Genomic DNA, 144,179 nt, shown 5'->3' with positions numbered 1-144,179 from the left:
CTTTAAAACAGGTCCCCAAAGACTGAAGCCATATTCACTTGGTAGTACTAGTCAAATAAGATTTCCCCTGCTTCCTTTAGCTGTTATCCCCTGTCCCTCTTCAAGGACAGAGAGGCCAGAAATCACCCTTAGCTATAAGGGTGAGGAGGAGTCAAAGCAGTAGGGGAGCAAAAGAGAAACTACACCCCTCCCTCTCCTCCTGCAGAAGGACCTGGCTGCAAAACAGGAGGAGGTTCACCTTTGAAATTCTGATTATGACAGGGACCTGCACACTATTAATTACAGAGTTCAAACTGTGATTATGATTGAAAGAGACTCTAAGGCTGAGCAAGGGAAGAACCTGCCCCATTTTAAAGACACAGTTGAAGTTCAAAATCTCTTTCACATGACATTTAAAGAGCCCCCTCTCCCCGCATTCAACATTCTGGTTACACACAGATGAAAGAAGCTTTCACTTTGTCACTCTCTTGCTTTAAGAACTTCCCTCAATGCTTTTACCTTTGAGATTAAATCCAAACTCCTAAGCATAGAGTTTGATGTCCTTTATTACCTGATCAAATATATATTTTTCAACTAAACCTCCCACAATTCCAAACAGAACAGTTGACTTCAGTCCTGTGTTCTTCAGTGCTTTGTAAGAACAGCTAATATTTATTGGATGTTCATTATGCTAAGCATTATAGCATTTAATCCTCACAACCTTTTGAAATAGGTATTATTACTATTAACCCCATTTTACAGATGAAGAATCCGAAAGGCGTAATAAATGGTGAGAATCTGAAAGGAGTAATAAATGGTGAGATTGTAATTGGGACCCAGGCAGCCTGACTCCAGAGCCCACGATGCTTACAGCTAAGGACACTGCTTCCTCTATGTCCATATATTCCTTGCCCTCAGCCTACTTCTGGCACATCCCCTGCCCTCCTCTCCTCTGGCTTATGGCATCCCAGGTATCTTTCAAATCCCAGCTCAAACTCCTCCTTTCCTGTGAAGCCCTCCCTAATTATCTTTCAGTTATCTCTATCTTCTGAACTCCCAAAACATTCAATCCATGTCAAGGACTTTAAAGCTTGAACTCCTGCTGTTTGTTTCTCTATTATCGTTTTGGACATATCATGTGGGTAAGTCATTGTAAGCTCCTTCAGGGATAAGCCCTGTTCCATGCTGATCTTGTGTTCACCAGGGCAGTGGGTCTCCAGCTTCAGTACAGAAAGAGAGCAATGAACAGTTCACAGGCTAAGAAATGTAGATGATACTTAAATGCACAAAGAGATGCTGGACCTCATTACAATAAGAAACTTGCCAAGTCTCACTGAGTTCCTATTGATCACTTGTCAGATCGACAGAAATCCCGAAGTGTGACAACATATTCTGATGTCAAGGCTGTGGGGAAACAGGACCTCTCATACATGGCTAACAGGAGGGCGAAATGATCCAACTCTCACAGAAGGGAATTTGACAGTCTAGCAATATCACATGCACATTCCCTTTGACCCAGTAATCCCACGTTTGTGAATTTATCCTAAAGATACACTGGCACAAATCTGAAATGCTGTATGTTCAACGCTTTTCTTTGCAGTACTGTCTGTAAAAGTAAAAGACCAGAGAAAAACCAATGTCAATCAGTAGAGGCCTGGTTGAATAACTATGGTGCATTCACATAAAAGAGTTCCGTGCAGGAACGAGGAAGAATTGCTAGACTGCTTTGGATGAGCTCCAGGATCTGTTGTTAAGTGAACAAAGGGAAGAAAAATGTGTACCTTACGCTACCGTTTGTGTAAGAAAGGTAGGAATATGACTATTTATATATTTGATTATTCTTAAAAAGGAAACACTGTTAAGAATGAACTAAAAACTAAAAAAATTGCGTGATGGGGAGAAATCAGTAGGGCGGAAATTGGAATGAAGGTAGATCTCCCTGAATGAACCTTGCTTTATGGGTTTGACCTTGGAACCAAGTATTTTACATCATTCCAAAACAAAAGTAAACCAAAAGAAAATGTTAGAAACAAACTGAAACATGTATTACATATATATTGGAATTGAACAATAGGTTTCTCACTGTTTGAATGGGACTGCAGATAAGCAAGAGGAAGCCAGAATGATCCACAAGGTAATAAATTAGATTTGGAGGCATTAATGTAAACTCATGCTTAGCTTAATATACAAAATGATTACACATAGAAATAATTGTAGATACGTGTATTTACACTGGTTAGTATACATCCATATATCTCCTTGGTCTGTCAACTGAGAGGGCTTAGAAGCAATTAACACCCCAATAGCAACAAGACAGCTAACACCCAGATCTTGGTTTCTAATACTATTCCCTAACAGAAGGGACCAGAGCTCCTTGGGGAAATGGCCAATTCTAGGACTAGGGTAGGAAACACACAAGATAATCCTGGAGCATTTTGTAGTGTCAGAAAGTAAGGAAGTGCTCAAAAAAATTATAGGGAAGTATGTGAAAGGAACACAAAAGCCAACTGAAGAGCTCCCGATGGCCAAAATGGGACCAATCTGAGCAACAAAATAAATAGTTGTAACAAAGTATAAAATAAATATCTATGCATCTATATGAAATTAATCAGTTAATTATGAAAAAAACAGGGGAGATAAATCTCCCATAGAAAAGAATTCCGGGGTAAGGGTATAGCTCAGTGGTAGGTCATATGCCTGGCATGCCTGGGTTCAATCCCCAGTACTTCCATTAAAAAAAAATTCCAAATAATTTATGTAGATATCCAACCTCAGGGATATGGAGCATAACTCCCCACTCCTTAAGTAGGGGCTTCGAGTAGTGACTTCCTTCCAAGGAGTAGAGTGTGGAAAGGGAGAAAAAAAGAGTAGCTTTGCGGTAGAAAAACCTGACAAAAACTACCTCAGCCAGGTGATCTATGTTAAGATCTAGTCATGCTGGCATATGTATCCTTGACATGATGCAAAGAAAACAGCACTTTATCTCTGTGATCTTCCTCCCCAAAACACATAATTTAGTCTCATTATGAGAAAATATCAGAGAAATTCCAATTGAGGGACATTCTACAAAACGCTTGACCAAGTACTCCTCAAAACCGTCCAGATCATCAAAAACAAAGAAAACCCAAGTCACAGCCAAGAAAAGCCTACGGAGACATGGTGACTAAATGTAATGGGAAATCCTGGATGAGATCCTAGAACAGAAAAAGGACGTTAGGTTAAAAACTAATGAAGTTTAAATAAAGTGTGAACTTGAGCAAGGTATCACTAAAGGTTCATTAATTGTGACAGGTGTACCATATTAATGTAAAGTGTTCATAGTAGGGGAAGGTGGATGTGGGGACACATGGGAACTCTGCCCAGGACTGATGAGCCACCAGCACACTTGGACCCAGATTCTAAAATACCCTTTCCCAAAAAAAGGAATCACGACTTCTTGGGGAAATGGCTAACTGCAGTTCTGAGGTAGATGAGCCTGGTGCATCCTGTTAGAAAGCAAGGAAATAATGGAGACTATGGGGTCATGTCAAAAAAAAAAAAAAAAAACCATCAATACAAGACCCAACTTGAAGTGGTTCCCACTGGCCAAAGATAGAACAGTTTGAACATGAAAAAGAGTAATAACTACAATGAATTAAAACAAATAAAACATTATATTGTACAACACAGGGACTATAGTTAATATTTTATAATAACTATGAATGGAGTATAACCTTTAAAAATTGTGAGTCATTATATCATACACCTGTAATATATATTTATAGCAACTATACTTCAATTAGAAAGTGAATGAAAAATAAAGAAATATATAAAACACATCAAATATATGAAAATCTATGAGCCCACAATATCCCTTCCCCCACCAACAACCAACCAAGAAATAAAACTTCACTGGTCACCTTTTGGGAATACTAGGGTATCAATCATTCTGATAATATAAAAATGATAAATAAAAGGAAAGAATAAAGTTTTTATCTTGCCTTTCCTGTACAGACTGTATTTCTTCATAACCAAATAGCTTTTTTGTGAGGGAAATTTCTTCTGTGCAGAAGAATCACAGCTAATACATGCAGGAGGAAAGACAGAACTAAAGAAAATCACCATTTTGTAACCTCTAATGAAATAGTAGAACCAGGCAATGATCAAATTGGTTGCTAAAACCATTGAATAAAACGTTGATGCAGAACTTTAAAACAGATGGACCAGACTGACAACACTTAAACCCACTGAGCAATGTTAACTGAAAGTGAAATAGCTGGCTACAATGTTTTTCACCTGTGGAACATTCTTACCGAAAAATACTGAATCTAATCAAGCTTCTAACCATCAGCTTATAGAAAATAAGAGATGGGTGGAACATAACAAAAACAGCGCCAGAAGGATACACTCAGTCAGACCCAGAATGTTGGAAATTCTACAGAACAAATGATACAGTCTTCTCAACAAATAAATAGCATTAAAATAATGGGAAAGGACTGTTACAAATTAAGAGACATAGCAACCAAACACAATGTGTAGATCTCACTGGATCCTGATTCGAAGGAGCCAAATGTGAATTTTTTTAAAAAAGACATTTTTGTGACTACTTTGGAAAACTGAACATGGACTGGGAACTTGATAATATTAAGAAATTATAGTTAATGTTGCTGAGTGCAATGATAGAATGGAGGTTATGTTTCAAAAAAATTAAAAGTCCTCTACTGTATAGTATAGGGAACTATATTCAATTTCTTATAATGAAATGTAATGGAAAAGAAACTGAAAAAAATATATATGTATGTATGTATATGTATAACTGAATTGCTTTGCTGTATACCTGAAACTGACATTGTAAATTGTCTACACTTCAATAAAAAAATTAGGAAAAAATAATTAAAAAATAATTAAAAGTCTTTGTCTCTTAGAGGAACATACTGGTGAACAAATAAGATGTGTAGGATTCACGTTCAAGTATTCCACCGCACTTCCTCCAAAAAAGTGGACAGAATTGAAACAAAAATCCAGAATGTTGAGTTATTGAATCCAGTGGTGGGTGGATACATGGAGTTCACTATACTGTTCTCTCTAAATCTGTGTATATTTAAAGATGTTGATGATAAATAGTTTTAAAATCTTTTTTAATTAAAAAAAAGGGTGCGTGTTTGAGGGCACCAAGAGGATTTTGATTCTAGATTGGGGGTATTTTAAACAAGCAGCCTAGGTGATTCTGACCCATCAAGTCCAGGACCAAATTGAGGGAATCTGCTTTAACGTCACACTGCTCTAGGTAATAAACCCTCCATAGGTATTTATTGATATATTGATTTTGATCAGAAATTGAAGTTGGGAAATTCTTTCCATATGGAAAAAAATACAGGAAAGAACAAATGCAATAAGAACTCGTAAAGAGAAGTATTTCATGGGCCTGACCAAGGATGCCCACCTCCTAGGGTTGTAGTCTGTCACATCTTTGTCGGAGCCCATTTTATAACAGGGTGTTTGTTCTGGATTCTCCCAACTCATTAATAGAAGGATCAGCTGGATTCCAAAGACTTCCTAAATGGGTGCCACCTCTGTAATTCTCTTTCCTCCAGCTGCTGGGCTGTGCAAGCGCCGAGTTTGGGCTGATTTGTTACAGGGTCCGGCAGTCTCCCTTTCTCTCCTCCCCAGACGCCAAGAAAAAGCATGTTTTCTGAGGCTTATGAGCCTTCCATCCTCTCAATTTGCGTAGACGCACATTTTAGCTCATGTACCGACAGCAGTAAAAGAAGAAATCATCAGAGCCTGTGCTTCTGTGCAGCAGTCCCCCAAGATCTCTAAGAAAGCAGGTCTGTTTAGGTAGACCAGAAGCGAGAATCCTCCCGGGGCACCTGAGCTACTGAGTAATTGGGCTGCAGCTGCTTTTCCTCCTCCTGCACTCATTCCTGGTTCAGCTCGCCGACAACAGGGATTTACCAGTTAATTGGCTGTTTCTCTGATTGTCATTCACTTGGGCGCTCTTCCCTATTCTTTGTTGCTACAAAACGCTTCTTTTAAAATGATTTGCTTTCCTTTGGCTCCAGAAGAAAAATGAGCAACACTGAAATCTTTGGGGTTTGTTAAAGAGAGGCAAATCTACCTGGGGAGATGGTGTGTGTTGTGGGATTCGGGGTGCTGCTGTGAACAGGGAGCGGAGTGGGGCTGGGAGGGGCGGCCTGGGTTATACATTATATAAAGGAGCTGGACGAGTTTCACTTCTCAGAACCAGTTGGGCAGGTTGGGTTTCTTTTTATTTCTCACCACTCAGTCGAACACAGGAAACTTTCAGCTTCATCAGGTGAATGGTTTACCTGGAATTGTTGGGAAAGGTTAGCAGCTGGGGCTTAGTTTCCAGCCCTCTTCATCCTCTCAGTTCGGTGCTGGACCCCAAAACAGAGGCAAGGCAAAAGAACTGAGCGGACATTGAGGTGGGGAGGGTGTTCACTAGCTATCGGTTCAGCTTTAGACCTAGGTTACCAATGGTTTTCTGACATTGAGTTTGTGCCTCTGCCTGCCACAGGTTACGTCATGGTATTGGGCTTTGGTGGTCACCCCATCTCCTCTCATTGCTTAGTGCCAAGCTGCTGGACTTCCTGCCAAACTGACCCAGAGCCTCCCTCCCTTACCTCTTCAGTGGAAAGTTCCGAAGTGATTCTGAGTGTGCCTCTTTGGAGTGCTTTGCAATTTTTTTTTTAATGGGAGTTTTGCCATGCAGGAATCCTAATTGGTTCCTCAGAGATGAGATGATTCTTTTGGCTCCCACAACCTCTAGATTTCTGCAAACCATTCTCTGTTTACCAAATGAACACAGCCATCCAGGAGCCAAGAAGAAATCTGTTCCAAGCCCTTTCTACTTAAAGAAGAAATGACCGCTATATGCTGTAAATCGAAAGGGATGTCTGGGAGTTGAATTCCAATAAGAACCTCTTTTAACTCAGAAATTCATCCGAGCGATAGGTGAGGTCAAGTGGATTAGAGCAAATACCTTGCAAGTGCGGAGTAGGTGCCCTGCAACTCAGTGGCCTTTTTCCCTCCCTGCATTGCCCAGAATAGGGGAACGGGGTATTTAAATAACCAATGCCCAGACAGCTCCCCAGATCAATTAAATCTATCTCTGGGGAGGGTTTTCTTTTTGTTTTTGTTTTTTTGGTTTGCTTTTGTTTTTGCTTTAACCCCCCAGGTGATTCCAAAGGGCTATAGGGTCAAGACCCACCACTCTAGTAAAAAGACCAGTGGGCTGGGTTATTACAAATGACTCTATTCTGAGATTATTTGAGCTCTAAAAGTCTATGATTCTCTTTCAACTGGTCTCTCTCCTGGAAACAAAGAGCATACAAGGGCTAGCTGTTTTTCCATACCACCTGGACCGTCTCTAAAGGTGCCTACAGTGTAAAAAGACCTAATTGGGTCAGTGTGCTGGTGAGTCCAAATTGGCTTACCAGGCTTAAGTAAACAGGTAGTGTGGTTTACAAAGGAAAAATACAAGCTACTGGTGTTTCTGATACATTGGGGCCTACCAGCTAGTTTCAAGCGAGTCGTGGAATTTTTCTTAATGCATATTTAAGTCCTCTAGCTGTGCTAGTTTCCAGTTCCCTCGATAAATTCGGTTAATTGGAAATACACCCTTCTTAAGAATGGCTTTAAAATAAAAATGGGGTCCCCCTCCCCCACTGGTGGAAATTTAGATACTTAAAAAACTAAGGAGATTATGTTATCCAAAATATGCATTTTTGTCTGGTCTGGACTTTAATTAGATATTACTGTAGTTGCCTAAATGAATAGAGAGAGGCTTTAACTCTTGAACTTAAGGCACAATTAGTCGGGCATAGAAAGAACTCTAAAGGGATACTAATTGCTTTTAAAAAGAGAAATTGAATTGAACCAGAGAAGCAGAAAATTACCTTTGTGGAGAATCATCTTGGTTGTTTAAGAAAGGGAGGCCTTGTTGAAATTGGAACAGCTAAATGAGCGTGGCTGGGAGGAGGTCCTTACCACTTTCCCAGCCAGACATGAATCCCAAAGGCAGACACTGGAAGCTCGAATGCCACCCAGTTAAGGCATTAACATCCTGTCTTTCTGGACTCTGTAACCAGAGTGCTTTTCCAGAACCCGTGCCAGCGATTATTTCGGCATCTTCCAGCAAGGATTCCCAATGTTATTTGTAAATGTTATCTCCAAGGGTGTGTCGTAAAACTGCCTCCGTGAAGGTAATTTAAATTCAGTTTAATTTCTAAAATGAACCTTCGGGGCAGAGGTGAGGTGGCACTCCTCTCTGTGAACTCTGCAGCCCTTCAGGGTGCTTTACCTGGAGGATGAGTTCAACGTGTGTAGAAACTTGCACCCAGAGCTCTGTGAGTCTGGCAAACTCACACTCAGCGTGGTGCGTCACAGCTACAGAAACGCCGGGAACCACTGACCTGGAGATGAACCCAGAGATGCTCTTTCCAGGAGGAGGCACTCAGAAAATCCACCCCTCTTGCCCCCAGAAAATCTTCCAGGGGGCTGAGGGTGTGTGTGGCTTATTCAGTACCACATGCAAATGGTCCTTGGCTTTTCCCTCACATTTGTTATTTTAGCTGAGCGCACGAAATAACAACATTTGGAAATATTTATTTAATAAAATCCGGTGGTGACCGCTGGACACTTGTCTGTCCCCATCTTCCCCCACCTCTCATCAGCACATGCACAGCCCACCAGTCCTTCCCTAACCAATGTCCTCTCTAGGGCTTCTCTTCCCACCTCACAGCCTTCTTTCTTAGGCTCCTTTGTGGGCCCTCTGCTCACTGCCTGACTTGTGCCAGAAAGCCCTGAGCTTGGTCCTGGGCCCTCATCTTGTCTGTGTCACTCTCTCCCTTGGTGACAGCATCCACGGCCATGACTTTACGTCCCACCTCTATTCTGACCCCTCCCTCATCTATATCTTCAGCTCAGACTGGCCTCTGGGGATGAGGACATCGCCACTGGGGTGCCCTATAGAAACCTGAATGCTTGATTCCCACCCTTGCTCTGTTCTCCACTAAGTAAAGTGAGATCCCCGAGTGGCTCACATCAAAACCTAGTAGTCATTCTCAGTTCCCCATCTTCCAGCCTTCCTTCTAATCTGTCAGCCAGTTCGGCCAGATTTATCTCTAAAATATATTCCTAATCCTCCCCCTTATCTCCACGTCCACTTTTACCATCCTCTCTGGCCCAGATTATCTAATAGCCTCCTGGCTGATCTTTCTGCTTTCACTCTCACTCCTACAATTCATGCTCCACACAGCAGCCAGAGTGAACTTTGCAAAATGTAAATCAGATCATGTTAATCGCCTGATTAAAACTCTGCAATGTTATCCTAGGAATGCAAGGATATCTTGTTCTGTAAAACACCATATTAACAGATTAAAGGGGGAAAAAAAACTACATGATCATCTCAGTGGATGCAGAGAAAGCATTCAATAAAATTCAAATTAAAGCTCTTGGCAAACTAGACACAGAAGAGAACTTCCTTAATCTGATCAAAGGTATACCTACTGAAATACCAAAGCAAACATAATCATATTTAATGGTCAAACTCTTAAAACCATTTCCACTGAAATCAGAAAGAAAAAAAGGTAACTTCTATCATTGCTTCAAGTTAGCAAATTGTCTTGAAAGTCGGGGTCAAGGTGAAAATTCATTCTGACAAATTCTTATCAAGTGCTTACTATGTGCTGGAGCAGTTCTAGGCTCTTAAGATTCACCAGTAAATACAAAACAGAAAAACAACATTGATCGTACACTGTAGTGATAGAAGGCAGAAAATAAACAATAGATGTTAGACTCACAGACATAGAAAACAAACATGCTTACCAAGGGGAAAGGGGATGGGAAGAGATAAGTTGGGAGTTTGGGATTTGCAGATACTAACTACTACGTATAAAATAGATGAACAAGTTTCTACTGTATAGCACAGGGAACTACATTTAATACCTTGCAGTAACCTAAAATGAAAAATATGAAAACAGAGAGGGGTGGATATTAACTCAATGGTAGAGCACACGCTTGGCATGCAGGAGGTCTGAGGGTCAATCCCTAGTACGTCCATTAAAAAAAAAACACATGAAAATAAATATATGTATATGTATAGCTGAAACATTATGCTGTACACCAGAAATTGATACAACATTGTAAACTGATTATACTTAATAAAAAAAAATTTTTAAAATAGATGTTATTATAGGCTTCACTGTCTCCCCCCCAAAACTCACGTGTTGAAGCCCTAACCCTCAGTATCTTAGAATGTGACTATATTTGGCAGTAAGATCTTTAAAGAGGTGATTATGTGAAAATGAGGGTTAGGGTGGGTCCTAATCCAACCTGACTGGTGTCCTTATCAGAAGAGAAAATGTGGACACACAAGAGACACAGAGGGTGGGGTGGCGGGGACAAAGGACAGACCCTGTGAGGACAGAGGCGCTATGTGTAAAGCAAGGAGAGAGGCCCTAGGGAAAAACAGACCTGCCGACACCTTGATCTTGAACGTCCCAGCCTCCAAAACTGTGAGAAGACAAACTTCTGTTGTTTAAGAGACCCAGTCTGTGGGACGTTGTGCAGTCCACCAGAAACTGACACAGTGTAACTGACTGTACTTCAATTAAAAAAAAAAAAGAAAAAGATACCCAGTCTACAGTATTTTGTTGTGGCCATCCCTGCAAACCAATACAGATAAAATAAATTAATTATACAGCACGATCAGAAAGTGACAAAATACTGTGGGGAAGAAAAAGAGCAGAAAAGAGGTCAAGGTTACTGGGAAGCAGGGGTATAGACTGCAATGTGACATTGGGCGGTCAGAGTAGGCCACACTGAGACAGAAAAAGAGAAGCCGTGTGAGAACCGGAAAGGAAGAGGCTGGAGGGTGGGGACTGAGCAGACATGGGTACCCAGAGAGCTTTAATTTTATCAGTAAGGTTTGTGTCTTGAGCTAGAAAGTGGGTTTATTACATTATCATCCATACATTTTGGTTTGCCTGATATATTTCACGTCAGTTTTTTTTAAAGATTGGATTTGAAGGGTGGGCAACTGGACACCGGCTGGTTATTATCACAAGAGTGCAGCAGGAGAGGCTAAGACAACAGCAGTGTGGCTGGAGAGGGCAGGTGGGTACCAGCAGTGCAGGGCCTGCAATCCCCAGGATGCTGGGACTGATTGAGTGCGGGAGGTGAGAAAGGGGAAGGCTTTCGGATGACTTGCTGGCCGCTGCACAGGTGTCTGGAGAAAGGTGTGCCATTACCTGTACACAGGACGAGGAGCCATATGGGGTGAGGGGCTCGCGATGGGACCCTGAGCTCAGTCTTGGTGGGATCTTGAGCTCAATTTATTTTTGAGGTCTGCTTGATGGTCAAAGGCCAAAAAAAAAAAAAAAAAAAGGAAAGAGATTAAAGTGTATGTCACATCTATGATTCTGTAAATTTCACTCAATGCTTTAGGGTAGCCTCCTTTCTGGGTAGACACCAGGGGTAGGAACCCAGGATCAAGCTGAAATCACATCCCTCTGCTAGTCCTTAGGGCTCAGGCACTGCACACACCCCTGGGTTCCATGCTCAGAACCTCCAGAAAACTGCCTCTCACCCAGACCCCCTCCCAGGCCAATTTCACAAACTGCTAAGAGGATGTTAGTGTGGGAAGGATCTTACAGAGCAGCTAGCCAAAAGCACCCTCCTTCTTTTAAATGAATGTTAAATTCTAGAATAGATTTAGATTGACAGAATAGTTGCAAAGACAGTACAGAGTTCCCTGATCCCCACACCCAGATTCCTCTATTATTAACATCTTACATTAGTATATTTGTCACAATTAATGAGACAATACTGATACATTATTATTAAGTAACATCCACACTTTATTCAGATTTCCTTAGTTTTTTACCTCCTGTCCTTTCCCTGGTCCAGGAACCTATCCAGGATATCCCCTTCCATTTAGTCATCGTGTCCCTTAGTGTCCTCTTGACTAACAATTTCTCAGACTTTCCTTATTTTAGATGACCTTGAAGATTTTGAAGAGCACTGGTCAGGAATTTTGTAGAATGGCCCTCAGTTGGGATTCACTTCATGTTTTCCTCTCCTCCCCCCCCTTTTTTTAAGTAGCAGAGGCTGCCTCCCTTCCCCTCAAACACAAGGAGAGAACAGCAGCTGGTTAAAGCCTGAAGTGATGGCGGGAGAGCCTCAGGGTGTCTCTGCGGGACTCTGCAGGGCTCTGAGAAGCCTAGTCTAGAACAATCCCGCATTTATAGACCAGGAAGCAGCCCTGCCCAGCCCCCACCCCCTTTCTGGGCACTATCTTCCCCGTCACCCACTCACTCCAGTTGCATACGTTTCCTTCCCATGTGGATTTCCTGTCCACAGGGAGCTCTCTTATTGTTCTGACCCTCCCCACCTACACACACTTGAATCTATCATTACATTCAGGTCCTTCAGCTTAGTAGACAGGTCAGTGGGTCAAGGACCACTTTGAGAAGTTAGCCAGAAAAACACACATTTAACAACACACATTCTTGTTCCATCATTTCAAGGGCCAGCAAGTCCTCTGTGAACAAAACATGAGGAATCCCCGAGGCAGGGCAACATGTGGAATAGACACACTTACTATGGATCTATGGATTGAATGTTTTGTCTCCCCAAAACTCATGTATAGAAATCCTAACCCCGCCTCAACCTGATGGTATTTGGAGGTGGGGCCTTGGGAGGCGATCAAGTCATGAGGGTGGAGCCCTCACAAGTGGGATTAGTGCCCATGTGCAGGAGACCCCAGAGAGCTCTCTTGCCCTCTTTCTGCCATGAGAGGAGACAAGTGGGCAGTCAGCAACCTGGAGGAAAGCCCCGGGCCCTCTCCAGAATCTGACCACGGTGGCTCCCTGATCCCAGACTTCCAGCCTCCAGGACTGAGACATAAATTTCTTTTGTTTATAAACCACCCAGTCTATGGAGCTTTGCTACTACAGCCTGAACAGGCCAAGACAGCTGTCTCAGCGATATGAGACGGGTCTCCCCAGTACCTTTAGATGCGTGGGCGCACCCAGAACACTCAGGCTTGTCCAAGCCAGGCCTCCAGTGTCCAGCAGACGCAGGCTAATTAATCCTCTTACTAGTGTTGTCACCTTTCTGAGCCCTCTGTGTTCCCTTTTACACTCTGTAAAGCGGGGGAAACATGCAACACAGAGGTGGTGGTGAGGACGGAGTGAGACAAAGCCCAGCACAGGCAGTGGTATCATTACTGTTGTCGGTGGTGCTGTTGTTGTTACCAGGCATAAACAACACAGCCGCTCCTTTTTTTCCCGTGCTGGTCTCACTCACCAGCAGACCACGGGTGGAATAACACCCAGATCTAACACTTTTCTAGGATCTGTAGCATTTGAGGCAGTGACCAAAGGGGGGCATTTCTCAGCTGGCTGAGGCCCAGGTTGCAGCTCAAAGCTCAAAATAACCCTAGAAGACAGAGGGCGCTTGGCGCTTCATCTGGATTGCCTCGGCTGGAGACGGGTGCCGAGGGAAGGTCTCAGCATGTCCTTCTGCTAAGCCGTGTGCTTTTCAAACTGCAGGTTGCAGCCCATTAATGGATACTGAAATCAACACAGTTGGTCATGACTGCCCCCCTACCCCCAAAAAAAGAAAGGAAAAAGAAAGAAATAGACTGAACTAGAACAGAAAATATCAGATGGCATCATTTGTAGAAAGAAAAATATTGTTTCAGGAAATCTATTTTGCTTGCATGCGTGTGTGTGTGTGTGTGTGTGTGTGTGTCCACTGGGTCATGCTGTAAAATGTCTTTCTACAGTCAGAAGTCAAAAATTTTAAAGAGCCCCTTCTCTGCAGCATGTGATAGAATGAGGTCTGGGGGATCTATAAAGTGCACCCCAAGGAACAAGAGAGAAGGGAGAGCTTTTAGGGCTAAGAAAGTCAGGACTAAGGGTAGGGCCTGGGAGTGGAAGGTGCTGGAATCTGTCACCACCACAGCCCCACCCACCCCGCAGGTTATTATTTTATTCTCTTCTGCCTCCTTTTAGAAATGAACAGTTAAAAATACACACCAACCTCTTAAACAATGAGGACTTGTGTGTTTGTCTGCAGGGGCAGCAAGGAGATCGGAGGACAATGTCCTGTCCTGTAGCCGGTGCTGCGGGGCCCAAAGCCCCAGGGACAGAGTGGGAGGCAGCGGCTTTAACAGGACAGGATGATGGCAGCGAGACTCTGGGCCTAAGAGGAGGGTCTGATCCACTGGCACCTCCCCTCCTGTGGCTCCTCCTGCCCTCAGGGTGGAGTCGAAACAGACCCCTTCACCGACCTGGCCCTTGGTTTCTCTCCAACATTGCCTCGCTCTCTCCAGGTACTCCAGAGTCCAGACAGCCTGAATTACTTCCCAGACCATCACGCTGCCCTGCGATGCCTCAGTTTTATTAAATGAATAGGTAGAGAAGCAAAGGCCAGCTCTCCTGAGGTCAAGTTCTGTTTGCTCTGGCAGGCTCTGTAGCAAGAATTTCCAGGAATCTGAGCCATGAGGGGCTGGGGAGAGCAGGAAATGCTAGTCCAAGGACAGATATGAGTCAGAGAGGCCGGGAGACCACACCAAGTCAGAGCTGGCCCTGCCTGGCCAGGGGGGTGGGGCCGGACGGTCCTGCAGAACAGGCTGCGGCAGCTTTGCCGCCTTTGATGGTCCTGGCTGTGCGGGGGCCGCGGGGGCCCAGCTCCTGTCCCCCGGGCACCTTAAAGGAACTTCAGGACCTCTGACTCCAGGTTCAAAGGTGGGAAAGTCCAAGGTGTGTTTGGGGCATGGGAAAGCGAGCAAACAGTGAAGGAAGGGGCAGAGAGGCCAGGGTGGGGGGTGGCCTGGAAGGCCAGCTCAGAGGACAGGTCTTGTCCAAAGCCATGGGAGACCACCACAGGGGGAGGTGGGCTGCAACCATTGCCCTCTATAATTGCAAATTTTTGCAAAATTGCACACAAATTTTGGCATGTTTTTCTAGGAAAAAGACCATAGTTTTCATCAGATCCTCAGAAATGTTGTGACCACAAACAGTAAACAAACCCTGTGTTGGAGGCTTTTGAGCAGGTTTTGGGACTATCACTCTGGCAACGGTGTGCATGGGAGAACGGAGTTTCCCAAGGTTCCCTGGTGGAAAAACATGTTTCATGGCAAGACGTGCGTAAATATTTGTGATCTGACATTTGGTTGCTTAATAAGATTGCCTGTCTCTCCACCTAAGAGTTAGAATTTTTATTTTCCAATAGAAGTGGCCCCCACTGGGATCCACATGCGTATAATGTTCACAGGGACCTCGAAAGGAAAGATTCTTTTCTTTGCTCCTTACTCCCTAGCGGACTTTGACTCTGCCTGGAGCCCTCTGCCACAGGCCCTGCTTTTCACCTCATTCCAGGCTGGTCCAATACTGGGACATTTATTTGTTCATCCGACAAATCTTTTTTTGAGGGCTGACCATGGCTAAGCATTGCACTAGGTAGTGAGTAAGGCCTGCACCTTGACCTCAAGTAAAACACAAGGCAGTGGGGGAGACAGATGGGAATCAGGTCACTGCAGCAGGTGCTGAAGGGAACAAATGCGGGGTTCCACTCCAGCACGGGGGAGGGGACAAGCTGGCCTGAGCCATCTGTGGCAGGACTAACGACAGCAAGTTGGAATGCAAGGCCGAGATGAAGCCTCATCTCCTCTCTTTGCCAAAATGCCTAGCGATCCCATTGAACTTGACTTTCCTCACATATGCAGATGGACCCCACGTAGACCCTCTGTAATCGAAGACCAACCACTATTGGCTTCTGTGTGTGTGTGTGTGTGTGTTTTCCCCTTTTCCTTATAGGTTCTAGGATGTGGAGGGATGAAGGAGCTGGCCTCAAGAGAAACTCAAAATGTGTTGTTAATGTCATCAAGTTCATTGCTTTGAAGAATCAGGACATTTGGTTCTCTTCTTCCCAGGGGTGTCCAGCGGCAGATGCCTCTTCTGTTCATGTCTCTGCTGACATCTGTGCCTGGATCTCCAGGGCAGAGGTCCCCTGATAGCACACCCCTCCCTCCCCAGGAGCAGTACTGGGGGCGATGGTGAGGCATGCTGCCCTTCTCTTTTCTGTCCTGCTTCCTAACGCTCCACCCCACCATAACTGCACCATTGGTCCTTAATGTGTCAGACTTATCTGAATGGCTGGGGATGAACAGGGGCAACTGTCCATCAGAGGGAATCCACTTCATATGATTCTCCACCTGATCCAAGAGGAAGGCATCAGAGAAGTCCAACCCTGCATAAGGAAGCCCCATAGGGACTCCTGAATTTCTCATCTTGCTCTCCTACCTTCAGCTCCCACCTCTTCCAGGCCACAGTGCAAATTTCCACCCTCCTTTTTAAGGAGTCCCATTTCCTACCCACAAGGTTGGTTTCGCCCTAGAACACGTCTTCTTCTCCCTAGGTGGATATGGTCATTCCTGGAGGTACTTCTGCCAGAGTCAGCTGGACCTGCTCCCTCTACACTAATACCAAAGCTGGGATAGGGTTGGGGCTGTAGGGGAGGAGTAACGGGTGACCCACCAGCTGGGACTGAGAGCTCCTGCTCAGTGGCTGGTACAGAATGTGGCTTCTTCCTGTGCATCAGCATGGTAACCATCATTCAGATACAAATATGTCTCCTAAGACAAACTTTAATTCTCAGAAAAGGTACAGTCTAGATCCACATGAAGGGAGGCAATCTTTGCTCTAAGTGCAACATCATCTGCACAGATCCCTGCCTGCGATGGATCCAGCAGTCACCATGTAGGGAGGTGTTCGTCCCTTGGGCTGCTCCCCCTCCCCCAACCTGGCTTCTAGGCCTCTGAGCCTACAGAATTCAACATGCACTTTGCTGTACTATATGATAATAGTCAATTCTGCTATAGAAAATAAGAAAAACAAATGGGATGGGTGCAATTCATAGGAAGTCTTAAGTAGAGATAGAAAGCAAGTAGTTTATGAGCTATGAGCAAAACACATGTATTTAAAACAGATAGTAAGTTAGTAACCCGTAAACATGGAGGGAAGAAGATAGATAGAAAGGGATGGAGAGACCAAGTCATAAGATGCAAAGCATGTCAGGCTGATAGCTAAGTCATCCTCAAAATGGCCAATTTGAAGACCCCCATATTGGTCCCACTTCAGCCTCATGTGTGCTCTGCCCTAGAAATGAAGATCAAACTGTTGGCTGAAGACATGGAAATAACCTAAATGTCCATTGACAGATGAATGGATAAAGAAGTTGTGGTACACATATACAATGGGATATTACTCAGTCATAAAAAAGAATGAAATAATGCTATTTGCAGCAACATGGATGGACCTAGAGATTACCAAGTCAGACAGAGAAAGACATCATATGATGTCATTTATATGTGCAAGCCAGAAATAGACTCACAGACATAGAATACAAACTGTGGTTACCAGGGGGGAAAGGCGGTGGGGAGAGATAGTTCAGGAGTTTGGGATTAACAGACACATATTACTATATATAAAATAGATAAACAACAAGGACCTACTGTATAACACAAGGAACTATATTCAACTTCTTGTAATGAGCTGTAATATATGCTCTGAAACTGAAAAGAAACTGAAAATGTGTGTGTATGTATGCATATATATATATATAAACTGAATTGCTTTGCTGTACACCTGAAACTAACATTGTAGATCAACTACACTTCAGTAAAAAATAAGAATCAAAACAAACAAACAAACAAAAAAACCCCTGGCTATAGAACAGGCTGATCAGTGAGCTGCATCTATTGGCCAGGTGTCCTCAGCCCTGTGACTGATAGAGCATGTGTGTGTTGGCTCCAGGCCAAGGCCATGTGTTCAACCTTGTATTAATCAGGGTTCTCTGGAGAAACAGAACCAATGAAGTATATGTGTGTGTACATATATATATTTGTATATAGAGAGATGTACTATAGATATGTAGATATATATATGTACATATGTGTGGAGAGAGAGAAATTTATTTTAAAGAATTGGCTTATGTGATTATGGAGGCTGGCTAGTTCAACATCTGCAGGGTAGCCCAGCAGGCTGGAGACCCATGGAAAATTTGCTGTTTGAGTCTGAAGGCAGAATTCCTTCTCTGTCTGGAGAGGTCTTTTTCTTAAGGCCTTCAGCCAATTAGATGAGGCCCACCCACCTTATGGAGGGCAATCTGTTTTGTTCAAAGTCTACTGATTTAAATGTCTTTCTTCTTTTTTTATTGAAGTATAGTCAGTTTACACTGATTTAAATGTTAATCTCCTTCAAAATATACCTTCACAGAAATATCTACAATATTCTTGGACTGAACAGCTGGGTACTGTAGCCTAGCCAAGTTGACATGATTAACTATCATGAATCTCACCTCTGGTTCCCATAACTTCTCCAACATTGGGCAAGGCTGAAGAAGCTGAGAAAGAGACAGAAGTGTGAGCACTGCACAACCAGGAGTCAGACAGATGGTCCTTCTACCCCATCTGCACCCTCCCCTAAGTGTGCTAACCTGCCTTATTTCTTTCCCTTTGCTTCCTGTAAGTTTTAAATGGATTTAATAAAGTGTTACTGGAGTTTGTTCATTGGATCCGTGAGCCTTTTCTTCCCTGACCTGTGGGATAACTTACCTGGTAGTGGACTGGGAAGGTACCATTGCCTAAGGTAATTTCTCACACTACGATACCCAAACACCTGGTATCAGCTTTGCAATGACATTTTTCTGCACCTTAAGCCACATCCATTTTTATTCTTTGTGGGCAGTGTGGATGGGAATGGGAGGATCAAAACCCTCCTCTCCATCAATGGCTTAATGGGTTTTATTCTTCTCCTTATAAAACTCTCCATATATATTTGATTGTGTTTTTCAGGGACTGGAGGACTGGGGAGAAACTGTGAAATTATCTTCTGTCCTGCAGGAGTTGGTTCTTAGGAAGGACAGGTACCCTAGTCAGGGGTTCTGATCAAAAAAAGAAAACACGAGCAGAAGTTCCCAGATCCGTTCCCTTCTCCAGCTCCTCTGTTAGGACCCCCAACCCCAGGCCATCATGGAAGTCGTCTCTACATTGGAAAGGGAGTCTTTGCTCTCCTGATATTACAAGGTGTGTCCAAGCAGTGGGGGTGGCATGCACTGGGAATTAAGCTCCTTAAAAGCAGGGACTTGTTTTTCTCCAAACCCCCAGCACCTACATCCTGCCTGGCACATTTACAGATGCTCAGTGCAAATTTGCTAAATTGAAAAGGAGTCAGAGGGAGAGCCTGCTGACTGGCCTGCAGTGAGGAGAGATTTGTTTCTAACATCCCACATTGGGAATCTGAATGCAACTTTCCCTAGAAGTGCTGTTCCACATGGTGACTACGCTCCCATTAGTACCATGGCTCGGCCCTGAAGGAGTTAAGTAGGCTTTTGTCTACTAGGGACATAATGAGCATATGTAACCCTATTTTCCTGTGGGATATACATTACAAAATTTAGCAAGTTTTCTTTCGGAATTAACTTATTTATAAATGGAGAACTGGCTGTACACATTCACCCCCATTGTCAGCAAGCCCCAAAATTCAAGTGTGTCCATATGCTGGTGAGTATATGGGAAAGGGTTCACGTTCATGAATTCCGTCATCTCCCTCCACCCAAGGCGTGTGCAGTGATTTTACACTCCATCCTGTGCCTTGTAACTTAGGTGCCGTAACAGCCTAGGGTACAAATCGCTCCTTATTTTCGCACCTTCTTCTCAATGTACACCGTCAGCCCCCAGTACATTGCAAATGCAAGAAATAATCACCACATTGCTTCTTAGGAGAGACTTACTTCCTACTCACACCTTCTCCCAGGAAAGTGGGAGGGGTGGCCTGTGAAGGGTGGGTGATGGGGGAGAATGTGTACAGCTGTGCTCACAGCCCCCACCCCACCCCTCCACAGCACATCCACTCCTTCTTAAGGAGCGGGAGCCCATAAACAAATATCCTTTTTCTACTGTTCACTGAAATGATCCCGCCTGGCTCAACCCTCTAGTCTTAGCAGTAGAGGAGAGGTTTCTGCTTTTCAGAATGAATGTTGTTGGGGAGGTGGGGGTAGGGTGGGACACACTTTATTAGAGACTAAATGTTTTGAATGAATGGAACATGCTAAATGTGAACTGGAACACTTTCTATAGCATAAAGCCCATGCAAACCTTTTAAAAGTGGCCTGGGAAATGGGTTCCAGAGAATATTTCTGCAGCTCCACATATTCAAGTTAGATTAGTGGTTCTCAGCTGGGGACAGTTTTGTCTCCCTGAAGACATTTGGCCATTTTTGGAGACATTTTTGGTTCTGATGACTGGGAGGGAGGAGCAGAGGCCAGAGACTCTGCTGAACACCCTACAGCGCACAGGACAGCCCTTCTATCTCCTACAAGGAAGAATGATCCAGCACAAAACGTCAGTGTTGCCGAGACTGAGAAACCTTAAACTAGATGGATATATGCAGTCTGTGTGTCAACACTATGATATTATCTAGGGAAACATTCAGAGACCATTAACAAACCTAATATTTGCAAAGATTACATTGTATAAAAAGGCAAATGACTTTCTTCCGAATTTTATTTCCTTATCATTGGTTTACCATACAGGCTTTTACAGCATGATTTAAGAATTTTTAAGTTTAAAAAAAATTGTTTTTAAGTTTTCCCTAACGTTTGATCTCTCACTATTAACCATTTTCCACAAATAAATCACTTTCTTATTACTCAAAGTGAGTAATTATTGAGGAAACAGAAGAAAAACTACAAAGTGTCTTGAGATAAAGTGGCTGGCTTATTCACCAACTAAGTGACTGCAGCAGATTGTATTTTCTGACAATGACAGCCTCAGTGTCCCCCATCCTTCATGCTCTTCTAATAATGTGACTTTGGCATTCCTCCCATCAAGAGGTGGGGCCTCTGTTCCCCCCGTTGAGTCTGGGAGAGGTTATGACTATGGCACAAGTGAAACTACATGACTTCTGAGGCTAGGTCATAAAGGGAATACAGCTTCCTCTTGGTTCTCTTGAAACCTACCCACCATGCTCTGAAGAAGCACAAGCAGCCACATATGTAAGCGTTCTGGCCAAGAGCCCCAGTTGAGGAGCTGAGGTCCCAGCTGAAAGTCAGACAGGTGAGTGAGCAAGTCTTCAGGTGGTTTCTGGCCTCAGCCACTGAGTCACCCTCAGTCCTCCAGCCTTCTCAACTAAGGGTCTGGTCTTTGTAAAACAGATAGAAGCTGTTCTCAGCATGCCCTTTCCAAATCCCCCATCCACGGAATCCATAAGTATAATCAAATTGTTATTTTAAGTCACAAAGTTTCGGAATAATTGCTATGTAGTAAAATACAAGTGCAACCGTAAGTCTTCCTCAAATATATGTAGAATTTATCCTGCAATAAAGCTTGCAAATTACTATACATCATCGATTTGGGAGGAAATTTGATACGTGGCCAAAACAACAAATTCTAAATTTTCAATGTCAAAGATTTTCTACCAAAATGGTAACTAAGTGGCAAACATGCAATCACTCTACTATCCTATACGTAAGGCAGACATCACTAATTAATCATAGAACTGTTTCTTAGTGAGCAAGGATCCAGTCTTAAAACCCTTCTCAACAAAGAATTCAGCAAAGCATGTGAGCAATCACGTGATTGGGACTGGCACACAATTTGAAACTTCTTTGCCATCCTCAATCTTTTTTTGTAAGGGTTGAGCCTGGTTGCCCCTGGCTTATTCCCAGACAGAAGGATTTATCTATTGTTTAATCAGGTGCACAAAAAAGAATGTATGATTGTGCAGCACCTGTTCGCAAAAATTCTGTTATATTAGCTCAGGAGATGAATATGGGGGAATCTTTTTTTGATCATGATTTTCGAGAATTTGGCCACAGAACAAAAATAGCAATCTACTGATGTCAAGAGCCTCTTTTATTAAAAGTAAACAAACTCAAATCCCTAGTACATTGGAAAATGTTTGACTGCTTAAAAAAAGTAGAAGAATCCCTAAAAAAGAAAAAAAAAAGAAGACTAATATGATAAGATGGATCCATATGTCTAGTCTGTGATTGAAGATTGTCAACTTTATGCAACAGTTCAGAGGTGGAATCTTAAATTTTAGTTTGATGAGTCAAGCACAAGATGAAAGGGGGCCTTGGTACGTGTATTATTTTGAAGTTCGTTCAACGTGTGTTGTTAATACCAGGTCTAGGGAAGAGCATGAAGTGAATATGCCCTCTCTTTCTCAATTTTTGGTTTGTGAATTTGATTCTTCACCTTGCAACTGACAGTTAAATTCTCTCTCTCATCTATCAGGGATTCTGAGAAGCCTGAAGTTGTTTATTTTAAAAGGAACATAATAATGGTTATTTGAAGAAAATGACTTGAGGTGATTGAATTCCTGGGCAGGCAGACAAACCACGTCTGTGGTGTCGAAGGTACTTTCTAACCCAAGATTTCAAGGATTTTGGAGACATCACATTCAGCTTATTCTTTCATGGTGGCTTTCTGAACATTAAATTGAGTCACCTATAAAGGGGGGCAGGAATGGGACAGAAAGTAAAAGTAATATTGACTGAAATTCTCTCATTGTTCTTTTGAGAACATTTTAAAAAATCATAATTTAAGCAAGGCAATAACCCTAGGAATATTTTTGAGATCATTAAAACTTGTTTTCTGTACCTCCCTGCCTGCTTTCCTATGGACACAGGACTTTCTCACTTTCAAAACACCCCCTGCTTCCTCTCAATCCCTTTTCCAAACAAACAAACAAACAAACCCTTTGTTTTCCTGTTTTCATTCGGACACCAGATACCTGGAGCGGTCTTTTTCCTCCCCTGTTTCTTTAAGAGCTTCCCTCTCCTATCCCACCCCTCAGAAAAACTGTGACTCCTCGGCTAATCTGATCAACAGATTCAAACTGAGGTGTTACTGTCATCTTTTTCCATTAAGAGCCACTGCCCTAGAGGAAGAAAATAATTGAGAACCAGATAAATTAAATGCAAATGAATTTCATTGTTTTATTTATCTAGAAGACTACATAAAAATTAAAAATTCCAAACAAGGTTAAAATGTCTATGGGCATTAAACTCCCATGATTCTTTGAGAGGTATATGATTGTGTCCATTTTCCTGATGTGGAAATGAAGGCTTAAGCATGTCAAGAGGTTGCTTCGAGTTCCCAGGATTCAAACCCAGACTGACTGAGCTGCAAAGTGCATGCTCTTAACTGCCATGCCTCCCGGCCTCCTGCTATATATCTTGGCTTTGAGAGATTTCGTAGCATAGTCTTTCCTGGGCAACCTGAAGGAGCAAGAACATTTTACCATCCTGATGCCTGAGAGCCAATATTAAAAACAGCACATGTTTGTGACTGTGGCTGTGCTGGAACACTTAGCAAATAACTTGCTTTGGATAGCCAAGGGCTTACTAATTTAAACACCAATTTTTAAATGCGCATGGAAAGTCTTCTTAAGTGTGTTATGTAATTTTTTGCCTTCTTAGCTGGATATTCTAAACGTTATTTAGCCTTTAGCCTTTCCTTATATACTCCAGGTTCACCAGTGTGAACATTAGCTGCAGTTAACAAGGCTCTAAGACAGCAGTGCCCTGGGGACTGCTGAAGTACATGGAGCTGTTTTTAACCTACATTTTAAGTGGTCCCAGACTACCGTGCTATTTGAGTTCTTGTGTCTGCTTTTCATAGATTTTCTGCCTGCTGTCAGCCTCTTGGTTATTGACACTCAATGCTATTAGTATCTGTCCGCAGTAGTCCCTCTTTGCCCTCTTAGATTTGCTACTTATAATCTGTGCTTGATGTGAAACCAAGATATCTAGGCATGATCTGTCTGAAAAAAAAAAAAAAAAAAGAGTAAACACTCATTGAACGGCTAAGGGGATTTCTTGTGAGTAGGGAACATGAATTTTCGTGAATAGCATTTATAACATCTATTTTAACTTCCTGATTCTCTGGGTCAATAATGCATCGATGAGATCATTAGTTAACCAATGTACTAGCCATATCCATTGGGACCTCCCTGCCTCGAGTCTCCTTTAAGGGAAATCGCCAACCGACCACAACCTATGACTTCTTCGGGGACCATGCTTTGCCCTATTTAGTCATGATCTCCCCCCAGTCACACACACTGCATGAGACTGGTGAGTGCAGCACCTGACCAAGGGCAACCAGACTACAGACTGGCCAAGAACCATGAGAAAAAGATAAGTTGAGCTTAGCTCACCCAACTCTGGGGCATTTCAGTTGGGAGAGAGTTGAGGCCAGTTGGTAAGAGGTGGTATTTGAAACAGAAAGCTCATGAGGTAGTCATGGCGTGTGAAGCTACGATGTATCATGAGCCATCGGAAATGATGAAGAACTTGAATCTCTAGGAAGCTGGTCAGAAGAAAGAGAAAAAGGAAGCAAGCGCATGGAGAGAGGTAGAGATGCTCTGCAGCAGGGCGGTGGGGAGAGACAGAGAGAGAGAGAGGATGGCCATTTTCTGTCCATGTGTATCTTTACTCCCACCATGTTTTCTTGAGGCAACTTGAGAGAGTCTCTATTTCTCCCATCCAAAAGAAGCTAACTGTAAAAATTAATTTCTTGAGAGCTGAGTTGTTACTGTCACTTTCTATCTTTTCTAGACCCTGTGCAAGTGGAAAAATACAAACCATTTCACCATACAAGAGAAATAACAGAATTCGAAATGAAGGCACAAAGTCAATATTAACACAAAAGACAATTGTGTATGAAGAAAAAAATGATAGCTGATAATTATGCAAAATACAGGACCAGCATCCTATTTTAGCTCAAATAGTCAACCCATCACACAGAAGCAAAGATTACATGATGAAAATGTAAAACATTCAGAAGAAAGCCCTTGAGTCTTGCTAAGTTCTTTTTTAATTAAGCAATTACAACCTGCGTACAGCTCCTGGTTACGTGAGTTTCTGGGTGTGTGTGTAAGGGGCGCACCGAATGAGGGAGGGGCGGGGTGTGACCATTCCCAGGAGGTCCTCCGACAGCCTATGTGAAGAGGCGCAGCTGGACAGATGTTCCCATGGGAGCCCCACGGGGAAGAAAGCGACTAGAGGCTGACAGTCACAGAAAGGAGCCAAACAAGAGGCCAAGGCTCATTCACCTGTTCTGGAGAATGTGGCTCAGTGGGTGCTCTGCTACCCCCACAGAGGTGCACGAGGCCTGCTGCAGGTCCTCTGACCCCTGTTCTTACACCATAAGGCGGGTGACCTAAGGTCAGAAGACAGTGGACAAATATATTCCCCGTGTATCACACATGACTCAAAACTGCTGGCCCCCAGGGATGTTGCAACAACTGGCCTGGACTCACACATGAGGCTGGGGAGAGGCAGGTGGGGCTGCCATCCATCCAGGAGATGACCAGTGTCCCCAGAGTGTCCTGTGGGAACAGAGAGGCAGAGGCCAGGCCGAAAGGGAGCCAGGGTCGTCACTGGGGATGCAAGAGAATGGATCACAGCAAAAGGGCTGGGGAAGGTGATAAGCAAAACTGAGCAGCAAGGATAACTAGGAGGGGTGAGGACAACACGCCAAAGTGCTAGGTTTCCAGAGCCGAACTGTTCAGGTCTGTGTCTGGAAAACAGTCTACGCCTGGAGGCTGCCACCTAAAGGAGCCAGGGTGGGGGTGGGCTGACAACCAGGAACTTCCAGACACCACCTTCATGGCCTGCAACAGATAATTAAGGGAGAGGGAGAAAAGGGGATGGAGAAAGAGAGGGGGTGTGGGGTGGGCAGAGAGAGGGGGAGAGAGAGAGAGGAAGGAGGCCATTTAAGAGAGTACCACAGAGCTGACAAACTGTGGCCCAGGCAGTTAACATCTTCCCCAGAAAATTTCCTCCCTTCTGATAACAAAACCAAATTACCACCTACACCTAAAACACGGTGGAGGCAATCTTTAGGAAACAAATAAGAGGGTCTCACAAGCTCATAATTAATAAGTCAGTAACCTTTGGTCTAGATTCAGGAAACTAAATTGGCATGCTCACGGTGGGTTCACTAATTCCCCCTTGACCCCTGTGTCAACAGATCTTTGAACACTGACCCCCTGGCATGACAGAAATTGGAGGGGAGGGCAGTGTCACCTACACATCTGCCTCAGGGACTCCGAAAGCTCCATTTGCAGGAGGATTGCTAAGTGTTCTGGGTAAACAAGTTTGAGGCTGGCAAGTGAGGAGACTGAGGAAACCCCTGCTCCTGGGGCACCGTCCTGAGTGGCCCGGAAGTCACCCCAGCATGACAGTGGACAGAGGTGTGTGGGCTCCTTCCTGGAGACACCTGGCACCATCCTCAGTGATCAGCCACCTGACCTCCAGGAGCACCTGGCCCACCTGATATTCCTTCCTGAAGCATTTCTTTTCTTGGATCCTGGATATTATACTTCCCCTGTGTTTTCTCTTCTTCCTTCCTTCATGGCTACTCTCACATTTTTAAACATTTGTTATGAAAGCTTTCAATCATGCATAAAAGAGAAAATAGTGCAATGAAGCCCCACGCGTCTATCGCCAAGCTTCAGCAATGATCATCTCATGGCTTCTTGTCTGTCCTAGGCCCCCGCTTACTCTCCTCCTCTCATAGATTATTTTGGGTTTTGTGGGGGTTTTCTTGATACATATATTCTTCTTATTTATTTTTTTTTATTGAAGTATAGTTGACTTGCAACATATTAGTTTCAGGTGTACAACGTAGTGATTCGATACTTTTATAAATCCCAAAATGAGCACCACTATGAGTCTAGTTACCATCTGTCACCACACACAGTTATTACAACATTACTGACTACATTCCCTTTGCTGTAAGTTACATTTCACACCTGTCAGAATCACTTGTACACTGTTGGTGGGAATGTAAACTCGTACAGCCACTATGGGAAACATGGAGTATGGAGTTTTCTCAAAAAACTAAAAATAGAACTACCTTACGATTCAGCAATTTCACTTCTGGGTATTCATTCAAAGAAAACAAAAACACTAATTTGAGAAGATATATGCACCCCCAATGTTCATTGCAGCATTATTTACAATAGCAGGATATGGAAGCAACCTAAGTGTCCATCAATGAATGGATACAGAAGATGAGATATTACTCATCCATAAAAAAGAATATACCCAGCTATAAAAAAAAAAGAAAGAAATCTTGCTATTTGTGACAACATGGATGGACCTAGAGGGTATTATACTAAGCAAAATAAGTCAGAAAGAGAAAGACAAATACCTTATGATTTTACTTATGTGTGGAAACTGAAAAACAAAAGAACAAACACAACAAGATAGAAACAGATTCATTGATACAAGAACAAACTAGTGGTTGCCAGAGGGGATGGGGTGGGGAGATGCGTGAAATAGATGAAGAGGATTAGAGGTACAAACTTATAGTTATAAAGAAGTAAATCCCAGTCATCACATCAATTATAATGTGTGTCTCTAAAGACTTCCTTCTTAAAATCAGAACCTCCATTCTATTGCTTGCACTTCCCCCAAAATCAACAATTCCTTAATAGCATCACATGTCTCATCAGTTTTCACATTTCCCCAACTGCCCAATAAATAGCCTTGTTTTTTTAATGGTTTATTCATTTGAATGGAGATCCAAATTGCTATTTCTTAATATGTCTTTTAAGTGACTTTTAATTCATAGAATCTCTCTCCAAGTCTTTTTTTTTTTTCTTACAATTTTTCTGTTCAAGAAACTAGATTTTTTTATCCTGTAGAATTTCCCACAGGCTGGATTTTGCTGATTACATCCTATGATTTATTTAACATGTTACTCTGTTCTTTTTATCTCCTATATATTGGTCATTAGATCTAGAGGTTTAGTCAGATTTCAGTTCCTCTTTTGGGAACCTTTCATGAGTGGCGCTGGAAGTACAGAATGCATGGTTGAGCCTTTTATAATGTCAGACACCACTGATGATCATTGCCTAATGATTCACTCTGTTGTCTCACAGGGCCACATACTGTATGATTTTCTTTACAAAATATTCTTGAAATGATAAAATCACAGAAATAGAGCACAGACTCATGGTTGTCAGGGTAATGTTAGGGATGATGGGAGTGGGGTATGCAACCGAATATAAAGGAGTAGCATGACGGACAATTTGGGATGATGAAATAGTTCTGTATCTTGATTGCAGTGGTGGTCACATGAATCTACATCTGTGATAAAATGGTATAGAAATACACATACACATTGCACCAAAGTCACTTTCCTGATTAATATTGTATTATAGTTATGTGAATGTAACCATTTGGGAAAACTGGGTGAAGGGTTGGTGGTACCTCTCTGCACTATCTTTGCAACTTCTTGTGCATCTATAATTATTTTAAAATAAACATTTAAAAAATAGTATTTACTGTTTACATCATAAAGTCTAAATAGAGCTCATAACTGAGACACATAGTGTGTTATGATTACATTTCCTTTCTTGTGTGACTTTTTTTTTCCCTCTAGATTTAAAAATTGCCTCACGTTTTGTTTGCTTTGATTTGCTATTTACCTACTTCCGGTTCTTCCCAGACTGTCAAAACTGTGGTCAAATACATTAGGAAACCCCAGCTCTGTTTTTCTCTTGGTGACGTCTCTCCTGGGACTCTCTGCCAGCTCCAATATGAATTTGGTGTGCTCTAGGCTGATTTTGCACCACTTGGATGGGAAAATACATATGTTGTCTATATTCCAAAATTTTAAACTGTGGACTTTTATAGGATGCTGAGATTTCAGAATATGTGATAATTTTTTCATTTACCCGCACTTCCTATTTTGTTATGCCATCTTTATGTCCCTTATCAGAGAAAGAGGGAGGAGGGCATACAGTCCATTAAAAATAAATAAGTAAATAAAAGGCCTAACTTTTAGCTGTGTGAACACTCAGGGAACATTCAGTCAGGCCTATACTTCTCTCCGACAGGCACAGTCTTTACACAGCGGTAGCTGGGGCACTAATAGTGACTCACCTGCATCTCAGTCTTGACCCTCCGCTGGTGCACGAAGCTAGTCCCAGATTCCTGGCGGTACCACAAGATCATCATCCCTCAGTCACAGCGACCACCCCATCTCTGACAACACCCCCTCATTCCCACCCTCTCTCAGTTCCCTCCTCCGACTCCCTTGGCCATCTGTGGTCTCTTTGTCTCCAACACCCCTCCCCCACCCGGCTCTAGCACCAGTTACTGGTCATTTCAGCAAATTTTAATCGTGCAGCTGGACAGGGAGAAAGAATGTGGAGCTTCAGACCCTGAGGCTGGAAGAAGGCAGGGTAGAGGCTCTTGCAGAGGTCTGGCCTCAGAATGGAGCGTTTAGAAGACCAGTGGACCTATCTCATTGCTAAATGTAACCTCATTCTGATTTCTTTCACACCTTGTTAGATCAAAGAATGTCTTATCTCCTTTCCAAACTTGGATTATTTTACAAAAAGTGACCTTCTCTTAGGGACCACAAAAAGAGGTGGAAAGGAAATTCCACCAGACTTGGGTAAAAAGAAGTAAAAAAGAAAACTTTGGGGGTGAAGAGCGAAGGCCTCTCACGTGTGCAGGAGGCGTGAGCCATGCGGTGCACCCTTTCTCTCAAAATAAATCGCGATTCTGCAGAGGAAGGGCAGTGCCCACTGCCCCCACCCCCAAGGCCCCCCACGGAAGATTCTCCCTCACTCCCTAAAGCTCATGTGAGAGTGTGTGGACTCTCAGAAGCACGTTCATGTGCAACAAGTTCTAAAGAGAAGAGCTTTAAAATTCAGTGTGTCGGGCAGAAATAAGCCCTGGCCTCAGAAACTCTGAGGCAAAACCCCCCAAACCAACCAGGGCGCAGTCTAGTGATGTCTGTGCAGATTCCCTACGAGTGGATTTGCTGCTTTCTGGTAAAGTAAAAACACGTTTACCAGGCCCCCAAACTCCCCCAGCTAGATCTGTTTTATGTTCAAGAGCAAAGTCAAGAACGATATTTCTGGTAAGTCTCGCATTCTCTGTCTCCTACAGTCTCTCAAGGTTCTTGAGTGTATTAAAAACACTTCCCAGGAACATTCTAAGAAAAATGGTCTTCTAAAGTACAGCTCACTATACAATAGGATTTTTTTTTCTATGTCTGTTCCATAGTTCCTTTTAACAAAATGTCATGATTCAGTACAAAAGTCCCTGGGAACCCCTTGGCAAATGAAAGCATTTTGGATTTGCTAATTTGATATAAGAAGTAGCCTGGGTAACCTACGTAGAAGACACATCAAACCTCCACTTCATATGTGGTGCATTTCCTGAAGTGCACAGAAGACCTTGGAAATTATTAATCAAGATTATTCACCTTGGCAAGGGAGCCAGCAGTGGCAGATGAAACCAAATCTGTGTATTTGCATAAGGCGAGAAGAGCTATGATTTTACTGCGGAGGCAGAACCAGGCCTGGGTGCAATCCCAAAACTTAATTATTAGACGGAGAGACAGAGAGCAACCTTCCCACCATGAATTAGAAATCTGTAAAGAGTCTCGGTTTTAGAATCTTCTTTTTTTTTTTAACTCTGGCTCTATTGTTCCCAAATTGTTAACAACAACAAAAATGGTTCTGCTGAAACATTTGGAGTTTTTATTAAAAATCTAAGTAAGTCAAAAGCTTATGGGTGAACGTATGAATCACAGGGAAGAAATGAGCTGTACACGATTTCTTTAATTTTATTTTTGTGCCAAAGGTTGTTTCTTTAATGATAGAACAATGTTGTTAAATTAAGAGATCTTAGGCCCCCTCACCTTGGCCAATATCTTTGAAGACAAGACAGAATTCATTTCTTGTCTCCTTCCCCCTACTCTCTTCCTTCATGCTGTGGAGCCTCTTGGAATCTCTAAGGAAGTCTTCATCTCTGCCCCTTTTCTGAGTTTTAATAAAACCAAAATCTCCTGGTCTTCACCCCACCATTTTTTTTTTCTGTCTTGCTTTCATTTTGGTTTTTTTTAAACATTTTTTTTTTCTGTAAGGATACACAAAGCAACAATAAATTGAGGTTTTTCTCTGTGGAAATAGGGATGGGCAAGAGGGGACCTTTAACTTTGCTCCCTTTGGCACTCTTAAAATTTTGTTTTGCTATGAAATGAGAATACCACTGGGCATATATATATCCGGAGAGAACTCTAATTTGAAAAGATACATGTACCCCAGTGTTCACAGAAGCACTGTTTACAATAGCTAAGACATGGAAACAACCTAAATGTCCATAACAGATGACTGATAAAGAAGCTGTGGTATATATATATATATATATATATATATGGAATACTACTCAGCTATAAAAAAAGAATAAAATAATACCATTTGCAGCAACATGGATGGACCTGGAGATTGTCATTCTAAGTGAAGTAAGCCAGAAAGAGAAAGAAAAATACCATATGGTATCACTCATACATGGAATCTAAATACACACACACTCATACACAAATGAACTTATTTACAAAATAGAAACAGACTCACAGACATAGAAAACAAACTTACAGTTACCAGAGAGAAAAGGGATAAGTTCAAGACTTGCAGATACTATTACATGTAAATTAGATAAACAAGTTTCTACTATATAGCACAGGGAACTATATTCAATATCTTGCAGCAATCTATAATGAAAAGGAATATATGTATGTATAATGCTGTACACCAGAAACTGACACATTGTAAACTGACTATACTATGATTAAAAAAATTAACTAATTTTAAAAAGAATATATTACTTCTGTAATTAAAAAAAATGTTTGTGATTACAAATAGTGGATGTTTACTGTAGGTAATTTGTAAAATAGAGAAAAGTGAAAAGCAGAAACTCAAAGCCATTCCTGCCCTTGGCTGTACCTGGTCAGCCATAGTCAACAGTGAACTCTGCTCAGCACCTCCCAGGAAGGACCCTCCGGGTTCCTCGGGGTGGGAGGGAAAAGAAAGGATGGACCTGTGGCTGGGAAAAGGTAACTTAGGGTCTAGATAATTTGTTTAATCTGTCAACCAGTCCACATTTTCAGCTTCACCCATCCCCGCCGCCACCTCCCTCATTTTCTGGGGTTCTGAGGAGGGGCCTGGCTGCTTCTAGGGCCCCCTGGGCACTTAGCGGTCATCTGTTTCGTATGTCAAGTCAGTCAATCCTCTCCTGTTTGCTTTCAAGCTTCTAAAATGTTGTCAACACCTCTAACGTGTTACCTCCTCCTGTTCTTCACCCTTATGTGCTTGTCTTTTGATCCTTTTAATGTGACTTTGTAGGGCTTTCCAAGGGAGTAGAGGTTCAACTTGCCATCGTTGACTAGGAGTGCCCGTGTTCTGTTTAAAACATGTTACTATTTTTCTTTAACATTTGTTGGAGGGGGAGTTATGTTTATTTAGTTATTTATTTTAATGGAGGTGCTGAGGTTTGAACCCAGGTCCTTGTGCATGCTAAGCACGCACTTTGCCCCTGAGCTATACCCTCCCCCTAATTTTGTGATACATGTGCAGTAATTTATTTAACCTTGCCTTACCGGTACATGTTTGCCTATATTATTCCTGAAGATAAAACACTACATGTGGACCTGTTGGACCCAGGAAAAAGAGCAACGTGAAGACCCTCTGCAGGGACTTCCTCACACAGAAAGGTTGTCCGCTTATATTCCAGCAGAGGTGTATGGAAGTGCTCTCTTCTCTGTCCCCGCCAGCCTGCTCTCTCCCCTGATGCTCCACTTTCTCTTCCATCGCTTCTCCTTGAAGAGCGGGCCTCAGTTCTGTTTGATTTTCCTTCTGTGTGGCTGCTGTTTCCTACACGTAGCTCCTCTGGGCCTCAGGGAATCAGCTTCTTGCTCCAAGCTTACCTAACCAGGATCAGAATGTACTCCTGAAACACTCTGCAGGGCTCTCTTCCAATAGTGTTTTGCGTTTTGCATTTTGCCTGAATTTCCATTTTGGCTCCTCTGTATAGTAAGATTCATCAGGATGCTGCTCCTCAGCCCTTTTACCTCTGCAGCTTACGCTGTGCTGTTCTCTCTGTTCATCTTCTTGGTGGGATGAGTTTTGGGGCCGTTGTCTTATTAGTCTGTATCTCAGAATCTCTTAGGCAATTGCATGACTAAATCTGCCTATGATTTTGTTGGTCTACTCTCAGTAAAAAGAGAGCGTGCTTAAAAACTTAGATGAGTTCTGTGTATAAATATAATCTTTCTCGCCAAAAATTTGCAGAGGAAAGTGTTCAAGCTGCTATATTTTTCACTGTCTATTTGAGTAAGTTTACTGATCTGAGTAATTTTGGGGGCAGGGAGACAAGGTCCTTGGGCAGTACTGGGCTCACCCTCTCCTGGTTTCAGACACATGTGGAATCCTCAAGGACATTCTAGCACATTTAAAGCCTGAATCTGAATAAGCCAGAGAGTCTTCCTCTGAAGTGGGGGCTCCTGTGCCCCGAATTCCGTTTATTCTTCCAGTAAAGGAAGTACCACCAATACTGTACCATTTACTACCTGAAGTCACAGAAACACAGCACTAATTTTAGTTTTTAGTGATAACACCACAAAAGCTAAAAGATGGGGAATAGACTCCATGAAACTCTCTATGCCTTTTCCTTGCTCTTTTTCTGAGTGTTTCTGTCATTTCACATTTCCTCTCTCTGCCTGTTTCCAGGTGTGTGTCAGCCTGTCCATTTGTGTTGTTCACTCTACACACCAGTTTCACTCTCCTTTTCATTTTCTCTCTCCCATTAGTTTTTCCACCCTTCTTTCCCTCTTCTTTAACAGGTTATAATAGAATTCTTCTACCATGTACATTTTTGCTCTGTAATATTGAATAGTTGTCCATTTCTAGTTCTATATTCAATTGTTTTCTGTTCCCAATTTTCAAGGAAGATGACTGAAGTCTTTCTATGTCTTTCTCTTTAAAATATAAATTACTTTTAAATAATTTGGGTTTTGGCTGAATTTTTTCCCCTCTTTGGGTTAGTATTACCTGTTGATAAAATTTTTTGATACAACTAAGCATTTCCTGAGCAACGTTTCCAAAATGTTATGCAGTTTCTGCTATTTATTCCAGTCATTTCTATATGTCCGTATGTCCTTCTTCTTGGTCATCTAAAAAGTCTCATTATTAACATAAAAATAAGATCTATTTCAAATATAGATTTTTTTTTAAAAAAGCTAACATTTATTAACATTACCAGGCACTCCTCTAGACACTTTGCAGTAATCACCTCCTTTGAGCTTTGTTCAAATGTCCCCTCTCAGAGAGTTCTTCTCTGGCCACACTACCTAAGATGTCATCCACCTTGACCTTTCCAAGTCATTCTTGCTTTATTTTTCCTCCTTAGTGTTCATCCCTGTCTAATATACTATATTTTTTATTATCTAGCTTCAGACTTCTCTCTCTATACAATGTATGCTCCCTGAGGACAAAGGTTTGTATGGGCTTTGATCATTGCTATATATCCCAGCACCTAGGACAGTACCTGGGAGATAGCTGGCCCGCAATACCTGTTGAATGGATAAACAAACTCATTTCATCTTCACCAGAATCCCATAAGATATCTGTTTTTATTGTCCCCATTTTAAAGGTGAGAAAACCAAGGCACAGAGCAGTTAGGTAACTTGCTAAGGGTACAGAATTTGTAAGTGGGAAAGCTGGTATCCGAACTCCAGCAGTCTGGTTCCATAGTCCTTGTCCTCAAGAACTAACAATGCTCAGGTACCCACCATCCACATTTATTTTTTATTATTTTTTAATTTTTTTTAGCATGAACATGAATTTTTTGTATGTTTTTGTTTGTTTTGTTTTATTGAGGTATAGTTGGTGTACAATACTATATGCTACAGGTATACAACATAGTGATTCACAATTTTTAAAGGTTATACTCCATTTATAGTCATTATAAAATATTGGCTATATTCCCTGTGTTGTACAATATATCCTTGTAGCTTATTAATTTTATACATAAGAGTTTGTACCTCTTAATCCCCTACACATATCTTGCAGGGCAGTGCAGAAGATTTGAATAGACATTTTTCCAAAGAGGACATACAGATGGCCAACAGGCACGTGAAAAGATGTTCAACATTGCTAATCATCAGAAAAATGCAAATTAAAACCACAATGGGCTCTCACCTGACACCTGTCAGAATGGCTACCATCAAAAAGAACACAAGTATCGAATTTTTGGCTAGAATGTAGAGAAAAGGGAACCCTCATACACTGCGGGTGGGAATGTAAATTGGTGCAGCCACTTGGAAAACAGTATGGAGGTTTCTCAAAAAACTCAAAATAGAACCACTATATGATCCAGCAATTCTACTCCTGGGCATATATCTGAAAAAAAAACAAAAATACTAATTTGAAAAGATACACGCACCTCAATGTTCATAGCAGTATTATTTACAATTGCCAAGATATGGAAACAAGCTAAGCGTCCATCAACAGATGAGTGGATGTAATGTGTGTGTGTGTATATATAGAGAGACACACACACACATACATACATATATACACACACACATACACAATGGAACGCTACTCAGCTATTAAAAAAAGAATGAAATTTTGCCATTTTCAGCAACATGGATGGACCTGGAGGGTGTTCTGCTAAGTGAAATAAGTCAGACAGAGAAAGACAAATACTATATGGTATCACTTACATGTGGAATCTAAACAATAAAACAGCTTAGTGAATATAACAAAAAAGAAACAGACTCACAGATATAGAAAACAAACTAGTGAATGCCAGTGGGGAGAGAGAGTGGAAGAAGGGCATATTTATTTTTTTAAAGGAAAAAATATCTTAAGGAAAAAAATTATAGAAAGTTGAAGTTCCTTTTTTGATCGTTTCTAGTTCAGATCCCTTCCAGCCATCCTCACACGTAACCACTGTCCTGAGGCTGATGCACACCCACCTTTGAGTGTATATTTTCTATTTGGAATTATCTTCTGTTCTGAGCCCCCAGTGAGAACCGTGTGTGGAGGTGGAAAGGGTCTACATCATTGAAAAGTCCCCAGATCCATCTCTCAGGTAAAGTATTGACTGCTTTTGTTCCTTCCACTTTCCTGTTACTTTTTTTCCCTTTCTATTTACAGACACTCATTTTTCTAGCTGAAAATAGAAAGAAAACTTTATCAGATTGCAATAACAGTCCTTCTTGCTGTAGTTTTTTCCCCAAAGACGGGATGAATTTGAGCCTCGTCAGAAAGCCATCTGCTGTGTACGCACAGACGTATTCAGAGCCAGAAAAAGAAAATGAAGGCGGGGGAAAGCCCTGCTTACTCATTTTAAAACAAAGAGCTGTGGCTTGTGAGCTCTCTGCCTTTGACAAAGGGACCACAGGGCAGTGTGTGCCAACTGGGAACACAGGGTGTGAGGAGATCTGCATTGTGATGGTGGCCTTGCAGAACTTTCTTTGCTACTAATAAAGAAGATGCTAAATGAACAGGGAAGAAGGCTCCAAGTCTGGCCCTCTGAGCCCGTGCCAGTTCTCTATGGAAAATGGCCATTGGCTTTGTGGTCTACTGCCCATAGCATCATTGCCATCCCTTCTACTGGTTCTATTTCACTCATTGTTATGCCTGTTGTGTCAGTTTTGCCAGTCTTGGTGCAGGGCTGTCATGGAAGGATGCTGTGAGGTCTTCAGAAAACACTTCCTTCCATCCATGGGGCTACCTTTGCTGCCGAAGGGCACCCTCACGCTTGTTGTTGCTGCCAGATCTTAAGCTAAGGGGCTGCCTCCTCCTGGTTTCCACTGAAATACTTCATTCTTTACCTTCCTTAAGTCACCACAGCAAAAAATAAATCACAGCATGAAAGCCCAGGTCCAAAATCAGTATTTTCATACCCTTGAGAACATTTAAATACTATTCTTTTTTTCCAATTTAACTTTAATGTCTGTTTTTATAAATACAAAAGTGATGCTGGAGAGAGTGTGGAGAAAAGGGAACCCCCCTACACTATTGGTGGGAATGTAGTTTGGTGCAGCCATTATGGAAAACAGTATGGAGATTCCTTAAAAAACTAAAAATAGACTTACCCTATGACCTAGCAATCACACTCCTGGGTGTATATCTGAGGAATCTCTAATTCAAAAAGATACATGCACCCCAATGTTTATAGCATCACTGTATACAATAGCCAAGACATGAAAGCAACCTACATGTCCATTGACACATGACTGAATAAAGAAGTTGTAGGGTGTGCATGTGTATACACTCACACACACACACACACACACACATACACACAAAATGGAATGCTACTCAGCCATAAAAAAAGAATAAAATAATGCCATTTGCAGCAATATGTGATGGACCTGCACATACGAAGTGAAGTAAGCCAGAAAGAGAAAGAAAAATATCATATGATATCACTTCTATGTGAAATCTTAAAAAATTACACAAATGAGCTTATATTTACAAAACAGAAACAGACTTACAGACATAGAAAACAAACTTATGGTTACTGGGGGTAAGAATAGGGTGGTGGGATAAATTGGGAGTTCAGGAGTTGCAGATACAAACTACTATATATAAAACAGATAAACAACAAGGTCCTACTGTATAACACAGGGAACTATATTCAATATCTTGTAATAGCCTATAATGGAAAAGAATATGAAAAGGAATATATATGTATGTATAACTGAATCACTATGCTGTACAACAGAAATTAACACAACATTGTAAACGACTATATGTCAATTTAAAAAGTAATATAGCCTGCTTATGAAACATTTAAATAATATATAAATACATAATTAGAAAGTTAAAGATTTTTGTCAGCACACCTCATAGAAAATTATTAACAATTTGATATAACTTCCAGAATTTTTCATTGTTCATACACTTCTTCATTTATGTAAAACTTCATGCTTTAGTGCATTCTGTACTTCCCATAGTAATTACTCTCATTTTACTGCTGGCTACTCATTTAACATGCCTCTCCTGCCAGACTGTAATCTCCTTGAGGAACTAGACCCTGTTTGTCTTATTGAGCTGTTGCAGCCCCAGTGTCTACCACCACTCCTGGCACAAAGTTGGCACTCGATTTAAATTTGCTAAATGAATGGTCTCACTCTGGCCATGGGAAGCAGGTAGAAAAAGCTCTAGGATGCTTTTTTGCTGCTTAGGAAACAGACTCAGAAACAATTCATGACTTGTCCACAGTCGCAGCTATTAAATGGTGGAGCTGGCAATTCTCAGTCTTTTGTGATTCCATATAATTTTAGGATTATTTGTTCTATTTCTGTGACAAATGTCCTGGGTATTTGATAGGGATCACATTAAATCTGTAGATTACTTTGGGTAGTATGGCCATTTTAACAATATTAATTCTTCCAATCCAAGAGCATAGGATATCTTTCCATTTCTTTAAATAACTTTTAATTTCCTTTATCAATGTTTTATAGTTCTTAGCATGTAAGTTTTTCACCTCCTTGATTAGCTTTATTCCTAGGTATTTTTTAATGTGATTTTAAAAGGGATTCTTTACTTTCCTTTTCTGATATTTCATTGTGTAAAGAAATACAGCAGATTTCTGTAGGTTAATCTGGTAACCTGCTACCTTGCTGAATTCTTCTATCAGCTCTAGTAGTTTTCACTTACTTATGAAACAGAAAGAGACGCACAGACATAGAAAACAAACTCATGGTTACCAAAGGGGAAGTGGGGAGGGATAAATTAGGAGTTTGGGATTAGTAGATACAAACTACTATATACAGAATAAACAACCAAGGTCCTACTGTATAGCACAGGGAACTATATTTAATAACTTGTAATAACCTATAATGATAAAGAATATATACATATATAATTGAATTACTATGCTGTGCACCAGAAACTAACACAAGATTGTAAATCAACTATACTTCAAAAAAAAATTGTGGAGATTAGACTCAAACCCAGGTCTTTTAATTCCAAATCAGGAGCTCTTTCCATCCAAGTACATCTTCCCCTAAAAGACTGCTAGAGAATCATGACCATGTCACCAACTGGAGACTTAACTGTGTCCAACCTACCCCACGAAGTCCCCATTTCACATGGAGGGGAAATGCATTTGGACATTTTTGAGTTAGAAGTCCAGAAGCGAGAGAGGAAAGATTGCCCTTCATTATTTCAGAAGATAAAACAGTGTTCAGGGAGTGACTTGTGAGGTTGCTTGCTGAGCAAATTATTCAAACATGGAGCTCAGTTCTGTTTGGCTGCACTAATAGAACTGTGGGCCTCTCCCAACTCTTGGCTCACTCCCATACCCCTGGGCTCATGGCTGCACACAATTAACCTCCTAGCGCTCGGGCAAGCTTGGGTCTCCATGGTGTCCACCGGAGGTGAGGATCTAGGTGTGTGGCCCACGGTGCAGTGAGGCTCTACCCAGCCACTTGTCTGCTGATTGACATTTCCATCCAAATACTCAGGGCTGGCCAAGGAGTAACGGAACTGCAGTTGGTCCAGAGATTCTCAGGCATGTGCTCCTGGGAAGAGACTGACCTCTAAGGTGACTCTCTTTTTGGTATAATCCTGTTTTTTTCCTCTGCCACTCTTACATAGAACTTAGCTCCTTTATTTTCAGAAAGGCCAATTTTCTTTGGGGAAGAATTGTGCCAGTTCTTTTTCAACATTATATTGCATCTTAAAGGACATCTGTCTGCCTTCTCTTGTTTTCATTTTTCTTTAAGTCAGCTTTAGTTAGTAATTCTGATATAGAATAGCTAAAGGCAGTACTTTCTACACTCACTGCTTTAATTATAGAAAAAGAAATCCTTCCCCTTTCTTCATCTCTTCTCTCTTCTCTCTTCCTCTTTCTTCCCTCCCTCCTGCTCTTCCTTTCTTCCTTCCTATAGACAGCATCTTTTTAAAAATATTATTAGGTAAAGTGCTTTGTTCATAGAAGGCATTGATCCTATATGTATACATATTTTAAAATAGTATGCAAAACTGACTTAATCAGATATTTAAAAAGTTCCAGACATTAAAGCAATGAGATTAGATGGACTTAATCACAGACAGATCAAGACTATAAAACTCATATATAGTTCTAAGTATGTATTGGGATTAAGTACATTATAAAAGTGCCATTTTTCAAATCAAGAGAAGATGGATTATTCAATAAAGGGTGGTGAGAAACACTGGCTGGCCATTTGGAAAAAAATATGCCTGGATCCAAACCTCATTTTTTTATATCAAAATAAAATCCCAAAATATCATCAAAAGTTCATATAAGAAAGGAAATCATAAAATAGTAGAAAAATGAATCAAATTTTTCATAATTTGGGGATGAAGAGACTTATATAAGTTTAACATTAAAAAATAGAAAGTATTGGTAGATTTTGCAATATGAGATTTAAATCTCACCAAAAAGAAATGTGTATTTAAAAGGTTGAGTCCTAGAGGACAATTTATATGTCCCACATAAGGTTAATGCCCTCAATATACAAAATGCTTTTATAAAGCAATAAAAGGATTGAGGACAATTTTTACCTCTTCTTTATAGTTTTCTGTATTTTTTTTACAGTAAGTAGTTTTAACAGATTAAGTTAAATATCAGTTTGAAAAATACATATTAAAAATATAGATGGACATCTTTTTAAAAATGTAACTCTAAAACCCAAAATAATTTTTCCAAAATTGTCCAATGGTTCTGTTTTATAATATTAATCATTACCCTTGACCTTTAATAAACTCATGTAGTAAAATAAGACCAACTGAAAAAAATAAGATACTTGAGAAATAGTGGGGGAAAAAAATCATAAGACAAAAAATTTTAATATGAAATGGCAGGACCCACATAGAGGCCATTTGCTCTTTAAAATCTGATTTGAATCTAAATCTTTGGATTAAAATTTGGCCTTTTTTTTTTTTTAAGGATGAGAGTCCATTGAACAAAAGCTCTTTCATCACTTAAATAGTTATTTTTAGTGCCAAGGTCTTTTCTTCTTAATACAGAGTGGGGTTTTTTTCCTCTCTCCTTTTTTCCCTGACATCTAAGTTGTACCATTAAGTAAAATGTATGATTTAAATTTCAATTTTACTGAAGCTGTAGGTAGAATTAAAGGGATCATACAGATGAGCAATTTCATTGAATGTCACTTCACATAAATTTACGTAAGGCTGCAAAAATCTATACAGCCTTTAAAACTTCTTCTGAAGGAGAAAAGGGAGAAAAATGTGTGTTTCTTGAGCACCTACCATTTGTCAAGACCTCTGTTGGACTGCTTTATGTATGTCACCTCATTTAATCCTTGGAGCCAAGAGGTGAAGTCAGTATTACCATCCTCAATTTACGGATGAGAGAGCAGGCTCTGAGAAATTAAATACTTTGCCGGACATCACGCCCACCTGCTTCAGGCACCCGTGCATGACCCTTCCGCTGCACCCATGAACTTTCCCCAACGTATCCATCTTCTATGATGTTTCCTAGGTGGTCCTGGAAGTCCTTCGCTGGTGTCTGCAATGGTCTGCCAGCTAGAGATGCTTCCCCTTAGCTGGTCCGAGGCATCCACACCCCCTCCTCATGCTCACTCTCACTGGGGGAGTGTCCAGTTACCACTGCGCATGCTCAGAGCCCACAGTGGGCAACTTCTGCCCGGGCATCCTCTGCCCGGGCACCCAAGGCTGCTGGAGTCCCGGCTTCCCTCGCTGTGGAATCTGACCACTAGCAGCTGTTTGGTGTTCTGGTTCCTTCTGTTTTCCTTGCCAGTACTTATGCCTAGTGCCCAGGGGCAGAGTCTGGCAGAGAGGCCCAGGCACCGGCCAGCTCTGCCTGTTTCTAGCTGTGTGCTCTAAGCCTGTTTCCAGACCTGCAAAGGATGATCTTTCACACTCGCAATGCATGCAAAGTGCTTGGCTGGTGCCTGGCGCTGCCCAAGGGCTTCACAATATGAGCGGCTGCTGTTCCTCTCACCTGCCTTGTTGGTTGCAGCCCCTCGTCCTAGTCTCTCAGGCCTGTGTCGTGGCAGATCTCCAAATCACCCCTTCTTGCTGACCAGGCTTTTGGGTTTGAACCAAACTTGTGCGCTTGACCCCTGCACTGGGATATATTTTTCCGCAGGCAGCTGCGTAAGCCGTGGCAGGTCCACCCTCTCACCAGGTCTGCAGTCATTCCAGGCTCGCCTGGATTCTAGGATGGCCCCAATTTCTGCACAAGCCTAATCTGGGCACAGACTCCGGTCTCCTCAAGAGCCTAAAATAACACAGGGCTAATATGCTCATAGACTCAATGTTGAATTGAACCTTTCCTTCTGACAGTTCTGTTAGAAACTTGTTCCAACAGAGTGACAGTGGCTGGCTAGTGAAGCAGCATCTCCCAGGGGTGCCGTCAGCTGCCAGTGGTGGGCTCCTTCTAGCCCTGCACGTGGGAGCTCCCGGCATGTGTCCTCCTGGGGCAGAGGGAGCTGTTGCAAGGGACCCTCTTCCCAGATCTTCCCTGCCTCCCTCACCTCCATCTGCTTCTCTGAACTTCCCAAGAAGATCACTGCTACGGGAAAGATACTAAGGGCTCATTTTCCTGTTACTAGGACGGGCGATTTACTGCAAACTTGGTCCACAATCGTTACTGGCTAGGATTCTAAGAGAAAGGACCCAGTTACAAGGGCTCTGTGTTTCCCATCACGCCCCAGCCTCACCTGAGTATTGTTTCCTTAACACACCTGCATACCTTTGTCGCCAAGCGTTGGTTCATGCTCTTTCCAATGCACGGAATGCCTCTCCTCCATCTCTGTCCTTGGAAACTCGTAACACCTCCTCCACAAGTTTCTAGACACCTACCACCATTGTGATCTGCTCACCCTTCTATATCAGCAACGGAACATTCATCCATGTGTGCATGAGACTGCATATGTTTTATTATTATTGAAGTATAGTCAGTTATAATGTGTCAATCTCTGGTGTACAGCACAATGTCTCAGTCATACATATGCATACATATATTTGTTTTCATATTCTTTTTCGAGACTGCCTATGTTTTGATCAAATCGATCTTCTTATATTCTATTTCACTTTACATATTTTAAAACATTATTCCAAGAAGAGGACCATACCTCCTCTGATTTCCAAAGGCACAAAAAGTGATGAATCCTTGTTCCAGATTGTGTTTAATGATTCAGGAGGGTGGAGACCATGCCACAGTCCTCTTCTTGCCCTCCACGTGTGACACTGCTCAGCACCCCGCCCGGCTCTCAGTGCCTGTTTGCTGATTTGAACTGGGCCAGCGTGGGTGACTCCCCACAACCAGTTGTGGCATTGGGACCCCAAGCAGCACGTGCTGCTCCGGAAGGCGGCATGTCTGCCATCAAGGCCCAGGGTCACTCTAATTTTACAAGCGCTGCTTGGCTGCTCTGCTGACCAAACCCCAGAGTGGCCTTGGGGCACCCATGCTGCTGACCCAGCTGTGACGGCATCAGGCAGGGATCCAGCTGTGAGCATGTCGATGGCTTCTCAAGGTCACACAGACAAGGCTCCATCTTAGGGCTCAGGATCTCAAGTACTAACTACAGTTTCAGAAGAGTTTCCTTTGGGCTAATTTGTCTTCTTTAGCATCGAAGGAGGAAAATCAGACTCATTGTTCTGCTCTTAATCAAAATGAAATTCAATCTGGAGAAGCAGCAGAAAGCTGGTGGTGTCTGCTCAGCTATGCAAGCCTGCTTTTCACTAAAGCTGGTTGATAGTTTCATGAGCACACAAAAATGATAGAACTTTCATGTCCCTAGAAATTCCCCATGACACATTTTACCCCTCCTTGGGGATTTTCAGTAGTGAATGGTGTATAGTCAGGGATGTTCTCGGAAAACAGCAAGGGTCTGATGAATGCAGTGCAAGAAGTCAGAGCCAAAGGGAAGGCAGAGGAGACAGCTGTCCTGAAGCATCTACAGCATCAAAGACCCTGTTTGAGGAATATTACAAATCTTTTCTTATTTATTCTTATAGCAGCCTCTGGGTTACTGATGATGATCCTCACTTTTCAAGTGGAGACGCCATGGCACAGAGTGGGTGATAAACTGGTGCAGTGCCACAAAGCTAGAGAGGAGCAGGTCTGGGTTTTTCTCAGCTTTATCCCACTACAAAGCCTGTGTACTTCCCCAATTGGGCCTGGGGTGAGGGGGGCTTTGAGCTTGACCTGGATCTCTGCAGTGACAGATGTTTGGTCCTTTCCTCTGGGTCTGAGTGTCCGTGGCCCCTGGTGCTGCCTGCCCTAGCCACAGTCCTTGCTGAACTTGTGAAACAGCCACGACTTTGCTGACAGGAAACAGCACAACAGGCAAAGTACCTGCCAAGAAGCCCCAGAGCAGGCGCCAGTGCTCAGCCAGCCTCCCCCAGAGTCGTGAAGGACAAAATGCTGGCTTTTCTGAAATTCCCCAATTCCTGGCTGCCTTCATCCCTCGGTGCTGCTGTCCCTTCCAGCCAGCATCTTTCCCACTATCCTCACAGTGGCTTCTTCTTTTCTTCTGTAAACCTGCCCCAGCAGAGGGCTTCATAGATGAATAACCCCTGACGCTGACAAGGCCTAGTGTGTGCCCCTCCCAGAGATATTTATATTTTCCAAGAGCCAAAAAGTCTACCAAGTAAGGAATGAATTTATAACTGTGAAGTCTATGGAGGCGATGGGTTAGGTAATCTGAGAGAAAGTACGAGAACAGGGGGAGGCAAGGAATGTCTTCCCTATGGAGACCCTGAAATTACATTTGGTGGGCAGTGAAATTTGTCCTTTAAAAGTCTCTGCTCAGAAAAGGGAGTCCTCTTGCACTGTAGGTGGGAATGTAAACTGGTGCAGCCACTGTGGAAAACAGTATGGAGGTTCCTCAAAAAACTAACAATAGAACTACCATATGACCCAGTAATTCCACTCCTAGGTATATATTCAAAAAAACCAAAAACTCTAATTCAAAAAGATACATGCACCCCAATGTTCATAGCAGCATTATTTACAATAGCCAAGATATGAAAGCAACCTAAGTGTCCATCAATAGATGAACGGATAAAGAAGATGTGGTATATACAGACAGTGGAATATTACTCAGCTATCAAAAAGAATGAAATTTTGCCATTTGCAGCAACATGGGTGGACTTGGAGAGTATTCTGCTAAGTGAAATAAGTCAGATTGAGAAAGACAAATATTATGATATCACTTATATGTGGAATCTTAAAAGTACAACAGACTAGTGAATAAAACAAAAAATAAACAGAGATATAGAGAACAAACTAGTTTATCAGTGGAGAGGGAGGAGGGGCATTATAGGGGTAGGGGATCAAGAGGTACAAACTATGAGGTATCAAATAAGCTACAAAGATATATGGTACAACATGGGGGAATACACCCAATATTTTATAATAACTAAGCATGGAGTATAGCCTTTAAAAATTGTGAATCACTGTAGTGTATACCTATAACTTATATAATATTGTACAGCAACTATACTGCAATAAAAAGTAATTAATTATCTTTAAGTCTCCATCCAGGTGAGAATCCTGCACTTGGTTCTGTAATCACTGTTCAGTCTTCCCTGAAACTGTTTCCTGCAGCCTTTTAAACTCCCTGCAAGGCTTGCCGGGAGCCATTGTTTCCAATCTTTGCCTCTTTGCAGCAGTGCCTCCTCTTTAGCTGCCGATTTGGCTGGTATGTGGTCCACAACTGTATCGTGATACCAGGACGGAAGCGGAGGCCTGACGAGCTGGTGCAAGCTGTGGCTGCTGTGCCCCAGGCAGGCGCAGCCTCCAGCCGGGGTGGGGCCTCCAGGCCAAGACAGACGCCAAACTCAGCCTATGCGCTCCAGGGGCTTTCAGTCTGGAGGGGCACGTGTTGACTTCAAAATTTGTCCACATAGTTTTAGTACCTGGGAGCGGAGTGTTGCCACAACCAAAACCTAAAATGTGGGAATGGATTTGGCCCTGGGACTGTTGAGTGAACAAGCAGGTGGGTGGATGGATAGATGAAAATAGATAAAAAAGAACATGGTGGAGGGTATAGCTCAGTGGTAGAGCACATGCTGAGCATGCATGAGGTCCTGGGTTCAATCCCCAGCACCTCCATTGAAAAAATAATAATAATAATATGGTATGTTCTGGGAACTGAACTTACTTTGGGATTACTAGAGCAGGGGATCCATTTTGATGGGAGTTGCAGGGATTTTATTCATTCAAAAACTTTCATATTTTGTTCCTGATACTATGCTGCTACCTAGGACTGCAGTGATGGGCCCAACACACAGTCTGTGAAGCCAGGAGGTGAGCTGACCAGAAGGCCAATATATAAGCTCTCTGTTTTCAAAAGCTCCTCTTTCTCCCTCCTTAACCCTCTGGGTTCTGCAGGGGCTCCACCTCGGCTCCTTCCCTCCCTCCCTCCACATCCTCCCCTGGCTTGAATCTTTATTTCCAGCCCAGACCTCCCTCAGCCCAAGCTCCCTATGTGGCAGGATGAACTGCGTCCCACAGAGACAAGTCTTGAAGACCACTGCTGGGTGGACTGCCAGGCTTCTGTTATACTCAGCAGGAGATGCAGCCTGAGAGCCAAAATGAATACCTCCATTAACGGGAGAATTCAGAGGTCTCGTGGGGAAAGAGAAAGAGGAGGTAGGAATGAAGAAATATTTATGTTTCCACTATCCGGTGGGCAGTGTCGTTATTATACCCTAAAGCCCTTGGAATATTTGGCATATTATCTATTAATCTATATATCATGTCAATTTTCCATGAATACAGTATCTACTAGATTAATGAATGCATTAATGCATTAACATAACTATTTATCATCAACGAACATTTATTGAGCACTCCGATGTGACAGGCAGGTAATTAAAGCACTGCGGAGTGGGCTCTGTTTGGGGGGTGAGGGTGGCAGAGGGGGCGATAAAGTGCTGGGTGCAGCATCTCAAGGGGTGTGGAGCAGTGTCAAGGCCTTCCGTGGGGGTCCCCCCATCTGAGTTATACACCTGCCCCACAAACATTTATGTGCCAGGTGCTCTTGTAGGACCTGGGGCTGCAGAGTCAGACAAAGCTGGGCTTCTCGTGACACGTCTGTCTACTGCTAATCTCTTGGTGTCCCACCTCAGTGCAACCCATCCAACGTGAAACTCATATTCTCACATCCACAGCCTCGCTTCTTTTGTATTTTTCCTCTCAGTTAGTGGCGCCTGTGTCCCATGACTTGGCAAAAAGCACTCTTATGCCTGTAGTTAATTAAAACAGAAGAATGGTGTCATTCCTCACTTTTCCTCGTGATTAACTCCTTATGAACTAAGCCCACCCTGCGCTGCCATAACACCACTGATCAGACACGCAGTAATTGTTGCTTTACACGTTTGTGTTCTCCGTGATGATCTCTATATCATAGCACCTGGCACGTAGGAGCAGCTCTGCAAATATTTACCCGACAGAGGTGGGAAGCAATGGTAATAAAGTCAGCATAGATAAAATTGATGCCCCAGACCTTGGGAAACACACCACTATCACCCTCTACTCTCCTCTCCTCTCCCTCCTGCCTTTCCTAAGGCACTGGCTCTGGTCAGGAAATGACAGCTTTTGCTGTCTAATTCAGCTGCTATTTGGCAGCATCAAATTATTGCACTGTGCTGCACCAAAATCGTCACATCCAGGCCTCTCAAAATCTAATCTGAATTCCTGCCTAGGCCTGGGCTCACCCTCACCCGGGCGCCTGGTCTGCAGTTTCCATTCAGCCCACCCTGCTCAATACATTCGCACTAATTGAGCAGCCTCCTCCACAATCACATAGCCCTACCTCCGCCAGGTGTACAGGACACTCTCATACCAGCCCCTTCTCCTCTCAACCCAGCCCTGGGGGACTAGCCTACTCAGATATGTCTCATTCGTTCATTCATTCATTTTACACCTGGGCTTGCCTGGAAAGGGTTTCTGCAGCTAACAAAGAGGCAAGAACATGGCCAGCATCAATAGGCCACCATGTCCAGCTGTGCAGGGTGTTCACGGCACAAAAGCACCCACTGTAGGGGACACTGGGGGCTGAGATGAAGCTCATTATCTACTCTCTAAGCCATGCAGCCTCGCACAGGCTACACCTGCCCAGAGAAGGCTTCTTTTTCTAGTGTGCACAAAGTCTCCCATGTACCGGGGGAGATGAGTATATATAAAATATACGAACAACAAGGACTGACTGTAGAGCACAGGGAACTATATTTATTATCTTGCAGTAACCTCTAATGAAAAAAATATGAAAACAAATATTTGTATGTATATGTATGACTGAAACATTATGCTGTACACCAGAAGTTGACACAACACTGTAAACTGACAATTCAATAAAAAAAAAAAAACTTGGAAACTAACAAAAAGTACAGAAGATTACCTTATATCTTAAATAAAAGTACAGAGGAAAAAATCTTAATCTAACCATTAAACAAAAATTCTACATTAAAAATAAAATCTAATACAAATGGCCAAAAGGCACATGAAAAAATGCTCAATGTCACTAGTTATCAGAGAAATGCAAAGCAAAACTACCATGAAGTATCACCTTACACCAGTCAGAATGGCCATAATTAAAAAGTCCACAAAAGATAAACACTGGAGAGGGTGTGAAGAAAAGGTAACCATCCTACACTGCTGGTGGGAATGTAGTTTTGTGCAGCCATTATGGAAAACAGTATGGAGATTCCTCAAAAAATTAAAAATAGACTTACCATATGATCCAGCCCTGGGCATATATCCGGAGGGAACTCTAATTCGAAAACATACATGCACCCCAGTGTTCATAGCAGCACTATATACAATAGCCAAGACATGGAAACAACCTAAATGTCCATCAACAGGTGACTGGATAAAGAAGTTGTGGTATATTTATACAATGGAATACTACTCAGCCATAAAAAAGAATAAAATAATGCCATTTGAGGCAACAAGGATGGACCTAGAGATCGTCTTTCTAAGTGAAGTAAGGCAGAAAGAGAAAGAAAAATACCATATGATATCACTCATGTGTGGAATCTGAAAAAAAAAAAAAAAGAAAAGAAAAGAAAAATGAGGACCCTAATGAACTCATCCACAAAACAGAAACAAACTCATAGACATAGTAAACAGTCTTATGGTTACTGGGGAAAGGTGGGAAGGGATAAATTTGGGAGTTTGAGATTTACAAATGTTACCCACTATATATAAAAATAGATAGAAAAAACAAGTTTATACTGTATAGCACAGGGAACTATATTCAATATCTTGTAATAATCTTTAATGAAAAAGAATATGAAAACGAATATATGTATGTATATGCATGACTGGGACACTGTGCTATACACCACAAACCGACACATTGTAACTGACTATACTTCTATTCCAAAAAGAAAAAGTCAACAAAGTAAAATTTTTTTAAAAGTAGAATGAAAGAGAAGGAGAGAAAAAAGGCTGAGGACAAAAGGCACCAGGTTATTAAGACGTGAAAGCCCCCAAGGGCAGACGTGTTCAAATCCTTGCCCAAGTGTGTCCCCCAGGAAAAAGACAGCCATAAATACATCCAAGACACATCCATGGGCTAAAACAAAGAGAAAGGGTAACCATTGTCACTCCAGGGAGAAAGTAAACGATTTCCAAGAACACAGACCGCACTATCTTGCACTGGCCTCATTTCTACACTACACTGAAGAACCTCATCAGGTAAAGCACATGCTTACAAAAGAAAGGCAGCACCTTCCCCTTCCCCCACGTTGAAGAGTCAGCATCACTAGTTCACACAAATATATTTACACTGCAAATGCCTGTGGCTGAGCACTGGCCCTGCCGGACCAGCACACCACCCAGGTAAGCCTGGGGCTATGGTGTTTTCTTGGATATTTCCCTTTGCACATTCCTGTTTCTGAATCTGGTATGAATTCTGTGGGTGAAGAGAATGGGAAAAGGATTCTGCAAGGCTACAAGACTCTCAAAGCTGAAAAATAAAGATCGGTGGCAATCCCTGGCCCTCCCGTACCTGATCCCTCCCTACTTACTGGCTTCCCTATACCTGGCAAAACAATTAAAAAGGGCTTTGGCTTTAGGATCAACTTTTTTTTTTCTCTTTAGGAGTCAATACTACAACATGCGTCTCCCCCGGCTGACCCACATTTTATTGGCATGCTGATAACTCAGAGGTCTTTAAGAATTTAACTCACCAGTAGGACCAGGAAATAACTGTAACCTCTGCTTACCTGCCCAAGGGGCTCAGATTAAGGATTTTATAAACATTTTGCTTTGTTTAGTATGTGTAATGCCTGGGAATAGCTATTACAATGAGCCAACTGATAGTTTTACCTCAGGCCCACATCTTATAAGACCCATGGGCACGAGATGATATTAACAAAAGTAATCAACAAAAATGATGAAATCTAACGTTACTTAGCAGGTGTTTCAGGAAAGTGATACAGCCACTCACCTGCCACCCCACTGGGGAATGAGTCCAGCTTTGTGGGTGGGAGCTGGGAATTAGGGAAGTTCACACAGGCCACCTTCCTGGAACCTGTCCCAGGATCTCTGTCTCGTAACTGCTGGGGGTCTGCCGGCCACCCAGCAGGTCCCACCTGTGTGCTGGCCACCTGCCAGCTCTCAAAACCCCAGGTCCACCTCTGGCTTCAGAACAGCCTTTTAATTTCTTTCAGGTACTCTCTCAACATCTCTGAGCTTGTTAACTTAACAAAATGAGAACAATACTCCCTGGTACTCTCTACCCCATACAATTCTTTTGGGGGTGTTTTTCTGTTTGTTTGTTTTTGAGATAACATATGCCAAGCACTTACTTAAAGAACCTGGCACATTATCAGATCCGCAGCAAGTCATAATCATCATCAATCTTAGGAGGAACAAGAGGGTAGAATGTAGGGGTTACTAGTCTGGGTCCTTTTCTGGTGTTCCTGCCCTGGGTCAACGAGCATCCCAGAACTAAAGCAGAAAGTAGACCTCATCTCCTTGCACACGATACGCTGCACTTGGGGTAAGGCCTGTGTACCAAAACACTTGGAGTGAAGATTGCTTTGTATTCACATCGCTGTGGGACTAGAGGCTTAACACGGCCTTGAGAAAGGTGCCCATTTCTTGACCTGAATAAGCCAGTGAGTCTCCTGGAATAAGATACCTTCATTAATAATAAAGGTCTCTTTATACAGATAGGGCATAAGACACATAGCCACTTTTTTTTTTCATCTGCTTCAAAGCACAAGAAGCAACCTTTAAGACGGTGCAATTTGACAGCCACACAAACAAAAACAGTAAAGAAAGAATCGTCGTCAGACTCTTGTCCAAACCCTCATGCTGTGTCACACAGCAGGGAGAGAAACCCAAACTGTCAGGCTTACATAGCAGAGGAGAAACAATTTAAATATCTTGTCCAAAAGGAAACAGGAGACTGCAGATCAGATGTTCAGGGAGTGACTCCGTTTATTACCTCTGAAAATTGAGTTAGAAAAGCTTCATTAAGGCCTTGGAGTCAGAACAGGCTCTCATTTTTGCAAACCTAAACAAAAGCAAAAATTGGAGGAAAAGCCATTCCCCTCAGTGGATCTTGAGCTCCAGTCCCAAACCAAACCCAAAAGTAAACTGTTATTGTCACTGGCGAGATAATCCCTGAGTGATTTTGGTCCCCATACTCTGCCCATAATTAGTTTTACGAGAATCAGGGCTCCAGCCAGGGGAAAACATGATAGGCTGAGCATGAGAAAGGCTGACTATCTCCAAGGAGGCTTGGTACAAATCCTGTTACAACAGGCAGGATTTTCTTCCTACTGCAAGCGGCAGAAACCCACCTCAAAGGAGCATAAGCAGAGTAGGAGATTTATTGGCTCCTGTGAAGAGATGGATTCAGGGGCTGAAACTCTGTCTTTAAGGCTCCCTTTAGCTTTACATCTCTCAGCTGTGTTTCTCTTTGCTTGCTGGCTTTGTTTTCTCCAGGTTGAGCTTTCCTCTGCGCCCCCTGTGCACTGGCAGAGATGGCTAAATGGAGCTCCAGAATTGCTGGTGGGAATCGTTATCCAAGAGGAGGGCAGAGCCGCTCTCCCCTTGCTTCCATATCAGTGCCTGGAGCAGATTCTGACTGGCTGTGCTTGAATCACGTGCCCAACTCTGTGCCAGTCACTGGTGTCAAGGGTGAGAGGTCTATTCTCATTAGCCAGACTGAGGATAGGTACCCTCCCTGTGTTGGGGAAGGTGAGGTCAGCCCCACCTGAACCACATAGAATGGGTTCCCCAGAGGAGAGAGCAGTTTTATTTCCAGGAAATGGGGGGTGGGGGGTGGAGGGCAGTAAGCTGGCCAGGCAAAAACAACAAAAATCTTCTACTTCTGGTCACTAGGAGAGCTCCATTTGGGGGTGAGGGTGCAAATTGATATAACTAGATCCTGTCTCTACTAGAATAAATTCTAGACATTTAGAAAGAGGGTGAAACTATTGGCCTTAAATCGGAACCTAGGTTTCCATGAAGAGTGATGAACCCTCTCCTACCCTCACCTCCTACCCACACGGGGACCAGAATGACTGCAATGTTGGGGGCATGGGCTTCTGTGCCACTCAGGGACAGTGCTGGTAACCTGGCCATGTCGCTTCCTTACCTCCCTAAAGAGCCAAAATAACATAACTGGCCCAGATAGCCTGACTTCCTGCCAGGACCCTCCTCTGGTTTGCTTTGCCCTTTGCCTGCACTGCCCGCAGAAGTGCATTCCCAGTTCCTGACCCCACCGCAGCCTCACTCCTCCCTGAGGGTCAGGCCACGTGTTTACTAAACTAGCCATACATTCCTTCTATTCCCCAGCACAGCCCCAGGCACCAAGGAGGTACTTGATAAATGTTTGTTGAAGCTCTTTCCCAGTAGGTGAAAGTACTTTGAGAAAAATTCAGAGGACAAGTGCCCCGGTCTCACTATTGGTGGTTTAGCGTTCAACTGATGAGCACTCCATAGAAGACCTGGATGGGGTGTTCCAGAAGACACTCGCACGCGCAGAAAGAGACAAACACCCACAGCTCACACACACCTGTTTCCCCTGAGTTAGAAGCATTAAGTACTGACAACTCCTTTCCTATGAAAAAGCATTCCAAACCCAAGGGAAGACAGCTCGGTTATTTGCTGAACAAGAGAGGCAGAACAGCCTCATAAGGTTCTGGGCCCGCAGCAGCATGAAGCAAGCTCAGAGTTTTGGCTGGTATCTCTGACTGCCTCTTGCCATGATGCTGTAATGGAAAACTCAGCAAGGCTGTTTCCTACCGTGTTGTAAATGCCCATCATGGGCAGTCCTGGGTGGGGCCAGAAAAATACTTACATTGTGCTGTTATGGGCTGAATGTACCCAAAACTGATGTTGTAGTCCTAAGCTCAGTACCTCAGAATGTGGCTGTATTTGGAGATGAGATCTTTAAAGAGGTAATTAAGTTAAAATGAGGTCGATATGGCTGGTGTCCTTATAAGAGGAGGAGATTAGGACACAGAGGGAAGACAAGGTGAAGACACAGAGAAAAGGTGGCCATCTATACACCCAGGAGAGAAGCCTCAGAAGAAATCAGTGCTTAACCTGACACCTAATCGCAAACTTCTCAGCCTCCAGAATGATGAGAAAATCAATTTCCGTTGTTTAAACCACCCAGACTATGGTATCTTGTTATGGCAGCCCTAACAAACGAATACAGCATGCTTTACAATTTACAAAGCTGTTTTCTCATAACTGAGCTCACTTAATTTTCACAACAATCCAGTTGAGTAGAGATTATCTTCATTTTATTGATGGAATACTGAGCCTAAGAAGCTATGAGCCTGAAGTCATACTGCTTATGAGTGCCAGAGCCTTGGCTTGAATCCAGGCTTTCTGACTGCATATCCCATGTTCCTTCCAATAGACCCGCTTCCTATTTGCAAAGTGCTTGGTGCCACTGTTGTCATTTGTCTTTCGGTCCATCAGCCCCTTAGAGGCAGGTTACAATCGGTCCCCTTCATCTGGAGAGTGGCTAAGTGACTCGCTCTGGTTTACACAGTAAGTTGGTGGCAGGAATGGTACTAAAGCGGCCCCTGAAATTCTGGGTCATTGTTAAGTGATGATTTCTTATTTCTCTGGTTTACTCAGCCAAAGCCAGAGTCCAGCGCTCTCGGGCAGCGGCTTTGTTCCTGGTGCAGAACAGTAACTGGCCCCACCTCTAATGCCTACTTCAGGTAAGCCTGCTGCAGGCAATCCTGGAACTCAGATGCTGAGCACCTGAGGGCTCCCCCATTGTTTACCAGCCTCAGTGCAAGGATGAGATTGATTTGGCCCTTTAAAGACCTGCTTTCATCCGTCACCACCTACTGGGAGAAGTGTTGAACAGGGGGGTTCATCTGGGGTTTGCTTTCAACTTAAAACAGTCATGTTTTTTCCTGAGAATATTGATTGAAAAGTTGATATCAAAATAAACAGAGGAGCCAGACTAGCCAATTTCAGTGGTTTGAGTTCTTTTTCCTCTTGGGGTGGGGTGGAAGTGCATGATAGGTGCACACAGCAGGAGTCGGTATCAGAATATATAAAAGAAAGGGAAAATTGGACCCACAACCCCATCACCCCAATTTTTTCTCTTGGTGTTCCTTTCTGTCTTTGTCCAGATGCATGTGTAATTATTACAGTTATACTCATGGCAAAGGTGAGATTTTATATTTTCATTTTATCTCATGATATAAGCATTTTGCCAAGTCACCACAAAATCTTCATGATTCTATTTTTTAATGGCGCATAATATCACTGGAAGTGATGGAACCCTCATTTGCACAACCATTCTTTCCTTAGTCATTAGGTTGTTTCCAATTTTTCGCTTCAAGTGATACATTCCTTTGCAGAGGGCAGAAATGCAGCAGATTCTTGATTTAGCTGGGAGTTTTCGGGTATCAAACAGTGGCTGCGGGGGAGGGTATAGCTCACTGGCAGAGCAGGTGCTTAGCTTGCATGAGGTCCTGGGTTCAATCCTCAGTACCCTCATTAAAATAAATATGTAAATAAATAAACCTAATTACCTCCCCCTACATTAAAAAAAAAAAACAAACAGTGGCGGGGTGTCCCAGTGGGTAACACAGGAGTCACCTCGCGGTCACGGTGACTGATGGAATGGTCAACATGGAGGACAGGCTGAGCGGGGAGGGCGGGCTGGAAGCCAGTGAGCTAGCACTGGGCATGATCACCCATTTTCCCACCAGACTTTCCTGCCTCTCAGAGACCCCTGGCGGCTAATCAGCTAGTGCTGAGGTGGGAAGCAGCCTGCAAACACAGGGTAAATGACAGAGGGTCCCATTTCGGCTACTGCAAGAAGCAGAATCAACAACAATCTACCTGGGGAGGTTCTGTGCCTTCAACTCTTCCTGTGCCGCTGAGCACAGGGTCTCCTGAGGATAAACAGGATACTCGGGGGACATGATCGCTAATCCCAGCAGCCTGAGCAGAAGAGAAATGGTGTACTTTGCTCATTTCATCAAATTGCAGTCTGTCAGACCTGATCCTGGCATATTTTCTGCTCCCCGGCAACTTCTGCCTGAGGAGACAGAAGTCCAAATACAAACACAGCCTGGGAACAACCTCTCAGGTCCTGCCTGGGCCAGAAATTCCTTCTGGCTCTTGGGACTCCTCCCAGAGTTTCTTACCTGACCCCTTTGGGAAAAGCACCCAGTCGATAAAAACTGCTGACAGCTTTGGGAAATGGAAACAAGCAGAAAGGCAGAGGATGTTCCCATCCCATTTCAAGTCAGCTCCATCTGGAGGCCATTCAAAATGCAAGCATGCTCCTGCAGTCACTGGAGGCCAAGTTCATTTACTGTCTCCAGGTTACAGCAGTGGTCCCGCCCCCTTAGAATGAGTTGAGTTTGGGAGTTTCGTGGCAGGGCGGAATCCTACGGAATTGACTCCATCATCCTCTTTATGGCCAATCTCAAGGTCACTCAGGACTTGCCTCCAACTAGTAATAATAGAAGCCAACAATGATAGACCATTTACTGCTAGGTACTATGCAAAATGCTTTACATAAATATCTCAAATAATCCTCACAACTCTATGAAGAAAGGAGTGTTACTATCCTTGTTCTACAGATGAGAAAACTAAGGCTCAGAAAGTCAAGTAACTAATCCCAAGTCACAGAGCAGGACAGCAGTACTAGTTAAGACTCAGATTCAGGCAGTGTGACTTAAGTGCACAAGCTCCATGCTAGGGACACCTTCTCCGGCCAGCCTAGCCACACCATAGTAATAATAAGAATAACTGAACCCTTAGTAAGTGCCAGGCACTTTGCTAAGGCATTTACTTGCATTTTTTTAAAAAAATTATTTTTTTATTGTATTATTTAATTACTTTGTTTTGGTATAGGAGGAGGTAATTAGGTTTGTTTATTTTTGATAGAGGTACTGGAGATTGAACCCAGACCTCACGCATGCTAAGCATGTGCTCTACCACTTAAGCTACACCCTCCCTCCTTGCTTGCATTTTTTTAACTCTTCAATGAGGAAATAATCAGAGACGTTAATTCACTTCCCCAAAGTCACATGGTTAGTAAGCGAATATGACAGAGACCATCTTCCTCTAAAATCCAATTTCTCCTTCTTGTAGAATAATAGACTCCCATTATTCGCTGATACGGGGCCTTATAGAATCAAGACTATATTTGACAGATTTTGTTGAAGCTAGGTGTGCCCATGTGACTAAGTCATGGATAACACAATGTAGGCAAAAATGGTATACACAACTTCCTGGAAATGCCAGCCTCCTCTCTTTCCCTCCTTCCTGCTGGCAGAATATGCTGACATGAGAGCTGGAGAGGTGCCATCTTGAGCCATGACACGACCAAGGCCACAACCAGCAGAGCCCCAAGGTAGAAGGAGCGTGGGTCCCCGTGGACTTCATGGAACGGAAGCAACTCACCCCTTTGGAGGTAACCACTCCTCGATCTTTACATGAAAGAGAAATAAACATCTAACTTGGTTAAGCTACCGTTGTTCCGGGTTTTCTATCATTTACAGCCCAACCTAATCCTAATTAACATAGTGGTGGAGCTGGAATTTAAACCAGTTTGACTCCAAAGGCCAAAATTAACCACTTCGACACACTATTTCTCCTGTACAACTCTACGCCCACATTGGTGCATCTCGTTACCAACATCTTCTACTCCCTTCATTTGGAGAATCGTTCCATAAATATTTACCAAGTGCCAGGCTCTGTACTAGGGAATAAACCAAGAATATAAATATGGGTAAGACTTGGTCAGTGCCCTTGAGGAGTTGGCAGTCCATCTTGGAAGACAGATGGCTAAGTAAATAAACAAAATACAGTGCAACGAGTCCTGTAATGAAGACATGAGCCAAATGCTGTGGGAGCACCGAGAGGAGGGACTCACCGCCATAGAGGGTCAGGGGAGATTTTACCAAAGTGCAGCCTGTGAGCTGCACACACTAAGTGGCTGCAAGAAAGTGTGACATGTACTTGGTTCTCATTCACCAGTACCTTGAAACCTTGAAACCACTGGCCTCCAATGACCAAACACCTTTTGTCTAGAAATGCAGCCCATTTTCCTTCCTCTGGAATTTTAGACTCGAATTCTCCAGCACTGGAGACTCCTGTAAACCCTTGGGAATCCAGGCTGTTTTTGTTTGCTCAGAGCCATGAAGAAAAATGTATGTAGGACCCCCCAAGGCCAAAGCCCCTCACAACAAGGAAGAAAATGGAAGCAGGAAGCGGAAGGCCGCCAACAGGAGAGCTGGATAAATAAAAATTCCTCAGCATAGCTGTGAAAGCCGGAATGAGTTCTGTCCGTAATTACTCTGTGCTTGGAAATGGTGTTTCCAACGTGACCTTTCTACCTGCAGTTCTAACGGTGGAGCTGCTGTCAGTGTTAATAAAGCCCAGACCCGGCTCTCCCTGATTGGAGCCAATTAGAATTACCCGGAGAGGGCAGCCAGGGCAGCCTCGCCACTAATGAGGGCAGCTGATGTGCTGGCAATGGTTTATTTGCCCAGTGATGGGCAGATGGGAAAGCTTATCCCGCCAAGCGGTCTCCTCTTTCCCCCTCCCATTGCCTCCAATAACTCTATTCAACTATTTCATGAGCACCAGCTTTAAATCAAGGCAATGAGATCTACTGGGGGAAAGAATATCTCCTGGATAATGAGGCCAACCAACACTTTTCCTCACTCAGCCTACATTTATTAAGCAAACGACAGTAGTTTCCTCTTATCTGCAGGGATACACTTCGGGACCCCCCAGTGGATGCCTGAAACCCTGTGTGTACTGTTTTTTCCCATATATACATGCATACCTATGATAAAGTTTATAAATTAGGCACAGTAAGAGATTAATAATGAATAGCAAAATAGAACAATTATAACAATATACTGTAATAAAAGTTATATGAACCTCTCCCTTCTCTCTTTCACTCTCAAAGTATCTTATTGTACACATTTAATTCCTTTTCCATCTTAACTAAGCACTTATCACGCACAGTGGCCATAACTTTTGCAGTTTGAGGTGCGACAGCAAAACTACCACAAATTTCTTTTCCTTCTTCACAATTTCACAGATAGAAGACTCTTTCTTACCGTAGATGGTAGCTATCTCGGCATACGAGTTTTTTCTTTCCTTATTAATGGAGAACTTTCACCTTTTTACTTGAAGAAAGCACTTCACGGCTTCTCTTTGGCAGATCCGAACTGTGGGCATCACTACTCTTGCACTTTGGGGCCATTATTAAGTAAAATAAGGGTTTTGAACACAAGCCCTGAGATACCATGACAGTCATTCATATAACACAGATGGCTACACAGTGACTAACAGGATACACTGGGCGCACGGATTCACGTCTCAGGCGGATAAGACGGGATGAGGTAAGACTCGCGAGATTTCATCACTCTACTCAGAACGGCACGCAATTTAAACTTATGGATTGTTTATTTCAGAAATTTTCCATGTAGTATTTTAGGACACGGCTGACTTCGTGTAACTGAAATTACAGAAAGCGAAAGGATAAGGGGGGAACCACTGTACTATGTGCCAGGAGAGGTGCCGGGGGCAGCAAGTAATAACAATTTAGATACAGGCAGTGGCAAATTAACCATGAAGTTGATGACGCTTAACACTTTAGGGCCTCCCATTAGCAAAAGTTCTGGAAGGGACCCTAGCAATGTGTTCACGTGGTCATGCTTTTACAAACTTTGCAAAAGTAATGAGCTATTTTAACGGCACTTAGTTAAGAATGCTGTCTCTTTCCACTCAGACTCTGTCACACTTGCCCTAGCGTAGGGTGGCACTGAGGTAGCATTTATGGGATCTGGCTAAGGGGAAGTTAAGACGGGGAGACAATTAGGTTTGCATTCTGTGGGGTGTATTAGGTGATTTGCAGTCACTTTTTAAGTAAGATTTTGCTAGCCGTCTCAGTGTGCAAAAGGCTTCCAGGAATCCTCCTACTGACTATGGTGCCTGCTCACGTGGCATGTGGCACTGAGCAGCAGGGCCAAAGATCATATCGGATTTGAATGTGTCCTACAGAAACTGGCACTGGAAGTGCGTGGGTAGTGGAGGAGAGACAAGATCTGAATTGTACAGAGCCAAAAGCTAGCTATGGGAAATTCTTCCAAACATCAGATGTGTAAAATTCTAAATATAGGATTCAGTTTTCACAGATATTTAGTCATATACACTAGGAATATTCCATAATACAGCGATGCAATTCCATGCCATACCTTTTTTTTTCTTTTTTAATGACAGTTATGCCAAACAGGGCTTATGAGACTATATCAGCAAGTATGTCTGGTTGTGAAGTCACATGTTTTATGCATCCCAACAGTCAATAATAAACCTAATTTTTCTTAAGCTAGAGGAAAGACTTAATTCTCTTTCCTTTCCCTATAAAGAAAATATTACAAAACTGTTGCTATATAAAGAGGTGATTAAAGACTATTCAGACAAAAATTGCAGAGGAAGAAAGTATTATAGCAATGTGCTAAACAGTTAATTAATAAAAACATTGTATTATTATTCTGTATCTTATTACATTCATGGAATTTTTCAGCTTTAAAAATTTTACAATTTGTTGTCATTTCCTTTCTCAGTCTAAATAAAGATCAACTTTCACACCTAATTTTGTTTTTGTAATTTTTGTATTTTTCTTAAAGAGGGCCCTTCAAATTATCTAAGTTTCAGGCCCTGCATACACCCCTGGAGCATACAGTCATGGTTTACTCCTTGTTGTGGTCTGACTGGAGAATCCTATGGCCTCCCCCTGCTCTTGACATATGTGATCAGTGCCACTAAACACCAGGTTCTGAGCTAAGGATGGGCACATAGTGGTGGATGTAGCAGATCTGGACCCTCCCAGGTATGGAGATGGAGACACTGATATCAAAGAAACCAAACCATACGAGATACTGTGGGAGAGAATAAGGGGACAGAACTTCTTATACAAAATAATATTTCAGGTGAGACCCAAAGGATGAGTTAATCAGATGAAGAATTTTAAAAAGAACATGCCAAGCACAAAGAACAGCATGAGTAAAGGCCCTGAGGTGGTAAGGGCTTGGCGCCTAACTAGGTATTCAGTAAATATCTACTGAATTAATTTTTAAAATAAATACTACAATTTGGGCAGGGCCAGAGTGCCATGGGAGGATGTAGGAGAGGCACTTGAACCCTTGCCAAGGGCAGCAGGAATGAAGGAATGAGGAATGAGAAAAAGTTAGTCAAGTTCAAATTTTTTTTTCAAATTTTCCTGACTTTCAGGAGGAGAAAACAGCATGTGCAAAGGCCCTGGGATTAGAGAGAGATCAGAAAGCAGTTCTGTACCATAATGGACTGGATTCGGGGAGGGAAGTTTGACTGAGGAGAGGTGGAGAGTAGACAGAGGAGAATTGGGGTAAAACTGGCAAGAAATGAGGCTGGACATATAAACCAGAACCAGACCATGAAAAGCCTCATAAGCTGGGATAGGATGTTTGTACTTTATATTGGATTCTTTGGTGAGGTGGTTTTAAGAAAGGAAAAGACATGCTCAGATCAGCACATCAGAAAGATTTGGTTGTAGGGTGGAGAAAGGACTGGATGAGGGGGCAATGCAGGAAGACCAGGCAGGAAGCTGTTAGAGAAATGCAAGAAAATGTGGTGGCTAGAGGTAGTGGCAGTGGGGATGGGGAGAGGCAGACAGATCTGGAGACGAATGTTGTGGTATGTGATGCAGTTCCATAGGCAAGGTTAAAGAATCACGTCAGGGGCTGGTGCCTGGCTGGTTCCTAGCTCCTCTTCCTTCCTGAAGCTAGTCAATTTCATGGGAGACACAGCTTTGTCGTTTGCAATGGAGGGCTTCTTTCCAATAACAGGACCGCCTGTGTCCTTGGCTACTGGTCACCCTGTGCTGCATATCTTCTGTTCACCCCCCTGGACCTGGTCTCTATTCTCTGAATTTTACTGGGTTTAGCCAATAGGAGCTGACGGAAGACTAGAGGGCGCGGAGGAAAGAGTATTTATTCCCGTGGCTTCCCTGTGAGGAAGCCCCAGGCTAGTTGTGTCCCTCAGTCTCTCTCAAGACAACCTTTTCATTTCTCTCTTCTCCTTCCTGGTTTCAGTATCCACTTCGCTCCCCTTAGGACTTAGGGAGGTTACAGCTCCACTGACCAGCTGCAGAATCACCCCAAAAGGCCTGTGGTTCCCCCACGCCTCATCCACATTTTGGTAAGTTCACTTTCTGGAACTATTGTAATGTACGTCATCTCTTTCCTGTTGGGTCCCTGGCTGAGCCCCATGCGTGCCCTTCTGACACAAGGCTGGAGTTCACGGACAAGAACAAGTTTATTTAAATCAGGCCACGCCCCTGCAGGCCCGACAGCCAATCAGGCCAAGACAGCACCCTCAGCCCTTTTCCAGGTGACCAACCAGCGTCTTCCTGTGCCCCTCGTACCAGGTCAAGCCCCGCCTCTGCCAGAAGCCTGGAGTTTGCCTGTGATTCCTGGTTCTGACCCTGGAGACCTCCCACCCCGTTCAGCCTCTGGAGCTCCCCTCCAGTGCTGGGGAGACCTGGGGAGCCGGTTATCAAGTGTCCAGTGACCGAGATCCCCACCTGCCTCCCCTGAGAGAGCTGGCTACACTTGCCCAACTGTTGTTTCTCGGACCATCCTCTAGGCTCCTTGCTGACCTTCTGTCTGTCTGCTGACACACAGACAGACAGAAAGAATCTTCTTTCTGTCTGTCTGTGTGTGTCTATGTCTCTAGTATTTTTGTCTATTTCCCCTTCCCCTACCCCGGGGGCAGGGACGTTGCCGTGTTCACGCTTTATTCCAGCGTCCAGCCAGTGCCTGAGACCTAGTGTTACTCGATCGTTTTTTATTGACCAACAGACTAACCGACTGGACTTCTGTCATCTGTCGACCGTCTTCCCCCAGGCAAATAGCACATCATTGATGAGGCTGCAAGGTTTCCCGTCTACAATCCTTTCAAACTGTCTCGCCTCCCGGAGAGGAGCCTCTTCGGCCTCATGCGTATTTCCAGCAACTCCATTTGTAGTATTCTTATGGGACACTCCCTGGGACCAATTAATATCTTCATTGGCCCTCAGCACTGATAAGTTCACAGGACTTGACTTCATAAAAAATTGAAAATAAAATTTTATTTTATTATTATCTAACAAACATTAATATACACTAAAATTTTTAAAAGCAACTTTCCAGATTTTCTGCCAGCAAAATTATGAATAATCTCATCACAGCTGGACTTAATCTTTTAATTGGGAGTGATTCCTCTGCTTCTTCATTTTGCTTACATTTCTGTGACTCTGGGTTTAGTCTCCTAAATATATATATATATATATATTTATATATAATATATTTTTATATATATATAAGTAATATAAGTAAATATAAGTAAATTATCATAGCTGAACTTGTCCTTTCTTTCAGTTTGCTGGTGCCCAGCCACATGTTTCATCTTTTCGGCACTAGTTTCCATAATTCAGGGTAATTCCATTCATTGTGTGTGGATTTTACCTGTTTGAATTGACAAAGTCAAGCCAAGGTGGGGGTAGGGGGAGGATAAATCTCCCCCGGTTTTTTCCATCTTGGGAGGATGGAGGTGGCAAGCAACAGTAAGGGGGAGTCAATTCCCCATTGCCATTACACATGTTTTTCAACCTTGGCACTACTACTGGGAAAAGTCTATGCATGAGAATAACCTACTCATTGCAGGCCATTTATCATTTCTGATTTCCAGGTGCTAAAGGCTAATAGCACCCTTCAGTCATTGTGACAATTTTTTTTAAAAGCTTCCAAAATCTTCCTAGGGAACAGTACTACCTCAGGTTAGGAAGCATTGTGACCTGGGTGGTTGACTGCAGGTTGAAAGAATGGTCCTACCTTCCCCTGTTCTTCCCATCCTTTCTATTCTCCCTAACAACTTGCTGAGCCAAGGTCAGCAGAAGAACCACTGGCAATGGAGTGTTTAAAGATGGAGTCAGGTCTGGGGAGGAGAGCAGGGGCCCAGGTGGGGCCTCAGACTTGGTCAGGAAACAGACATTCCTGGAAGACAGGCGTGAGGGCACAGTGGGTGTAAAAAAAAAAAAAAAGGCTGTTTTGAGGGGAAGGGTTTGCTTCCCTAGCAAGTTTCCCAAAACCACAAAATAACTCTGACCCTGTCTTATTTCTGCAGATGCAGTTAGAGGGATTTCAGACGCTCTCGAGGCTCTTATAGAATGCAGAATTTCTGTCATTGACTCAAAATGTCTACCCTAGAACACAGAGCTCTAGCCTGGACAGGGCATTTGAGGGCAGGCTCAGAAAAAGGAGGTAATACTACCAGAGTCCAGAAAACCCAAATGCCTCCTTCATTCCAAGCACGGAGGCCAGTAATAAAAAAGCATTTATCACCGATTAATCCATAGCCTAAATGCAAAGGTGAGATATAAAAATAAAAGCAACCCTAAACTATATGATGCACACTCTTCTTTTTTACAACCCTGGTAAAAACAAGCAGGAGACATATCCCATTTACAAGGACAGCAAAAGCTCGGTCTCCTCTCTGACCCAAGCCCTCTCCATGCATCATAAATATTTCCATAGTCGTAAATATCACTGATGAGGAAGCAGAAGGCTCTTAATTGGCTCCAACTCATTTCATGGTGGAGGAAGCTAGGAAGGATGCACTGAATAAGAATAAGACAGGGTGAGAGATCTCCTGGGAGGAAATTAAAATAGAATCTTCTACCAAAATGATGCTCTGTCTCTGCACTGACTTAAGCCAGAAAGGAACTTGCTGAAGACCCGTTGTGGGAAGCATCTCCTCCCACTGGCCCAGGGCCTTTTCCATCTCAGAAATGCCAGCTCCCTTCAAGTTTTTGTGGTGGTTGATTTCATTGATAATGGGCCACCATAAGGGAAGAAGGGAGGTAAATAGCATTTCTTAAAAATTCATAGCAGGATAATGGATAAATAAATGATAGTACAGTCATACAATGGAATACTCTTCAACAACAAAAATGGACCTCTAATCACACACATTATAGATGAGTTTCAAAAACATTATGCTAAGTGGAAGGAGCCTTCCATTGAAAAGTACATACTATATGATTCCATTTATATGATGCTTTATAATAGGTAATTTAGGGTAAGGAAAAAATCCAAACAATGGTCGGCCCTATGGGTAGGGGGAGAGATGAAATGAGAAGGGATGTGAGGGAAATATCTGTGATGATGTAAATATTGTATACGTCTTGATGGGAGTTCGGATTACACAGGTATTTGCATTTGTCAAAACTCAGCAAATGTACTAAGATTCATGGATTCCGTTGTCTCTATATTTTGTATCAAATGAAAAATATAAACAGAGATTGAACTTGAGTTGATGATATGCATGCTGGAGTATTCAGGGGAAAGTGTTCTGATGGCTGCAGTTTACACTGAAAAGCATCACTAAAATAACATAGATTCATGGATGGACAGAGAGATGGAGAGATGTGTGAAAAAGCAGTTTTGGTAAGATGTTAATGGTAGAATTTAAGGGGTTAATAGACAGTTGTTAATAGACAGTTGTATAAAATTCCTTCCACTTTGCTGTGTGTTTGAAAAATTTCATGATACAATGGAAGAAATAAGGGTACTGTGATTTAAAAAAAATAATAATCATTTACTGGGTGCCTAGGTGTGCCAAATACTTTACATACACTGTTTCAATCCTCATACCATCCTGATTTTACAGACCAGAAGGTTACCATTCAGAGAAACACGACTTCAGGGTGAGGGTCACCTCTCTGCACTTCTTTCACACTTGCCCTCCAGATGCAATGTTTGGCACTTGCATTTTGGGTTAAGAAACACCTTCATCTGCAGCTCCTGCCTCTCGCCTTTCATCCCCAGCACTGGCTTTTGATTAATCTCGAAAGTGAACAGGAGTCCTCAACCACCAATCAATCAATGACGTCACAAATATTAACTGAACACCTACTACATGTAGGGAATTTTAAAAAATAATAATAAAACACAGTCTCTGCCTTCAAGAGGCTTCCGGAGTATTTATCCTAGCCTGGAGAACTCGACTCTGTGTGACCCAGTCTGTGACTTTGGCACTAATTAGCTGTGTGACCTTGTACAAGTTATTGTCAACTCTTGGGTTTCACTCCCTTCATCTAGGAATAAGGGCTGAACTAGACCATCCCTCAGGTCCCTGGCAATCCTCATGTTTCTGTGACTTTTGAGCCGAAGTAATTTTAAGAGTCAAGAGCAGATCCAGATAGTGTTTGCTAATGGAATGCTGATGAGGAAAAATCCCTGAGGCTGGAGATGTCTCCAGGGAGTGGGGTCTAAGCAGTGCCCACGTGGATGGGGGAGGAGATGGTGTACCAGCGGAGGAGATGCAAACGCAGGGCCTGGCAGGGGACACATGGAGACCATGAAGAGGGTGGCTGGAGAGGAGGGTTAGTGTCCAGGAGCAGAGACCACACTGAGGAAGAAAGTTTGGACTTGAACGTCTGAGAAGTGGGATCCCACCAGAGGTGTCAACCATGGGAAGTGTGTGACGAGATGGCATCTGGGGAAGACTAACCTACTTATTTGCAGTCATGGAAGAAAACAGCAGCATTAATAATCACCAATGACATGACAGACCCCAGAATACCCTTGATCTGTGGTTTTCAAGCTATGATCTTGAGAACATGAAGGTTCCTGGGAAGCAGGGGAAGCCGAGGGGAGGCAGGGTCCAGCACTATTCCCACCGTCACTGCAGCAGCACTGCTTCCACTGGTATAATACATGGGAGTTCCAGATCAAATCTGTTTTGAAATAAACATTCAACAGGCTTCAGCTGAACAATGTCAATTAATTACACAAATAAGCAGCCAGACAAATGTGTCAGGAGGAGGTTGTTGGAGGATAAATAATTTGCTGGGCATACGCCTCACACAGGTAATTGAGATGACTCTGTATATCCACCTGTGAGGTGCCAGCTCTGACAAAGGCAGAGGAAGAGGGCAGATTTGGGAATGGCTGTGCCTACGCCCCCAGGAAGTTATGGAAGCATTCGCACTCCACGCAACACGCATGTGCAGTGGATAGTCGACTATTGAGCCCTGGGGGCCTGACTCAGGCTCTCTGTCCTGACTTGACTCCCTCAGCCCGTCCCAGGGCCTTACTTGCTTGCCTCCCCTCCTGGGAGCTGCCCCCAAGTATTTTGGAGTGGGACAGTGTCTCTCCCCCTGCCCCTCCTCAGCTCCTTGTGATTTGTTACCCTAAACAAGCATCCAAGACTTTTTATTCTGTAAAACTAGACCAGGGTAATGATAGCCACAAACCCTGGGAAGTTACACAGGTTCTAGGTTCTTGCAGATCTGTTTTGGTTGAATTGCCTGCCTTTTGTCTTTTTCATGGGAGATAATAACGGAGAAATTCTACCCTCTGCATTTATATTTAAATGGTTTCATTGGTGCTCTTTGATTTCAGACCTGACTCTTAGATGCCCTTGGGCATAGCATTAACCCTCTCCTTGTTTCAGGGGCTCCCTGACCCTCTGTCCTACGGGAAAAGGGCCTTCCTCATAGCTGTGTTTTCAACCCACTACTTTATGCATGACCTTATGTCACGCATTCTGGTTATCCAATTCTGCCTAACAAATCATCCAAAGCTTAATGGCTTCAAAAAACCAATCATTTATTATCTCTCATGGTTTCTGTTGGTCAGGAATTTGGGAAAGACCCAGCTGGGCAGTTTGAGCCCAAGGTCTCTCATGAGGCTGCTGCCATGTGTCAGCTGGGGCTACAATCATCTAAAGGCTTGACTGGGGTGGGAGGATTCACTTTCAAGGTGGCTCACTCACATGACTGCCGAAATGCTGCTGATTCTTGTCGGGGGACTTAGTTCCTCTCTAGGTGGGCCTCTCTATGTTGCTGCTTGAGTAACCTCATGGCACCGTAGCTGGCCTCCCCCAGAGCAAGAAATCCAAAAGACCAAGCCGACGGCCACACTACCCAAAGCAATCTACAGATTTCATGTGATCCCTATCAAATCAGCCACTGTGTTTTTCACAGAACTAGAACAAATAATCCTAAAATTTATATGAAATCACAAAAGACCCAGAATTGCCAAAGCAATACTGAGGAAAAAGAATAAAGCTGGAGGCATAAGCCTCCCAGATTTCAGACAATATTACAAAGCTACAGCAATCAAAACAGCATGGTACTGGCACAGAAACAGACATATGGCACAATGGAACAGAAGAGAGAGCCCAGAGATAAACCCACACACCTATGGTCAATTGATCTTCAACAAAGTAGGCAAGAATATGCAATGGAGAAAAGACAATCTCTTCAGCAAGTGGTGTTGGGAAAGCTGGACAGCCACATGTAAATCTATGAAGTTAGAACACTCCCACACACCATATACAAAAATAAACTCAAAATTGCTTAAAGACTTAAACATGAGACAGGACACTATAAATGTCCTAGAAGAGAACATAGGCAAAACATTCTCTGACATAAATTGTAGCAATGTTTTCCTAGGTCATTCTCCCAAGGCAATGGAAATAAAAGCAAACATAAACAAAAGGGACCTAATAAAATTTATAAGCTTTTGCACAGCAAAGGAAACCATAAACAAAATGAAAAGACAACCTATGGACTGGGAGAAAATATTTGTGAACAACGTGACTGACAAGGGCTTAACTTCCAGAATATATAAACAGCTCATACAACTCAATAGTAAAAACAAAAAGCAAAACAAAACAAAAAAACCAAACAACCCAATCCAAAAAGGGGCAGAAGACCTAAACAGATATTTCTCCAAGGAAGATATACAGATAGCCAATAGGCACATGAAAAGATGCTCAATATCACTATCAGAGAAGTGCAAATCAAAACTACAATGGGGTATCACCTCACAACAGTCAGAAGGGCCATCATTAAAAAGTCCACAAATGATAAATGCTGGAGAGGCTGTGGAGAAAAGGGAAGCCTCCTACACCACTGGTGGGAATGTAATTTGGTGCAACCATTATGGAAAACAGTATGGAGACTCCTAAAAAATCTAAAAATAGACTTATCAATATGACCCAGCAATCTCACTCCTGGGCATATATCTGGAAAAAACTCTAATTTGAAAAGATACATGCACCCCAATGTTCATAGCAGCACTATTTACAATAGCCAAGACATGAAAGCAACCTAAATGTCCATCAACAGATGACCGAATAAAGAAGTTTTGGTATATTTATACAATGGAATACTAGTGGGCCATAAAAAATAATAAAATAATGTCATTTTCAGCAACATAGATGGACCTGTAGATTATCATATTAAGTGAAGTAAGTCAGACAGAGAAAGATAAATATCACATGATATCACTTATATGTGGAATCTAAAAAAATGACACAAATGAACTTAACTTACAAAACAGAAAGAGACTCACAGACATGGAAAACAAACTTATGGTGACCAAGAGAGAAGTAGGGGAGGAATAATTTAGAAGTTTGGGATTAGCAGACACAAACTACTATATATAAAATAGATAAATAACAAAGTCCTACTATATAGCACAAGGAACTATATTCAATATCTTGTAATAACTTATAATGAAAAAATATATTATATATATGTATAACTGAATCACTATGCTATATACCAGAAACTAACACAATATTGTAAATCAATAATACTTCAATTTTTAAAAAATTTTAATAGTTTGTTATTATTATAGGAAATTTGGAAAATATAGAAAGAATATTCCAACCATCTGATAACTACTACAACATCCAGTAACCACTTGTTATTTAAAAAAATCAATTATTAGAAAAGACAAATGACTCAAGTCTTATTTGAGAATATAGTGAAAATTCCAGACTCTGGAATCAGACAGACCTGTGTTTGAACTCTGGCTCAGCCACTTCCTAGCCGTGTGATCTTAGACAAGATGTTAAACACTTTAAACCTGGGCTGCTTCTTCTGAAGAATGGACATCATAGCAACCCCTGATTCATAGGACCTGGCATTTAAAGTGTTCAATAAATATTACTGCTTGTATTTAAAAAAAAAAAAAAAGCCGGCTGCTGCAGTGATTTTCATGGCCTAGCCTTGAATGTCATACACTCCCCCTCCTACCTTATTTTACTAGTCACACGGTGACAGCGCTGATTCAGTGTGGAAAAGGACCACTCAAGGAGGCAAGGATCACAGGAGGTTGTCTTGGAGGCTGGCCCACCACCCCATAGAAGGGTCAGAAGAAGAGCGACGGACTCGAGGCATTAAGTCATTTACAACTTAGTAGGGGGAGAGATCATACATACCTGCAATAGTCAGAGGAGTAAGAAAGAGGAGGAGGGGGAGAAAGAGAAAAGGCAGCCAGCACATGCCCTGGAATGCAAATGAGATAGGAAGTGAGCAAGACAGACGTAGTCCCTGCCCTCTTGAGGCCTGCAATCTAGCGAGAATGACGGTTTCCATGTTTTATATAAATAAGTATAAATAATTGCACTTGGAACGAAATCCAGTCTCCGTACCTTGCCCCTACCTGTTCTTTTCCTCTACTACTCCTCTCCTCTCTCGTTGACCGTCAGCCACACTGGCCATTCCTCCATTCCTCCAGCAGACCAAGCTCCCTCCTCCCTTGGGGCCTTGCACTTGCTGTTCCATGGAAGGCTCTCCAGGGCTTTGCATGGCCAGCTCTTTCTCGCCGTTCAGGCCTCTGCACTTAGTTGTCACTTGATCTTTCCTTGGTTTTGTCATTGACCGCCTCCAACTAGAATGTACGCTGTGTGAGAACAGAGACTTTGTTCAATCCCCCTCACTGCTGTGCCTCCAGACCTGGATAGCACTTGTGACACAGTAAGCGATGAACTTGGCTTGTAATTTCCTGACCAGCCTCTAAAATTGTATAACATCGTCCTTCTAGAGTGCTGTAAGCGTGAGCTCCAGCCCAGTTGCTTGGCCATCTTGCAGTCCAAACAAAGGTTGGTGAATTGCAGACTTAGTCTAAGATCTAACCTTGCTGGCCCCTTGACTCTGAGCAAATAGCATACCTCGGCCACACCTGATCATCCACCACCTCTAGATTCAGTTGACCTAACCCGGGCTAGTTGTCTCATTTGTGTCTTCCCTTGGAGATGGGTCCTCAATTTCTGTTCGCCTTTGCTTGGTTTCCTGACCAACTTCCCTCTCTCCCCCAGGGGAGGGGCACTTCCAGCCTGTTTTACTGCGCTTTTGTTTTTGGCTTTCCTGGGCTGAAATATTGAAAACAGTTGCTCATTAACATCCCAGCTTTCCTGCTTTTCAGGAGCAACAACATGACAGAGACCCCATGCATATTTATTTTGAAAATATGTTTTTTAATTTGAAAGCAAATGGACGCTGCCGGTCTGCAGGTCATTTCACCTGCTGGGACGTGTGATTAGTGAGGCCTTTCCTCTCTGGGTGGTAGTGCCAGCTAATGGACTCATGCTCCCTCTGTACATTTATTTATCTTCAGTTAATTAAAATTTTGCCAAGTCTTCCTCACTGCCCTTGGGCACAGCAAGGCTTGCGCATTGGCTTGTGGCACTGATCTGGGCTGGCAGGCTGGGTGGGGGCAGCCATCCTATTAAATATTAATCTAAGAGGGCAATCAGGCCTGTGGGCTTCCACCCCTGGGGTTCTCCCACTGGGAAGTCACAGATCGATGCCAGAGCTCAGTGCCTATGGCAACTCTCCCTGCCAGGCCTGAGTCAGCATCATATGCAATGTTTCGGAACTATTATTTGACAATAAATCTGAGCAGAATTCTGGGAGATGTCTCTTAAAAACTGGAATGAATTACACACACATCCGCCTTGGAAGGGGATGTGAACCATCATGTGCAACTGTACCTTCTAAATGATGAATGAGCCAATTTGCCCGCATTAATTTTGAAGTTATGGGTCAGGTTAGGACCAGCAAAGTCCCCTGTACTTCAGATGTTCTGAAATGGTGCTTCTCCTAGGGCTGGGGGAGGAGAGTAGGGACTGAGCTGGCACCCAAGGCCTCCCTGTCCCACTTTTGGAAACGTGGGAGTTGTTGCCCACAGGTTCACCCCTCACCAGCCTCCTCCCTTCAGTCACTTTTCGTCATGTCCCAGCTTTTGCATCATTTCAGCAGATACCTTTGCTGACAAACTTGGAAGGTAGGAGAGTGCTCTGTTGTGGGTTGAGCTGTGTCCCTCCAAAAGACAAGCTGAAGTCCTAACTCCCAGGACCTGGGAATGTGACCTTACTTGAAAATAGGATCCTTACACATGTAATTAGTTAAGACAGTCATTCTGGACTGGATGGGCCTGATCCAGTGACCGGTGTCCTTATGAGAAGAAGTCACAGAGACGCACAGGGAGACTATCATGTGCTGTCAGAAGCAGAGACTGGAGTTATGGCACCTGCCAGCCAAGGTGCGCCAAGGACCGCCAGCAACACCAGACGCTCAGAAGAGGCAAGGAAGGATCCTCCCTAGAGCCTTCAGAGGAAGCATGGCCCTGTTGACACTTGATTTTGGACTTCCAGACTCTAGAACTCAGAGGATAAATTTCTGTGATTTGATGTCACCAAGTTTGCGGTACTGTGTGCCAGCGGCCCTGGGAAACGTACCCACACTTTACTCCCGGCCGCACTGCTGACTGCCTCAGCCAGCTTGCCTCTGCCAAGCCTCTGGAATGACTTGGTCACCTTGATCCCCTTCCCTTCCTGAGAGGTCTTACACAGTGAAATCTCAACTTGCTAGAAGGCTTCTGAAGTGAGAAGTCAGACTGGGAGAAAACCTCATCCCAGCTCAAGTGTTGCAGATGATTTTTGAAACATTTCAGTCCATATTCTTGCCTAGTAGAGGTCAGTGAACACAATAAGATGGCTCTTTGACAATGGAGGATGTCCCTCTGCCTCAGGGATCATCACTCTAAATTCAAGTCTCCCTGGTTGGGATCACAGATAGACAGCAAGGAAGATGCTGGCATAAAAATCATAATGACTCCAGCACCTATCCTAGAAATTGAATTTTTATTTTCACATCCCTGACTAGTTCTTTGTTTCTTCTGAATGTTGAATGTATAACAACAACAACAAAATGCAGTTAAACTGAGGGTTCAAGCTAGGTGAGTTTCTAGTAATCAAGATTCTGTAATATTTAGTTACCTTGAATTGAGATAGTGGTGGGAAGGGATACTGAACTTGAGGTCAGAAAGCGTGGACTTGAATTCCAGCTCTGCTCATCCTCCCAACAGCCTTGCAAGGGAAGTGTAATTATCCCCCAATTATACACGGTGGATGGACTGAGGCTGCTCCCATCCCCTCTCCAAAGAGACACATGCTGGACAGGTGCCTTCTGCTTGGCCTTTTTTTGCTGAGTGGGGCACACCCACTGAGGGTAGAGATGAACTGCTCCCAACAACAGAGGGAGTTTTAAGAAGTTGTAAATATATGTATGTATATGTATGACTGAAACATTGTGCTGTACACCAGAAATGGACATATTGTAAACTGACTATACTTCAGTAATAAATAACTAAACAAATTAAAATTTAAAAATTGAAAAAAAAAAAAAGAAGTTATAGAGGTGAAAAGGAGAGAGCAAGAAAATGATTGGCAGGGAAAGGAATTTGGGAGGGAAGGTGGAGAAGAAAGATGTCTGATGGAGAATTTGATTTAGTGTCTATTGTGTGCTGCGAGATCTGTGTCTTCTTCCCTATGTTCCCCCAAAGAATTCCAGCTAATGTGTCACGGAGTCAGATCTGGTTTGGGAGTTGGGAATCTGATGAGAAACAAAGACCACCCATGAGGAGCTCATCATCCCGGGGCTACAAGGGACCTGAAGCTCAGAGAGCTTGGGTGTCTTGCTCAGGGTTGCACAGCCTTTGGTTCGGAAGTCAGATCTGTCCCACTCCACATCTTTGTTCTTTCCTGTAACATATGGCTTATTCTTGTGGTGGACTTGCCAAACTATTTTAGGCCCAAGAGGTAGTACAGGTTGAAAATTTAAATATTCTAACATTATTTGTATAAATGCCCTGGACAACAAGCAGTAATGACCTATTCATTGTAGTTTTCCTATGGCTAGAGCTTTGCAGTTTCTAGAAACGGTCTCCATTTACCGAGCATTTACTCAGTGCCAAACCCTTCCCTGTGCATTTTATGATCTAGTTTTCTGAGCAGGCCTGAGAGGTAGACATTTTTATTCCTGTTTTACAAATGCAGAAACATGAAAGAGTGGCTACACCAGGTTGCCGTTGGAAAGCAGCAGACCCAAGACCAAAACATCAAAAATCACTTAATTTACTTTCTGAATAGGTAATATATGCACATAGGACAATGTTCATCAAGAAAAGGCCAATGGTGAAAATTTAGAGCCTCTCTCTTCCCCATCCCCCAGAGACTGGGTCCCCTTCCCTGCCACCCTCAAGTCGCTCATGTTGACCAGTTCTTGAGTGTCTTTCAAAGATATCCTCAGAATTTACACATACAATCACAGGCGCCTCCCTCAGGGAGAAAGCATTTGAAGTTAACCTGGGGAAACAGTGCTTCCCTCACCCTTCATTAAGCTTCAGGTTAAATCTTCAGAGCCCAGATGCCACATGGAGTGTGTTTTTATGTTTTACTGGGAGTGACTAAAGGGATACTAAAAACAGCATGCAGTCTAGAATGTGATGGGACAAAGCTCAAGTTCATGCCAAGAGCAGGTGCCTTCACCTCTTTGAACCCTTTTCCCATCTGAAAACGGAGGCAAACATCCCCACCTCCAAGGGCTGCTGTGGGGATAATATCAGAAAATAAAGGTAAAACATCTGGCACGTCTGGTCTCCTTCCTTCCCCTCCTGAACAAGAGCCTGGAGTTCTCCCAGCGAGTCTTTAAGAATACAGAAAAGAGGGAACGCAAACTCCCCAAGTCTGCATGCTGTTTAGTGATCAGCTTTGACCTAATTCTACTTCACAGCGTTTCCTTCTCTTTCCTACCTCCCACTACCTCCCACCCAGCTGCCAAGTATAGAGAGAACATGAAAACTTGGGCCAAATGGGAACCTGGACTATGAAAGCCTTTGAGAAAACAGCTGTTTGTTTGTTCATTTATCACCGTGTTTTTGCCCCCGTCTCATTTGATTACAACAGCCTGTGAGGAAGCATAATAATCCTTTGTGCTTAGACTAGTCTCCGCACGGGGATCGGCCATCCTTGATTTCACTTTGCAACAGCAACGTGAAGGCAAAACTGCCGTTCAAAGAGGAAGTGCTTTGGCCAAGAAGCACAAGGCAGAAATGGGACTAGAACCTGGGTCTTCACTGATTTCCTTGCCTTTTGATGTTTCAAATAGTTTTTTTTTTTTTTCTGTGTAATCACTACTGCATCCGTCAGGATGCCTTTGACTGCAAGCAACAGAAAATTCAAGCCACATTTGCTCGTGTAACTGGAAATGCAGAGGTTGGGGGGCTTCAGAATCAGCCGAGGTCAGTGGCTGTGTGCTTTCTCTGTTCCTCTCTTGTTTCTTGCCTCCTCTGTGTCTTGGCTTCATTTGCAGGCTGGCTTCTCTCATACCAAAATGATTTCTTGCACTGCAAACTCCATACCAACACATCACAATGTTCAGAGGGGAAGAGTCTCTTCTTGTGTCTGTCTTAAGAATGAGGAAGATTATACCTAAGAAATCCCAACAAACAACACTGGTTGTGCCTCATTTTCTCAAATGGAAGCACACTTTGTGGCAGACATCTGTCCTACTTGTAGTCACTCTGGCTCTTTTGAACACTCATCCTTTAGGACAAGTTTAAAATTATAAGCCCCACCTCCCCAAGGCAGACACCAGATTTTACTCTCCTGACACAGACATGGGACTTTTACTCCAGTTGGTGATAGAAGAAGAAAAGTACAAAGCATGCTTCTCCTCCTTCCCCTCTCCTACCTCTTCCTCCCCCTCCCCCCCTCCCACAGTGGAAGCATCAGTGATCACAGTAAATTCGAGCTCCTGGCACAGAAGCAGCCGGGGTACAGCCTGTGGCTCCCGCATCCAGAGCTTGGGGGTAGCAGCAGTTTTCTTGTAGGCTCTGAACTGTAGAGTGGTTTGGGCCAGCTTGGCCTGGAGCCTGGCTCTTCAGCTCTCCTTATGATCTTGTGAGCCATCCACTGTCCTTTGAAAAAACTTTTAAAGTGCTGAATCACCCAGAGTCAGCTTCTGTTATTGCAGCTAAAAACCTGATTGATCCACAAGCCCATGCCTGCTCACATGGTTTGGGTTGGACCTGTGCCCTCTGCTGACCAGCGCACGCCTGAGTTGCAAAGCCAATCTCATGGTGACAAGAGGGTTGGGATTGCCCTGCACCAATCCAGACCAGCTCCAAAGTTCAGGGTGAGATCAGCTTCCCAGGAAGCATAGAGGGATGGGTGTGAAACCTACATAAAAATCGGGACTGTGTGAGAGAATGGGAATGGGTGCTTCCTGGGAAGCCAACATCTGCTAAGCCCTGCCGTGGGAGAGGCTCTGCAGCTAAACATGTTCACCCTCATGACACTCCGTAAGGTAGGCGTTACCCCCATTTTACTGGCGTGGAAACAGACAAGGAGACATTAGGTACAAGATGATAGAATTAATAAGCTAGAATTCAAATTAGGTCTGTTGGACTCCGAAGTCATTCATACACTCATTTCACTCACTATATGATCAGCTGTGGTTCTCCTGGGACCCACTGAATCTGGTTCCAGTTATAGGTTGAGTTCAGGTTGGCTTCATAAGCCTCCTCATTTTTCTTGGGCCAGTGGCTACTCAATGGCTGCCAAGTTCTCCAGGTGTATGGCAAAGTACATGGGGCCAAGTAAACTGCAAGCCATCCTACGGCTGAGCCCCTCTCACTTGCTCTACTTACCTTCTCCCGTCTCTGCATCTCTTGCATTTCCTGTCACAGATTTACTAGGTTCTGCTACTCCAGCAGGCCTGGCCTTTCCCCTCATAATCTGGCTATGTTGTAGTCAATGACTGTCTTGTTTTGGGTGTCCATCATTCTCTCCAACTGCAACTTCATATTATTGCCTTAATTTCCCTTTGGGGGAAATTGGCCACTGTGTCTTACCTCCCCTGTGCTATGGGGGCTGGAGTGATCAGATCATTCCTCTCCACGACCCAGAGCTGGTGGGGGGAGCAGGAGTGGATACACAAATCTTGACCAATTGGAAGCTCTCTCCTGGACTCTGACTCTTGGGTGAGAGCCAGAAGGACAGTCTGCAATGGGGTGTAGGCACGAGCTTGTCCATGGGGTGGCCCTGCTCACTGACCTACCCATTTTGCAGGCAAGGCCTTCAGCCTCTCTCTGTGGACACCGGAAGTCTCCATGATCTTGCTAATTTCTTCTTTGTTTTAAAAGGGGGCAAGGGCAGTTTCTGTTGTTTACAATCAAGAACCCCAATCACATCACATGACTCAGGAATTTCACATCTAGGTATATATCCAAGAAAAATGATAACATACATCCATGCAAAGACTTGGACACCAATGTTCACAGCAGCATTCTTCATGATAACCAAAATGTAGCAACGACTCAAATGTCCATGAACTAATAAAGGAGTAACTGAAACATGATAGATCCATACAATGGAGTATTGCTCAGCCATACAAAGGAATGCAGTACTGCTACAACACGAGTGAACTCTGCAAACATATACTAAGTGAAAGAAGCAGCACAAAAGGCCACATCTGTATCCTACTTATGTGAGATGTCCAGAACAGGTAAATTTATGGAGATAGAAAGTAGATTAGTTGTTGCCAGGGGCCTGAGGTGGGAGGATGATTACCGATGGATATGGCGCTGATACTGGTGGTGATAAATGGTCTAAAGTTGATTGCACTGTTGGTTGCCCAACTCTGTGAATATACTAAGACCCACTGAATTGCACACTTTAAAAGGGTGAGCTTTTTTGGTATGTGAGTTCTCTCTATATCAATATAGCTGTTATTTAAAAACAAAAGAGCCTAATCAAAATGCCTTCAGATGCAGGGAGCTCAAGGGCGGAGGTGGGCGACTGAGAAAATCACCACCCTGGGCTCTAGAAGATTCAGTCCTAACCCCTACTAAGGTCTGCATCTTGCCAACCTTAAATTTCACCCTTTTGGACCTCAGTTTTTTCAGCACTAATGTGAAGTGGCTTATGAGATCAATATTTCCCATACTTCAGTCATTTGTGAGCCACCTTCAATGATTTTTGTTGTATCATTGTGCCAACTGGATGATTATTTACCTAGTTCTTTAAATCAATGCATTTTTTTAATTTCTAAAAAAAAATTCATAAAATCATGTGTTCGCTGTGTTGGTTGTATTTTCCCCAAACACATGAAAATCAACACTACACAGTAGAATTAGAGATAATGATCCAGGCCCCAGGTCACCAGCCCGATCCCCACCACCTGGGAAACCTGGAGTAAGGTCCTGAAGTCGGGTCTACAAGCTGGCCCTTTGGGGAGACGACCAGGCCCTGCCTTCGCTCCTTCCTCAGCTAACGTGGACTTTTAATCACTGCCTCTTGGGACACGGCCTTGCCCTGTGGCCTAACCTCACTCTGGTTGTAGGAATTTCTGGCCACAGAAGAGAAGAGTTGTCCCAAGGCTGAGTTTAGTAACTTAGGGAGCACCTTTATTCATTCACGGGATACCCCCCGGAATGCTGGGAATGATTATTATTCTAATTTTACAGAGAGGGAGATTGTCTCGAAAACCTTCCCTAACATACCAGAAGAGAAAGAGACAGGATTCAAAACCAGATCTTTTCAAAATTCCTGCACTCTTTCAACTACATCATAATAGACCCTGGGGCCAGACATTTGCAGTCACCATTGAATCAGGCCATGCATGCATAGGCCACCTTTGCCTTCACTGTAGAGGAAAGGGATGCTAATGTGGCTTCTGAGATGAAAATTTGTATCCATTGAATTTCTAGCATTTCCATATATCAGTAATAAATAGTAACAGACTCCCCTGTACTTCCTTCGCGACCCACATCCCACTAATATTTATTCCCCACTAGTCAGGGACCATGTCTTTCTTACTCATCGCTGTGTCTGTAACACTCGGCCCAGTATTTGGCACAGAGTAGGCCCCTCATGAGTCTCAGTTTAATTTATGAATAGCTGCTCACCTCAAGAGTTCCTCTAGCTCAGGTGTATGAGGTTGGGAGGCGACATGGGGTGGGCTGAGACAAGCCCACAGGCAAGGGCAGGACTCACCACCGAGTCCAGGTGCCTGCACAGCAGGCGGGAGGAGGCCGGTAAGCCCCCCAGTCGTGTACCCTATGTGGATCGACATCATTCCCACATCTCTGCCATGGAAGCAGGCTGCTGCCGCCACCTGGGTCCATCTGTGGAGGTGGCTTCCACCCGTCCAGATCGGAGAGCAGAGCCGAGCAGTGAAGCGTTTATGCCACCCAACAAATTTGTGTTGACAGCCAGCCCCATGCAAAGCCCCGTGCCAGGCGCCGTGGAGGTAACAAATGTAAGTTGGCCCTGCACTGAGCCCCACTCAGGGCTCCCGAACAGACAAATCCACCAGCCCAGGTCTGCCAGTTCCTTGTGCACTGTTCCTTCCACAACAGCACCACCTTCCAACAGCGATGCCTGAGCTGCCAGGATTAGGAGCATTCTTCCTGCAGTGTCCTCTGGAAGGCTGAACCTGAGACTACGGTGAGCTAGTGCGAGGGTCCAGGGGAAGCATGACTCACCTCACCCCAGGGAGCTTCTAGTGGCGGCTGGGTCGGTAACTAGATGAGTTGGAGCGGGTAAGAGTCCTAGACCGGGCAAGATATGGGGTTAGTGCCTGGTGCACCGGGACAGAGGAAGGGGCAGGTGTGCTGTGTGTGAAGCGCGCTATTTGGGGCTTCAGTAACCTGGGGCTTTCTGGCTGGTTCTTGTCAGGGGAGAGGGCACTGCTCCCTAAGGAAACAAGCCCATAAGCTCCTTCCACAGCCCTAGCCCTTCTTGGGACGGACAATGACAATGGACCTGAAGGCTTCCTGCTTTCTGCTTCCTGCCATCAGCACTCTTTCCCCATGAGGTTTCTATCTTCTAGGCTCCCCGAATGCCAGGATATGTCACATGGAATGACTGCACTCCCCTACATAGGGTGTGCCACTGTGGACACAGTTGCCCACCCCATTCTGAGGCATCTCAGTTGTACAAGCAGATAGAGGATGGGAAAGCAGGCTACAGAGCTTTCAGGAATCCCAAGGAGATGATGTGATGGTTGGTCTACATGGGGTTTCCCAGCCTTAGCACTGCTGACATCTGAGTCAGATCATTCTTTGCCCTGCACACTGTACGATGTTTAGCAGTTTCCCTGGCCTCTACTTACTATGTAGTAGGGTGCAACTCCCCAGTTGTGACAACCAGAAATATCTCCAGACATTTCCTATGTCCCCTGGTAGGTAAAATGGTCCCTTGTTAAGAACCACTGTTGAATCAGCCTCATGTTTGAATCCGGGCTGTACCATTTGCTAGCTGAGTGAGCACTGCAGTTGCTTTAATCTGTGCCTCAGTTTTCTTATCTGTAAAATGGGGGTAACAATAATATCTTCCTCATAATAATGCTATGAAATAAGTTAATATGTGTAAAGAATAGTGTCTAGTAAATAATAACCACTCAATAAATGCTATTATTCTTATCACCAGAAACCAAGAGCAAATAATGTGGAATGTCAAAAATACTGCTCCATAAATCCTCACTGTAGTACAAAAACAAGAAATTAAATTAATTCTTTCATTTTCTGCCCTGCTTATTTTTGTTAAACTAGTTGAGGCAGCTTAAAATAAAAGCACACATACTATTGGGCAGTTTAAAAACTATTTTTTTTTACAACACAAGAGTAAATCATTTTAATATTTAAGGAAATCATACAGACAATAAGTAAGCACTAATATAACCTAGATTAATGAGGACAGAACATAAGTTCAAAAGTTTATAGGAAAGAATAACTTACCATGGAAAAAATGCTCAACAAAGATATAAAAATTTAAATAGCAACCAAAAACAGCCTATTAAAAATGCCACATTAACAGATAAGAGGCAATGAAATGGATATGTTCATATATTGCAGCTAGAAGTATGGTAAATTAAAATTGATTCAGAGATTAGTAACTATTAAAACTGGAGTAAAAACTAGAAAAGGGGAAGTTAATTTTACAGAGAACTCAAAATCAGATGGAGTGTTCACTTAAGCAATAAATAGAAACCAGAGCTTCCCAGCAGCCACTGCAAAACTAAAAACACAACCAACAGAACTCACAACCAGGACCTACCAGGTCCATCTGGATTTACATAAATGAGCACAGTCGACCATTTAACCATCTTTGTTTTCCCAACTTCCAAATAAGATGAACTTTGTTCACCAAGCCCAAAAGGAACTTTCATCAAGTGAGTCCTAACACAGGGTCTTGAGTAACAGAATTAGCAGTGTTTCAGCAGCAGCTCTGAGGTGATGTGACATGTGCTTCAGCTGCAATAAAAGCTTATTTAAAGCACCACACACAACTCTACACCCTGCTCCGGCCAAGAATGTGCCCCCTCCTCCCTCAGCAATGAATTAATTCCCTCAAAACGCCTGTCCCTCTAGTGCAAATTGGGGCTGGCAGGAGAAGCAGCCTCTCTCCACAGCTCGCCCAGCTGACCTGCAGGCCCCCTCCAGGCTGCCTGGCAGGGCTGGTGGCCAGGGCATGCGGCCAGCTGCCTAAACAGTCCTGATGGCTTGGCTCTCTGGCTACAGCCCCTCAGTAACGGGAGGCCCATAGCAGAGCCTGGCACTGAGGGCGAGGCTGCAGCCAAACTTCCCCAGCAGTGTGCTGAATAGCTCCCTCAGGGCAAGTAGGGAGGGGAAGGGGCCAGCTCTGAGCATGTGGAACAAAAGAAGTGGAGGCTCAGAGTGCCCTAAAGCAAAGGCAAAGTCACGTGAACAGACGTGATGAAAGCTGCTCCTTGCCCTTTAACCTCACTGTGCCTCAATTTCCTCTTCTGTAAAATGGGAATTTGTTAAAAGAATTTTATAAGTAAAGTGCTTAGAGCAATGCCTGGCATACAGTAAACGTTAGCTACTATTATTGTTATTATTTTTGCCCTCAGCTTTCTTCTGTGTACATCCTAGACTCAAGTAACACATCTCCTAGAGGAGTTCACAGTGCAGGGAGGTGATAGGAAGAGGTTTCTGAAACTTTTCATCACTGTGTAACCCTCAGCCTAGAGACGACTAATGGAGCCAAGTATTAGCCCATGATACGTTGGATGAGCCCCAAGCTTGGAGTCCGAGTCCAGCCCTGCCACTAACTTGTGCCCCGGTGTGAGGGCCCTGGGCCTTGCACAAGTCCTTGCTCCAATCTGGGCCTAGTTTACTCACCTACAAAACAGAGTGATGGGATTGAATAATTCCTAATGTGACTACACATTTGAATCACTCCAGGACATCACAAAATACGGATTCCCAGGCTCTGGCAACTGAATCAAGTCTGGAAAGGGAGACTGAGAACCTGCATTTTAATGAGCTCCTTGGAGAACCCTGATGTTCAGTCAAGTTGGAAAGCCACTAACTAGGTAAGTTCTAAGCCCCGCTCCGATATTCACTGTTCAATTAATCAAAGAGTCACAGAGCAAACACGGCTTGGAGCGGTCTTGGGCCTTAGGGGCCCGGTCAGATGGCCACTGGCCCTCAAGACAGCAGAACAGTGCTAGTGCCCCTGGCGCTCTCCCAGGGTTTAATCATCCCCAGAGGTGAGGAGTTACACTTTCTTTCTAAGCAAACACTCCATCTCAGCAAACCGCCTCCCACCCTGCTGGCTTTGTTCTGAGAGCTGTAGAGCAGGGCTTGTTGGTGCCCTTCAGCACAACCTTCACAACCTTGAGTGCTGCCTGAAGTCAGCCTGGTCCCAGTAATACTACTGGTGAGATGGCTCCTGATCTTGGCCCTTTCTTTCCATTCCCATTGCTGCTGCCCTAGTTTAGGCTGTTAATACCTCTTGTTTGCACTACATAAGAGCTTCCCAGCTAATCCTCTGCCCTTCCGTCTCTCCTCTCTTCAATCTTTCCTTCATGGCATCAACAGCTGTTTTCCTAACCCCAACTCCGACTGCATTACATCTCCAGCCCACAATCCTCCACATCTACCAATCAAACCCTAACTCCTCAACCTGTCACCTGAGACCTTTTAGAGCCTAAACCAGCCCACGTATTTGTTCTTATAGCTTATTTCATTTCTCTTCCATTATCTCCTTTGGCCAAGAGCCACTCTGGGCTACAGTTAACTTTCCGGAATATTTTTGACAGGGTTTTTCCCAAACTTGAATATCACAAATCTCCCACTCCCCACCCCTGCCTATTTTTCATGGCAAAATATGTACAGGTAACATCTCATGGATCCTAAGTGATTCACGGAACTCAGTTTGAGAAACAGTCTGTGCTCTTCCATCTGCTTATCAATGGCTTGACTCTCTATCCTGGGACCTGCCCAGGTCTTGAACTCCAGCTCAGAACCACCACCTAAGGTTGTCGTGCCTGCTCTCTCTCCACCTGTTTGTGAACACTGTCAAGATTCTACAGAGACATGGAACCAGAACACTACTGTGTCTCCACCCTTATTCCATATTTGCCTTCCTTCTTGAGCTGGTACCACATTTCCCCCAAAGTTGAATTGGTCCAGGTCCATCCTGATTTACTTACATGAGCATAGGTGGACCATTCAACCATTTTTGTTTTCCCAGCTTCCAAACAGACAGCCTCCTCTTCTCATTAGCAACCTTAGCAGGTACATATCTGCCTCTTGGGGTTACTCCCCTTTCCTGCATCTGTGACAGACATTGTTGATAGATCACAGCACCTTCTCCTAAGCCCCAGATATGATGATGTAGATTCAGAATCCTTCTCAACACGATTCCCCAGGCAGCTATTATCCATCAATTGAAATTGGCATGCCAGTTGAGACAGTCCTACTCACCACCAATGACCTAGTTGATAAAATAGCTAATGTGTTTAGTAGAAAAGCTCCGTTGAGTTTCGATTTCAACTCCTTTATGGAACCTTAAACTAGAGTAGTTTCTCGTTACATTCTATCTACTCCAAGTCTCTCAGGCTGGAGGATCTGGTCTGGGGTAAGGCTCTATCAGAAGTCTAATTTGGCATAAGAATGGGAATAAGACAGCCAAGGTCAGAAAGGCTTCAACTACGAACTGTCCTGGAGCACGGTCCACCTCCCATCTCTTTCTCTTGCCAAAACCCACAGAAGTGTCTGGTGAGTTGGCTGGTCTCTGGCCATAAAGAAAAGCATCTGAGAGGCTACAAAACAAATGACAAACTACCCCAAGAAAGATGAATCTGTGGGGCAGAGAGCAATCGGAGATGGCTTCGATGTCCCTGAGCAGCGGGAAGGTTTTCACCTTGGCCTGAACCAATGGAACCATCATCAACGGAGCCGTGTGCAGTGGAAAAACTGTTATCTTCAGATAGCAGGCTACTCCAGTTTCTTCTCTCTCCTCCTCCCCTCCTCCTCCTCCAAGCTGATCACATTTCCTTGGTGATTTTCATGCTTCGTCAGTAGGTCTTAGGGGACAAGTATGAATTCCATAGGGACCTTGTCCATATAAACTACTCAGTACTAATGTTCTTTGTATGATATCTTCCTTCCTTTCCTTCTGCCATAAGCACTGGTTAAACACCTACTATGTGCTATGTGGTGAGCACTACTGTAGAGAAGAAAGCCCTTAAACTGCAATGGGAGCCACCAGGGAGGCTCTGAGGAGACAAAGATAATGTCACTGCTCTGATCTGCAGAAAAATGCATTTCAGGTTACTTTCTTCTTTAGATATTAAAAGAGCTGTAACTGAGTGGGAGAAAATTGAGAGCCTGACAGCTAGAATACAGGATTTCCAGGGAATTCTACAAAATCATGTAAAACCCCCATACGGTGAACACTAACCAGTCTCGAATCCAGAATACAATTGAGATCAGCAGAACACCTCCTAGCCTTTCATTATTACCAGCGACTGTTTAAATTGTTTTATATATACTAACTCTCTAAATCCCTACAATAATGCTAGAAATTAAATATCTTATTATCATCATTCAAAATAGGAGAAATAGAGATACAAAGAGGTTAAAGGACTTGCCCCAGGCTGGCAGCTTGGAGGTGGTGGAGCTGGGATTTGAATTTATGTAGTCTCATTGCAGAGTCCTAAGCTGTCTGAAGCAGGTACATTTACACAACCAAGAAAGTGCTAATTCATGGATTGGAATGGGGTGGGGTGAATAACAACTGGATGGAGCTTTTGATCCCAAGATATTCTATGAGTTAAAGATAAAAAGGTCTTGATAGCTGGGAAGCTCAGAGTGCCTAGCATCCCCTCACACTTTTAAGGAAGGCCTCAAAAGGGCCAGCTGCTCCCCTAGACCCACCATCTCCTGGTGTCCCCCTGACAGACAGCAGCCTGGTGCCCCAGTGCCTGACCCAGATTACAGTGCTCATGTTCTTGAGTATCAGATAGATCTGCATGGGTCCCTGTAATAGCAAACCATATTTCTGACTGGAAAACCACATAATGTAATTAGTATCCAGTGTGGCAATATTTATGGTCCTAGAAGCCTGGAGTCCTAACCTCTAGACTGGACTCTACCACCTACAGTCCCTTGATTTAGTTTCTTCCATCTGTAAATATTTGTTCATTCAGTAAACACTTTTAAGCACCTCTCTGTGCCAAGCACCACATGCTAAACCCTGAAACCACTAAGCTGAATTCAGGAGTTGCCCCAAAGGAACTCCCTATTTGGTGCTCGAGGCAGAGGGGGAAAGGGAGCTTTGTAAGGCACTCTCTCAGTCCTCTTAAGGCTCCAGAGCGCCGGGGAGGACCCCACCCTCTCCCTCCTCCCAGGAAGTTTGTGAGCAGCAAATGAGATCACACGGGGAAAAGTGCTATGTAAACAGCAGAGGGTAAGAAAGAGGTGTGGGGGGAGGGGAGGGGAGGTCTGTCACCCAGGAACTGTCGGCTATGCCTAGAGGCCGTGGCAGGCGGCTGGCCTTGCTAGTGCTCCGTCTGGGGCTGGGAGCCTGGGCGAGCCCTCCTGGACGCGAGGGAACAAAGCCTGAAGCTCTAGGCTCACTCTCCCAGCAGCCGAGCCCAAACGCTGCTGCCCCGGCCAGCTACTCTGGGCTCTGCCGAGGCGGGAACCTCAGCCCGTGTTACACTGTGTGGGACTAGGCGCTTTTGCGGCCCCGCGCCTCCCCCGATCTCTTCAGGGTTGTAACTTGAACGTGACAAAGGCCAGATCTCCCTCTATTGTGCAGTCCGAGAAGCCCGAGTCCCACGAATCCCCTTATATAAGGAATATGCAGGGAAATGGTGGCCCGAGGTGACGCCAGCCACTGCCATTCTCTGTGCTGAGGCGCCACCTAGAGGCCGGCTCTAGCTCAGACGACTGTGTAGGTACGGTTCCCAATTTGCCTGGGCAGGGGAAACCGAGGAAAAGAGATGTTCAAAGGACTAAAAGGCAAGAAAACGGCAGAGGACCCCATCAGTCCCTTCACTAGCCCCCCTGGACTTGCTGATGAGATAGTCAAGGGCTGACATGTCTCAGCTTCTCACTGGACAAGATTTCCTCCATGGCCAGGGACCAGTGTGAGAATGTCACTTTCTCACATACTCTGAACTGTAGATCCAAGAGCAAACTTGCCGAGAAAACCCACCAGTATACCCTGCAGCCCAGACCCCATCCCATCTGCCACTCCTCTCCTACCCCAAAGTTTAGACTCTTGGGCTAGCTTGGGAAAACGTTTTTTCAGTGGATAAGACCTCCTTTGGGGGAGAGTTTGCTGATTCTGCTTACATTTCTTGAATCAGCTATCCTGCATTGAGCATGAACACATATTTATGGTGGTCCATTTATTCAGAAGTAGCTGGATGAGCCTACAAAGGCATCAAAGATAAGCCAATACTTCAAAATCAGCATGGAGTTATTTTTGCCTGAGGAAAATCCAAGCCAGATGGTCGCAGAGTATCAAGAAAAGTAAGCCAAGCTCCCAAATTGAGCAAGGAGTCCTTTTTTAAACCCTCTTACTTTAGGTTTTTCTCTTCAATCCTTTGCCAGACCTGCAATTTAGCTTCCTACTACTGGGCTTATTGAACTCTTAAGTATAACTGGGAAATAAGATACATAAAATATTTAAACTCTCATTGTCCATCAAAGGGTCCTACCTTGTTCGTGCTGCTTGGAGGCAGCTCTGTGTACAGCATCCAGGAAATGCCCACAGAAGTGACAATGCATCTTCACCTACAAACAGCTGCTGGTCCATCTTCAGACCCACAACAATTCAAATAAGAGGTAAACCCCGAGGAGCGCTGGGAAAACTAGAATGATGCTTGAATCTCTTAAAAATCTACAGCTGTTTCTCATGGATAACGTGCAGTCCCCTGACTGACAAAGGGCCCAGAAGTGAAGTTGCTATTTACTTCACCTGTACTCCCAAATAAGTCAGATTTACAAAAACTGAAGTTTGCTTCTCCCCAGTAGAAACAATTCCACTTGGTGCTCGCAGCACTCGACATGAGATCCTGAGATGAGGACTATTATCATTGCCGTCTTACAGAGAAAGAAACGGAGGCTAAAAGAAACAGTAATTCTCCTGCAAGTGCAGTAGCCGATTTGCAGTAGTCAAGTGTTCTGCCTCCAGTTTTCCCAGTGTCACTATCTCTCTTGGCATAAAGTCAACATAGTAAGTACTGAAGACTCTACTCTCCAAAGCAATGCAGTTTGCCACAGGCTGTTGCAAGAATTCTTACACAGTCATTAGGACTACACTCTAAGGTGGAATTTGTAGAACAAGGATGACTCTCATTCAGGAATGGTGCTTGTTGGAGGTCAGTTCACCCAGTACACTTTCTGGGACGCTCAATACTTCTCAGTTAAACAAAAAAAAATTTCTTCTGACTTTGTTTCACACTTCATTCCTTTTCATTTATGCTACACAGGCTCTTTGTCCCCCATTAAATCCCACGCAAGTGTTGCAATTATTATTCTCTGATAAAGTGAGTTTCCTTCTGGGAGAGTTAAGAAGAACCAGTAAACAACAATTGGAAGAAACAAAGATACAATGGGGACAGTGGTGTGAGGATGGCTCTCTGTGCCCAGAAAAACCATAGTATTTCAGAACTGGAAGGAGCCTTTGAGAGCATCTGATGACAGTGCAAATGCTCTCTTGACAGATGGAATCAAGATGCAGCAGTCAAGCGACTTCCCAAGATCACATGGTCGATGAGTGGCTGGTCAGAACCCCAGTCCAACTGATTCTTAGCTGAAGGCATTTTTCATTTAACCATAGTTTCAGGAGATTGTATTTTGTTTCTGAATAAAATCCAGTTAGGGACCCAAATCTCCAGGACTAATCCTGAGATGATTCTTTGGGGAAACTGCTGACATTCCCCATCCTGAGCTGTTCCAGATGGGCAGGGCAGGGCTCGGAAAGTGGAGGAAAGGGAAGAAGAATGCTCCATTCTGAGTGTCCATAACAATAACTAACAGCAGCGAAAGTTTACTGAGCACTGCGCTTGGTACTGTGCTTAGTACTTTATATGCATTAGCTCCTCCGAACAACCATATAAGGTAGGCATGATTCTTTCCACTTTACAGACAAGGAGAATGAGGCACAAGGATCTGGCTTAAGCTTTCACAACTTGTAAGAGGTGAAGGTAGGACTGGAACAGCTCCGTTCTACACCAAAGGCAGTGTTCCAAATCACTGATGTAAAAGCCATATGGTGAATGCAGAGCCCAGGAAAACGCAAACTTTGGCTGACATAGGGAATCCTCGTCTACCAGTCAGCTGTCCCTGCAGAAAACTGCAGCCCTTGCCTAGCTGAAAGGGCATTTCCACCACAGATGGCAGACTGGGGACTTAGGAGTTTATTTTCTTGCTTCTTCTGCCCAAACTCTCTTATTGGGGGGGTGGGGGCAGAGTAGGAAGAGCAAAAAGGACGAAAACATTCAGGACTGGAGGTTTAGCAGGGACAGGAAGAAAACTGAACAAGTTTTCTTTCTAAACCAAAGGTTTTCTGAAAGCCCACCCTGCCTTCAAGAGCTATAGAAGAAATCCTGTGCCGTTCTTAAGTTCTTGCACCACCTCAGTAACCATGTCACTAACAAGTCTTGGGCTTGCATCTGCTAGAACTTGGATTAGACACAAGGAAGGACTTCCGGGAAAAATGAACCAGTCACCTTTGTAAGTTGGAATTTCTCTTTATAAAATCCCTTTCCCGGAGTGAGGAAAGTAATGTACCCAGCCAGCAACTAGGACCTTCTCTAAATTAAGGCTGCCCAAAGGAAGAAACACCGAGACTTTCGACAGAGGAAGACGAAGAGGCAGTTTTCAAACTTCTTGCCTCCCTGGGTATGAAAGTCTTTTGAGCTCAAAGGACCTTTAGGAAATTTCACAGGTAAGAAAGGCAACTAATGTTTAGAAAAGGTGTCAGAGAAAACTGGTGCTTTTGGAGGAGTGGGGCCCTGGAGGCAAAACTCCTGCCAACATGATGCATTGCTTTTTCCCCAAAACTGCAATTTATTGTGATTTTGTGCTTCTCCAAAAGTCAGAAGTTCTCAGCAAGACACACTTGAATCTTAACCTTAAGTTCTTTTTCAATAAGCACATCTGTGTGGTCCCTGAGTCACCCCTAGGTTACTTGTATAAAGAACAGGACCCTGGAAGCAGCAGTAATTCACTGTTTGACGATAATTGTATTTCTTCTCTGCACTAGCTGTTTCTGGCATAGAGCAAAAACCCGTGCACTTGTCTCTGGAGCTCGCCCAGAATAAATAATTCAAGCTAGCCTCTATCACTGCCGACCTTAATCACATGCCTATTGTTTTTGAGACAGGAATTCACACAAGCTTTGATGGAGCATTTTAAAAGGGCACAAAATTGAACTACTTGATCTGCCATGTGACCCAAGAGCAGCCAGTCATGCCACATCTGGGATTCTACTTGTTGATTTAAAAACCTGGCTTCTTAGGAGAGAATAGCTTAAAAGCACTTACTCTGGAATGCTCCAAATACCTTGCTTCTTTGTTTCCAAATGTACTCAATTTACAGTCATTGATGTTGGAAACACATGTCAGTTTCTTACATCCTGGCAAGGACCGTTCAGCACTGCAGTCCCTTTCGTTGGAATCAGTGAGGCTGGAGATGTGCGGGCATCAGAACTGCAAGCCAGCCAGCCAGTGTGTTTGTTGGTTTCATTTCCAGTTTCTCTCCAGTGCTTTTCGGTATATAAAGCGCCGACTGGGGTCACAGAAGCAGCAGCAGCAGCTCAGCAGCAGACCATGGGCTTTGGATCATGTTACCGTAGGCAACTCAAACAGCCTGACCTATAAGAAAATGCTACTAACCTGGCTGGGTTATTGGAAGACTGTATTAGTTTGCTCGGGCAACCGTAACAAAATACCACAGACTGGGTGGCTTACACAACAGAAATTAATTTTTTCAGTTCTGAAGTCTGAAAGTCCAAGATCAGCGTCAGCAGGTTTGGTTTCTTCTGCGGTCTCTCTCCCTGGCCTGCAGATGGCTGCTTTCTCTGTGTGTGTCCTTCTCCCGCCTGGTCTGTCTTCTGAGCACGTGCGGGTCTGGTGTCCAAACTTCCTCTTCTTAGGACACCAGTCATATTGAATTAGTCTACCCTAAAGACCTCGTTTTAACTTAATTACCTTTATAAAGACCTTATGCACTCGCATTCTGAAGTACAGGAGAACAGGGCCTCCACATATGAATTTGGGGAACACAATTCAGCCCGTAACAAAGACTAAATGATGAAGTAGGGCCTTGATAAAAGCTCACATTTTTACTTTCTTTGACACGGAGAAAGAATCCGTGCTTTGGAATCACAAGGCATAATCTCAACTCCTGGTTCTACTGCTTGCTATTTATGTGAATTCGGCCCAAATTGCTTAACCTGTTTCAACATCTGTAAAATGGGAATGAGACTACCTCCTTCAAAGGGATTGTTGTGATAAAGTGCTGATCATATAAAGTGCTTAACAGTATCTGAAAGGGGTCGGCAGAATGCGTTTGCTATTACTGCATTATTTGCTCCCAGCAGTAACTGTGACTAATGCTTCCTACTTGTCTTTTTGTCAAAGAGCTTTGGCAACTAGCCTTGATGATGGTCTGTGAACCAAATAAACAAAGTGACCAAACTTGGTCCTAGAGATTTCAAGAAAGGTTTCTTGATTGGCTGAGCAAAGACAGCAGCAGAGGGGGCAGAAGGAACAGTGCCAGCAGAGCCTTACAATAGCAATTACACAAGGCCACATCAGAGCCCAGGGCATCAGACCACCTCCTTCCCAGTATGACCACCCATGTGCTTCCTCTTTCCTCAGCCTATCTCATGGCAGAATTTCCCTATAACAAAAGGCACATGCAGTCCATCCCAAGAGCACTGGCCAGAAAGATGGCAGGACTGCACATAAGCCTCATGTTACAAAGGACTGTACCACACAAGTGAGGAGCTTCGGGGGGGGGGGGGGCGGTGGCTGAGCTGAAAGGTGTTGTAACTATTGCTTCGAGTCAGGGAAGCTTCTAGACAGAAGCCCAGTTCTCAGTTTCAACCACTGCAAATTAGGAGAACAAAAAGGAATGACCAGAGATAAGAACAACCCCATTATAACACATAATCATGTTGCTACATGGTAACAGCAATGCTACTCCAAAAGTGGTCTGCAGATCTTGCCTGTCTGGCAACTACTTGCCACTGGTCCATGACAAAGCACAAAATGAGCACTTAGAAACTTCGACAGCTGTTTGACAGTCACTTTATACATTAAATTTATAATAAAAACTTCATGCTTGCGGGGAGGGTATAGCTTATGTGGCAGAGCACATGCTTAGCATGCCCAAGGTCCTGGGTTCAATCCTCGGTACCTCCTCCAAATATAAATAAACCTAATTACCTCCCCCTCATAAAACAGAGGGGAAAAACAAAAACAAAAACCTCATGCTTTTGTGTCCTTTGATTTCATTTTTCTAGAAATTCTTTCTTACTGTATTTTACAAAAGTATTGGTCCATAGCAACAGGCCCTAGAGCACAGACAGCTTCAGCACTGGTTACAAACTTCTAAATAGCTTTGAGAGCAAGCAAGCATCTTTCGTAACTCAGCAGGACACCACTACTTGGGCCACAGGACATCTCACTGCAAAACAAAAAATGTAAGACCATGGCATTTTTCTTCCTTCTACCTAATAAGAGAAGAAAGTGAGAGCCTGTTTTCCCATCAGGAATAAAGTAAAACTCAATGCCTGGTATACATTCCCGTCCAAACCTTCACCATACTGATCAATGTGCAGAGGGCTTTTATTCAGATGTTTATGAAGACCATAGACACAGTATCTGTTCAGAACTGGAAGGTTATCACAGTGGGAAAAGTCCTGAATGTGAGTCAGAAATTCTGGGTTCAAATCCTGATTTTACTGCCTAAAAGCTTTTTGACATTGTTTAAGTGATAATCTCACTGAGACACTTTTTTAACTACAAAAAGTGGAGATTAAAATTTCTGCCCAATCTACGTGAAGAGTGTTGTGGATTCAAATAAGATAATGTCTGTGGACCACGCCTCATAAAGAACAAAGTGCAGCAAAAGTGACAGTGGGGTAAGTTTTGGGAGCTCAGCCTTCAAAGAGTTGACAGACTCAAAGGAAATCGCCCCTGACATGGCACCACGAGGAAGCTGACCAGAAGACTCACGTTCTTCAAGTATCTTGTTAAAGACTTAGCAAGTTAGAAAACTGCCTTCAAATTCTTCCTGGTGCAAAAATCACTTACTTTCTAATGAACTATGAGGTGTGTCTGTCCCCATCCTGCCAGGCATCCAGCACGAGGTTGGAAGGGGACAGCCCGCAGTGCCCACCCTGGAGTGGCTCACAGGGTGGCGCCAGTGGCAGGTGAGGCAGTGTGTGACTCTGAAACACGGTGAGAACTAGAGAAGAACTCGTCTCCATTTTAACTTGTACAGCTATTTGGAGAAACCTCTCAAAAGGACCGCAAACTTAAAAATGGCACCATTTCACTCCTGTCCTTGAGGCAAGAGAAGACCAGACAATCATGATGTATTTTAGCTTTATTGAAGACATATTACAATAGACAAACAAGTAGACAAACACATGCTTTATAAAATATACATTCTCATGTGTGAGAAAATATAAATACATACTAGGAAAGGGCCACACTGAACAACTTGGCTTATAACTCTTTAGGTACATCCAGTACCAGGGCTGCTCAGAAAAACACCCTCTGACAGGGGTAAAAAGGGAGAACAAGGGCAAAGGAGAGGGTAGAAGTAGTCTCTCTATGGATCAAGAGGCCACTTCAAGTAGCCAAGAGATATTCCAAGAGCACTTGACCACCTGATGATCAATTTCTCTTTCAAGACCGTTACGGTTGACAGAAGATCACTTTGCTCCTTACATTTGAAAACAGGCTCAAATCAAGCTGTTTTTTCACCTTCACTCCACCCGTCAGTGGAGATTATCATGACTGCTAAGAAACACTCAACACAACCTTGAGGGCGCAGGTCCAAATACTACTTTTCACAGATGCGTGCACACGCGCGCACGCACACACACACACACAAGCACACCTTACTATCCACAAAACCTCCAGGTGATCTGTGGGCTTTCAGGTGCCATTTTATTAAGAGACGCTAGTAATATATCTCTTAATTCAGAACATGTTATTTTTGTCAACAAACTAGATAGTTGCTCAAAAGAGAAAAGAAAGAACAAAGAAAAAAAGAAAATTAAGGCTGATGTTGGCTTAGATTGTACTCAAAATGAAAATTTTTAAGTTAGAAGAAGCAAGAGGGAAAAACATCTGCCAAACTGAACTGGGAAAGAGGCCATGTAACAGAAAAATGAAACATTATTTACAGGTTGCCAAAAAATCTTAGCTCAACTTTCTAAGGTCCAACTGTTTCACAATTACCTCTGCAATCTGCATCAAGAAGCAAAATAAGAAATGGAGGATGTAGCATAAAATGACAGCAAATTTGCCTCTGTTGCTCCATTACCCACTTGGCATTTCTGTGGATATTAAAATGATAAGAAAAGGCCACAACACACTTGGGTAAAATACTGGGTATAAGACCTCATAATTCCAACCCCATTTCAAATGGAATCCCACTGATAAACAGAAACAGGAATAAAAAATTAAAGAGTAAAAGGGAAGCTATATTACAGGCTTTAAAATTTTTTATTATGATAATACCATTTGAGTTAGCAACTAGTTATAGATTTTCTCAGAAGAATAAGCCCAAAGTTTCATGTTTTCAGCCATTAACACAGAACAGGCTCCTTTTGTCAACCAAAGAACATAATCCTTACGTTAAAAAAAAAAACAACTTTTTAAGTGCTCTACACTTACTGCATATAAAGGATTCTGAAAGACCAAGTTCTAAGACTGTCAGATTGTTTCTAGAGATTTCCAATGATAAAACTGAAAGAAGCTTGAAAGTCATCTTACCCAGTTTCCATCTCAATGCAGAAATTTCTTCAGTGCTATTAACAGATGATTATTTAGCTTCTGTGTATACTTCTCTCACAAAAGGCTAATTATTCCAATTGTCTGACAAGTCTAGTTGTTAGAGTGTTAGCTTATATTGAATTATTGGCAACTGTATACTGCATCTCCCTGTAACTTCTAACCCACTGATATGGCCCCTGTCCTCTGCAATAAAGAGAATGAATCTAATCCTTGTTTCATATGACAATCCTTTAAATATCTAAAGACTTTTATCATCTCTCCCTTTTCTTAGGAAAATGGATAACAGAATCCAAGCTGCTTGACATCTTAATGTTTCTTTTACAACCTCCCAATGGGCAATGGGAAGGCAGCTGTTTTTAAATATGAAAGTCACCTTACAGAAGAATATACATTTAAAGATTTCTTAGATGGCACATTAGAGGGAATGGCACACTGGGCTCGGTTTCTGGGATTTCCTGTGCTACAGAGCAACCTGCATACTAGGGAAAGCACTTTAGAGGCCATAGGGTGACAGGAGGCCAATGGGTTAGATGTAGACTCTGTGGCAACAGGGCTTGAAGTACAAGGAAAATGTTCCTCCTTCTTCCAGGTAGACTTACAAAATCAGTCTAAGAGGGCAACAAACAAATTAAGAGAATTTATGTATCCCTACGGATATGAAGTGGTAATTTGGTGGGGGACAGAGAACATTTCTTCAAGCATTTTAGCTTCCCTTGCTTTTGCAACATTTCTGATCAAATTGGTAGGCAGACTTTACACTGCTGGGAAGAAACACTGATAAGCCACTAATCCTGTTTATAGTCGAGCATCTGCTTGGTCAGAAACATATGCAATAATGAGAAATTTTAGGAATTCCATCTTCTAAGATTAGAATTTATTAATATTTTTTTTTAAGAGCAGGGGTAGGCTATCCACATTTAAACAAACTCCTGACTAGTTTTTTAGGCAAGCTAGCAGTATCTGGGAGGACATCTCAACTGTTCACGTTGACATAAAAGAGAACCTGGCCACTGAGGAGACCAGACTGGCAGCACTGGCAGCAGAAGGACCACTGCCAAGGCAGAGACAGCACTCACATTTAGAGCACTGGTTCGCAGCCTGTTTACCGTCCTCTCACATATGACAGCTGATGCACACTTGCAGCCTGGCTCTAACTCCACTTTTTCACTGAAGAGAGTCCGTCAGAATGTGAGTAAGAGTATGTAATTGCAGGGATAACCTTGAATACACTGGAAAGGTAGGTGAGCCACAAACTAGTTACCGATTAGCTGTGGCTCACCCCTGCACTGACTCTGATACCCCTGTGTGCTTTACACTAGCCTTCAGACCTGCTCTGCTGGACAGCAATGGGTGGTTCTCAATCAAGGTTCTTGACGTTTACCGATACTGTTTTAGAAGCCAAGTATTTCTTCTTCTCATGAGTATTTCTTAGAGCATTACTCCTGCTACAGAGGAAGTAAACCTGGCTCAAGTCAGAGTAAGCAGCATCACTCCTGTTCTACTCTAACAAACATTTCGTGAGAGCAGCTTTTTATTAGAGTAGATAATCCTCCCTGATTCCTGGAGGGATCACAGGTTCACAGAATGTTACAGCTGGAAAGGGCTTTAGAGCATCTAGTAAAATGCCCTCAATTTCATAAATGAGAAAGTGAGGCTGAGAAGTGAAGGGACTTGCCCTCGATTACACAGCTAGTAAGCAGCAGAGCTAGGAACTGAATCAGGCTTCTTGATTCTAAGTTAGTCCAGTACAAACTACACTGCAACCTAGAAAGCAAGAAGGATCACAAATTGAAGGGAGAGGAAAACAGTGATATTTAAGAAGATCAAAGTGAAAATGAACAGAGGCTGAAAGTTTAAAAAGGAAAAAGAGAAAGGCATGGTGGTTTAAAACAGCTAGAAAAGTGCTGCTGCCTATGGGAGAAAAACCTTAGGATTGACAACTAGAATGAAAAGAGCTGAGAAATGACGTGAGCTTAAAATCTTTGGAATGCACAGTGACTTAGAAATAGATATTTTCATTAAAGTGATTGAAGTTATCTAGTGTGCAACTAGTCCTCACTAAATCTAGAGGACAAAATCTGAGAACCTACATAAAGAAATCTGACAGCAGAAAGAAGAGCTTTAGTACACTACACTCTACTGAAGCACTGAGTCTTGTTTACATAAAGCTTTTTGCGATCAGAAATTCAAGAAAACTTTTTGGCTTAACTAATCGTTCGTAAAAAACAAGGACCACTCTAAAGCTTTATGCTATAAGAATTTCTGCATGTTCTTCTATTCCCAAAACAATTTCCGCATTTCTTCTACTCCCAAAAGCACTCTTCTCAAGATACACTGTGCATTGGTAGAAGAGACATTATTAAAATACACACACACACACACAGGAAAAAAACAATCTTTGGTTTCCTCAGTCAACTAAGTATTTTGCTGAAAGAAGACATTCTCAAGATAAGTTTTCCTTTCTGTGCATATGGCAATGACAAAAATGCTAATCTTTTGAAAGAGACTTTTTATGCTAGAAAGATTACCTGGCAATTGTAAACACATGACAAATGACTAGAGGTATGAATCTTTAGGTATGAAGTGGTTAATTACACCATGACTGTGTCTATGTGCACGCAACCACTAGGCACCCTGCCCCTATGCATATACTTCTATATGTATTTAAACATTTAAAGACTTTAGACTCACTAAACCAAGTTGTACAAAATCCGTGGTCTGAGAAGCTGCTGTCAATTATAACTGGACGTTACATGTAATTTTGGCATATCAAAAATATTTACATTGCAACCAACACATATGCTCAATGATACAAAAATTATTTATAAATGCACATATTATTTACAATGAGATCCCTGGGCAATAGGGACAAAAAAAAAAAAGAGGGAGAGAGAAGTAGAGAGAGAGAGAGAGAGAGAGAGAGAGAGAGACTCACAAGAATACAAAACCTTTGACCTGGTTAACAGTTTGGTCAAGTCTGAGATTCTTGTCAAAGACCTTGAATATCAAAGCCCCACGCTCAACTATATGCTTAAAACCACTGCAGAGTCCCAGGCACATTACGCAGAGGGCTCCAAAGTCATTTTTGTTCCTTGGAAGGCAAAACAGGACAGCAATGTTTGCTCAGGATCATTCTGCGGGTTGAGACAACCCAGGATGTTAAGCAGCACTGAGACTCCTCCTACTAGGCAATGCGCGCCTGGGCACGTCCTGGCAGAACCACCAGAGACACTTCTGCCCTCTACCTTCCTCTGCCCGTGCTGCACACGTTTTATTAGAGGTACCCATGTCTGTCAGCCGTTACCTTTCTTTGTCCAGTGTAAGCCCGAACAAATGTAACTGCAGACCAAGAGTAAAGCAAACACTGACTTTGGGGTTTCTTCTGAACTCTGAGGTAGTAAATACAAAATTAACTAATTTGAGTCTTTGCCCAGATTTCATCCTGGAGTGAGTTTCACGTGCCCTCACTACCATCTTGAATGTTCCGAGTCCTACTAAAATCAAAAGCATGGTCGTGTAACCTGTGACAGGACACAGGGGATGGGGAACAGTCTGGATCATTCTCCGCCAGGCCCTCGTTTTGATGGAGTTGTGGTGACTCAAGGACTGACTGCTGGGAAAAGGGAGGATGAGGCAGACCTAGTTCTTTGCTTACGTTCCACAGAGGCCGCTGCAAGGTTTCTGAGGATGAAAGAAAATAATTATCAGTGGTGAGTGGAAGTTCAGAATTAATTTTCTAAAACTTAATTTTCTTTTTTTTTTAACATTTTTTATTGATTTATAATCATTTTACAATGTTGTGTCAAATAAAACTTAATTTTCTCCTAATCAAGTTCTCAAAGAAATAAAGATGCCCAATATCCCTGATTAAGGAATGAGATCAAATGTATACTTGCCAGCTCTGGCAACAGCTAAGATAAGAAAACAAAACAAAAACTGGATCCATGGTCTTTCAAACCGTTCTACTCAACAACTTTACCAATTATTTACTGAGACCATGCTGTGTCATCTACTCTCACCTATTATTTATCAAAAACAAAACTCTTTAGACATATGGAAATAGACTAAATGAGAATTAGTATCCATATCATAAAGTTGCACAATACATAGACAAAAATCACTAATTCAGTGCAGTCATTACATCTTCAAATAATAATTAAATGCTTATTTTTAAAAAAATCATTTAAAAAATAAATGACCATTCCCCTCTAGCTTCTAGCATGCCGATAATTCTAATAACAAAATAATAACCAAAAGCTGGTTATTTTAAATCAGGTTATCTACACTCTGGCTTCAAAAATATGCATTTCTCATCCTCCTTATTTACAGCAGTGGTGAGTTCTTTCCCAGAGGACATTTACTGAAAGTTTTATTAACTTTATGGGGGCATTTTGGAAAAAGCTAGTGAAATATTCTGAAAACACTCAGAAATAAAAATAAAACCCATGTGCAAGGTAAACTAGGGCAGGGTTTCTCAAGCTCTAATATGCATACAAATAACCTAGGGATCGTGTTAAAATACAGACTCTGGTTCACTAGGTCTGCTGCGAGACCTGTGTTCTGCATTTCTCACAGGCCCCTAGGTAATGCTGCTGCTGACAGACCACACTCTGGGGAGCAAGGAGCTGGAGCACCCTAGGTGAGGAACGAGCAGCACATCAAAGCACTCTCATTTGTTGATTCCCTCACTTACAGACCAGATTAACAACTGCGGTATCCCCAAAGCTGGGGAAAGTTGCACTGCAGTTTAGTTCTACTGTTTTTTGTGTGTGTATATTTCTTCTAGGACAGGGGAAAGGGGTCTAGTGTTGGTGCATTTCTTTCATGCACACATAATTTTAAAAAGAGACTAGCTTCAGTAACAGGTTATTTTTCTCTGACCTATCCCCTCTCCAGAAGTCTTCAGAGTTGGTCTCTTAACTAAGAACAACAAAACACATCTTAAAAGTCCACAACAGGTCACTGACTCCAGCCAGAACCATCCCTGGAAGCACCACTACACACTGTCTTCCTCTGTAAACCCACCCTATTTCCAGTGTTCTTCCATTTCAGGATGACAGGAGGGTGACAGCTGATGAAAAGACTAGGTGGACAGAAGACATGCTCAGTAGTGCCCCTCATGGTCTAGAAAGAGTTTTGTTTCATTTTACTTTGCTTTACTGACTGCATTGTTATCAAATGTCTCATCTGCACAATATAACATGTGTTTCTTTTCCTGAGCCACCGTCCCGAAACTGCTTTCCCACCAATGGCCCTGATGATAATACCTCACAGATGAAAGCAAACAACAGCCAATTGTACTGACAATCAATATCTACCTGACAGGACAGCAACCAAATAAAATATTTTAAAATCTTCTCAGTGAAAACCTTCAACAAATTATGTCCAAATTATAACCAAAACATTTTAGATCTCCATTATTTAAATAAAGATGGAAGAAAAAATTAACACCTATATGAAACTTTTTAATAGGAACTTTTTCTGTATGGCTTCTGAATTTTTAGAAGTGTGACCTTGTTACTCACACAACAGCGGTTTTCATGCTACAGATGCAGACTTCTCTAACTCTAGTCTCTAAAAATCTCTGGCTCTAGTTTATACTAGTTAACAGCAGCTAATTACTCCATTATACCAAGTTGTCTTCTTCCTGTCAAATGAGAACACTACCTCTATGATAGAAGGAAAAATCAAGTAGGTGAACGTGAAAACAAACCAAAATAAACAAAAAACACTGTGCCCTTTACCACTGCTCTTCTGTGTGGAAGAAAGTTTCTTCTCATTTATCCTCTCATGGTTGGTGGGAAAGGCAGACATCTCTCCACCTGCTGATGATACCAGGCTCTCCAGGGTAGTGGCATCTTGGGGAGGATGTGCCAAGTAAGTCTCTTTGGGCATCTGGACCATGAGGCTGGACAGTGTCTGATCTAGAACATCCTCTTCAGCAATGTATGTGTACGGACAGTATTCTCGGGTCCGGGAGTAGATGTTGGCATTGTCATAACAATCTGAGCAGATAACCCGGGTACCAGTGCCACCTAATGACAAAAATGGGAAAGAACCCAACATCTTCAGTTGAGGAATCAGCTTTGCCAATAGTTAGTTTTCTCTAACAGCAGTCATCACTGTCATCATAGCTGGCATTTGTTCAAAACTTACATTATAAACCAGATGAAGTTTCAAGGTCTTTCTATGAATTAACTAATTTAATCATCACAACATTCCCTAAGAGGTAAGTACTATTATTATCCTCACTTTACAGATGGAATAACTACAACACAGAGAGGTTAGGTAACTTGCCCAAGACATACTGCCAGAATGGAAAGCTGAAATTTAAACTCAGGCCCTCTGGCACCAGCACTGAAGCTCCTGAACACTGAATACTACATTAAACCATCTTTGTCCAGCCTGGATAAGGTCATACATACTCAAATCAGGGGAGCCAAGATAAGGCTGGCACTGTGCTACCAGACACATGTTTGGCTTAAGTAAACTAAAGCAAAGAATAACGAGTTATGTTGACTTTGCTTCACAAAAGCCCACATTACTTTCGTGAGTCAAGAGGTTATAAGCAACACTAATTGCTAAAAGCACCCCTAGAGAAAGCCTCTGATGGTCAAGATCCTGCCTGACAAATGTGTGTCTGGCAGAAGTAAAAGTTTAATAATGGGCTCCGTGGACCGTTATGTGCTCTGAAAACTGAGTGATGAAAGAGAGGAAAGTGAAAAATAAAGAGCACGTTATTTAGTCATGATCAAGCAACAGAGTGTTAGAGCTGGAAAAGAAATGGAAGTAATTCAGTTTAACCCAGAAAGCAGTGTTACTTCCTTCAAATTTCAAAGAGTAGAGGCTTTTAAGTATTCTTTAAAAGTTAGTAATACCCCCCTTTCCTTGGAAAGCCAAAATAAAATCCAATTTATCAATTATACAGAGAAGTTCTATTAACACCCAGACTAAAAAAAATCTCTGTAGCAATGAAGTAGACCTTCCATTTGTAAAGCACATGAAGTACCAGACAGATCTGCTGAAAGGATCTGTGAGACTCTTGAGAGAAATGCTTTATAAAACACTTAAGTTTTTTAAATGAAGAAATTAAAGCTCAGACTTTAAGTGACTTCATGATCACATGGCTGGGAAGAACTGGGAATCAAACTCAATTCCATCCCTTAATTCATCTCCCTGTGTTCTGTCACCCTCTGTGGGAAGGGAGGAGTGGAGGGGAAAGAAGTGTTGAGAAGTCAGGTTCACGTGATGACTTTCTCTCTCTCTGATGCTCTCCAATACATGCTGAGAATCATCAATGCCCTTGCAACTGTAGTGAATATCCACCTGTCAGCAGGAGAAACAACCTCCCCTGGACATGGTCTGAAGGGTGGTCATGAAGGAATAGGGTAAAAGACACCTGAAATAAGCTTCCAGAGCACCTCCTTCCCATAACAATGTTTGGTTTTGGGAGCCTCTACTGTGTTCCCCAATCCTGTGTTTTAAGATGTGTTTCTACTGTCAGATGATTTTCTTCCCTATTAAGACTTCAATCAATTTTCATCCTGTTTTGCATGAGGCCAAATGTTTTCACTGAGTATCTTACTTTAAAATATTGCTTCAGGTTAATGGGGAAATCTATACATTGAAAAATAAACTTAATAGGGCTAGCTGAAATTTTAAGCATAGACAACAAAGAGTCATTACCATCAGCGCCTCTGTGTAAATATCCGTTGGCAGGAGGCATAAGTTGCTGATGACTGCCTGCCTCAGAGTTGCTGTAGCCTTCCTGTGGCTCAGACAGTGTTCCTTGGGAAGACAAGTAGCTGGGAATATCTGCAGGCAGATTGAGCTCCTCTGTAAAAGAAACATCTGTAACTTTCAAAGTTAGGCAATTTAAGCCAACATTTGGAAGACTATTTTGCAAATGTATTCTACTTTGGTACTATTGGCCAGGAAAATGTTACGTCCCTAGGAACTCACCAGCTTCTAGAATTTTCCCTGAAAACTATTTCTCACTAGAATTCTCCTCTAAGCTTCATTTTAAAAGTGTTAGCAAAAAGAAATAAAAACTAAAGTCTGAAATTTTATCCACAGACTTACTTTCACCATCTATCAGGCTGAGCCTCTTCTCTCACAGGATTTCAGGATGAGAAGCGTGAAGGCTGATCTCCATCGTAAGGACTCTATGCTTCCTCACAGGGAAATTACAATGGAAATGAGCCTTGGGCATTAAAGAAAGAAGCTGCACCTGTGATTGCTTCTAAGTGCAAAGTTTGGGTAAAGTGTCTACAAATTCTTAAAGTTATTCATTAGAGAGGCTCCACTGCATCAAGGAAGTAGGACTTTTAACAGAAAACCTCTTCCTTCTACCACCCATGAAGTATCAAAGCTGCTTAGTTTTCTATATTTTACAACAAATCCTGTATTACATTCCTAACTCAAGTATAAGCAATAGTTGTTAACTCACCTGTGTTTGTGATACTATAGTCTTCATTTTTCCTTCTCATGTGGTAAATAACAATGACCCAGATCAAAGAGGTGCCCACAACACAGCAGACCACAACAATGATGACAATGCCAACTGTAGTCCAGCCATCATCTTCATGCCCAATGCTACTCTGGGAAGAGTCACAATTGGGGGATGAAATGACATTTAGGTAAATGTGACCTCGTTCTGTCCCAAGAGTGTTGGACATAATGCAGGTGTATTTCCCAGCATCTTCTAGCCCTGCATCTACAATGATGAGAAGCTGGTTGGCTGCAGCAAAGAAGTGCCGTTCTGTCACCAGCAGTGGTCCGTCATCTTTGGTCCAGTTGAGGCGAGGGGCAGGACTCCCTCCAGCTATGCACTGTAACACTGCAGTTTCACCTCGGGTCACTGTCTTGTCTTCCAGGGGTCTAATAAATGAGGGTGTCTCTAATAGAAAGACATATTAAAAAGTCATATTAGGTAATTTTATTCCAAAAATCCTACTGAATTGGACTAATGAGGTTATGATAAAATAAGCACTTTCTTATCCTCCTGGGAGGATTAGAAGTTAATGTTCCAGAAAAGCAAGTATCTCAAAAAATCTAAATCTTATCTCAGGATTTCCACCTTGAGCAAGCTATCCTAAGCAAGGAATTAAAAAATGTATATACAAAGATGCTTATTACAAACTTAGTTGCAATTTTTAAAAATAAGAAACATTTTTTAAAAATCTCAAAAAAGTGATTAAGCAAATTACAGTATAGCCATATATTTTATAAGACTTAATGACAAGGTAACCCTGTAATATGGTATTAAATGGAAAAAAGTAGGTATATATAAACACATAAAATGAGTGTTAAAATAAGCCTAGGATATGCCAAAGTCTTTAACAGTATTTGAGAGACTTTCCTGTTTTTATTTTCTGTATATCTTAAAATTTTTAAATAATAAATTTATTTTTCTGATTTACTCAAGTAATTACACAAGGCAACAAAAGTTTAAAAACCCTAACATCTAGTGGAATAGTGAACTAGAAAGTAAAATTTGCCTTGGAATTGAGCTCCCATGAAGACAAGTTTCTCCTAAGAAAAAAATAGGTTTGTCAGGGGAAATCTTTAGGGAAAGGAGATTTTACCAGAGCACAGGATTAACAGGAGCACACTTGGAGGAAAACAAAAAATCTAACCAGAAAACAGTCATTCTTTTTCAACTTAAAAAGAATTTTTTTTAATGAACTAGGGGGATAGTAGTTAAACTGTCTTAAATTCTCTGAGAAGCAGTATGAGAAGCAATATAAAGCTGTATACTCACTCCTAAATATTGAAAACATACACATGAAGTAGAAAACTTACACAGGGAGATATAACAGGATAAAGGGATTTGAATTTTCAATTCATGTGATAAAGGTCTCTAATTCTGCCCTCAGCATTTCCCCAGATTTCAGTTAACTGATTCACTAATATCCTAGTTGACATAACTCTGCATAAATTGGCAAAACAAGGTGACAAAGACATAAGGATCACACGGGAAATCTCAAACTTAAGACTCTTCTTGCCATTAAGATCAAAAGTAAGTAGATCCACAATAGAAAGGCTCCCACAAAAGTGGGGGACCCAGGGTGCAGTAAACATACCTAACACTGTCAGTGAGGCATTTGCGGAGAGGCCTCCCGCTATATTCTGTGCCATGCAGCTATAGATTCCCATGTCTTCTATTTTCACATTTGCAATGAAGAAGACATCGTCCTCTGGCATGACATGCATGCGTCTTTCTCGAGCCGCAGGAAAATCAGTACCACCATCTTTCTGCCAGGAAATCTGAGGTGCAGGGTGCCCCTCTGCAGCACATTCTAATCTGGCCATGGCACCAGTGCGAATAGTTAGATCCATCGGAGTTTTCAGAAAAGATGGCATCTCTGTTCCAAGAAAGATCACCAACGGAAAGTGGTTGGGGGGAAACACACACACACACACACACACACACACACACACACACACACACACACACACAGAAGGGAGAATCTGTTAGGCAAAATACCAACTGTTGTAATGCTCCATTTCTTTAAGACATGCTCTCTGGATTGATCGGAAACACAACTTCAGAGGCCATCTCCCCCCAAAACCTCAGAGTATTTGGGGTACAGTGATGACTAACTTCTAGAATGCATGACACACCCACCTGATCTCCCTGATGGGGACAGGGAAAGCAGAGGCCACAAACCTTTTTGAACTCCACATTTTACAACCAGTATCTACTATGACAGCCTGTCTTACTAAGAGACTGATCATACTTCCCATGCCAACATCTACAAACCTGTCAAGGCAACTGCATGATAGAAAGAATTTATGTCTTCAAACATTTCCTAAAACAACCAGAAGCAAGACACATGTACATCTTTTAGTTGCACAAAGCCTAAAATGTTGTAATTATTCAATCTAATAGGTGATAGATAAATCAAGCTGTTTTGGTTTTATTACAGCTGCAGTGAAAATGAGTATTATTTTCAAAAATGATTCTGCATGACTACATTTAGACAATGAAAACGATCACGAGACCCAGAAATGTCCTAATTCTCCCAGTTACTGGAAGGCCCTGTGAACAGGGTCAGGAATAAATTTCATAGTTTTCAAAATAGAATTATGGTTCTAGAAAGCAAATGGAGAATTTCAAAAGAACTTTTTCAAGAGCATAAATAAAAATGAAAGTAGTCTACCTCCTCGGGCTGCAGAATTCACCTTTACTCCTCAGTCAAAGACTGATTAGGGACAGTAAGTGTGCAAACTAGCAATCCAGTCTATATATTATCACAACCCTAAAGACAAAAATAGTAAGGACTCCTTGCCAAATATCAAGTTTAGCCTCATTTCCTTGGTCAAATGGTTCAAAAATTAAACATGAAAATTCCTCCTAACTACAAAATTATCTGGGAGCATAGTTCCTTACCATTCACAGTCAGCTTGGCTTTATGAGAATAATTAGAACCGAAGTGATTAGTAACAATACACTGATATTTTCCTTCATCTGTGAAATTCACATTGGAAAGATGTAAAACACTAGTATATTCCAGAGCTTCTCCAGCTTGTTGCTGATAACGAACGAGATTCTTAATATCGGCATCATACAGGATTTCACTGTCTTTGCGCCACACAGTAGACATGGGTGAATCACTGCTGCTCACTGCAGTGCACGTCAGAGTCACATTCATGCCTCTTAGAGCAACTGTGGTTTCAGGATGGGTTCTTATCTGTGGCTTGAGAAAATCGTCTAAGGGAAAGAAATGTGGCAGGAGCCAAGTCAGTTATTTATTTTTGCTTCGACCGATTCCATTTTAAAACAAATTATGTAAAATTTTGTGTTCAGTTTACAAATGGCATGTTAAGATTGAAAGGAACTGCAGAGCTAGAATCCAATTCCCTTGTTTTAAGGCGAGGAAAATGAAGCCCAGAAGGGTCAAATGACTTGCTCAAAGGTATGTACAGCAGCAGCTGAGTCTGGACTGGAACCCAGGTTTTCAGACTTCAGGGCTTAGCACTCTCCCATACCTTACTATCACGTATGCTTAAAATGTACTTCTTAAGCATTACCAGTTACTGGAAAAATAACTGTTAAAAATTACCAGTTACTGGAAAAATATAGGGATTTTAAAATAAGCTCTAATTCTATTACCCTGTGTGTGTGTGTAACATATAATGATAGGTATTCTTATTAATAAAACATTATTTTAAACTACTTTGTGCATAACTTTCACCTAAAATAATGAAAATTTCCTGAAGTGTCAAATGTCCAACTGAAGATTGGCTTAGGACTGGCTAATAAACTATAGATTCATAAATAATAATACATCATTGGACTGATTCAGAGAAGCAGGCATATGAATTCTTAACCAACAGCTTCACTGGGTAACATTTCACCATGCCATAAAAGTGATAACCAAAAGAAAAGAGGATAAAATACATCATGTGTATTTATATTTAAAACTAAAGTCAGAAGGGCACTCACGGCAAGGTAAGCAGAATTTAATCATTATTAGGTTCTTTGTTTTCTTCTTTAAAATTCGCAAAAACAAAGTAACTATTTGTGCATCTGAACTTCCAAATGGCCTAAGCATCTTTAAGTAGATTGTGGAAACAGCTCTGACAATACACAGGTATCTAAAACGATCAGAGTTATGACTGCTTTGCAACACAGACACATTAATCTAAAAGTTTCACTTTGTAAAACTAAAAATCAGTTATTCTACTTTAAAGGAAATTAAAGTGTAAAAGAAAAATTTCCAAATTGAGGAAAAAAAAATAAATGCATACTTGAAATTATAAGTAACTGCTAGAATCAAGACAACTTGTTCATGACAACTTGTCTGTGCTCCCTTTCCCCTCCACAACACTCTGAAACCGTGCCACTTTACTCTTAAGAAATGCATCAAAAATAGAAACCAAATGAAACTGGTACAGTAATATACTGCTGGTGACAACATAAACTCTTGCTATCTATTTGGAAAACACCTGAGGACTTTTCAAGATCTATTAAATATAAAATCACACTTTTGAGTGACTTTGTCAAAAAAAATTCATACTTTTTGATTCAGAATCTTACTACTAGGTATTTACTCCAAGGTTAACAATCCCTCTAAAAAGGGAAAGGCCTACATTCATAAAGATGCTATTATACTGACCTTATTTAAAAATGATCATTTAAGAACACACAGAGTAAAAAAAAAATAGCTTATGATACACTAAGTCAAAGAATACAAAACTTAAGCCACAATTATAATACAAAAATATTACAGAAAAATGTAAAAATGGAAATAGATATGCTAGTGGGAAAGCATTCTATTTTAATTGTTTTTTTAGTTCTGTTAAGATAGTACATGAGTAATATACAAACTTTTAAAACAAAAATACAAACCACAGACAAAATCTTTCAGCTCCACATTCAGGATGCTTTGCCCTGCTAGCCATTCAGGGTGTGCGCAGCTTACATTCACAGAATGTTGAAAGTTATTATCAACCAGCCATTGAAGCAACCACTTCAAATGGCAGTCACAGAGCAAACTGCTTGTGTTCAGAATCCTGCAGAGGAAAAAAAGTGCCTTTTACTTTTCATTCCATGTTTCTCCAGCATTAAAAGCTTACTACACATCTATGCATTTTCTTGCCAAAAAATGTTTAACTTGGATCTAACCATGAGAGAGCAAATTCAGACTGTCAGCCTTGTTTCCTCAAATGTGACAGTGCCATGAAAGACACTAATAAAAGGGGTAGGGGGGAACAAGGGTAAGGGATCTGTTTTAGATTAAAGGAGACTAAAGAGCCATTACAACCAAATGTAAAGTGTGATCCTTCACTGAGAAAATATGTATCTACAAAGAATATTTTTGGACATTGTGGAAATCTGAGTATGGACTGCACACTGAATAACATTTCATCAATGTTAATTTCATTCGGTGTGATAATAGTGCTGTGGTTGTAAAAGAAAAAGGAAATATGGGCTAAGATATTTTAGGAGTGAAGTGTCATGATGTCTGATGTCTGTAACCTCCTCTCAACTGGTTAAGCAAAATAACAGTGTATTTGTTCATGTATACAAGTATGTGTGGACAGAGGGCAAGAGACAGAGACAAAGAGAACGGGAGGGAAGGAAGGAAGGAAGGAGGGAGAAGAGGGGGAAAATAAGTAACAAATTCAGCAAAAACTTAACAATTGATGAATGTAGGTAAACAGTATATGGATGTTCACTGTAACTTCCTTCAAATTTTTGAGGTTTAAAATTGTTCCCAGAGAAGTTTGGGGAAAAGCTTATTAAATATATTGGAACATAGAGACATTTTTGTTGTGGAGAGGATATAATTATTTTCAAGTTATTTCATCAAGACGAAATGTATTTCAGCCCTGTGGCAATGCGTACTGCAACTTAAACAAAGAACTACTGAAAAATGGTTTGTGGTTACAATAGGCCCATAAAATATATCTGAAAAGTCAATGTTTTCTTTTAATGACCCCTTAAAAGTCCCATCCACTTGGAAGTAGGGGAAGCAAATGACTTTAAGAACATTGTAACTTGCTTGGTGTACACCATCAAAATCCTCAAGTTGTTTTAAAGTCTGATATAAAATACCTAAGATCTGCTTCCAAAAAAGTTTCAAAGAGTCTTTAAGGATGACTCCAAAAGCCATATTTTATCAAGGGTAGTTTTAATTAAGCAGGTCAAAAGTTACCTTTTGCACTTAAGAATTCTTATGTTATATCCATTCACTCACAGAGAAAATCTGAGTCTACTATATGCCAGGCACTGTTCTAGGCGGTGGGGCTACAGCCCTCACAAAGCTTACATATTTAGAGCCAAGCAATAAACAAACAAATGCAAAGTGTAGTGTCAGAAAGTTAAGTCCTATCAAGAAAAACAAATCTAGGCAAAGACACACAGACAGCCACTACAGGTTTAGATAAAGCAGTTAGGGAAAGATTCTTTGAAGAGATGGCATTCTGGACAAAGAGCTCAAAGAAGTGAAGCAATAAATCACGTGAAGATCTGAGGTACGAGTGTCACAGACAGAAGAAACTGTGCACAAAGATTCTGAGGCAGATGCTTAGTGTGCTCAAGGGAAAGTAGGGAGGCCACTGGGGCTAGAACATAGAAAGTGAGGGGACAGAGATGGGACTGAGGTTAGAGAGCTGGGCGGGGTAGGAGCAGGCCATACGGGTGCTTTATAAACTAAGGGAAGAACTTGAGCTGTTTTCTTCCTATGTGTGATGGGGAGCCACTGGAAGGTTAAGAACAGAGGAGTGACGTGGTCTGGTGTATGCTTTCTTAGGTATAAGTTGGCTCATGAAACCTGGACTCATATCCTAATTCGACTACTTACCTTAGGCAAGATACTGAATGTCTCTAAAATCTGTTTCTATTTCTGGAAAATGGGATTGAGAATGCCTGCCTCAAAGAAAAATGTTAAATAAAGCATTTGACACAGTACCTGGCCACAGATTCCACTGAATTCACATTAACTCGTTTCACTTCTGTTTCTTTTTCATCTTTCCACCCTTCACAAACTAATGAACCTTGCCCACACACGTCTAATGGAGTACCCTGTACTCTCTCAACAAGTATGGATAGATATATACCAAAATATTAACAGTCTTTCTTTCCCTCTTGATTTAACCGTATCTTCTAATTTTCTACCATGATTATATAATTTTAAAGCAAAAAAATTTTTAATTTATATTTGCCTCTCCCACCCCCCAATATTTATGCAAAGCACTATGAAGAACACCAAAAGGTATTAAGAGATAGTTTAATAAGTGTTGATGTGAAAAGTACTATAAATATGTCTTAAATTTAAAGTACTAAAAGCGACTAAAAATTCTCTGTAAAAAAGTTGCATCAGAGTTCCTACATTAGCAGATTGTTCAAACCAACTCCCAAATTTCTACATGACTCTGAAGAATGAAACTATAATAACTGTTTTCATTTACTATCTAAATTATATTTTAAACTGTGTTCTCTTAACAAAAGTTAAAACTTTCTTGCTGGCCCTCAGATTATCACAACCAAAAAAAGTAATACTGATATGCAGTAAGCTGTACCTTTTCAAGTTAAACTAAGCCTTAGGAGAAATAACTCAAAATATCTCAAGAGATGCCTTCCCCCTATCCCCCAAAAGCCACTTCAAAAATCTGGCAGAAAGATGGTTTCCATACATTTTAACTTTTGTTATTATTTTCGTTATTCATTCACCTTTACTATGTGCCAGGCTCTGTGCGGAACATCTTCTCAAAACCCTCAGAAGCTTTCTAATGCATTTAGGAGGAAAAAAATCCTAACTCCTCATGGCCTGTTAGGCCCTACGTGATCAGGCCTGCTTAACTCTCTGACCCCAACTCCCACCACTCTTCCCTGGGCTCTTGTCTTCCAGCCACACCAGTGTCTTTGCTGTTTTTCAAGTGAAAAAGCAAGCTTCTACCTCAAACCCTTTTCACTTGCTCTTCCCTGTGCCTGGAACACCCTCTGCCCAGCATTCAATGTTTTGCCGTTTCATCTCATTAAGGTCCTAGCTCAAAGGCTGTTATCTTCAGAAAAGCCTTCCCTCGCTACTTTAAAATAGCAATCTCTGTCACTGTGCGCACCTTTGACCCAGCTGTTTTTTTTTTTTTTTCAGAACATTTATCACCTGATGAGATATTATATACCTACTGGTTTACTATTTATCTTCCTTATAGAAAGTATTGTAATACGCTACGTGGACAAACTGTCTTGTTCACTGCTGCATTTTCAGCATCTAGAACAGTAACTTACATAGCAGAAGACAATAAATATTTCTTGAATAAACAAATTACCTCATTTTATCCTCACATGACCCTGAGGGTACTGCTATTTCCATTTTGAGAAGGGAAACTGAGTCTTAGGCTAAACACCTAGTTGTGAAGAATGGCGCAAGAATTTAAACCTAGACAGTCTGAACTAACCTACTTCCAATGCATCTCAAACTATATGTGGAGAAGGATCAGTTTCTTAAATTCCTAATCTGTTGTAAACCAATACTCATAAAATTCAACAAAAGTGTCACCGTAATATCAAATTCTTCTAAAAGTTTCTAAATGCTTATTCTGAATTTCTATCCTTATTTTGTCATGAATCAGTTTTGGTCCTACTTTCTCTGAGTAGGTTTCAGGCAAGGCAAGATAAATTGATGTAGTCTGTTGATCCTTACCATTGGCTAAATAGTCCAATCATTAGAGTTTAAAATTAAAAGCACTGCCCAACTAACCACCCCTCTCCCTGCAAAATGAGAACACTTTTTTAAAATCATGAATGAAAAAAGGTAAAAAAATGATACGTATGTTTCTATTATTAACTATTCAACAGTTCTGGAACATTTTAGTAGCTTGAACAAACAAATTTAGAGACATTCTCTCTGGTCATTATACTGAAAAAGCTAGATCATCTCCAAAAAATTATATAATACCTTAATTGTATTCTACCCCAAAGGGTAAGAATTGGGAACATATGCCTCCAATAGTCCGAAAAGGAATGAGGGCATAAAAAAGGAACAGTAGGGTATACATAAAGCATAAGGAGTGGTGCTAAGTACTCTTTAACCAAAAGCATCCGCAGCAAAGGAAAAAAACAGGTCTTGGTGCCTCACACTCTTGGCTTTTCAATGTTGAGTTATTTTTAAATTATACCCAGCCACTAAAATAACTAAATGTTAACACTTTCTTTTTTCCTGCCTGAATTGTGTGCTTTGGGAAACATCTGGCTCACATTCAGCACCCTTTAAGCACAACAAGCATGGATAACGATCTATTTGGTGACAAAAAAGACAAAGTTACGTACAGTTCTTTCAAGCGAGTCTGAGAAAAAGCATTTTCTTGGATAGACATTATAGCATTGTTGTTCAAATCTCTGAAATGAAGAGAAATGAAACATTACCAGTCACCATTTCTACAATTAAGTTATATAAACATTTTAAATGGTCATGAAAACCTCTGCTAATAGCAAAGATTATTCATATACTGAGCAAAATGGATACAAAATACTTACAGATGCTCAAGGGATTCAAGACCAATGAATGCTTTCTTTGTAATTGACTTAATCTGATTTCCTTGTAAGATTCTGAAATACAAACAGACCTTTCTAATAAAGCTTTCCACTAAACAAAATTAAATTCATTAGAACAAACATTTACCTATAAAAGTAAAAATAAGCTTAACATGCATTTTTAAGAAAATTCAGAACCTTTATTATTAACCAATGCAAAGCACAGAAGAAAGGCCTCTATTAAGACTTTGGCGCTCAGTGAGGTACCCGTAAACAACCATCCTGACCACAGATACACTCGTAGTTTTCATATGAGAAACTGGATTACATTTCCAGTTTCTCCCTTCTTAGTGAAAGACCATCAGGTCAAAGACACTCAGACAAATACAGATGAAGCTTTGGAGAAATTCTCATGGGAGACGATTCTAAAATCTTACTTGAGAGAATCCTCTCTTGCTAGTTAAATTACTTACAAATCTCACATGATTAAACAGATTACTGATTCAATTCTGATTTCTCAGTGCATTTCTTTTACTTTAATCAAAATTCTAGTTCTATAAATAACTTCCATTTAAGTGCCCTTTCAGAGAGAGTGTCCCACCAACAAGAAACAAAATTAAAAACAAACCAAAAAACAAAAATGTTAATAAACAACAAAGCATCTTCTTTTACTGGATGAGTCAGAGGTTCAGGCTTTCCAGCCATAGCAAATAGATACAATCCAATCACATTTACAATTGGTTCTTGAAAATAAACCTTCGTAGACATACATACATATTATAAATACATACAATTTAGTGAGACTTGTAAGTCCAGCAAAGGCTTCACTGGCATCTTCTATGGCCCATGAAATTTCATTGTTTCTTAAGTTTCTATAAAAAATGTTAGGGATAGACAAGTTATGTTAGTCAACATGACCATTACACCACCAGGCATCATGACAAGCAATGCTAATTTTGATCCTTGTTTTAAAGGTTATTTATGATGAACACAACTCTTCTTTTTAAAGAATACCTGTGATAAGCATGTAAAATCTAATTCTCATAAGCTAAGAATTAAGCCGACCTTGATAAATAAATTAAGCAACCTGCTAAGTTAGTATTAATCTTCCTAGCTAACAGCCTGTAGTTGTGTTAGCATATTAAAAATTATAGTCAGGGTCCTACAAAAAGCAGGAAGATTTCAAGATGCAGGAGATATGGCTTACAAATTTGATATCAGACTAATGGGATTTCTGGGTGACCCAAGCCTTCCCCTGAGCCCTTAAACCTAAAATGGCTGACAAAAAGAATGTCAATACAGAGCTTCACAGCTCAACAGCAATTAAACATGTCCCCTGGGATGTAAGAATGATATACCCATGTGCTAGAGCAATCACTCTGTTTCTTTAAAAGGAGAAGTATGGATCTTTTAAAATCCACTGTTTCATTCTCAGAGGAAATGTAATTGCACCACACCATGTCTTCATGGAAGAAATACCAGTTAAAGATATTTAATCACCTCTGCTTCCTTAAGCGATCTCACAATAAAGCACAAAGCCTTTGGCTCCATAAGACATATGTAAAGCCGTGTGAATAACATTAAGGAGGTAGATCATTCTTCCCATTTGGCTCCATCTTTACTTGGCGTGAAAGCTAACAAAGATCATTTTATTTTACTGAAGAATAAACACTGAAACAACTGATGGCTCAGCGCTGCAGGGCTTTGCCCTCTCCTCCACAGAACAGCATGAACAGAACTCAGTCACCAAAGTGAGTAAGAAGCACATCCATTCTGGCAAGAGCACTGGTCTAAAGCCAGAATATCTCAGGTTTGTTCTGCCTTAACTATCTTTGTAGCATTAGATAATCATTAATTCTGCAGTTACTTTCCCAAACTTCAATATTAAAAGTAATCATCTGTGGTATACTAAAGAACCTGTTTGCCATCCCATGCACTGCCAAAAGGCTACAGCTGCATCTAACGTAAATTCCTGAGTTTGCACTGATCTAATTGCACCTCTGATAATGTAGAAAAGAGAAAAAGGGGAAAAAAAGGAAAACACTTTCAATTTTTCAAGGCCAAATCTGAAGGAGGAAAACCTTATTACAAAAAAAAAAACATTAAACACACACTTCTGCATACATAGACACCTTTACAAAATTATCATGCTTCTTTGACTCTGATGGTTAGGTCCCAAAGTTGGAAGCTTGCCTCTTTTCTGAGACCATTTACCAACTTTAAACCTGAGGACCAGATAATTTCCTATCCAGAAACCTTAAGAATCTACAAATTCTACTAATTACTCTTTTTCTCTTCTTCTGCTCTATGTTTGAGATGACTATATTTCATTAAAATATCTCTTCATACGATTATATTTCATGATCAGGGTAAAACATTCAACTTACAGAACCACAGAATTCTAGAGTTGAAATTGCCTTTAGCAACCATCTAATCCTATGTCTATCCTTCACTGGACAAGAAGACCAAATAATAATAATAATAATAATAATAATAACAACAACAATAACAACAACAACAACAGTAATAACATCAAGGAAAGGCTAAGTGATTTTGTTCATCTGGCAGTATAATAAAAAGCACATAAGCTTTAGTATAAAACAAACCTGGGTTCTAATCCTGGCCCAAACATTTACAAAGGTATGTGAATCACTTTAATCTCTCTGAACCTCAGTCTCCTGATATGGAAAAGACCAATAATGTCCTAGTATTCTGAAAGCACTTGGCCCATATCAGATCATTAATAAATGTTAGTTTTCTTCTGTCCAAAGTCATGCAGCAAATTAGTGACAGTGGGAACATGCCAGAGCTGTTCCCACTACACATCCTGCATCCTTCTAAATGAGAAGTGGCAGTTCTGGTAAACTACTGGCAGTCCAAGATCATAGGAATAAGAAAACGTGCGTTCTGGACACCAGCAACTGTGTTTTATTCCATAGTAACTGGCACAATAAGAAATGCTTTGTTATTTAATTAACTTAGAATTAAAGTACATATCAAAATGGCTAGAAATAAATAAAATTTATTTATAGGGATTGAGATAAATAAGACTGCCTTGCCCCAAGGCATAGGACAGAAGAACTGCAAAATATTAACATACATGAATCTGTAGACTGATTAGTTGTTTTAATTTATTTGCTTTACTGCTTTAAAAAAGTTAGCAAAAAGACAAAAAATGACAGATGTACTTACAGTGTCTGAAGGTTGGAAAGAAACCTAAAAACACCATCAGCAATGTGAGTGACTCTGTTGTCCCCTAAATTCAATCTCTCCAGTAAGCTCAGACCCACAAAGGCAGATTCATCCAGGCGGGTCAACTGGTTATAGGACAAATCACTAAAAACAGGAAACATGGAAAGTAAAGAATTCACTTTATTTTAGTTCAATTTTCATATTCTTATTTACATGATAAATTTAGAGCTTTCAAACTTCTAATAAAGAGGAATATTAGTCTCATTACTAGCCAGGGAATGACTTATTCAATCTGCTCTAGTCTTACAGCCTCCACTGAAATGCCACCCAACCCTTACAGTTCGGAGAGTCTTTGGCAGAATTCCCATGCATCAGGGCTGATTCGTTCAACAGCATTCTGGCTCACATAGAGCTGCTGTAACATTCGCAAGCCATACAACCACCCCTTGTTCACTTCTGTGAGGTTATTATGCTCCAGTTCTCTGCAGAATTAGAGAAAGAAAGAAGGAAATATGTTTCAGAACAAGGCACTGCAATGAGAAGATTCCAAAAATCTTCATTAAGACTTGCTCAGAGAGGCATATACTTTTAAAGCTCAACCCAAGTGAGCAAATTCTATTCCTAAGTATTTGTTACTTAAGATTTAGTGCAAGAAGGCAGTAAAATATCTAAAGTCTAAAATACCAGATCTATAAAATCAACACAGTAAGAGGTACAGTATACCTGTTCTGAGTAAATTCTGGTAATTTTCACCAGCCAAACACTTCATCATTGTATTTATAAGGGAATATAAACTTCTAGATGAAATGTTTTTAAGAATGACAAAAAAAATATCAGTTAGATAACAAAGCTTAAACAGTTTTGTCTGTAATATTATTTCACATTAGAGAAGGGAGAAAGAGCTTAAGTACTTTGGTATAGTTAAAGCAACTATCCTAGATGTTTGGCACTGTAAAGTCCCAGACTCCTTTCCTAACAATCTCCTATTCTACTTCATAGTACTTACAATTCTTCCATGTTATCCAAGCCAAAAAAAGCTCCATCCTTTAGTTTGCTAATTCCATTCCGTTGCATTTTCAAAGATCTTAAGGAGTCCAGCCCTTGGAATGTAAGACCTTCTACAACTTTAATTCTGTTTCTTTTAAGTTCCCTTTAACAAAAACAGTTTTATAGTCAGAAAATTGGGTATGCTAATTCGTGCTAATAAGAAGAAGAAACAACACTGTAAGAAAAAAACGATCTTCTTATAATCCATCTATTTACTCACAAGAATTGGAGGTGAGGTAGCTTGAAGATCTTGGGTGGGATCATGCTAATTCTGTTCCTGTTTAACTTTACCACTAATAAGGAACTTGACAAATTATCAAAGCAACCAGCCTCCAAGATGGTTATCCTATTATTACTCAAATTCCTAAAATGAACAAGATAACAACAACAAAAAATTAGTGAAACAAAACATTCTACCACCAGAAAGCTGCCCCAAGTCACAACTGAGTCCCAGCGCTACTCTTCAGCAACTGTACACAACTTTACAAGTCACTTAACTGCTTTGTTTCTTCAACTGCACAATAAAAATACCAACTTCATTTGAGTTGAAACAGTGTGTGTGAATATATTTTGTAAACTGTAAAGCACTAGCACACATGCTAATTATCATCATCATTATACTAGGTAAGCCACTGTTTAACATCACTCCCATTTAACTCCTACAAAACTGTTAGTAAAACATAATCCAAAATTAAATCTCAAAAATTATCCTGGATACTTAATATTTTCTGAAAATAGTGCACTCTTTAATAAGAGTAGGAAAAAAAACCACCAAAACAAATCGACCCTAGGTTTGTTTCACATAAGCATATTAAAATCACAAAAGATCTATCTGGGAAAGTAAGTATCAATGAATAATAAACATGCACTTTAAAGTAAAACTAGTTTAAACTCTGTTTTACTCACAGGTATTTAAGCTGCATTCGAGGAAATGAAGATGTCTTGATTTCTGATATTATATTTGAGCTGAGATCTAAACTCTCAAGAGCAGGATAAAACTGGAATGCTTCTGCATTTATTTCTGGGATTACATTATGAACTCTACAAAACAAAGATTATACTGAAGCTATTGCCAGTGATCTACCCTAGATCACAAAAATGTTAAATAATTACAATCAACAACAAGGATATCTAAAACAAAAATAAAAAATTGTGTACTATTCATAATTTAAGTAAAAGATCTGAAATCTTTTTTACTTACAATGACAGTAGAGTAATATTAGAGGTTGGTTCTCCAAAATATGGGATTTCTGTTAGCTCATTATAATTCATTTTCCTAAGTAGGAGGAAAAACAGGTATAGAAGTTTAGTGAAGGAAATGTTACCTCTTGAGTTCTGGTTTTTGGCTAATACATATTCTTTAGGATAGGCGCCAAATTTGGAGGAAAAAAAAAGCCTCTGGCCCCAAATGAGTTAAATTAAATGTATCCTTCTGAGAAATTACAGATAGTAATAAAAATTCTTTTCATGGTATAGTTCTATGACTTGATACCAATATTAGATTAGGAAGTATTTTGCACATTAAATACTTTTAATCTCAGCAAGGTTCTTTGAATAGTTATTTCTTTTTCAAATATACTTTTATTGAAGTATAGTCAGTTTACAATGTTGTGTCAATTTCTGGTGTAGAATAGTTACTTCTACAACACCTAATTTGAGTCCTCCTTAAAGAATAATTCTGGGGTAAAGGATATAACTTAGTGGTAGAGCACATGCTTCCACAAGGTCCTGGGTTCAATCCCCAGTGCCTCTGTTAAGGGGGAAACATTTTTTTTAATTTTAAAATAAATTTTAAAATAATTTTTTAAATTTTAAAGTAAAAAATAAAAAAATAATTCACATTTCTATACATAGATATTTATAATAAAATAAATTATAAATAAGTTAATTACATAAATTTTTTAACTACACACACACACACACTTTTTTAAGTTACTCAAAGTTAGGGAAAGTTGCTTGAGACCACAGACCTAACAGGGACTGTCTCAACTGTTTTAGTAGCAAATCTAATGCAATCATATTTTCACCGACCTGGTTTCCAATCACTGAACCACCTCAACAATCTAGAATACAGAAAAGAAACCAGAAGTAAAAGGCCTCCAAGTAATGAACTGAACTTACAAAGTCCAAATAATAAAGCTCATGCATTTCCCATTGAGCATTTAAAAATGTGAATTTTCAATGTAAATTTTTTAAAAAGTAGGCTTTTCCTCAGGGCCTACTCTTTCAGCTAATAAGCTTGTCAATTGTTCACAGTCCACAGCAGATTGGAGGCAGTCAACGTGAGGCAGAGGATAGAATGAAGAGACAATGAAAGCACAATGTACCCCTTGTCAGAAAAAAATTAAAAAGAAAAATTCATCTGAGGATTCTGGGGGTGTTTAGTATAGAGGTAAACAGGCCTCAGTAGTCATGCTCCTGGGAATACCACAGTGCAATAACTGATATTAATGATATTTTAGAAGATTCTCTCCAAAAAACATACAATAATACATCTCAGCACTAAAGGAAAAACTTTAGTGAAGTGGAAAATGGAATTATATTAACTACCACATTTCAGATGATACCAAAAACATTGTATTTCATATAAATCTACTTTAGACATGATGTCTCCACCTTAGACAAATCAAAACATAAAAAAAAAGTTTACGCAATAGTTTCACTGGCAAAAAAAAAAGAACATATTTACTTAGAAAAGGGGAAAAACAAATCTTACTTTAGGCCTCAGGGACATAGAACAGTATCTCCACACAGTTTACAACTTGAGATCACCCACCCAATGGCATAAAACCCAGCGTTTGTGAAAACAGTAAAGTCAAAGACAAGTTTAGGTTTTTTAAACAAGGTGTTTTAATATAAAGTTTTTTTCCTTCAGTTTTTTTGACATTTCTGGATTGAACATCCTGAGATTCATAATTCATCAAATCACTTCAAGGAATTTAATGTAAATTTAAATAAATAAAAATAACTTACACTTCTTGTAATGTTTGAGATTCCAAGCTGATGTTCCAGTTAGACAATCGATTATGACTCAAATCCCTAAATGAAGGACAAAAGATCCTAGTTTAGTGTCAGAAAACACACTTAAAGGAAAGGAAAAAAAAAAAAACTAAATTAAAACAGGAATCTAAAAGCCCTGTCAAATCAGAATATGATTAGTATAGATAAAAAGAAATGTTTACAAAGGATGAATAAAAATTTATCTAGACTTCAAAATAGCTATTTTACTTTTCCACTTTTATGAGGGTTTTTTGTTTTTGTTTTTACTAACTAGGGAATACATTTACATGGTTCAATAATCAAAAAGTATAAAAGGATATACAGTAAAAAAATCTCCCACCCTTGTGTTTAGCCATCCAATTTCCCTCCCCAACAGTAAAAAGTGAAAATATACCATTTCTTGCACAGCCTATCAGATATTTTTTACATGTATCAGAAAAATTTTACACAAATGATAGAATAATTTACACATAATTTTGCCCCTTGCTTTTTTCACTTAACAATAATGCATCTTGTAGATCATTCCAAAGCAACATTATGGTTTCTTCATCTCTTCCAGTAAAGTTACACTTTACTTTAATTACTATGCTTTATATACTTTTAAAAGTAATACATACTTCACATAATATATAATACTGTACTATATTACATTTTAGCTGCAGATAAAAATGTGAAGATGGATTTCACAAATCAAAATAGTGAGCTTCTATATTAGAATTGGAGTTGACCCATATCCCTGACAGAGATGCAGTCTTCCTTTAAAAAAAAAAAAGGCACTGCCCAAAGCAATCTACAGATTTAATGCAATCCCTGTCAAATTATGCAGGCCATATTTCACAGAACTAGAACAAATCATAATAAAATTTATACGGAACCACAAAAGACCTAGAATTGCCAAAGCATTACTAAAGAAAAAGAAAGAGGCTGGAGAAATAACTCTCCCAGATTTCAGATAACTCTCCCAGATTTCAGACAATACTACAGAGCTACAGTAATCAAAACAGCATGGTATTGGTACAAAAACAGACATATGGACCAATGGAACAGAACAGAGAGCCCAGAAATGAACCCACAAACTTTTGGTCAACTGATCTTCGACAAAGGAGGCAAGAATATACAATGGAATAAAGACAGTCTCTTCAGCAAATGGTGATGGGAAAACTGGACAGTAGCATGTAAATCAATGAAGCTAGAACACTCCCTTACACCATACACAAAAATCAACTCAAAATGGATCAAAGACTTAAACATAAGACAAGATATAAATAACCTCCTAGAAGAAAATATAGGCAAAACATTATCTCACATACATCTCAAAAACATTCTAGGACAGTCTACCCAAGCAATAGAAATAGAAGAATAAACAAATGGGACCTAATTAAACTTACAACCTTCTGCACAGCAAAAGAAGCCATAAGTAAAACAAAATGACAACCTATGGAATGGGAGAAAATTTTTGCAAATGAAACCGACAAAGGCTTGATCTCCAGAATATATAAGCAGCTCATACGACTTAATAAGAAAAAAAGAAATAACCCAATCCAAAAATGGGCAGAAGACCTAAATAAGCAATTCTCCAAGGAAGAATGATCAATAAGCACATGAAAAAATGCTCAATATCACTAATTATCAGAGAAATGCAAATCAAAACTACAATGAAGTATCACCTCACACCAGTCAGAATGGCCATTATTCAAAAGTCCACAAACAACAATGACAGCTGGAGAGGCTGTGGAGAAAAAGGAACCCTCCTACATTGCTGGCGGGAATGCAGTTTTGTGCAGCCACTGTGGAAAACAGTATGGAGATTCCTCAAAAAGACTAGGAATAGACTTACTGGGCATATATCAAGAAGGAACCCTACTTCCAAAAGACACCTGCACCCCAATGTTCATAGCAGCACTATTTACAATAGCCAAGACATGGAAACAGCCTAAATGTCCATCAACAGATGACTGGATAAAGAAGATGTGGTATATTTATACAATGGAATACTATTCAGCCTTAAAAACTGACAACATAACGCCATTTGCAGCAACATGGATGCTCTTCCTGAAGAATGTCATTCTAAGTGAGGTAAGCCAGAAAGAGAAAGAAAACTACCATATGAGATCGCTCATATGTGGAATCTTAAAAAAAGAAGAAGAAGAACATAAATACAAAACAAACAAACTCATAGACATAGAATACAAATGTGTGGTTGCCAAGGGGAAGGGGGGTGGGAAGGGATAGACTGGGAGTTCAAAATTGATACTGACAGGCATATGTAGAATAGATAAACAAGATTATATGATATAGCACAGGGAAATATGTAAGATCTTGTGGTAGCTCACAGTGAGAAAAAAATGTGACAATGAATATATGTATGTTCATGTGTAACTGAAAAAATGTGCTCTACACTGGAATTTGACACAACATTGTAAAATGACTGTAACTCAATAAAAAAATGTTTAACCCCCCTCCCCAAGCAAAGTAGCTTCAGGGAAGGGAAATTTCTCTCACTCCAATTTGTGTTAATGAGGATGATGATGGTGGTGTCTGCAGCTAATGTGTATTAAGCGCCAGGCACTCCTCCATGCACTTTATACATATTAATTGCTTAAACCAACCTTATGAGGCAAATACTTTTTACAATCCTCACTTTCCTGACACAGAAACAGGCAGAGATTAATCACTGTCAATCCAAGGTCACAAAGCTAAATAAGCAAGGGAGCCATAAACTGGAAATTCCATCTCACTTCTAGCAGGTGGTTTATCAGATACAGCAGAGATTTCACTGAAATCACTCAAGAGTCTAAATATTTAAATAGGCATAAAAAATTCACCTTGATGCTTTCTGGCATCTTTTCAGGGCTGAGGTAGATTCCAGCCCACACAAGCTGTCTGCGCAAGAGATGTATTATACATTACAATATGGCTAGCAATAGGGGCACACTAGAGGAACATTACAGATCACTTTATCTCACTGTGCCACCACAGCCAGTTGACAGATGCATGCAGCTTTGACCGATGTCTCTATTACAGGAGAACAATTTGCTCTCAGCTAGATTCATGTCTGCCCATCTGTAAAGCCTAGCCACTTCCGTTTAAAAGCTTAATTTACACCATAATATAATTGAGTCTAGGTCAAACAACAGTTCCAAACCTTTATTCTATACCTGGCACTAGGTATAAGCTCAAGGACACTCATGAGTGGAGGAGTGTGTCAGGAACTATTAATAGAGAAAAATAGCAATTCACTCCACATAAGAACTTTATATGCAGACACTTTTTCATCCAATTCACACTTGCTGCTGAACAACAAACAGAACTTCATACAAGCGAAAAGATGTTTATTTACTGTGCTGTTTCAACTGAAGGAAAAATTCAGCTGTTCTATTTTAAGTTAGATATTCTGCTCCAAGGTGGCTGGCTGGTCTGGCAAGTAGAGAGCTAATGTCATCTGTGCAGTAGGCTACCATAGCATGATTTAATTCTATATCTCATGCTTTCTAGAATTTTTTTTTCCTTTCACAGATTAAGGGCTTTCATTTTAATCAGTGCTTCTAATGCCCTTCCAAACCCTACTTTCCTTGGCACTGTAACTTTTGACTGTATTGAGAACTGCATAGTTCTCTCATGGATGTCAATGATGACCAGTCAGTTTTAAAGAAAGTCATTATTAAAGAAAACTAAAGCAATCAAATTAAACTCAACTTATATATGGTATAAACCACTATGTATTTAGTATCAGTGAAAACTGTCCAGTGTCTCTACAAGGGGAAAGAGTAATTTTTTCTGTATCTTTGAAGAACCTCTAGGCTTTCCAATGGAACCCAAAGGACAACTGAAATACTTTGGAGTCTCTCTACAGACTAACACTGTCTTAAGAATATATGCCTCATAGGTCAGAACCCCATATAATGAGGCTCTCTGTACCTTTCTGCAACAAATCCACACTGAATGGACTAAAAAACACTAACAGTGAACTGAAATACACTCCCAAAGTAGTACTATTGTAGAAAGCAACTAGTATAAATCAGTATAGCTATTATATCAAAATACCAGGTATGTAACTCGAACTACATGGATTGATCTGATCACCAGGTATTAGTGCTATAAACATTTTCTGAACCATGTGCCAGGCACTGTGCTAGTGCTAGGGTACAACCACTGCCAACTTTAGTAACCTTTTTGTCTTTTTTGAAAGTAACATTTGTAGCGCTCAGAGGTAGAGTCACTTCAAAACTGTAAACATAAATTCAACATCAACTCAACTATTAACATGACTTGGGTACATGGGAATACACAGACACTCTGGATCTCCATAAGCATGCCTTTTCTATTTCTTTTTTTAAAGTACACAAAAAGGGTGAAGAAGAAAAATTCAAAGACCTCTAAAATCGAATGTAAAACTCTTAATTCAGAATTTCAATAGTTTTCAAAATAAAAGTCTCTCACTACTCTTGTCAGTGGCCAGTCATTAATTCTCTTTAATTCACATAAACTAATGCTAGTTTATCTGGTTGTTTTTTTTTTTTAAGTTGAGTCCTGAAATGGAGAACTGTCTTCCAAAGACTTTCTCCTTGAAATATCCTTAAAATGCACTTAAAAATTGAAGTAATCTAATGCTTGATAAACTTAACCTAAAGAGTCTAGCTCTTTAACAGTCAATAATCTTTCCTTTATTTTTAATAGCACTAATTCCTGAATATTTATGGATATGATGTTTAGAGAGTAAAGGTCTCAGAGAAGGCCTTAAGAGTGTTGTAAATTCAGCTCCCACTCATGCTAATCTACAGGGATGCAGCTGTAATAAAAGATGAATTATTAAAGTTCTTGATATCATGTGGAGCCAGGGGTGCCATTAATGTAGCCGTTTAGTACCATCAGGGTGTAAATAATTTATAGGATGTACAGAGCAATCACAACAGTTTGAGGAGAATCAAGTTCTGCAAGCTAATTGCAAAGAAGTCCTGTAGCAACAGATTCTGCCCAGTCACATACGTACACACTTTTGAGTCATCATCAATTTGTTTTTGAGACTCTGCAGCACTAATAGGCTGAACTGTTAACTTCAACAATGACAAAATTTCTGATAAAGGAGCCCTTTGCAAAAGTTAAAAGATAAGAACGTATTATATCTGCTAGTCCAGGTATGACAATGCTTCATGTATTTATTCAGTATAATTTGCCCTTTCTTTTGTGGATGGCAATCCCTGTTTTGTTCATTAGGGTGCATTTAGCATAATTTACTTTTTTTTTTAAGTTGTTTAAAAAATTTTTAAATTAAAAAAATTGGAGGGTATAGCTCAAGTGGTAGAGTGCGTGGTTAGCGTGCACTAGGTCCTGGGTTCAATCCCCAGTACCTCACATCAAAAAAGTAATTAAATAAACCTAATTACCTCCCCACAAATAAAATAAAATAAAAATATATAACAGTGCCTTAAAAAGAAAAAAAAGATGTTATAAAACAAAGAGCTGAGTGCTCTTTAAAAAAAAATGGGGGGGGAATAAGGTTGGGTTATTTGTTTATTTATTTATTTTAATGGTGGTACTGGGGATGGAACCCAAGATCTCATGCATGCTAAGCACATACTTTATTTAGCACTGAGCTATACACTCCCTTCCCCAGCATAATTTACTTTTGAAAATAATACTCAGGATTACCATTCTGATCAATTACAATACTGTGATTTAACAGGCTGATGACCTTGAGTACTCCAAGTATACTAAAGACAAGGATTCCAAACAACTCAAAATTCTGCCTGCTTTTAGGTTTACTTTTCCTTTACCACTAACAGCTTTACACCAAAAGCTATGCCTTCTTGGAACTCTCAGCCTTCCTGTCTGTAACAGCGTTATTTGCAATTTTTCTAATTTGTTGCTTCTAATCAACTGCCAGCGGCTAGGAAACCCAGTGCCTATTAGAACTGTCTGAAGTAGGAGTAAATGAGATCTGAGTCTGAGAGGCTCCTTTATGAATAAATGCTTCTTGGAAGTATTTCTGCTTTTTGGTTGAACTAGGGATGGTGGGGATATTAGGCAAATATCTTTTAGGATAAATAAGACTATATTACAGCATGGAGCATAATGCCATTTCAAATTAAAGTTTCTACCCTTCATTTGCATTGCTTATTTGTAATACACTGTACAACACTTTTTATATGAATAATTGAAAAAGTTGGAGGTGGTAGAAAAATGGGAGCATTAATTTCAAGAAAAATAGGCGTATTTTATTTTCTTCCATTATTTTTCCCTGGGTTCTTAATAACTGAAAATATTGCTTCATTGTGGGGAATAAAACAACAAAACAAGAAATATGAGTTACACAGTTACATTTAAAAATAGAATTTTTGCATGCCCAGTTCTGGTACCTGAGGCAAGTCATTTAACCTCCCTAAACTCCAGTCTCATCTACCATTAAATAAGAATACTAGTACCAACCTCAATGGACTGCTCAGAAGATTAAAAAGATATAAATAAAATGCTTAGAATACAGGTCAGTATGTAAATAGTAGTTTATTATATAATACTAGATCTGCAATAGAATGACGGTCCAGGGTTATCATCTTTTCTGAATATTTATCTTTCTTACACACAGGCATAATCCCCTTCCCAAGGTAAAATCTTAATTACTCGGAACTACTCCCCTAAATTAACTTATTAAAATTGTAAACTAAATATTGCTTCTGAATTCCAAATAAGATGACAATAACAAGTCAGCCCATCAAAGACTTGGTCAAATTATTGATAACAAACTATATCACAAGACCTGATGCTTTAGAATAACCCAATGAAACTTCTAAGACTCTAAATACAGTCATATAATTATTAAAAGGTGTCTACCAGGAAGTTACTGTAATAGCAAAATCATAAAATAAAAAGAAACCTAAATATTTATTAAAATGGGATCAGTTAAATAACTTATTAAAGTTCCTTACAAGGAAATCTCTGCAGCCAGAAAAAAGAATAGCATAAGGAATGTGGTCAGTAACACTGTAAAAACTTTTTAAAATGATTATAAATCAATAAAAAATGTTAAAAACAAACAAACTTTGTATAAGGACAGACGGTTATTATGACACCAGATTCATCATGGTGATCACTTCATAACACATACATATGTCAAACCAATATGTAATACAACTGAAACTAACACAATATTGTATGTTAACTATATTTCAATTAAAAAATAAAATAACATAGATTTTCATATGTACTGCACAGTATAGCTTCGTGTGTATGTGTCTGTTTAAAGAAAAGGGAAAAGATATATGTGTAAAACTTTGAAAAGTACATCTAAGAAAGAGTTAGCAGTGGGTTTTCCTGAGGTGGGACAAAGGAACTGGTTCCTTTTCCATTTTAAACGCTTTTGCACTTTTTTAATAGTTTACTACAAGTAATTATTATTTAAAGATAAACTCATATAATAGCTATCTTCAGCCCAGAATGTGATTGGGAAAGATTTTTAATTCTGTTACTTTTCTAAGAAATGAGAATTCCTCTTCCAGAATGTTTTCAGAATACTGCCCTAAACGGACCCAATCAGGTTAATTATTACATTGGACAAAAGGAAAAAAATAATACTAACTAGATGTTCTTTTGTATTCCTAATCAGTAATATACCTCAGAAAGATAGTGAAAAGTGCACATATACTAGACTTAATTTTTGGACTCATGTATGAAGTAGTAAACTGCATTTTAGGACTCAGTGTCTGGCCTTCAAATTTCAAGCCAGTGAACATCTGAATTTTTAGCAAGCAGTACAAAACCAGGGCATGTTAATCCCATGTTTTTAATGTCTTTTTTTCCATTTAGAATAAAAAATAATTCAGTAATAGCAGAACAAAGGTTGTTGCTTATATACGAAAATATACAGAAAGATAAGACATTTTCCATCACCATTCATGAGCATTTTCTGGGTATCAACTGGGTTCACATATTTGTCTCAGACCATTTTATATTTATATTCATATTTGTATAGACTATATTTTACTATAATTACCAAGTTATTGTAAATATTTTTAGAAGTGAATACATATTGTTTAATATAAGTTGTCTTATCACTTACATCACTGGCAGAGAAGGAAGGTCTAATCAAAGCCAAGCATTAGTTGGGTTTCTCATTGTTAATGTAATCCATCATTCCTTATCTCTACATAGTTTAACATGGCACCAAGTTTAATATCTCCTCAAATAAGGATACTTACCCTCAAGACTGGCTATGCTTTGCAAACCTGCTGCAACCTGCCAAGATTTTAATTATATAAGCAAAATATATTGATTTCAAAATAGATTTGTAAAAAATAAAATGTGTAAGAGAAACCCGAAGTTAAGAAGCATTTAGTTACAAAGTTATTTACAACACACTTCACTAATGTTGCACTGTTTATGGTTTAACTTCTAAAACTGCTCATCACTACTAATTATCCTGACAGTTATTCCTGCATTTAAGTTTATTATAAATAACACAGTTACAGTTTCTTTTGGCAGGGAACAGCTGGGAAGGGCAAGAGAAGAGGCAGAGAATCTGCACTTTAAAAAATACAGGTTTACAGCAAAGTAAAGAAAGCTTTTTTTTTAAGAAAGCTTGCATTAACTATTCTGTTCCTTTGGTTTTTGCCTCAAACACAAAATTAATAATTTGGATAGGCTCTAATTACTCAAATTGCTTTTATTTTTTATTAGCATCAGCTGACCATCTTAACATTTCTGATGACTGGAATAATACAGAATAAACAAGCTGAGTCATTTACTTTGGCATAGAAAATATGGCATAGAAATGCACTCAGATTTTTTTTTTTAAACATTTTTGCTAAGTTCTTAATATGATGTGTTTTCTCTACTGCTTAAATGCCAGTTTTCCATTAGGATTAATGGACCTTTAAAAAGAAAGCATACCATATAAAATGTCATGAACCTAAGATGAGGAAAATGTATTTTCTACCATCAGGAAGTCAAATGATTATCTTAATGTACAAGTAATTCTTTGATTATCCATGTGCTGACTATATATGTTGTATATTAAAAAATGCAAAATATTTTTAATATAATGAAACATAATTAGGATAATAATCTCTATAAAAATAAAAGTGTTCTCCAAAGCATAAAGGACTTTTAAAGAATTAAATAAAGCACTGATCTCTTCAATTAACATTCAATAAGCAACACTGTCTATGGTTCAGTGGTTCTTCACCCCTGCTGCACATCAGCATTACCAGGGAAGATTCTAAAACACTGATGCCGGGGTCTTATCCAGACCAATCAAATCAGAATCACCGGAGTGTGAGACCCGAGCATTAGTATTCTGCAAAAGTTCTCCAAGTGACAGTCTAATGTGCAGCCAGCGCTGAGACCCATTGCACTAGTCCAGAAATCTAATACCCTAAAGCCTGATGGCCAGAGGATGCTCTGTAAAGATTCTTTCAATTCTCCTTTTCTCACCTTACAATAAACCTGTCAACAAAGATTTGATATCTACCATATGCCAGGCACTGCACTAAGTAGTATGGAACAAAAAACAGACATTTTTGGTGTTTACAGACCCCTCATGGAGTTTACAGATCACCTTAAACTAAAGCCTCACTGACACTGAAATGCCACTAAATTATATTTACTCCCAAGATGAAATTCCTATAAAATAAATTCTATTTGCACCACAGGAGAGTGAGATAGAAGGGGTAGAGGAAGGGGTGGATGCTTTTATTTCTATTTAACTCATTTCTGTTTTGCTTGGTTTCTGCAATTCAATTCAATTCTGACAGTAACTGGAGTTAGCGCAGACCCCACAAGTTAAGGGCTCAATTCCACAAGACTGCCCCCAACTTCAGACACCAGTCACAAACAGTAGGTCCCCATGTTACCCACATCTTCCGTCCGACTAGGCTCCCACAACCCCCTTCTTGGATTCAGTCACCTGCTAGAACAGCTCACAGAACTCAAGGAAACACATTTACTGATTTATTAATAAAGGATATGATAAAGGACTCAGATGCACAACCAGATGAAGAGATACACAGGGCAAGATCTGGAAGGGTCCGGCTCAGGAGCCTTTCTCTCCATGGAGGTAGGATGCATCAGCCCCCCAGCACACAGGTGTTTTCACCCACCCAGAAGCTCTCTGAACTCCATACTTACAGGGATTTTGGGGAAGTTTCATCACATGGGTGTGATCAATTATTATCTCACTCTCTAGCTCCTCTCCTCTTCCAGGAGGATTGGGGGGCTCCTGAAAGTTCCAAGCTTCTAATCATGGCTTGGCCTTTCATCCTTAAGCTATCTAGAAGCCCACTAAGAGTCACCTCATTAAGTCCAAAGACACTCCCATCACCCAGGAAATTTCAAAGGATTTAGAAGTTCTGTGTCAGGAATCAGGGTCCAAGACCAAATATCAGAATGAAAAATACTTCTAGTACCCTTATCACTTTGGAAATTACAAGGGTTTCAGGAACTCTGTAAAGGTAATCAGGGGCAGAGACCAATATATATTTTTCCACTATTTCACAGCCTACCCGCTTGGTCTCTGGTCACAGACCCTCTTACACCAAAATGATACACAACTCACAAGGTACTCGCACATTGTAAGAATCCCATTCAGTCACTGGACCGGTCCATCATCATATGGTATGAAAAATGCCTTCCAGGCAAGGCCACTTAGGTTTGCAGGCATCTAGCCAATCTTGTCAGGTTCCAAAAGCAGGCATGGTCGAGGCAAACATACAGTTTCACCCTTTCAGTCATCGGGCATAAATGAACTAAGAGATTATATCATCTACTACTCTGAGTCCCTTTTGAGGTGTTAATATTGGATTTCCCTCATTATACAACCCATTTATTAATTTCTTTACCCTTAGCTATTATTATTGCTCCTTCTCGCCATGTATACCCAAACTCTTTCAACTTTGGAAAGTACATCAGGTTCAGCCACTGTGCTGGTCTAGATGGCAAACAACAATACTAGTCTAGTAAGTACCTCCCCTTCAGTCTACCCATTCACTTAAGGTTAAGGTTACAAGGCTACAGAACTACTGAGCTATTTTTACCACCAAGCAATACAGCAGAATTCATTGTTAATCTCAATTTTGCCAGACCGGGTGAAGGCACAATCCATCCTATCAGGCACTTAGGAATTCTGACCCAAAATTTAAAATTATAGTTGGCTTCTTGTTTAGAAATCATCCCTGTTCCCAGCACTTGTGTTTGCAGCCAGTCCAAAAACCCACTGCATTACGCGGGGGGGGGGGGGGGGGGGAGGTTTGCCATGACAATGGGAGAAAAGAAAAAAGTATAGTCATTACACCAGAATACTTCTCCCTTGGTAAGAATTGTATATTCATTCCATGTCCCCTCTTCCCCAGATCCACCAGAAAGAGGGCTCTATATGGTACGGCCACTCATTTAGCCCCATCTCATGTTGTGTGTGAGCACACTCTCATGAAGGTATATAAGCCAGCCTTCGTGTCTTTATCTCTCCCCATTTTAGATAAGCAATGTTTTAATTGCCCATTCCAACTCTGCATGAAACTAGTACTCTGAGGAGGATCTGTCTCTGCCCATTGTTGGACATTATGGGCTATAAAGTATATTCCTTGGTCCAAAGAGATGATGGTCAGCCATCCAAACTGGTACAATTATCTTCTGTTCTGGTTCTTTTAAAATATTCTTCAGCATCTGCATCTACCACCAGATGAGCAAAGCTTGGTGCAGAGCCAGTATCCAATCCTATCAGGATATCATTTGTAGCCCCCCAGGTCTACCAGCATCAGTCTCACTAGCCAGCTATGTTCAGGAACTTCCCACTAGGGGAAACCTGTCAATGCCATCTCTTTGTCTCTTTTGCTTGCAGACAGAACATTATTTGGTCAATGCTTACTGACACTTTGTGCCTCAGAGGGTACAAGACAAATATGTCTAGACTCAGCCCACCTCTGCATTGCTGCAGTGCCTCCATATCCACTCATTTCATGGACCCAAGTGACCACCTCAAGTGAGCACACAGGAACACCTGACTGCTCATTCTAATCACCTTCCAAACCTAGAAAGCACTTCTTCTGATGGGCATCAACATGTCTTAGTTTAACGCACACCTCAAATTCCTACAGTAATTTCCAAAGGCCTGTGCCCCATATCCCTTTAATAAGCCAGGTTTCCATTGCTCTTTTGCCTGACCATATGGTCTGGCCATAGGCCATGGCCCAGGAGTCAGTAAAAATTCAAGCATAGGGATTTTTACCTATGTGGAAGTAATTCTTCCATTACTCTTAGAAAACAGCATGCAATTCAACCCACTGAGCTAATATGCCTTTACTTTCTTCTCAATCAATGGTGGCCTTCAAACAAGATATTGTCTGTTCACCTTGGAACTGCCATCCATAAACCAAGCAGCTCTTTGTTGGTCAGTTATGAGCTGCTTATAGGACAGTGCCAAGTGACCGTAGAATCCAGCAGCTTCTCACAGTTTCAGAGTCAGTTCTGGGGGAAAAGAGCCTCCCTGCTCTTTAGTGTCTCCTCCTCAATTTCCTAGGCAGTATGATCCTGCATAAGCCATTTCCACTTTATTATGAAACTCTTTGGGGCACTGCCCTTCCCACTGGAGTGTTCATCAGACATTAGGCAAGACATCATGACTATTTCAGGTTTCGAGATTGCTTTATGACTTTTACTCATAGTGGCAGTTTGAATTAATGCCCAATAGCATGCCAATAACTACTTTTCAACTGGAAATTCTCTAGTCCAAAGTCTGAGTAGTTGTTGCTGGGAGGCACTCAGAGGCTTCTGCCTTAAGCTCCAGTCTACCGTACACATAGGGCCATCACAGAGGATTTGTCCATACCAGCACTCCAGCTTCTATTCTATGCTCGCTATGTGGGCTTGGGCAATCTACTGGTTCCTATTTAGCATGTCCAACTAATAATATTGTGCTTGACGGGTAGATTTATACGCCTGTTTCAGGATCCTAGGTGGAGGAAACATTCTCCAACCAGATACTATGTCCATCTACATAATACAATCAGGTAACAGTCTGATCAAACATACCATTTCCCTACAGACTTTTACCTTACATTCTTACTATAGCCCCCATTAAAACTTACATTAAGAAATTCTGGGAGGGGAAGCAGTCCCCAGCCAGACATAACATTCATTCCCATTCAACATCCAGGTAAAGGAGATACAACATCTTTATATAAATCCTGTTTAAACATTTCAACTTCCATTATCCTATCAACCGTTATGTTGTCATGTTCTCAACTGTGTCAGGTTTCACCAGTGGGTTTTGGTGCCACACAGTGCAAGGGGCTCTCCTATCAAGGAATCCTCGTAACTTCTCTACCTTCTAACTGGTTATCTTACTCACTTTATGCAAAAGGCTTTGGGTCCTCCCCATGGGTTGAGGCAAGGGACCATGGCCCTTTTGTCAATTTTTATGTCATTTAATCTGCCTAACCAATGCTCCAAGCAATTGCTGGTCAAGTTTCTCATCGCAGTCTCTGCCTTGGATGTTTAGATTTCTTCAAACAAGGGTAAACAAAGCAGACTTGTTTGGGGCCCTTTAATGTTGGGAGATCAGGAGGTCCCTTTGGCTTGCCCAACCTTACACAGTGCAGTGTTAAAACCTTTGTTTTGAGAAAAAAAAATGTGACAATGAATATATATATGTTCATGTATAACTGAAAAATTGTGCTCTACACTGGAATTTGACACAACATTGTAAAATGATTATAAATCAATAAAAAAATGTTTAAAAAAAACCCTTTGTTTTAACCCCATTAATATCTGTTTTATTCATCCCATTTCTTAATAACCATCTAAAGCTTTCCATTCTGCTGGGTCAAATTCTGTGATTCTTCCCTTTTTCCTTTGTTTTACTCCTGAAAATATTTGCTTTGTTCACCTTATTTCATAACAGTTTAAAAATGTCCACCTTGCTAAGACCAGTTCCTTGACTCTCTCCTCTGCCTTTCCTCATTTTCTTGTTAATTAACCTAATGTTGCTATTAGCATCTACGTAAGAGCCGCAGGGGAGGCTGAGACAGTAAATACATGGGCCTCCCCACTGTCCCCTGGTTTTGAGCAGCAAGGTTATATGGGGTGTCAATGTAAAAGAGTTCCCATTGACAGCAGCGTTTACAATGGACAGGGTAACAGGCGTATTCAGTGGATGAATATCCCAATTATCACAAAGATAACCCCACACGGCTTATATATGAAGCATACCATCTGCTTCATCAGTGTTGTTCCACTTGACATTTATTGGAGGTAGGTGGCCCTCTTTCCCAGGATAAACAGACCTTACAGTGGCTTTTGCCCAAACCACTAGGCTGGCTGTTCCCTCAGGAATAACCTGTTTTGTGTGTGGATCATATATGGCCATCAAAGACTGTTTCACAGTGAACTGTGGATCCTCCATCAACCCAAACATGGCTCTTCCCCACTGTAGCATCTAAAACCAGATACTCCTCCTAAATTAATTACTCCCACAATCCATTTTAACAAAGGTTCTTCAGGAAGCTGATGTTATACTGATCCACAAAGTGAAAACAACTCCCTCACACTATACTTCTCGTTTCAACAATTTCTTGGTTTTGCCCCCCTCCCCAACACTGACTACATTCTTGGTGACCAGAGGTCTTAGAGGTACTTTCTGTTGTCTATGCATAATTTTTCCCTTGTTGAGCAGCTTTGAGGCTATTGAGTGAAATCTGAGCCTGGTCTAGCATCAAGGTCTGATCCAGCACTCTTTTAATTTCAATTTTACTTGTTGTAGATAACAATAACCAAGGGATTGAATACTCCACCTTTTTCTTACTAGTTTCCATTTCCTTATGCATCCAGCGAACCAACATGCTGGGAATTGGATCCATCTCTAAATTCCATTGTTAACCTTTACTATTAGTAATTGAGAGCAGCATGGCTGCTCCTCCAGACCACAGATGACCACGTGGTCACCTAGGAGTCAAAGGTTCCACATCCCCTGCCTTTTTATCCTTTCTTCCCAGACCACGTTTCCATGAGCCAGGCTCATTCTAGCAAATCTCACTGCTGCGATTCCAAATGTCTAGGAAAAACTCTGTGTGTTAAAAGGAAGAAAAAAAAATCAATGACACTTGTTAAAACCCAGTAAAAGATTTTATTCGAGGTGGTACAGTTATCTCTATGAGTATAGGGACTACTACCATGAAACTCTGCAGTGGGGGAAATAGACTGGGTTCAACTCCAAACACTGCATGGGAAAGTGGGAATTTATAGCCAAGGAGCTAGGTGATCAACTAAGGAGAGTGGATGGAAAACTACTAAGAGCAAACAACAAGAGTAAGGGGGGTTCTGGTTAAACAGACCTAACTAGATTCTTGCTGAAGACAAGCTATGGTGATCAGACATCAGATGGAAGGTGAGAACCTGGATCAGATATAGTGTGATCAGATATGAAGGGTAAGGGTTTCTTGCTAAACTGATTTAGCAGGATTCTTGCTTAAACTGTACCTTACAAAGTATACAGATGAGCCTGGAAGAAGGTGGTTCAGGAGACTGATTAAAATTTGATCAAAGAATCTTTGTCAGTCCCCTTTCTTGTTCAAGGAAAGAAGAGACATTCTTCTTTCCTCTGAACAATGTAAGTCTATTTTCTTATTCAGTAGCCTTTTGCTCATTAAGGACCAGGTGAACCTTCCGTTGGGACTTGGTATTAGAGGATATTTGCTCAACGGTGCCAGCAGTCAGGCATTTAATGAATGGAGTTTCTATGAAAATAAAAATCAAAAGTAACAGAGATCCAGTTTCTCAGTTCAGAGAACAGCTAGTTGGTATTCTCAGATTTGAGCTTGAAGCATCTTTAGATGGTAGAGTGAGGATGGCAATGGCCATCTGAAGTTTATATCAAGTCATCCAGCTTCAGCTCATAGGATTTCGGGAAAAGGATAGTTTTAGTTCTCAGTGATGGGAGAAAAACTGGAAACAGTTTGGAGAGTTATAGCCAGATACTGGAGGAAACTAGTGAGAATTTGGTAAGGACTGGCAAAATGTACAAGACGGAATCCACAAGGGTGCACCATAGTTTTGCATTGAAACAAACAAAAATTTCTCTCCAATCAACTTTTTAATTCTTGTTTACAAAATAATTCTGGTTTCATTAGATTTGGCCTAATTATTTATGTAAGTGCAGGAAGAATAGTGACTGACAATATAGGCTCTTTTTGAATTGGTTTTGCTGGAACTTTTCATAAGGAATCTCAGATTAGGCTTTTTAAAAACCTCTCAAGGCCAGGAAGTCAATCTAGGAACTAGCCACCAGACTCATCTCCCATTCCTACAGGTTCAGGTGAACTCCTCTCTTCTTGAGGTCCCCAAGATATCCTAAGGTTCCTGAGCATGCTGGGAAGGGACTTTCCTTGCTCACCTATAAAGCTGAGAACCCGGTAAACCAGATGTGAGGCCAGTTTTTCTAAGAGCACTGGCTCCATGAAGTCAGCCTTAATCTCTTAAACCATGCATGGTTCATTCTCAAATATAACATTTCAGTCAAAGTCGTGGTAAGATAACTAATGTTTTCAACTTATCCTGTTACAAGAGCAGATTCTTACTGAATTTACTCAAATTATACTGTTATGAAAATAAGAAAACTGGCTAAAAGTTTCTGAATTCTGGAGGGATCAGGTAGGGAGAAAAAGTAATTGTTTCATCTTTGTTCATAAAGGTATAAACTATCAGACTGTTGTAAGCTAGATAACTTAAGATAAAAGAAAAAGGTTCTTTAAATCTGATGAACAAAACATTAAAGAACCAGCAATATTTTAAACAAAGAGCCATAAAAAAATTATAACCATCCTCATCAGTTCATTCAGTCCGATGTTAACAATTCTTGTTCTGCTTGATCTTAGATTAAGTCTTATGAATCCATCAGCTTCTTCATTACTTCCGGAAATTCTTATTCAGTCCAGTGGCATGGTCTTACTGATGCCATCATGGAGCATTCTTGCCTGTGGCTGACTGTATATGCTTTCAGAGAAGAATGAGAGTAAAACAACGACTTGTCTATGAATGAAGGAGGACTTAAAATGGCCATGATTAAAGTTCCGATGAGAGTTCATTTGATAAGGAAAACTAGTTATTTCTGTGGCATACAATATTTTAACATAATAATCAGACAACAAGACTATTTCAAATCTCTATGAACTTCATACCTTTCTGTAATACCTATATTAGTAACATAAATCCATACAAAAACAACCTAGGAAGGTCTGTTCTCATTCTTTATTCGACAGTGCTTCTCATGTAATTTAAAATACCAACTAAACCTAATTAGTCTAACATCTCCTTTTACAAGGTGAGAGACAAATCCTTTGAAGTTTTCCAGGGGACTTCCAGAAAATCTCAAAGTTAGTTTGAAATCAAAAAGACTCCATTTAGAATTTGATTTGGGCAAGTTGTCAAAAAAGTCAAAAGGTTTAAACATTTGACTAAATAAGATCACAGGTCACTGTGAAACAATACTTAGTTATCTATTTAAACAAAGTGATAATTAAAAGATTTCAAAGACAAATACAGAAAGTCACATAGCTATTAAAAAAAAAAACAAAAAACTTAGCTCTTCTAATACTGAGAAGACTCAATTTTTAAAAGTAATCAAAGACCTGATAAAGACAACATGAAGCACAGGAAATTATTTTGATAAGATACAAGATCTTTGTTTCTGAGGCAGATTACTTAAAAGGTAAAGGAAAATCTTTTTCCAATTTCTTAGTAAGAGCAAACCAATAATCCAGTAAACCTTTGGGATTCTGGTTTTACATGAGTATACTTTTGACATTAAAGTTCACTTTTTTTAAACCTACAAATAAATCCCTTCAATCTTAGCAACTTGACCACACACAAAATTCCTGTTCTGCAAACCTTCTACAACCATTTTTTCTTATTTCCATTCAGTTTTTGTCCTATATTTTTCCTCTTTCTCATTCTGGAACAATTAGTCTACCTTAAAATAAAATTACTTCTTTCTCCCTCAACAAAACACATCCTTAATACCCTGCATACTTTGCAAAGTTTTTTTCTCTTCATTCTCACAGTTTCTAGTAGTTTCATTTATATATATTGATTATAATTTTTAAACATTAGTAACCTTTTTGTTTTTAACAGAGAAAACTAGGAAGTAGGCGATTGTGGGCTGTCATATATTAGTTTTCTGTAGTAAGTAGAAAATTTATGAATATACAATTTCATAATTTCTAGAGGCATATAATTCCTCAGTGCAACTGTTCAGTATAGCAAAAAAATGTTTATAACAGATCCAAATATCTTTAGCTTCTTTATACATGTAAAAACAAATGCCAAAAATATATAAACTTAGGTTCAGTACTGAATGTTTCAGTAGTTCATCTTACTTACAAATGACCTTGATTTTTATTTTAGGCAGACACAACAAGAAACAAAGCTAGCCATCATCTCAAGTTATTTCCCTATTAACTATTTCTGTAACACACGTTAGGCAAACATCACAAAAGCAAAAACCTAAAAAGGTTACATACATGGTCTTTCCCCCTCTTTTCCTCTATTTTACTGCCATGCTTGACATACATCAAGCAATTCATTTTTATTAGACATTTTATCCTTAGTTTTGGTTTAATGTCTGCATTATATTTAATGCTAACAACTCTGAAGACACGACTGTTTTTATTTTACCAACAATTTTCAAATTAGCTTTATTACAAAAAATTATCCTAGATCATGTGAACATAAAACATTGTGTTAGTTTCTCTATTTCTGAGAGTTTCAGGAATACTTAATTTATGTAATTGCTCTTTCTCTCTAAGTCAATTTAAACAGAACTCTTTTAAAGGATGTAGTAAATTAATTTGGTGGTAACACCCAAAAGTAGAAAAATGTCATATATCCATAACATATATACAGATGTACATAAACATACAGAGACACACAAATAGAGAGCTTACAGTTTTCATTCAAACAATTTAGCCAGGAGTTAGTAAAACAAAGGAATACAAATTCACTGGTTTATGTAAAATAATTAGCTCTTGTCTTTTCTCTACTTTGTATTTTTATGTAAATTGTGTTTATGGCAAATGGGACAAGTTAAGATTACCTGTTTACCAATTTTGTAGAGACAACCTTCCCTTGCTCTGATATGTAATCTTATGGAGGATATGGACCAAACTTTAGGCATTGACTAAGGAGACATCTATAGGCTGTCTGACTCTCCAGAGCCCACCCAACTGGCCAAAACATCCAGCCTATTTCCAATTAGCCTTTTTCCCTTTCAGCCTCAAGTAGTTGTTTCTGGGCATCCCTAAGTCCTTTAACAGTCCCCAGTAGAGGCCAAGGAGCCCAAAGTTCAAGTGACTATAAAGACTAGGATGGAAAAAGGACTGGCAGGGGTGGACATAGGGAGGAAGGCATTTCAAAGGAGATATTATCATAGAATTCAGGGGAACTGGTGGTTAAGTGGGGAAAGGAAGAGCAGAAGCAGTGGGGAGAGGTCTCAGAGGAGTCAGTCTGGAGAGATCTCAAGTTTCCCAAAGAAGCCAATGAAGTTCTACATTATTCTCAACAAAAGCACAGCAACAACAATGAAGACAGACAGAGATGGTGGAGAATACAGTCAGCAGGGGTTCCAGAAGAGGGTCTGAGTCATCTGATAAGTTCCCATGGGAGAAGCTGGACCCAAGAGAGAGAACACAAAGGCCTCACAGAAAGCCAGGAAGAAAGACTTCCCAGATGAGGAGTCCGGGAATAGTCCAAAAAAAAAGAGCCAAGAAGAGCCTTCCAGCCCAAAGAGTCAGGGAATAATCTCTACTCAGGAAAAAAAGCCATGAAGGAGAGATTTCCAGCCCAGTAAGTACCTTTCAAACCAAGAAGCCTAGGGTTAACTCAGCTTCTAACAAACAGCTACTTGCCTGGGACTCTAACTGAGCTTTCCTGAAAATAGAGGAACCTGGGATGTTAACCCACCCTGTGTTTTTTATCTGGGACTCTAATCCTTCTTCTGGAGTATTCAGTTGATCTTTGACACAGGGGTGAAGGGCACCAACCCTCTGCATAGTTAAAAATTCACATAAAACTTGTAACTGGCCTTCTGTATATGTGGTTCCTCTATATCCAAAGTCCTGCATCCACAGATTCAACCAACTATGGATCATGTAGTATGTAGTATTCATTACTGAAAAAAGCTGCCTATAAGTGGGCCTGCACAGTTCAAACCCATGCTGTTCAAGGTCAACCATACTCAAGACTCTCAAGAATCAAAATCTGTCCTTACCAGCTTCCACGGACGTTTGTCCGGAGCAATGGTTCAGGAGTCGGACTCACCAATGGATCCCCGATCAATCAGTCAGGAGTGAAGATAAAGGCTTCAAAGGTACGCACTTAGGGTCCTGGGTGAGAGGTCCGGGGGTCCAATGATGAATCTGATCCTATCCCGAGCTGTGGCACCATAACTGTTAAAAGGAAAAAAGTACTCAATGACACTTGTTAAAGCATGGTAAGGAAGACTTTGGGGGTGGGGGACCTCCTCAATAGGTATAGGAACCACTGCAATGAAATTCTGAAGTGGGGAAAAGAGACTGGGTTCAACTCCAAATACTGCATGAATAAAAGAAAGTTTATAGCTAAGGAGCAGTGTGGGGCCAGTGAACAGAAAATTACTAAGAGGAAACATCAGGGGTATGGGGAGGAGGGTTGACTCAACAGACCCAACAGGATTCTCGCTGAAGACAGGCCCAGGCAGTCAAGTATCACCAGGGGGAAGGTGTAGAAGGAGAAATCTGATCAGATATTGAGGATGGGGGATTTCTACTGAACTAACTTAGCAGGGTTATGGTTAAAACTGCATTTTACTAGGATATGCACAGATTGTCCAGGAGAAGGTTCAGGAACCTGACTAAAGACTGGTCAAGCAAAAAACGTTTGTCACTGGTTTCTCCGTTTACTCACATACATAATATACTTCTGACACCAGATATGTGCTTTTTTCCCCCCACACCAACCAATTCTCCAACACCAGCTGGATGTCTTCCAGTTCAATTCAATTCTGGCACTAACTGGAGTTAGTGCAGACCTCTCTGGTTAAGGGCTCGGTCACAGAAGACTGCCTCCCACTTCAGACACCAGTCACAAGTAGTAGGTCCCCTTGTTACCCACAACTTCTGTCTGACTTGGCTACAAACTGGAAGTTCACACAACCCCCTCCTTGGATTCAATCACCTGCTAGAACAGCTCACAGAACTCAGGAAACACTTACTTATGTTTACCGGTTTAATATATAACAAAAGATATGATAAAGGACACAGATGAACAGACAGATGAAGAGACACACAGGACGAGATTCAGAAGGGTCCAGCACAGAAGCTTTTGTCCCCGTGGAGTTGGGATGCACCACCTTCCCAGCATACCTCCCAGTAGCTGTGTTCACCAACCCAGCTCTCCAAACACCACACTTTGGGAATTTTGGGGGGAAGCTTCATCACATAGGCATGATCAATTATTACCTCAATCTCTAGCTCCTGTTCTATTTCAGGAGTGGGGGGGGGGGTGGGACCGAAAGTTCCAAACTTCTAATCATGGCTTGTTCTTTCTAGTGATGCTCCATCCTAAAGCTATCTAGGAGCCCACCAAGAGTCACCTCATTAGGTCAAAAGACACTCCTATCACCTAGGAAATTATAAGAGATATAGAAGCTCTGTACCAGGAATCAGGGTCAAAGACCAAATGTAAAACAAAAGATACTCCTAGTTCTCTTATCACTGTGGAAATTACATGGGTTTCAGGGGCTCTGTGCCAGTAACTGGTAGCAGATACATATTTTAAAAACCAAGATTAATAAATGTTGTCTACCACCTTTTTTATAATTGCCACAAGTTTGAGCATTTGAGTTTGAATCACTAATATGTTCAAAGCATTCCATGTATTTTAAAAATTCAAAATTACATCAAGAAACCCATGTGTACCTGGTGGTTTTACAGGTAAAGGCAACCAATGAAAAAAAAATATTACACTTCTCAATTTAAAACAGCACAATCCCATCTTTTAATATTCTACGAGTTCTTCTGATAATATAAGACTTCCATCCGATTATATTTCTACAAGAGAATTGCTCTCCAAGGCATTTCACTTCAAATGAAAATGTCAATTTCATTATAGGACATTTAAAATTTTTGAATGTCATTTGCCTTTAGGCAATCTGTCTTGATTAAACAGGAAGCAAACAAAGACACAAAATAAATGTATCTTACATAAAACTACTTCTAATTATTATTTATCCACCAATGAAGGATCTTTTAAAAAGTAGGCCACATTTATTTCAATTACAGGTAAATGAAGTTGTGTTGTTTTTAAACTTGTACCAGATTTATTCTGTCATAATCAGGTAGCTGTTCCAAGAATTTCTTAGAAAAATGCACTTGCTGCATTACAAAGATGCTGTGTCGGGAGAGTATAGCTTGAGTGGTAGAATACATGCCTAGCTAGCATTCATGAGGTCCTGGGTTCAATCCCTAGTACCTCCATGAAAAAAACAAATAAATAAGTAAACCTAATTAACTGCCCCACAGCAAAAATAAAAACGGGGACAATGATGCTGTGTCTGTAATTCAGACTATGCTGCACATTGATATGAATTTTCAAATTTTATTTGCTTCAACAGAACCAGAATTACTACAGATGTCACTATCATAAAATAACAGAAAACACATTATGGGGGAGGGTACAGCTCAAGTGGTAGAGCAAAAGCTTAGCATGCATCAGGTTCTGGGTTCAACCCTCAGTACCTTCTCTAAGAATAAATAAACAAACCTAATTACCTCCCCTTCACACCAAAAAAACCCAAACAAATAAACAAACAAAAAAACCCCCACATTATTATACTGCAGATCTACACTACTACCACAGTTGGTTATTTAAGTTACCTTACTACAATTTTTCTCAAGGAATTTATGAAGGAGCTTTCTTTCCTAACATAACCTATTTGCAAATGTATAAATGCTTTAACCTCTGCAGAGAGAGACATTCTATCTGTATTCCATTTCCAATGAAAATCCAAGCTGCCTCTCATATTTTAATCACTCCTCAAGCTATTCTTTCTTTTGTGACAACTTTTTTAGCGACGGCTCTATTGAAAGTCTGTCCATTAATAAATGCACCGCTCAGTTAGCGGCAAAGAAATAACTGTATGTTTGTTAGTGGTTAAGAAGCCCCATAATTGGGGCATTTAATACCTACTATTGCTCCTAATGCCACCAGGCTGACTCAGACTAATGAGCTCTCCAGGTGCCACTAACATAGGCCTGTCAAGATAAGCCTGCAACTGTAGAGTCTCCAGAAGAATTCGTCCAACCATAACTTGCTTCTCATACATAAACAGCGGGGCTGATTTTTCAGGTTCTTTGCCACAAAGAAATGCACTGAAAACAAAGCATCACTTAATTTTGGAAAAAACTCGCCTTCCCTTTACAGTGAACCCTAAATTAGATCAAGTAACAGTGTTTGTAAAGCTATTTATTCAAGGTACTACTGGATCTCCTAACACATTGTTTTAATCCTGTTAAGTATCAAAAGTACAACACAAAATTAGCCAAAACTCGAACTAGGGTCAAAAGAGTTCGTAAGTCTTTACAATCGTGGTTATAAAATCACGTGCCTGGGAACCATTCAAGCTGATACACTGGATGATGCAGCCCAGATGGCGAGGAGCCTCAACCATCCAGAGCCAATGCCGGTGCCCAGGACCGGTAAGCCCTTAACAATATCCGCGCCCTAACTCCTGCCAGCCTTGGAATCACAGACTACCTGGCCTCAAGAATCTTAACCCTGGTCTTCATACAAGTGTCCAGACCCTTAACACCAGGTCTTCCGGCTCCCACCACCCCCTTAAAAGTTCGCAACATCGCAGTGGCATTTCCCTTCGGAACTTAGGCTCCCGACCACGCCCTCCGACCAGGCCGGACCCCTTCCAGGCCCCCTTGGAGGGGGAACTTCCCCCTTTCCTTTGGTCCCCGCTCCCTGCAGCTCTACTCACAGGCTGGTCGCGTCGGGGGGCAGCGAGCTCAACAGCGCCCTCCAGCCGGGCGCTGGTAGTTTCCTGCGACTGCAATCCAGCAGAGGGATGCGGCAGGAGCAGGGTGCGGGGCAGAGACCTGCCCGGACAGCCGGCAGCAGGAGGAGGATAGCCTGGGCGAGGAAAAGGAGCCGGGAGAGCGGTCCGGACCCACACTCCAGCAGCGGCTCCTCCCGGACGCCTTGGGGCGCCGGCGCCATTTTTCCTCTCCCCCGCCCCCGACCTGGACTAAGCCGAGAAGAGCTGCCAGCTGGAAAAGGCAGCTCGGCGGAGACGTCGGGCGGCTGCGCGACCACCCGGAGCACCGGCTGTCGCCTGTACCCTCTAAAGGCAGGCTAGGGGAGGACACGGCGCAGCAACGGGGGCGGCGGCCGAGGACACAGGGCTGAGGCCCTCCGTACAGCGCTCCTCCGCCCCGCGCTCCTCCGTCCCGCCCCACGACGCAGCGTCTTCACGCACAGGAGCCAACCAATCGGTGCCACAAGACGAGGTCGCGTCGGAGGCGGGCCTACATGAGGGGCGGGGCCGGAGACAGAGAGGACTTTAAGGTGTCCAAGGCTTTGTGGCGCCCCCTGGGTTCTGCCGCCTTTTCTCCGCTGGAGGGCGCAATAGCTCCTCAGGAAGAAGTGGAGGCCGGAGCGCTGGAAATCCTCAGTCCTGATTTGGGATATATACATTACAGCAGGAGGAAAGGATCTTTTAACTTCTCTGGGCCGCAAGAAAGGGGAATGGCAGAAGGGGTGCCTTCCAAGTCGCGAACAGGAAGGGGTGTCTTCCAAGTCGCAAACACGAAGAGGGCGTGGGAACTTCCATCTAGCCCGTGGGCCTCGAGTGCCAAGCTGGGCCTCCTCTGCGCTCTCCTGCTGGTCTTCGACTCCTGCAGTCCTGCAAGTGGGGGGCAACTCCCGCTCTCCTAACGGGAAGCACGTTACCGGTATCAGTTGATGGACTCATAAGCTCCTGAAGGCAAAGTCCCTGTTTATTCATCTGTATACCTCCAGCTTCTATTCTAGCTTGGAGTTCAATAAATGGGACCCCACTTGCAAGGCATGTCTTTAAGAAAA

At 41.4% G+C, this 144,179-nt stretch overlaps 1 protein-coding gene and 1 long non-coding RNA gene across 8 annotated transcripts; one reads left to right on the top strand and one right to left on the bottom strand.

Annotated features, from left to right (window-relative positions):
• The first annotated feature begins 75,371 nt into the window (after positions 1–75,371).
• Positions 75,372–93,763, top strand: LOC123612632 (uncharacterized). 4 transcript variants are annotated; one of them, XR_006719922.2, is made up of 5 exons: positions 75,372–75,847; positions 78,642–78,802; positions 78,903–78,990; positions 81,753–81,883; positions 83,565–93,763. It is a non-coding gene; the product is annotated as an uncharacterized LOC123612632 (long non-coding RNA). The 4 variants fall into 4 exon arrangements; XR_006719921.2 differs by having other exon boundaries at positions 75,377–75,847; positions 78,645–78,802; XR_006719920.2 differs by lacking the exon at positions 78,642–78,802 and having other exon boundaries at positions 75,679–75,847.
• On the bottom strand, positions 92,415–143,567 carry LRIG2 (leucine rich repeats and immunoglobulin like domains 2). Of its 4 annotated transcripts, XM_045506259.2 has the most exons (19): positions 143,077–143,217; positions 139,324–139,501; positions 119,052–119,117; positions 117,280–117,354; positions 116,985–117,119; positions 116,299–116,442; positions 116,038–116,181; positions 115,370–115,513; positions 115,032–115,175; positions 112,631–112,711; positions 111,843–111,914; positions 111,636–111,704; positions 107,211–107,374; positions 105,249–105,569; positions 103,939–104,220; positions 102,303–102,752; positions 101,540–101,704; positions 99,598–99,888; positions 92,415–97,534 (listed from the first exon to the last, which is right to left on the bottom strand). In XM_045506259.2, the coding sequence occupies exons 4-19, from the start codon at positions 117,348–117,350 to the stop codon at positions 97,308–97,310; spliced, it is 2,904 nt and encodes a 967-aa protein (XP_045362215.1). In that variant the 5' UTR covers positions 117,351–117,354; positions 119,052–119,117; positions 139,324–139,501; positions 143,077–143,217; the 3' UTR covers positions 92,415–97,307. The 4 variants fall into 4 exon arrangements, with proteins under 4 accessions (XP_045362215.1, XP_045362208.2, XP_010966828.2 ...); XM_045506252.2 differs by lacking the exon at positions 139,324–139,501 and having other exon boundaries at positions 143,077–143,567; XM_010968526.3 differs by lacking the exon at positions 139,324–139,501 and having other exon boundaries at positions 101,540–101,689; positions 143,077–143,565.
• Positions 143,568–144,179: the final 612 nt, after the last annotated feature.

Source organism: Camelus bactrianus, chromosome 9, assembly GCF_048773025.1.
Source record: "Camelus bactrianus isolate YW-2024 breed Bactrian camel chromosome 9, ASM4877302v1, whole genome shotgun sequence".
Lineage (NCBI taxonomy): Eukaryota > Metazoa > Chordata > Mammalia > Artiodactyla > Camelidae > Camelus > Camelus bactrianus.
This window is presented reverse-complemented; position numbering and strand designations above follow the sequence as displayed.

What these genes read in the sequence shown, in the direction of transcription:
- LRIG2 (XM_045506252.2), bottom strand. Translation starts at nt 143,315, where the DNA reads ATGGCGCCGGCGCCCCAAGGCGTCCGGGAGGAGCCGCTGCTGGAGTGT. An exon ending in TGCCAAAGACTCTCCGAACT is followed by an intron (nt 115,176 to 115,369) that starts GTAAGGGTTGGG and finishes TCCTGTTTTTAG; the next exon opens with TGATTTGTCCTATAACCAGT. An exon ending in CAGACTCGCTTGAAAGAACT is followed by an intron (nt 107,375 to 111,635) that starts GTACGTAACTTT and finishes TTTCCTCTGCAG; the next exon opens with GATTCTGAACACAAGCAGTT.